This window comes from Salmo trutta, chromosome 7, assembly GCF_901001165.1.
Source record: "Salmo trutta chromosome 7, fSalTru1.1, whole genome shotgun sequence".
Classification (NCBI taxonomy): domain Eukaryota; kingdom Metazoa; phylum Chordata; class Actinopteri; order Salmoniformes; family Salmonidae; genus Salmo; species Salmo trutta.
In genome coordinates this window covers 46,584,043-46,728,221 of record NC_042963.1, presented here as the reverse complement: position 1 = coordinate 46,728,221, position 144,179 = coordinate 46,584,043, and the positions used below count along the sequence as shown (strand labels likewise).

Genomic DNA, 144,179 nt, shown 5'->3' with positions numbered 1-144,179 from the left:
TTAGTTCAACACTCATTACATGTTTACTACAGTGGGATGAAACATCTCACTGAGCTACAAGCCCTGTCTGAGTAATGCCACACGGCCACAATACCATTTCTAGTATAAACATGACAGAACTGTGTTAGAGGCACGTAGTTCAAAACACAGAGAACAGAGGCCAAGACAACAATATGTGTACACAACTATCATCCATATCTCACACAAGTAAACCCTGTAGTAGATGCTGAATACAAGTGTGTGTGTGTGTGTGTGTGTGTGTGTGCGTGTGTGTGTGCGTGTGCGTGTGCGTGTGTTTGTGTTTGTGTGTGTGTGTGTGTGTGTGTGTGTGTGTGTGTGTGTGTGTGTGTGTGTGTGTGTGTGTGTGTGTGTGTGTGTGTGTGTGTGTGTGTGTGTGTGTGTGTGTGGTCCAGACTCACCCTCAGGGCTTCTATGACCAGGTCCCGGGCCTCCAGCTCTCCCTCCATGATGCTGAGCAGGGTCAGGAGCTCCGGCTTGCTCAGATTATCCATGTTAAACTCACATTTCTACAACACACACACACAAATAAATAAATCTTACTTATTAACAGTGAGAGATGTATTAAAAACGTTTTTTGAAATATAGTTGGGACACACATTTTTCTCCAGACAATATTATACTCTGTTTTTAGAAAACACTCATAAATATGCATGTTTGTAATCAAATCCAAGGGAAATGACAAATGTTTTGGCAAAGAAGGACATGAAACTTCAGAGCACCAACTTACTGCAAACTGCATCAACAGCAACAAAACAGTAGAGTTAGAAATGTGCATGATGACTAACAACACTCCTCAGATGGGTCTCATTAAGGCTTGTTAAAATGATGCTGAATGTCTGGCTGTACATTGAGGCCATTAAGGTCCAACTACATTTAGCCACATCATTAAAAGCTGATTTGGCCATTTGGACCCACAGGGACAATGGACGGATGGATTGGGAAGGAGGAGAGCGGTAATTGTGAGTGACCAGACCACTTTCTGCTTTTGCGTCATCAATCAATTAAAAGCTTTTCCAACCTCTCTGAGAAATGGCTGGCTATACATTCCTGGGTTTACCGGTAGAGTGTTTGGCGAGGAGAGAGAACATTGCTTCTGGTTAGTCTACATTCCATGATAGAGACGACAGTATCAAACTGACTGACAGATGACAGACTGACGACTCGTTGTTCTGATTGAATAAGACTAACTTCTGGTCATCCTCCTCCCACAACTTAAGATGATATTGGGAGCTTAACTAAATTCATATAGGTGTACAATGAAAATGATGCAACCTCACAGGCTGAAAGATGCACTGAGATAAGATTGGAGGTGATAAAGTTACTTGGCAAGAATATCTGCAGAGAAACCCTCTCTTATAGCACTAGATACAGGGGTGGGCAATTCTAGTCCTGGAGGGCCTGATTGGTGTCACAGTTTTGCTCCAGCTAACACACCTGACTCCAATAATCACCTAATCATGATCTTCTGTTTAGAATGACATTTGATGAATCAGCTGTGTTTGCTAGGGATGGAGATAGAAGAACATCCAATTCCATTTTTCATTCTAATTTCTTTCAGCTGAGCTTTTGTTTTTGCACAGCTATTTGTTCAATAAAACAATAAAGGAAAATAAAATCTGGAGAGGGAGGGAGAGACGAACTCCTAGCCTCTAGTCACAAGCGTTCTATTTTATCTCTGCTAAGGCAGATGTGTTTGTACCTGTTCAATTTGGTGACGTTCAATCACCCTGCCACAGATACGTGATTGTCTATCATTATTCTGAATCCTTGCCAATGTTTGTCCATGTTCATCATCGTTCCAGCAGCCTCCTTCATGAAGATCCATTAAATCACAGACAGAATATATAACCTATGAAACCAGCCTGGTCTTTCAGCAGGCTGCTGGAGTTCAAAGTGTTCCTAAATACTAGGCGTTCAAATACTGTGTCTGGATGACAAGACATCGTAACACTCTAATGGCTTGAGATACCGGTATGTCAACTTTTGTGTAAATTATAGGCCAAAAATTGATACATGTTTTATTTAGTCTACTATAGATTTGTAAAATCATTTTAGTCATGCAAGCAAGTAAACCAAGTTACTGTAAGATTGAAGCCCTTAGAAAGTATGGCACTCTATTTCCTTCAGAACAGCCCCAACCAAGCCAGGATGGGGTTAAAAGTGAAGAATCCAGCGATTGATTCACTCTGTTTCAAGCTTTCAAATGAATTCCCAACCCCTACGCAGCATTCTCCCCATGCTGTGCTGCTGCCAGTGAGCCATTTGGAGAATTGGAAGTCTTCGAAGGCTTGCATGACACTATCCCAACCAAAGCCTGTACGCGCTGCTGTCAAGTGGGCCCCCGGTCTTCGTCAATGTACTCGGGTGGCATTTCTCCCTCCTGCATTTCTGCACAGTGAGCAGGTGAGGGAAGCTAAGGCTAATTTGTTCCATGAGCCGTGAGCTAAGTTCCAAATGGTAGCCTATTCCCTATATAGTGCACTACTTTTGACCAGAGCCCTAGTAGTTCACTACATAAGGAATAGGGGGTCATTTGGGAGGCAGACGTGGTGTGCTGTGCTGCCTGCAAAGGGCAGGAGCCTGGCTAGTATTCAGCTAACTCCTCACTGTACTGGAGCTAATCAGGACTATGTCACTTCCCATTGGGACACACTGAAGAGGACAAGACTGAAGACCAGCTTCAAGCTTTAAGGCCTCAAGTGTTTTTGTTACATTGGAAAATGTTACTGCATATGCTTAGAAACTAGGGCTGTGACGATACCAGTATCGCTGACCAGTGTGGCCCTACCACCACCGTTCATCAACCTCTGACCCCTCTCTAAACCAAGTGAATCGGTCCTCAAGGGCCCTTCACAAAAGAAACTCCCTGACCAAGGGCCAACAAAAGAGGGTGTTGCAGGCAGGACTCTATAATGCGACTAAATATTTTGCTGTGCCACCAGGAGTTGTACTTTGGGAGCACAATGAGCCTAGAAAAACTTATTCCAGATAATAATTGTTGTAATGATAAGGCTTCGCTGTACCATTGTTTCCGAGTCCCTAGAGAAAAAGGAGAGTGCATATTCGTTAGCATCATGGTTGCACCATTACTACAGAGAAAACGGCTTGCTTCTAGCCCAAACAGGTCAAAAGATCTGACCCCTATTACTGGAGAGGACGGATGGTTGGTTGATGTGCTGTCCTCGAGGCACCTGTTCAGCTGAACGCTAAGTGTAAACTAGCCTCCGGGCCGTTAAAGCAAGGGAAGGAGTGCAGTGTGCACTGAATGCGCTCAGTAGAGCTGGGCTGGCTTGGCTGACACGGTACTCTGAGCTATGCCAACTGAATCACTGAAATTAAGACCAACTTAGAAACGTCTCCGGTGTACATACCCCCTCCCCTTCTCCTTCTCTCACTCTGCTCTATCTCTGGCCGCCTTCCTTCCATCTCTCTCTTGCTTTCTTTCTGTCCCCTTCCATTACTTTCTTACTTTCTCTTGCTTTTCTTGCCTTCTGAGTCATTCCATGTCATTTCAGCAAGCCATGACACCCACCATCTCATATTGTTCTGAAATCGTTCCTGGGGTTGGAAACAGGTAAGATTGGCATTCCTGAAACATCATTTTGTTGAAATTTAAGCTAATTAATTACACCCAAATTGGCTATTTTAATTTATAGGATTCGCATCCTATTCAATAAATATATTACCCAACATCAGATTTGTACCAAACATCTTCCTACCAATGAGTAAGACATTTTTTGGTCAAAAACCACCAACGGACCCTCCACACCCCACGCCAATCCCACCCCAACAACCAGTATACAGTATCAGCTCTCTATGTTTGACAAGTATAGTATAAAGCTGTGACTTTGAGTATTGCTTCTTCATACTATGTAATATATTCCCTGTGAATCAGGTGATGTTTTTTTCGCCCTGTTCAGATACATTTTTAATTGAAGTTGCTTGCATTATTTACCATAAAGAAGTGTGGAAGTACCCGAGTTTGACCACTGGATGCCTCTGTTCCTGCTATATCGTCACACTCTATTATCCATTTTAGTGTGCTACTTTGGATAGAAAACCAATAGATTTTACTCATGATGAAAATAAACTGTGTGGTCATCCCCACAAGTCAAGTCAGTCCTCCATGAAAGCAATTCAGTTTGTCCGTCTCTTAGCAACCTAATACTTAAACCCAACTCCCCTTGAATGGTCCAACAAGTGGCAGCTCTCAGAAGGCTTTCACTTTGACTTTTCCTACAAGCCCAAAACTTTGATGGAGAAATGGGCTAGGGACTACCCTAACAAAACGATACATTGCATGGCAGTATTGTGTTTTTCAACAAAAATAAATATCATGAATAAGCTCTATATACAGTATATATTATGATATTTACCATTAAACCCAACCCAATACCATTACCATTGTAAAACACTATACAGTGTGTGATGGGACTTTTACCATTGAAGACCATAACATGGAAACCATTTTAACTGCTGTAGCCCAATGGTTTGCTTGTTCACCAGGAACAGTAACTAATTTTGATGGGAAAAAAAACATACACAAAGGGGATGTTTCTTGGACACAGATTAAAGGAAACTGTCAAATATTTTTCAACTTCATATTCATTATCTCCAGCGCAACTCCAACATCAACATAAACTCAGCAAAAAAAGAAACGTCCTCTCACTGTCAACTGCATTTATTTTCATCAAACTTAACATGTGTACATTTTTGTATGAACATAACAAGATTCAACAACTGAGACATAAACTGAACAAGTTCCACAGACATGTGACTAACAGAAATGGAATAATGTGTCCCTGAACAAAGGCGGTGTCAAAATCAAAAGTAACAGTCAGTATCTTGTGTGGCCACCAGCTGCATTAAGTACTGCAGTGCATCTCCTCCTCATGGACTGCACCAGATTTTTAGTTCTTCAGATTTTTAGAACTCACCTGCAAGTTCCCGGACATTTCTGGGGGGGAATGGCCCTAGCCCTCACCCTCCAATCCAACAGGTCCCAGACATGCTCAATGGGATTGAGATCTGGGTTCTTCGCTTGCCATGGCAGAACCCTAACCCTAACCCTCTTTAGTGTCCTAAGTTTTCATAACTGTGACCTTAATTGCCTATCATCTGTAAGCTGTTAGTGTCTTAACGACCGTTCCACAGGTGCATGTTCATTCATTGTTTATGGTTCATTGAACAAGCATGGGAAACAGTGTTAAAACCCTTTACAACGAAGATCTGCGAAGTTATTTGGATTTTTACGAATTATCTTCGAAAGACAGGGTCCTGAAAAGGGGACGTTTTTTTGTTGTTGCTGAGTTTATGTGAAAATTGCACGTTTCTATGTTAGAGGAATATAAGTGTTTCCAATGAAATCATCGGTGTACATCATGTGATTTAAACCAATTATGAGTAGGCAATGCCTACTAATTGCCTAATAATTGTCTACTAATTTTCTACTAATTGGTTGATGATATCATTGGAAACACTTACCTTCCTCTATTTCGTTTACTACAAAACATAGAAATATGCCATTTTCACATATGTTGATGTTGGGGTGGTGCTGGAGATGATGAATATGAAGTTGGAAAAAATAATTATTTTAAAAGTGTAAGAGAAGGTCAAACTGAATTGCTTTCATGGAGGACTTGAATTGTGAGAGCGATCACACAATTTACTTTCATCATGTGCCAAATGTATTGGTTTTCGACCTAAAGTTGCAAAGGAAATGTTGCACTCTTAAGTGATAATGCCCGAGAAGCCGGTGTTTGGAGGATATATTGGCATGCGTGTTGTTAGGCCCAAGACGAATTCGAGGGCTGGCAAACTGTGCCAATATATCCTCCAAACACCGGCTTCGAGTGCATTTCACTTTTATACAACGGGTTAGCAACATATTCAAATCATTATTTACAATTTTTCATTAAAAACGTTATTTGGATTAATTTATTCATACTATTTCATCCTTCCACAAGATATAGTCCCGACCCAAATCTAGGTGTCACGTCCTGACCAGTATAGGGGTTATTTTGTTATTGTAGTTTGGTCAGGACGTGGCAGGGGGTATTTGTTTTATATGGTTCGGGTTGTATGTGTATGTAGAGGGGTGTTTGGTTTATGTATTCCGTTTTTTTTGTATTGTTCTATGTTAGTATAGTTCTATGTTCTGTCTAGTCTATTGTAGTTCTATGTTTAGTTTATTGGGGTTGGACCTTCAATTGGAAGCAGCTGGTAATCGTTGCTTCTGATTGAAGGTCCTATAATTAGGAGTTTGTTTTCATGGGGGTTTTGTGGGAGGTTGTTCTTGTATTGCTGTATGTTGCCTTCAAGACTGTTTTTCGTCGTTCATCATTTTCTTGTTTTGTTGGTTATAAGTGTTCACATTAAAAGTTTAATTATGAGCACTCAACCCGCTGCACCTTGGTCCATTCCTTACGACGAACGTTACACTAGGGTTGCTAGAGACGCAACCCAGTCGTTCAGTCTTTTTGTTCTGTATCTATGGACGCGACCCAGTCGTTCAGTCTTTTTGTTCTGTATCTATGGACGCGACCCAGTCGTTCAGTCTTTTTGTTCTGTATCTATGGACGCGACCAAGTCGTTCAGTCTTTTTGTTCTGTATCAATGTACATGATCCAATGTTTGCGCTAAATGTTCTATTGCCATACTGGCTGGCAACGTTCTTATCCCTTGCTTGCTAGATAGCCAACTATGGCTAACTTACAGTCATGTCAAAAAGTGCAGCCAGAATAACAGCAAAGTAGCTGCATTTGCATTTGTTAAAGCTGTTTTCTAGTGACATTTATTTGGATACACCCATAACAATGAACTAATGAGGTGCAATTTTGCCTGGCATAGAAAATGTGCTCACTTGTCAGGACACTGTTGTTCAGAGGAGCTAGCCAACAAGACAGCTACAGTAACACAACCACTTCAAACTCAAATTAAATCTTATTAGTCACATGCGCCGATTACAACAGTGAAATGCTTACTTACGAGCCCCCAACCAACAATGATGTTTTAAAAAATACGGACAAGAATAAGAGATAAAAGTAACAAGTAATTAAAGCGCAGCAGTAAAATAACAATAGTGAGGCTATATACAGGGGGGTACCGGTACAGAGTCAATGTGCGGGGGCACCGGTTAGTTGAGGTAGTATGTACATGTAGGTAGAGAATTTGAAGTGACTATGCATAGATGACAACAACAACAGGGAGTAGCAGCGGTGTAAAGAGGGGGGTGGGGGGGTTAATGCAAATAGGCTGGGTAGCCATTTGATTAGATGTTCTGGAGTCTTATGGCTTGGGGGTAGAATCTGTTTAAAAGCCTCTTGGACCAAGACTTGGCGCTCCGGTCCCGCTTCCCGTGCGGTAGCAGAACTGAAAAGCTGGAAAGACTGCAAATTAGCTGCGTTTCGTTTTACCTTCTTTCAATAAATGTTTTTTGTATATATCCATTCAAATTATGCCAGCTGATTCATGATTTCGACTGGCTGAGAAACTGTCTGTCTCATCCTGACTCCCGACACGTTCATTACTATGGGACAGCAGGAGATTGAATTTGAATATTGAAACAATGTTGTAAATGTCAGAGAGACAAACAGCAAGGTTTATACAAATCTCCGCTGTTGAAAACTAATTGTTAGTCTAAAGGAAATGTGAGATAATGTCTAGATGCTTTTTATAGTGGAGATCAAGTTTATAAAGTGCCTGGCTGGGCTGATGAGACAGTGGATTGGCAGTCTAATGGAACAGAGTAAATGGGCATTTTGTGGAATAGACACCGTCTGGAATGCAGTTTTAACCAATCAGTATTCAGGATTAGACCCACCCGTTGTATAATATGTAATAAACACAAGGAGACCAGCAATATTGATAAAATGGTGAGGCGGTATAGCAGGAACAGCAAATCAAATCAAATGTTATTTGTCACATGCTTTGTAAACAACAGGTGTAGACTAACAGTGAAACTTGCGGGCCCTTCCCAACAATGCAGAAAAAAGAGAAATAATATAAAAATAATAACACAAGGAATAAATACACAATGAGAAACGATAACTTGGCTATATACACAGGGTACCAGTACAGAGTCGATTTGTGCAGGGGTACAATTACATTACATAGTAAGGAGAAGCAATACTCCAAACCACATCATCATACTACTTGTGAAACATACAGAACTGATACTGAATACTGCTTGTTAGGGTGGGAATGGCTACCCAGACTATTTGCATTGCCCCCCCCCCCCCGCCACGCTGCTGCTACTTTCTGCTATTATCTTTGCATAGCCACTTTAATAACTCTACCTACATGTAAATAATTACCTAAATTACCTCGACACCGGTGCCCCTGCACATTGACTCTGTACCGGTACCCCCTGTATATATCCCCGCTATTGTTATTTACTCCTGCTCTTTAATTATTTGTTATTCTTATCTCTTATTTTTGGGGGGCATTTTCTTAAAACTGCATTGTTGGTTAAGGGCTTGTAAGGTGAATTGTTGTATTCGGCGCATGTGACAAATACAATTTGATTAGATTTTGATTGGTGTGGGGTGTCCGTAGGTGGGTTTCATTTTTTTGTCTTACTCATTGGTAGGAAGAAGTTTGGTCCAAATCGGATGTTGGGTACTATATTTATTGAATATTATCTAAATCCTATAAATTAAAATGGCCAATTTGGGTGCAATAAAAAAAATTAAAAAAAAATGTGCAACTAACAACACAACCGATTTCAGAACAATCTGAGATGGTAGGTGTGGAAACTCCTCTCTTATGTGCTTTTTGAGGTGGAACGACTCTTGTTCTTCTACCACCACCCACATCTCTTCTCTTCTTCCCATTTCAACAGCTACCTGCCTGTCTCGCTCCCCCACCCCAAGGGGATCTTCCGGTCAATATTTTCAATAGCCTTTGAACCTCAAACCCAGAACAGTTATTGTATTTCCTGTGCCCTATAAGAATATGCAAATGCTTTAGAAATGCTCAATTACATATAAACATATATAGAATAGGCGTAGTTCATGGTAAAGTCAAGTGGCTAATGGGAGACTGACCAGCCCAGTGCCTATTCTGCATGAATTGACTGACTGGTCGATAGACAGCAATGGTCTGACTGAACAGAGCACATGGAACCATCCAAGCATACCACGGACAGGGAAAGGTTCCACGGACCCCTCCCGCGGGGCAAAATATTGATTAATTTGTAACCTGCCTGTCTGCAAGACGAGGGGTCAGTGTGAGAAGTCCCAGATAGATGAGTGTAAACAAGTGCAACTCAGCCTGATTAGTCAGGAGACTGCAGACAAACAAACACTCACTAAGATTCAACATTTCTAATACCGTTCTATTGGTCACAGGTCAAATCTAAAGTATTAGTAGGCCTACAGAATACTGAAAAGTTTTTTGACTGCAAATAGCCTATGCTTTATGTTCAGACATGTGCTGCTGAATATTGGATTGTAGTGGTTTGGTTTGGGGGTCCTCATAGGATAACCTTCTTTCTTTTCTAACCATAAAGACAATATTTTTCAAACGCAAATTTGCATGTAGGCTACATCAGATAACAATATATTCACATTAAAGCCACAATGACACAAAGCACAAACCAACCATTAACATATTTCGTTTCAATTTACAGCTTTGATGTATAGAGAAGAATTACAGCATTGTGCATTGAACAGCCATCTCAAAAGCAGCGCCCTATCTCGTAGCCTATTCAGAAGACGAGCCAGCTCAAACCTATAGCCTAAATTGTGTTTCAAATGTAAGTAGCCTACACATTGAAACCACAGTTGTAACCACATTGTAACAACTGTATTACAGCACCGCAAATCAGTGCTATAGCCAACTAATCTTCCCCATATCGGCCGTGCCAACAGACTGAGCTTTTTGAGGTGTGAGAAATATATTAACCCAATTCCTTTGATTTTAATTCTCATAACAGACTTGGATCATATGTATGTAGTCTATTTGGAGAAAAAAATCTGAGAACCTTTGTTTTGCTGTTCGCTACATTATCACAAGAATAACATCTTGCTGTTGCTTCAAGATGAACACTCAGGTTCATAGAGAAATGCACCGTCTTTCTGTATTCATTGTTCCTGTGCCCGGTGCCTTTATTCCAAAACGAATCATGCAAATATAGAAACATATAGACCTGGCTATAATATAAAAAGGTCTTACCGCTTCGACACTTCCAAGCACTGTTGTTACCAGTGTTTGTATCGGAGGACGCTGTTCCCCGCTCGCTCCCTCCGACGCCATCTTCCTACTGTAGCGGTCTGCTGGAGTGAGGGCAACACACAGAACATAAAACAACGCATTCGGTACCACTTTAACTACTACGCTGCTGAATGCAAATATCACATACGACTGAAGCCTCAAATTGTAAAAACACGCGAGAGAAAAATGTGTCTCCGCGGATGAAACAGTCTAGACTAGACCGGACCATGGCATTTCGGGGAGCGCAGGTTGGTTAAGGGCAGTAGGCGTGGACCTAGGCGTATTCCAGATGAGAATGCGTTCTCAGTTTGAACGGAGGTGCGTTGCGCCGTGGCTAAAAAGAGACAAAAATATTTGTGGTGGGGACAAGTGTAGCCAAGGCTGTGTCCTATTTCTGCCTAAACCCATCGTGCCAAGGCTTACAACCTAGGCTACCTATTACCCTTCCTATGACTGTGTGGAATCGGTGGATGTGTGTATAACATAACCTGATGAAGGATGGTCTTCATGTTGTGTTGTAATGAATTATATTAACATGCCGACAGTCAGAGTAACGGTTTCGGCCTATTGGGATAACGTATGCCTAAGAATGCACCATAGATACAGTAGCCTGTATCATTCACTGTTTTGTATAATTATATCAAATATTCCAAGTGCATAATGTCAGCTAAAATATCCAGGATATACACCTTTTTTTACAGGTTATATTTTCCTGCAATTATTACCTCATAGCCTAAACGTTTTTATTAAATGTAGGCCCAAAGACCTATAGGCTTGTAATCTAGATCTGCGGCCTGAGATATGCCTTTGGATCGATAGATCATGTATCATTTCTGTCACCATTTATTTCAATGCTGTCAATAATGGCTCTCCATTCTCGACAGACGATCGACCACAGACGATCGACCACAGACGATCGACCACAGACGATCGACCATGGATATGAATGGATTTTACTGGGGTTTCCAGATGTGCCATTTACAATTACAGAGTTGATCCCTGCTGCCTGGTTAAGTATTGCCTTGATACACTATTTGGGTCAAATAGCATTGTGATGATGTACAGTAGGCCTGCGATAATTACTGACGGGCGCTTGTGTTTGGACTGTTTTATAGCTGGTGCCATTGCTGCTTTAAATTACACGCACAGTGGAATATCTTGGTGACGTCACATCCACAGTGTGTCACATTTCTCTGTTCCACAGACTCTCTTAGCTTCATACTGTATGTCATAGTTTGAATGAAGTATGTATAGTACAGTACTGTGTTGTCTCAATTACCACACCTACAGGTGCAATCAAAGTGGACAGCTGCCAGTCAGTCTGTGCGCTGTTCATTTATGATGTGGCCCAAGCCCTTGGCTCGCAGACATAGCTTATTATTGTCCTGGCTCCTGTCATGCGTCAAATCCAAAACTCATGTCTAAATCAGATGCAGATCGCTGGACATTGCTGGAGATGTCATGCAGAGATAATCTTTTCCATGCATCCCTTTCTCAATCATGGTGCTGAAGGGAAACGTGTCATTAGTTGGAGATTATGGGGACTGTTTGGATGAAAGGGGCTCAGTGCCTTCAGAAAGTATTTACACCCCTTGACTTTTCCACATTTTTGTGTTAAAGGCCGAATTCAAAATGTATTACATTTAGATTTTTTTTGTCACTGGCCTACACACAATACCCCATAATGTCAAAGTGGAATGATGTTTTTTCGAAACGTTTACAAATTAATTATAAATGAAAGCTGAAATGTAGTCTAAATAAATTCAAGAGTAAAACTGTGCTTAATAAGTCACATATTAAGTTGCATGGACTCACTCCTTGTGCAATAATAGTGTTTAACCTCCTCTCTGTACCCCCACACATAAGGTCCTTCAGTCAAGCAGTGGATTTCAAACAGGAATTCAACCACAAAGACCAGGGAGGTTTTCCAATGCCTCGCAAAGGGCACCTATTGGTAGATGTGGTAAAAAAATTCAAAAGCAGACATTGAATATCCCTTTGAGCATGGTGAAGTTACTAATTACACTTTGGAGGGTGTATCAGTACACCCCAGTCATTACAAAGGTACAGGCGTCCTTCCTAACTCATTTGCCAGAGAAGAAGGAGACCGCTCAGGGATTTCACCATGAGGCCAAGGGTGACTTTAAAACAGTTACAGAGTTTAATGGCTGTGATAGAAGAAAACTGAGGATGGATCAACAACATTGTGGTTACTCAGCAATACTAACCTACAGTAAATGACAGAGAGAAAAGAACCAAGCATTTACAGAATACAAATATTCCCAAACATGCATCCTGTTTGCAACAAGGCACTAAAGTAATACTGCAAAAAATGTGGCAAAGCAATTCCATTTTTGCCCTGAATACAAAATGTTATGTTTCTGGCAAATCCAATACAACACATTACTGAGTACCACGCTCCATATTTTCAAGCACAGTGGTGGCTGCATCATATTATGGTTATGCTTGAAATCGTTAAGGAATGGGGAGTTTTTCAGGACAAAAAGAAATGAAATGGAGCTAAGCACAGGCAAAATCCTAGAAGAAGTCTTCTTTCCACCAGACACTGGGATATTAATTCCCCTTTCAGCAGGACAATAACCTAAAACACAAGGCAAAATATACACTGGAGCTGCTTACCAAGAAGACAGTGAATATTCTTGAGTGGCCGATTTACAGTTGTCGTGTCTGGACTATCATTAAATGTCAAGACTTATTTATATCAAATCAGTTCGCTAGGTTTAATTATTATGTGATTAAACTAATCATGTAAACATTAATTAACTAGGAAGTCGGGGCACCACGGAAAATGTTGAGATTTACAGAGTTATAATTTTCCGAATATAACTCTTCTGATATTTAACATCTTATCAATTAGTCATTCTCATGAATGTATTATTATTACCTCATCAGTTCTCATTACTGAACGTCGCAAACCCTTGGATATCTGCATTAACCCTAGCCTAAATCATGAATCAGCAATATACAAATTGACTTAATTATTTATTTACTAACTAACTAAATAATCACACAGAATTACATAACATACAGACAGTAGATATTTGGGTTACTACATGATATAAAGAAAAGGTCCCTAGTGGACAAAGCCAATATGACGGCTTGGTAGACAAAGGAAAGGGGTGGGGACTGAAAAATATAATCATTGAAATGTCGGTTGTCGGTATTCTCGTACTAGACTTATGTAATTTCTAGCTGCAGACTAGTAATTATACGTCTAAGATTTGCTCTTATTCTGTAGTGATCGATAGTCTCAGAGTTTAACTATTTCCAGCAGTGTAGCCAAAACTACAGCTGTATGGTCTAATGGTCTATAGAATTGTAGCCATTCCAACGTGGGGACTCGCTCGCTGACTTAATGTATATTTTGTAGGTAGTGGGTTTTATACTCTGTGGAAAAATGGGCGGTTCTATGACGCCTAATGTTATGTCTGGGCTCACGGGGGTGTGGCCACTGACTAGTTAATCTCTCATTTAGAAGGTTAACATCACATTACATCTTTTCACAAGTAGTTTCATGTTTAATCACATACGTTTCACAATATTTAGATGTAAACCTGACAGCTGGGAAATGTACACTGTAAGAGATACAGTTATGTGTGTTTCCTGTCCTTCATGAGATCACCAAATTAACTTCACTCGTCACGACTGTCCCATAAGTGTCCACGGACCATTCCCACATTCTCAAAAGTAGAAACATTGTTTAATTCTCCCATTTTGGAGATTAGGAGTTTTGAACAAAGAGAAGCTCTTTGTTCTGGTAGACTCTTTCTCTCAATACTGCATGGCAGTTTCTACCAGGTATTTATGACCATTCTAAAACCTGACGTGCGAGACAGAAGGAGAGACAAGGAGGGGGGAGCCATGATATACACCCAAAAGGCCACGTTATGACAGTCCCCCTCTGGTGGGTTCAATCTTGTGATTAGCCTTCCCTGTAGCTCAGTTGGTAGAGCATGGTGTTTGCAACACCAGGGTTGTGGGTTCGATTCCCACGGGGGGCCAGCACAGAAAAAAAAATGTATGAAATGTATGCATTCACTACTGTAAGTCACTCTGGATAAGAGTGTCTGCTAAATGACTAAAATGTAAAAAAAATGATTATCCTGCAAATTGCAAACCAACATAAAAATAATGACCACGTGATGTCCTGGTTGTGGATCATCGTTGCAGTCCCCCTCTGGTGGTTGACCTTGGTAGGCTCTCTGAAAGCGGAGCAGTCCACTACAAGGATGGGCAGTGGATGTCTGGCTGGTGATCGCCGTTGTGATCCCCCTCTAGTGGTTTACCTTGGTAGGTTTCCTGGAAGCTGCAAAGTACCACAAGAATGGCCAGGGGATGACCTGGTTGATGATCGCTGTTGCGGTCCCCCCTCTGGTGGTTTACCTTGGTAGGCTCTCTGAAAGTGGAGCAGTCCACCACAAAGATGGGCAGTGAATGTTCGGTTGGTGATGGCCGCTGCAGTCCCCCTCTGGTGGTCGACCTGGGTAGGATTTCTACAAGTGGAACAGGCTGCCACAAGGATGGGCAGCCGATGTCCGGATTTGGATTGCCGTTCCGGACCCGTCGTCTGGTTGTCCAGACTGGAACATCTGGGCAGTAACTTAGGCAGATGTTAACAACGCACACACACTCATGAAATATATAATTGCATTTCTTTCCAAATGAGCGGCGTTGTGGCACTAAGTAATGGTTGTATGGGGACTTTGTTTATGGATCTATCGCTTCCTAAATGTCAAAGGAACTGAAACGAAAAGGAATGAAAGCATAAACAAAATATATGCAAAATATAGTTATCACAACAATCATCTAATTGGACTGTATTCTACATACGTTCAAGATCTTGGCAAAATGACCCTATCATGGCATTGTCTAATGACCAAAGTTGGGGCTGAAAATTTGTTCTCATTTGTTACTGACAGTTACCCTCTGTGTGTAGCTTACTGTGTGTAAACTGTGGACACCGGCGCAGCTGTAAGCTACACAAACACAGCTATTTTTAAACCGCTGAAGGGGGCTACTGTTCCTGTTCACTCAGCCTAATTGAAAACTGACTCCGGGCCAAATCTGGCTAATCATGTTTAGGCTAATTGGCCGTCCAGTGTTCCCAGGGCTAGGCGGAGGCTTGGCTTAGGTGGGGGCAAGGAGGGGGCCAGGAGCATCACAGCATAAACTATTGATATGGGACTGGCCAGGTCTGGATAGTGGGGGTTAGGGAACAGTAGACCTGAGCTGCATCCCAAATGGCTCATTATTCACTTTAGAGTGCACTACCTTTGAAATAGGAGGCCATTTGGGAGAAGTAGACCTGCCCTACCTCCCATGGAGGACCCCATATGAATGGTAATCTAACGAAGCCTTGTTTTTTACATAACGCTCATACAATATGCTCATGCAATGTACTGCAGAAATATTAGCCTTAAGCTGAGGTGAACCACAGCACAGGGGCTTAACAATTAACTCAAGCTTTTAACAATATAGAAAGTTGTTATGGGATGCTTATAATTTTTTGAAGAACAATATTATGATGGAGATAAATGCATCATAGGAAATGTGTTGTCGTACACATTATATGCAGTAAACCAAAACAGGTCCTTAGGCCCCACAGGCTTTAAGCCTTGTGTAATTGATATCCTACCTAAAAGAGGTGATTAAAAGAAGTCCTCATGCATGCCCCTACATATTGACCCAAGATCAGTGTTGCGTTACTAAGGTAAGTATTCGAGGAGGGTAAATCTGATCCTAGATATGTTTCTAACACACAGTATACGGAGTGTCTTCCCTGGGGGATGTGAGGACACTCAGGACAGCCCACAGAGGAAGTAGCAATCAGAAAGAGAGAGAGAGATAGGGAAAGAGAGAAATAGATAGAGAGGCCTCTGTAACTGGAGATGTGTGGACTGGACTGATAGTGATAGATGAGGCCAGCTATGGGGAACTGACCTGAGGCTAGGCTACATGCCCCTCTTCCTCTCTCCCCCCAGCCCTCTTTGGGGACTTGGCTCACAGTGACTCGCTCATTGTCGGGACACACAGCAGGCACAATAGTTTCCTGTTGGCGACGAGGTGGGAAGGAGTGGGAGGAGGGGTGGGCACTGGGCAGCAGGGCAACCATCACTAGGACCAGTGTGCTCGTGCGTTGGGTCATTCGGCAGACAGACCAGACGGCCCAGATAAAATTACTCTGTCCCGGATGAATTGCATGTCCTGGCGAGAGCTTCAAATGGGGAGACACAGAGGGTCCGAGTAGTGACTAGTGACCAACAGAAAGAGAGAGAGAGAGAGAGAAGGAAGAGGGGATGTAGGGAGAAGAGGAGGGGATGGAGAACAGAACTGGGACACATCTCTTCCTGAGAAGAGCGGCCCGAGGCTGAACAAAAGTCACCACTGTCCTCCTCTCTGCCCGCACTTTTTCCTCTCTCTCTAAAGCTTTGGGCCAACATCTTCTGTTTGAGGAGCAGGAGGAGCAGGAGGAGCAGGCAAAGCAGGAGGAGCAGGTGGATTAGGTCAAACAGATGGAGCAGGAGTGTGTTTACCCATAATAGGGTATTTTGTAAATAAGAAATGGTATTTATCATAGCAATTACCCATTGCAAGATCTACATATACTTCTACAGATCAAAACACAAACTGGTTTGAAATTATATGACAAACCACAAAGGAATAGAAAACGATGACAGGTTGCTAGGGAGATAAACGTGTAATACCCTTGTTTGAACTAGGTATTGAGTTTATTTGTTATAATTAATTGGTATTATATTTTTTTTTTGTAACAGTATTTTTTATTGGAGTTTCACAATTTTCACCCATATTAAGAGATACAACAACAAAGACAAGGCAAAAAAAACAGCACTCGCTTACACATATCCGTATGTATGCACTCACGTACACACACACCCACCGTTTCCCTCTCCCCGCTTCTCTCACCCCATCCCCCTCATTGCATCCCTCAATACATACATTTTAAACAAACATAAACAGAAAAAAAAATAACAATAAAGACATAATAAATAAATAAAATAAAATGCTCAGTTTAAACCAAGAAGTTGAGTTCCTCACACAGACCGTACAGTGTAATTCTGGAATACATAGATCACAATTCTAAGAGAATCCTTGCAGCATAATAGCTGATACTTCAGGTTCTAGGTAATTTAGGTAAGGTTCCCATACTTTGTAGAACTGATCTGTCTTAGAGTGCAATGTACATGTCAGATATTCCAGCGGGACCCATTCAAATAGTATCTTATGCCAATCTTTAATAGAGGGAACCTTATCACTAATCCACTGTAAAAGTATGTTTTTCCTCGCTGCGAAGGTGAGGATGTTGTAAAGCCTCCTCTTACCCACAGAAGTTACATGCCATACTAGGGAGACCTAACAGTAGAGAAACTGGGTCCAATTCTAGATCGACCCCTAGGATCTTTTCAATCTCTTGCAGAACACCAGACCAATATCTTTGTATTTTGGGACATGACCATAAACAATGTGTTAGGGTGCCTGTATCAGTTTTACATTTGAGACACTGAGGAGAGGAGGAAGCGGGGCTAAATGCATGTCTGCGATTTGGGGATATATGCAATCTGTGTATTATTCTTAATTGAATTGCTCTAGTACGATTACATATAGATATTGTTTTTGCATATTTCCAAATGTCCTCCCACATCTCTTCGTCAATGGTAACAGACAGTTCTTTCTCCCACACTTGTTTCACTCTCTGTGTGTCGACAGCGGAAAAGGACCTTAAAGCATCATAAAACAGACTTACAGACATTTTCCTTTGTGGGGAAAAAAGCATTCTTTCAATGACAGACATATCAGGGTTACCAATTAAGGTGGTGCTCTTCAGAATATAGTGTCTTACTTGTAGGAAACGGAAAAAGTCCTGCTTTGGGAGTTGATATTTCTCGACCATCTGCTCAAATGACAATAAAATCTTATCCGCAAATAAGTCATTTAGTCTGCGTATGCCCTTATTAAGCCAAACGTTAAAGCCAGCATCCAGCAATCCTGGGACAAAATCTGGGTTGTTAAGAATTGGGGTAAGAGCAGAGGTTAGTTTGGACCTTCCCAGGAAACGTTGAACTGACCTCCATACTTTGAGTGTGTTAAGTGTAATGGGGTTGTTACAGCGATCTTTTACAGACTTGAAACTTGTGAGAAACAAAAGGTCCTGTAAAGGGTATTTTGAAAGAGAAGTCTCAATGTCTAACCAAATAGAGGAGTCATCGTTTGTGATCCAGTCTGAGATATAACATAGGTGGGCACACCACTGATAGAGCCTGATATTGGGTAGATCCAAGCCACCCATAGAATTTGGCAGCTGCAATATTGCCATCTTAAGTCTTGGCTTGCGTTTACTCCATATAAAGGAACTTAGCCATCCATTTACATCCTTTATTACCTTATTGGAGAGTAATACTGGGATCATTTGGATTGGGTAAAGTAGCCTAGGTAAAATGTTCATTTTCAAGAGGGATATTCTACCCAACCATGAAATCGGAAGCGAGTTCCAGCGCTCCAGATCCTGTCTTATTGTGTCAAACAAGGGAACAAAATTGGCTTTGTACATTTGTTGGAATTTAGGAGTTACAAATATACCCAGATACGTAAAACCTGAGGGAGACCATTTAAAAGGGAAGGGGGGAGAAGTGTTAGGTACAGAGTGAAGGTTACCAAGTGGCATAGCCTCTGATTTAGTTAGGTTAATCTTGTAGCCTGAGAATTTGCTGAATAACTCAATAGTGTTAATCAGAGATGTGATTGAAGTCTCGGGATTAGAAATAAATATCAGGACATCATCAGCATACAAGCTTATTTTATGGTGAACATCACCAATGAGCAGCCCCTGTATAGCAGGCGTTACCCTGATGGCCTCGGCCAGTGGTTCCATAACAAGTGCAAATAGGAGGGGGGACAGAGGACAGCCCTGTCTGGTACCTCTGTGTATAGAGAAGCTATTTGACCGTAGTCCATTAGTAAGGACAGCAGCCTGAGGATCATCATATAAAACTTTCACCCATTTTATAAAGTTGTCCCCCAGACCAAATTTATTTAGAGCAAAGAATAGGTATGACCACTCCACACGATCAAATGCTTTCTCAGCATCTAGGGAGAGCACAAGACCATCCATAGCACTTTGTTGGTAGACTTCAATTACATTAAGGAGCCGTCTGACATTGTTACATGACCTACGTCCCTTAATGAAGCCAGTTTGGTCTCCTTTCACAATCAGTGGCAGTGAGTCCTCTAATCTTGTGGCTAGAATTTTAGAAAGCAATTTTCTATCCACATTCAGAAGGGAAATTGGTCTGTACGAGGAACAAGACTCTGGACATTTTCCCTTTTTGAGAATAAGTGATATGTTGGCTTCTCGCAGCGTTTGGGGGAGCTGGTCATTTGAAAATGAGTGGTTAAACATATCACGCAATGGCTCAAGGATCAGGCCATGGAACTCTTTATAGAACTCACTACAAAACCCGTCCGGTCCTGGGGCCTTACCATTTTGCAGATTCTTAATTGCGGACATTATCTCTTCCTCAGTAATAGGGGCATTAAGGAGAGACTTCTGTTCTTCTGAGATAGTAGGGAGCTCAATCTTAGAAAAGAAGTTCTCCATTAACTTGGGTGCGTCATTTGGCAGTTCTGAGGCGTAAAGATTTGCATAAAATGTCTTAAATGAGTCATTTATCAATTTATTTTCATATAAATGATTGCCATCAGAATCAGTAATAGCCGCAATTGACTGTGAGTCAGCTCTCTTTTTAGCTAGGTACGCCAAGTACTTTCCTGGCTTATCGCTATGTTCATATAGCTTTTGCTTGACAAATCTCATTTTCTTTTCAGCGTCCTGTGTTAGGAGGGAGTCCAGCGTTGATCTAATGACTGCTATTTCCTTTAATAGGGCAGGAGTGGAAGTTTTAATGTTGTCCTTCTCTTTAGTTCCCAATTCACCCTCTAGTGTTTTTTGCTTTTCACGCTTTTTCCGCCTCTTAGTGGCTGCGTATGACATAATCAGACCCCTGGCGTACGCCTTACAGGTTTCCCAAAGGAGTGAGGGGTTATCTGTTGATTGAGAGTTAATAGAGAAAAATGCTTTAAACTCTGTAATAAAATATGATGTGAATGTATGGTCTTTAAGAATGGTTGTATTCAACCTCCAATGTCTTGACTGATTGAATGCCCCGTTGAGTTTTATGTCCAGGATCACCTCCGCATGATCAGATATGACTATGCTTCCTATCCTAGCGGATAAAACAGACTGCAGCGACGTCCTGGGCATAAAAAAGTAATCTATTCTAGTCTGACATCCATGAGGTGCAGAGAAAAAAGTGAACTCTCTGTTGGAGGGATGAAAAGCTCTCCAAACATCAGCATACCCCAGATCATCACAAATGGCTGTAAGTGACTTAGCTTGAGGAGAGAGCGAGGCTATACCACTGGGAAGCTTATCAATAAGGGGGTTCAACAAACAATTAAAATCCCCTCCGACCACTGCAGTGTCTGAGTTTAATTCTGAAAAGTCTAGAAATACCTTAGTGAGGAAGTCAGGGGGGTGGGCAGGGGGGAAGTAAATATTCATTATGGAAATACTCTGCCCTTGTAAAGTACCATTAATTATAACAAAGTGACCCAATTTATCTTTCACACACTTCAAGACCTTAAGTGGCAGGTTCTTTTTCACAAGAATTGCTACACCTCTACTTCTGGATGTAAATGATGAAAAATACTCTTGACCAAACCCCCCTTGTTGTAATTTCAGATGCTCCTTATCATTCAAATGGGTTTCTTGTAACAGGGCAATATCAATATTTTCTTTTTTCAAAAAGGATAGTATCTTCTTCCTTTTAATGGGGTTATGGCTCCCTCTAATGTTCCATGCACATACACGTAGTCTGTTACCTGCCATTGCGCTTTGACCATTCAATATCCAGACTGAATCTTACTGTAAAAATGGGGTGGTACCTTTTTCCATGTGTTGAACTCTCCTCTATCTCACTGAGCGTAAACAAAAGATATGAACCCTGAACTTGAACTATACAAAACCCAAAAAATAAACATGTAAAAATCCAAAAGGGGGTTTTCCCACTAGCTAACATGCAGGGGATTTCAACTTTCCAATGTAGACTCTTAAGTCCGCATTGCCACTCAATAGCCTCATCCTTTATATATGTGGAAATTAAAATCAATAGAAGAAGATTGAGGCTCTTCCACCTAAAACCAAGCCTGGGCACCAATATAGGTTCACACATATCTCAGTCTGAGCTACGGCGGCAGTTACTTTAGCAAGAAAAATAATACCGATACGAATATTACTGAACAGGAGCACATGAGAACTTACACCACTGTTTCATGATCAGATTAAAAATAAAATAAGACGTTATCCAATGCTGCGGAGGTGCAGCTTAAGGTTATTTACCCGAGAGAGTCAATAAACGCAGCAGCCTCTTCAGATGTGTAGAGTTTTTTAGGCGATCCGTTGACCATAATCTTCAATGTGGCCGGGTACAGCAGTGCGTAGTCGATCTTCATTCTCTTGAGTCGAGCATTCACCTCATCAAACGCTTTGCGCCTTCGTACAACCGCTGTGGAATAATCATTGAAGAATGAGACCTTTGGACCTTTACGTTGACTACCGTCAGAACCGATGTTTCTAGCCGCATCCATGACGCGCTGCTTGTCGGTAAAGTTGTGGAACTTTATAACCACTGGTCGTGGGCGCTGATTGGGACCGGGTATCGGTGCTTGAGAGCGATGTGCTCTGTCTAGCTTCACACGACCAGCCTTAGTGTCCATTTGTAGGTAGCCAGGGATCCATTCCTCAAAAAATTTTACTGAACGTGTCCCTTCAGAATTTTCCGGGAGTCCCACAACACGGATATTGCATCTGCGTCCTCGATTATCCAAGTCGTCAATGTGCTCCGCCATTTCGCGCACCTGCTTCTCAAGTGCTTTTATCTTAGTGTCCATGGATGTAGTTGAAGTTTCCACAGTAGCAATTCTTCCTTCCGCCTCATCAACACGTTTGACAACCCTCTGTAGTTCAGCTGAATGGCCTGCTATTGCTTCCAGGACCGTTCTTATCTTAATATCGATCACTTTAGTAATGTTATCTGTCATCCTTTGAATCACCAGGTCCATTGTGCCTGGATCCGCAATGTTGTTAGATTCGCTAACGTTAGCTAGCTCCTCCTGCACCTCTACAGGGATGACGGTTTTGGTCGACTTCTTAGTAGCTCTGTTGGGCATGTTGTCTGAGATTTTTGAGAAATAGTCGCCAAGACTCATTGTAGGGTAACTTATTTAGCCAATTCTACCACTTTTTCAAGCTAGGAGATTAATGTAAGGATATAAATTTACGAATACCGCGTGAGCTCGCTGAAACACCGTGTTCTCTCTACGGCGCCATTTTGTTCCCCCCCAATTGGTATTATATTTAAAAGATGATTGAATTTCTCCTAAACTGTAATGTTGTTAATGCATTATGCTTTTTGAAGAAATATTTATTTAATGTATAAGTGAATAGTTTGGTTTACTTTGAAGTTTAAGTTTTGACCAATAAGGTCGCTTGTTAAGCTGTGGCCAATGGGAGTTGACCTGGTTAACGGGAGGCCTGGGAAAAAAGGGAGTGAAAGAGACGTTGATAAAAGGTTTGACGTTTTACATTAGGACCGTTGGCGAAGAAAAATGATAAAAGAAGACGACGAAACTAGAACAAAACCCATACCTACTAAGACATTAAGGGAAATACCAATTTTATTTTATAAAAGAGCTGTTATAATTTTGTTAAGACTTAGTATATTTTTGGGTGTCGTCATTTTTTTTTAGCTCCAACGCGCCAACGGTTTATTTAAGCAAACTTGAAATAATTTGGACACGGGTTGTGCACGACTCATTGGGGTTTATTATTTTTATTTCCTTTGATGTTGTGTCTGAAAATGTATTTGTGTTTGAAAATGTATTAATACACATATTGAACCATATGTATGTTGCCTTGGTGGAGTCATTGATTGTTTTAATTTAATTTAATGCATGGGATAGTTTATCCTGATTCAATAACAGAAACCTATAATCATTTCATCTGAAGTTAATACCCTATTGTCATAACCCTAGATAGTTTACAATAGGAATTCTTATTGGAGATGTCCTTCTCACCTATCTCATGCTGTTGAGACACTATACATAAGTTAATATTGTGAGAGTCATATTCAAGCCTGGTGAGAGGGTTACAAACGTGAGGCATGCAGCAAGAAAATAAACAAGTCTTACTGTCAGGGAGAGATCCCAGCATATATTCTATTTGGAAGGAGGTGTGGAAAACGCTAGGTCTGCACAATGGCAAGTATGGGGTAAAAAAATATGCATGCTGTCACATTCACCAGATACGCCGATAGAACAATGAGCCAGATGTTTAATCGGATGTATAAATCTGAAGGATCCGGTTGGCATTTCCACGCACCACCAAATATGGTGATGAGAGGAAGCACAGGGGCCGGCAGTGGGAGAAGATGGAGGGAGATGGATTTTTTTCTGACATTCTGCAAATTTTCTCCTCGATTAAACATTTTATCTCAATACAGTTTTCTGTTACCAAAACTAGAATCTGTTATGAACAGACTTGAACAAGTTTTGGACACCTTACCCTTTGCAAAAGTTTTTAAAAAAATAGTTTTTTTTAGACGTGCAAGGTCGAATTGAATTATTGCACAAGAGTACTTCACAGAGTAGGCGTTGCCTAACAGAAATATGCAAATAAATGCTAGAATGCGCCAATAGGATCTCGCTTGCTTGTGCTTGGCTCTGCCCACCTCCTTGCTTGGTCTGCCCACTATGATTCATTTTCTCTCATTGGAAACGACAGGCTGTGGTCTATCTTGGGTTAGTTATAAAAACCTTTGCCGGATAGGTGCGGTGAAATGTGTTGTTTTACAGGGTCAACCATAGTAGTACGGCACCCCTGAGGAAAATTAGGGTTAAGTGCCTCACTCAAGGGCACATCAACAGATTTTCCAGTTACTGGGCCACAGCTCTAACTGCTAGGCTACCTGCCGTCCATACATGAACTTGAGAGGGTTTTCCGTCCCCTCCTTCGCCCCCCCCCAACCACCCACTCAGGCTTTCAGGTTGACTCCTAGCCTAGGGGTTGTGACCCTGATACTGGCACCAAGCGTCAGAGAGAAAGACACCCTTGTTCAAAAACGGTCCCCGATATAAGTTCAAATGGATGTAGAAACTTGATGACTTTAACACCGACATGGCATGGCAGTCAACCCTACCGGGAAGTTACATGTTACAGACAAACTCATTCAGGAGTTGGCCCACAAATACTATTGTGTAGATCAATGATCCTGAATAAAGTTATGTGTAACACTAAGCTTATCAGATTTCAACTTTGACTCTATTTAGCATTTCAGAACAAACCTTTTCAATTAGAGTCTGTCTCTTTCTCAAGTAGACGGAAGAATGGAAGAATTGTGTTTATGAAGAATGTCCGTTGGGATCCAAGTCAAAATGCAGACAGCCATCAAACTCTCATTTGTAATTACAGTAAGCCTATAACCTATACTTTCACAGCAAGTGATAACCTATATTTGGCTTAGGCAGGTAATGAAGATATACTGATCCATCTGGTCAGCTCTTCATCACAACCACACACTTACTGGTTAGTCTCTCTAGACATCCGCCTCCCACAACTTAAAAATGCTCGGGCCTAGGGTCTGGTTCTTACTGGTGGTGGTGTGTGCTTGAAGTGCAAACAACTCTGTGCTTACATTAAGTAATACAGATAGTAGGTTCTCTGCCTTACAAACATTTAAACAGTTTGAGCACTTAAAATCAGGGATGGTGATGTGTTCTGTTGAATATATGTTATATTTATTTAACCTTTATTTAACTAGGTAAGTCAGTTATGAACAAATTCTTATTTTACAATGACGGCCTACCCCGGCCAAACCCTCCCCTAACCCGGTCTACGCTGGGCCAATTGTGCGCCGCCCTATGGGACTCCTGATCAAGGCTAGTTGTGATGCAGCCCGGGATCTAACCAGGGTCTGTAGTGACACCTCTAGCACTGAGATGCAGTGCCTTAGACAGCTGTCACTCTGGAGGCTGGGAAAATAGTGTCTAAAATGTTCATGCATTGAAACATCATCTGGATTCAAATTCATTCTAATGTGGGAGATGGGGAGTCTGATGACACAGGAGTATACTCATCCATGGGGTCAATAGTGGATGGCCGGGGTAGGCCGTCCACTGCAACCCGTCGATGAGAATGGGGGCGTGCTTGGTCCGCTTTTTCCTGTAGTCCACAATCAAGACAAAGGTGATGATTGTGGACTACAGGAAAAAGAGGACCGAGCACGCCCCCATTCTCATTGATGGGGCTGCAGTGGAGCAGGTTGAGAGCTTCAAGTTCCTTGGTGTTCACATCACCAAACAAACTAACATGGTCGAAGTACACCAAGACAGTCGTAAAGAAGGCACAACAAAACATATTCCCCTTCAGGAGACTGAAAAGACTTGTCATGGGTCTTCAGATCCTCAAGAGGTTCTACAGCTGCACTATTGAGAGCATCCTGACTGGTTGCATCACTGCCTGGTATGGCAACTGCTCGCACTACAGAGGGTAGTGCGAATGGCCCAGTACATCACTGGGGCCAAGCTTCCTGCCATCCAGGACCTCTATACAAGGCGGTGTCAGAGGAAGGCCCTAAAAATTGTCAAAGACTCCAGCCACCCTAGTCATAGACTGTTCTCTCTGCTACCGCACGGCAAGCAGTACCGGAGGGCCAAGTCTAGGTCCAAGAGGCTTCTAAACAGTTTCTACCCCCAAGCCATAAGACTCCTGAACATCTAATCAAATGGCTACCCAGACTATTTGCATTGCCCCCCCTTCTCTCTTTTACACCGCAGCTACTCTCTGTTGTTATCATCTATGCATAGTCACTTTAATAACTCTACCTACATGTACATATTACCTCAACTAACCGGTACCCCCGCACATTGACTCTGTACCGGTACCCCCCTCTATATAGTCTCGCTTTTGTTATGTCCCGTTATGTCCTGTGTGGCTCAGTTGGTAGAGCATGGTGTTTGCAACGCCAGGGTTGTGGGTTTGATTCCCACGGGGGACCAGTACGGAGAAAACATTTATGAAATGTATGCATTCACTACTGTAAGTCGCTCTGGATAAGAGCGTCTGCTAAATGACTAAAATGTTATTTTACTGCTGCTCTTTAATTACTTGTTACTTTTATTTGTTATTCTTATCCGTATTTTTGGAAACTGCATTGTTGGTTAGGGGCTCGTAAGCATTTTACTGTAAGGTCTACACCTGTTGTATTCGATGCATTTGACGAATACAATTTGATTTGATTTGGAAAGACAGTTACTGCCAAAGCTCTGTGGTATTGTGTCGCCCCCTTTTGGTCAGCATTGGGTCTGACTGCAGTTGGGACCTCAGCAGCCTGGTGATAGAGCAGGGCTAATGTCCAACAGTTTGAATGGTGCGAACATCTGTATCTACCAGTCCTGGGTTCAAATACCATTTAAAATGTTTCAAATGCTTTGAGTGTTTTCTCTAGCCTCCCAACTGTCCCAGTTGGGCGGGGTTTACAGTTTCGAGACTATTTCATTGGTTCAATTGGGCCACGCATGCTCAATCAAGCCCAGGTAAAGTAGGCTATTTAATATGATTTCAAATAATATTTTAACCCAGGACTTTAATCCACACTGTAGAAAAATATATTAAAACTTTAAAATTATGAAACAAAAATACAGTATATTTTTACATGCCGATTTATTGAACTTTACTCTGTGCTTATATCAACACTGAGTCATTGACACAACCTTGTGAGAGAGGACAGAAACACAAGATGTCTGTTTAACAGTTGTACAGCCTGTTGAGACGGATGATGTCGCTCTGGCTCATCTGGGAGGCGTTGCCGATCTCCACGTTCTGGTTGGGGATGGGAACCATGGTGGGCTGGTTGTTCTTGGAGAAGGCGTACCTGCAATCACATCACACCATCATGAACACTTGGGATGAGTGGGGGTAGGCTTACTATATTATTATATTTTTGGGCATGGTTTTATGCTTATCTAGACAGGTTAGAAGTAGAGGGGGTCAGATAGACGAAAAGGGACACAGTAGGAAGGGTGGATCTAAGAAAATTAAGTTCAATTCCACATAAATAACATGTGCTAGAAACCGGGTGTCTTACTGTTAGACCACAGGCTCTGTACAGAATTAGAATTCTATGAGGCTGCTTAGACAATTATTCAACTGACTAAGCATCTACTGGTGTGAAAGTGGTAAAACAATGGTGACTAACCTGTGGTACTGCATGACGGAGTTGTAGTCATAGGCCGTTCCCTGGTTCAAGGTGGCGATCTTGTTGAAGTTGTGCTCCATGCCTGGAAGAGAGAGAATATATTAGATTCACCTTGCCCTAATAAATAAATGCAACGGTTGGTGACCGATGCAACAGTGTGTGTGTTTGCCTGCATATGTACTGTACATGTTTGTGTGTGCATGTGGACATTCATAGAATATAATAGAGTGTATGTACATGGCTATATGGGGACATGTGAAAGGGATCCTACCGGACTGGACATTCTGGAGGAGAACACGGATGTGATTGTCACGGTCGCTGCGGGTCTGCTCGTGGTTGAAGCCCAGGGCATGGAGGAGCTCATGCTGGGTGGTGCCATGGTACACACAGCCGGAACGGCTCAGAGACACAACCTGGGCATTGCCAGAACGACCAACATAGGACCAGCACCTGCCATGAATGGGTTGGACAGAGTTGTAACAGTGCAATCAGTTTTAATTGTCTCTGTCAGACCCACACAAATGTACTTACACACAAACACACACACTGTTACCAGAAGTGTGTCATGCCTTATAATGCAGTTTCATGTCTCACACTGAACTGTCCTAACCAATGATGTATATAAACCCTGGATGACTGACACTGGGTGTTGTATTGAAGGCCCCCGCAGCAATCTTGATACTCCTCCTCCATTGTAATTACTTGGGGGAAACAATAGAAATGCATTTATTAAAGGTGAATATGCAGAAATGGCTCCGCCATTTCCTGGTTGCTAAAATTCTAATAGTTTGGCTTATTTCAGTTTGTGACAGAACAAGCACTCAGAGTGTAGAGAATCATTGTACCATCTAAACTGCTGTGACATACAGTGGGGGAAAAAAGTATTTGATCCCCTGCTGATTTTGTATGTTTGCCCACTGACAAGGAAAGGATCAGTCTATAATTTTAATGGTAGGTTTATTTGAACAGTGAGAGACAGAATAACAACAAACATATCCAGAAAGACGCATGTCAGAAATGTTATAAATTGATTTGCATTTTAATGAGGGAAATAAGCATTTGACCCCCTCTCAATCAGAAAGATTTCTGGCTCCCAGGTGTCTTTTAAACAGGTAACGAGCTGAGATTAGGAGCACACTCTTAAAGGGAGTGCTCCTAACCGCAGCTTGTTACCTGTAAAAAAGACACCTGTCCACAGAAGCAATCAATCAATCAGATTCCAAACTCTCCACCATGGCCAAGACCAAAGAGCTCTCCAAGGATGTCAGGGACAAGATTGTAGACCTACACAAGGCTGGAATGGGCTACAAGACCATCGCCAAGCAGCTTGGTAAGAAGGTGACAACATTTGGTGCGATCATTCGCAAATGGAAGAAACACAAAAGAACTGTCAATATCACTCGGCCTGGGGCTCCATGCAAGATCTCACCTTGTGGAGTTGCAATGATCATGAGAACGGTGAGGAATCAGCCCAGAACTACACGGGAGGATCTTGTCAATGATCTCAAGGCAGCTGGGACCATAGTCACCAAGAAAACAATTGGTAACACACTACGCCGTGAAGGACTGAAATTCTGCAGAGCCCGCAAGATCCCCCTGCTCAAGAATACATATACATGCCCATCTGAAGTTTGCCAATGAACATCTGAATGACTCAGAGGACAACTGGTGAAAGTGTTGTGGTCAGATGAGACCAAAATGGAGCTCTTTGACATCAACTCAACTCGCCGTGTTTGGAGGAGGAGGAATGCTGCCTATGACCCCAAGAACACCATCTCCACCGTCAAACATGGAGGTGGAAACATTATGCTTTGGGGGTGTTTTTCTGCTAAGGGGACAGGACAACTTCACCGCATCAAAGGGAAGATGGACCGGGCCATGTACCGTCAAATCTTGGGTGAGAACCTCCTTCCCTCAGCCAGGGCATTGAAAATGGGTCGTGGATGGGTATTCCAGCATGACAATGACCCAAAACACACGGCCAAGGCAACAAAGGAGTGCACATTAAGGAGTGCACATTAATAAGCACATTAAGGTCCTGGAGTGGCCTAGCCAGTCTCCAGACCTTAATCCCATAGAAAATCTGTGGAGGGAGCTGAAGGTTCGAGTTGCCAAACATCAGCCTCGAAACCTTAATGACTTGGAGAAGATCTGCAAAGAGGAGTGGGACAAAATCCCTCCTGAGATGTGTGCAAACCTGGTGGCCAACTACAAGAAACGTCTGACCTCTGTGATTGCCAACAAGGGTTTTGCCACCAAGTACTAAGTCATGTTTTGCAGAGGGGTCAAATACATATTTCCCTCATTAAAATGCAAATCATTTTATAACATTTTTGACGTGCGTTTTTCTGGATTTTTTTGTTGTTATTCTGTCTCTCACTGTTCAAATAAACCTACTATTAAAATGATAGACTGATCATTTCTTTGTAAGTGGGCAAATGTACAAAATCAGCAGGGGGTCAAATACTTTTTTCCCCCACTGTATCTTTAATAACCAAAAATATTGTATTTTCAGCTGTTTAAAGCTGGTGTACAAAACTGAAAGGCGAAGCATAGAAATCGCGCACATTGAATAGGTTTACCGCTTCTTAGGTTTGCTTTCAACGAGAATGACTCAAATCTCTATGTGAATTTGGTCAGATTTCCCAAAAAGTTTTGACACATTTATTATTTTACAGACGGCTTAATGCATCATTTTTAATTATATTGTGTGAGCTAAATATACAAATATATAAAAACATTTTCCTTAAAGTAGAGAGTGCTAATGTTACTGTCCCACTGCAAAAGAATACTTAAATACATGTAATTTTGTCGAAAGAGGAGGAAGGGAAGCGCTACTAAGGTACACAATAGTAAACGTTGGTAGACAGATGGTGCTCTTTGGTAAAAGGGTTGAGTTGGTCTTCAAAAAGAAAGGAGGACCAAGGCACTCTTCTTATAATTGATTAAAATGCCTTTATTAGTATGGCATGTTCAATGGAAACAATGTTTTTTTTAAAAACGATGTGTTTCGGCTGCATGGCCTTCATCAGGGAATACAAAGAAATAATACAATGTTCTCTTTCTAACAACGTTTCCAAATTAACCCTAATTTGAAGAGGGAGTGGTTAAAATTGATTGGACACACCTAGTAAGCAATACTATACACACGTAATTTTGTCCTTGAAATATTTAACTGAAAACTGTAGAATTCTATCATTCCTATTGAGGACTGCTCTAACTGGGGAGGGCCAATATGGCCGACCAGTGGCTTCAAAGCTTCTCACTGGCCAACACATAGCATCTGCAGTCCAGGGTTCATATATATATATATATATATATATATATATATATATATATATATAAAATTGGTCCTAACTCAGCCTGGTTCTGTACGTCATAAAGATCCTCATGTAGAATCGTAGGACCTATGAATTATATGTAATTCCATAGTGCACGTACCCGTTCTGGGACTGGATGTGCAAGAAGTCTCTTTGGGTGGTGCGCTTGATGAAGTTGATGCAGGAGAAGCCTGCAAAGGACTGCAGACCACGCTCAATGACTTCCAGCTCCCTGGTGGCTGGCAGGACACAGATGGGACAAGAAAAACTACTGTTAAAAAACAACTGCTGTATCATGAAACTTGCTACACAACACATTGTGTAGCAAGTTACATGTAAGGGATTACATGTAAGGGATTACAACAACCTGTATCTGTAATCCGTTACATTGCCAGCAAAAATGTTGTAGTCTGATTACAGATATTTTTCAAAAACCAAATGGTTACTTCGAGGATTACTTTAAATTCAGAAAGGATGTTTGCGAAAAAAAATCATTGACACTTCTCTGTTTTCTCAATGACATTCAAATCAGCATTGAAAAAAGGCGCAAGTTTAAATTTATTCCACCTGAGCGAGTCTGACCACAAATCAGAGACCACTATGATGACACAAAATCTGTTCGATGGATCACGAGAAAAGAGCAGGAATTGGCTTTGTAGGCTAAAGTCCAAGCTCTGTCTTCCAATGGTGCGATTGCTGTCGGCATCCAAATATGATGCAATTTGAATAAACGTTTAGAGGTAAGGATGACAGCAGTGGTGTTGTCTACGGCGATACGGATATCCCTTATTATTCATATCTACATAGCGCATTGATTTGAATCACACTGCTGCTTTTTCATTTAGCTAAATGCGCCTTACGGATTGTGGTTGTTGTGTATGGCTGTTCACAATTCTAAATATGTATTTGAACCCAATAATGGTTGAATTCAATACGTTTACGCTGCCTATCATTCATTGTTTTTGAAACAGGTGGAAAGCCAGTGAAAAATGCGCTCTTGCAACAGCTGCATAGTGCGGATCGCAGCCTATGGAATAAAGTGGGGCTTTTATTGCTCAATCTAATTCATGTTGATAAAAAAATCCATAGGCCTAATGGACACATGCTCAAACTCGCACACTTTTGATAGACTTAAAGAGGTAATCTGTAGTTGCTACATTATTTTTTTTAACATATAAATTATATGGATGTATATATATCCATTGATTCTTGAAAAATATAACTTATAAATGCCGTATGAGCTTAGTTCAACTGTCACACTCCATGAGATCCCAAAATATAATCTTGTTTTTCTCCAATGTTTGTAAAAATTCTAAATGTGAAGAAACACTGTATAGCCTCATAACATGGTTAAAACAGTAATTTTGATATCATGGATGGTCAGTCCTTGCATCCATAGCTCTGTCTATTCATCCGAGAGGTTACATTTCTCCAGGCCCATCCCTCAGCTTTTTACCAAAACATAGGCGGGGCGGACGTTTTGTTATTGTTTCATCTGTGGATTTCCCTTTAAACAGCTGCATATTATCAAGATAGCAAAGTGCCACCCACTAAAACATAAACAATAGGCCTACAGAAAATGCAGCATATGGCATTTATTTTTCACATGTAAATAGTACTTTTCAGTAGTGCTCAAAGCATGCCATTCCATGAGCGCAGCATTTATTTTTCTACTTGAATCAATGAGCCCAATCAGTCCTCCATAAAAACAAAAGCATAAACAACAGAGTAGGGCTTGCTAATAAGTCTTTCGTTTTGGGGTTATGCTCAGATAAAAAAATATGGCTAATCTTTTATTTACATATTTCCAAGTCATATTCTTGAAGATCAAGGGGTACATCATGTATTGTAATGACTGGAATTCTGATAGACTTTGTTTTTAATGTAAAGATATAATTTAATCGTATTATTATTTGTAGTTAGAAACCTACATAACCAACCCATAAAGTAAAATGTAACATCCATATATGGCCAGCTATGTAAACTTTAACATTGATTCATCCTGCAATAGATGTTGTTCAACTGGTAACATACATTTTTGTCTTCTTCTAATGCCTCTTAAAGGGGAAAGTAATCTAAAAGTAACTGAATGTAATCAGATTACAATACTGAGTGTTTGGGTAATCCAAAAGTTACGTTACTGATTAGAATTTTGGACAGGTAATTAGTAACTGTAATGGATTACATTTACAAAGTAACCTACCCAACCCTGGCCAGTAATGATTAGTTGTTACTTATACGGCCTACTTATATAGCTTTATACAGTAGTTTGGGACTCATGTACAGATGTAGGATCTTAATATGTATTGTAAAAGGGCTTCTGAAGTTTATAATTTACACTTTAAAATGTAAGACTTGATTTGCGCTTTTTTTTTTAAATCAAACCCTACAAAAGAAATTCGATTAATTACAATCCACATTTGCTGTTGCTGCAGGATTATTTTCCTGCTCTAGCAAACTAGCTGAAATTAATATCCAACATCGTTAAATAAGATATCATCATGACATGGTACTTACAGTACTGGTTGGCGATGACGTAGGGCACATAGACTCTGCCGTCGCTGGACTTGGGCCACATGCAGCCGCGAGATGTGCAGGGGTCGGCGTTCCTCTCAGCCTCGTTGACGTAGGCGATGTCATCCACAATCAAGGGCTCGTTGCGGGTATGCACTGGAGGGACGGGGACAGGACGTCAAAGTGTGACACCTTGGATCAGTTTCCCTGATACTGATTAAGCCTAGTCTTGGACTGAAAAGCAATGCGATAATGGATTTTTTTTCTTCTAATAAATCTTTATTTAATATTTCATATCACTCATAATGTAATCTGAAAGTGTTGGTGGGTATTGTATATCACAATTTAAAAACTGTCTTACCAACATTCCTGTTGGCTTTCTCCAGCAGCTCAGAGACAGAGAGCTCCTATGGCACCATGCAGCAAAGACAGAGAGAAATAATGACTTTGACAAATCAGCAAACACCTTACTATGAATAGTTAGATTGTTTCACAAAATATGTATGCATACGTCCATACTTACATGGACGAACACACACACATGCATGGATGCAGACACACAACACATACAGTAGAACGTTTAGTAGAGTTTTACTCACCTCCTCGGCCCAGGCGGCCACTACAAGCAGGGCCAGAAGACCCAGAGAGTACTTCAATGCAGACATGTCAACAAACAACCTGCAGGGTTAGACACTGTCAATAACTCTGAATACCACCACAGAAAGTAATTGACTTACTGTTACCTTCCTGTAGTACAGGTGTAGGATCTTAATTTGATCACATTGTTGTTACAGGAAATGCAAACATGTAGTATTTTCAAGGCTTATAAGGCTTCTAAAGTGTGTAATTTCCACTTAAAAATGTTACACTTGATTTGCTCTAACATAAAATGTATCAACTCCTACATACATGTCCATTAATTATAATCACCTTTCCTTTTGCTGCAGGATTATTTCCTGCTGTGAGAAACTGGTCAAATTAAGATCCTACACATGCAGCTTGCATGACATAGCTAGAGAATGCAAAGCACATGAACAACACTCTTACCTTTCGGGAAATGAAGTGAAGTTAGTTTACTGGTCCAGACACTGCACCTTATATAGTGGAATCTACCGGAACATTATCCATTTTTGGACAGTTTGGCAATGACACTGAAAACACCCCTTTCTGCTGATAAGATGCAGGTATGTTGTCTCGATGACATATGGCTAATTCTCACACCAATCAGAAAAGGTTAGAAAAGCCTTTCCTAACTTCTCTATTCCTTGAAAATGCTATTTAATATTTTGCAAATACCCATGGCCTGAGATATGTCACTAAGATAATTATGAAACCAATAATAATCATGAAACCCCTGTGGATTACTTGTTGGCTATTACTAGCAAAGCATCCAGGACTTCTATTTCTATAAATAGCCTAAAAGAAAAGCTTTGGCTATAATTTCTCTGGTTATTCAGCAAGTTTCCTCTATCAGCATCCAGCCCAATATCATTGTGAATAGGCTTAGAAGTTCTGAAATAGGTGGCAGTACTCATTTTGGGTGCCAGGATTGTTTATATTTATGTGCAGGAGCTCCACAATACTTTTGAGCTAATATTCTATAAGGGGAACAGGAGCTCAAACAGTAGAACTTTGAGGTGCCGGTACTCAGCTCCGGTGAGCTCCTGCCCAAGTCAAGCACTGCTCCTGAACTTATTTAGGCTTGCCATAACAAAGGGATGGAATACTTATTGACTCCCAAGACATTTCAGCTTTTCATTTTTTAGTAATTTATAAAAATTTCTAAAATCATAATTCCACTTTGGTTATTGTGTGTCAGCTAGTGACAAAAAAATTGAAATGTTATGATATGATATATGATATGTTCATTTCAGGCTGTAACACAACAAAATGTGCAAAAAGTCAAGGGGTGTTAATACTTTCTGAAGGCACTGTAAGTAAGTAAGCCTTGTGCGAGCCAGAACTGCCCACAGTTTTACAGTACTGCTCAATAAAATGATTGATATGAGGTAAAATCAATTAAATGAATATACATTTAGATCCATTAACCAATGTCAGCAAAGAGTTGAGCCTAATCTTTTTCATTTGAAACTTTGACGTTATGACATTGTATAGACCTAGTATACTGTATATATATTCATATGATATGAGTCATTAGCCAAACTATGCATTTTTTTGATAAGCAGTCACAACTGTTTGCCCTTTACTGTGACAGATTTGACTGCGCAACACTATGGAAGCCAGTTAATCTGCGACTTCAAGTTGTGTCTTGAATGTTGGCTAATGCTGTATATTTCATATACATAATATTACGTAATTTTTTTACATTTATCTCAGATCAACAGATCAACAATATAATATGGCTCAAGGGTGGGTGGGAGGTGTGACCTTTTCTGTCCAATGAGGACATTTCTGTACAATATTAACTATTAGGGGAACCAATTAGACCCTTCTGACACATCCAGAAAATACTTGGATGTTGGTGTAAATGTCAGTGTGAAGCCAAAGGCTCAGAATAACACGACAATAACTTTTCTATTCTATAGAATTGGGACATTTGAGTGTCCTAAATCACTATTATTTGTGAAATGTTTTTTTTATTCATAATACTAGCTATACCTAGTATTATTTTTCTTATTTTACTGTAGCTAAATGAATAGGTCTTATATTTTATAAGAGCCAGAGAGGTTCTCTTTGGAGAAGCTAGCTAATACAGCTTTAAAATGTTGAAAGGCCAGTATAGAAGGCGGTACATTTCCTTGTCAATCCCACAACGCAATGCGAGGAAGATGGCGGCGGTTTTAGAAAGGAGTTTCATAGAAATAAGTGGGTTTGAGAGGGAAACCCTACCAACATTCCGGGAAATAACTCTAAACCTAGGTACATCTTCATGAATATTAAAAGAATGATCCGCTCTTTATTTGCTCAAATGAACGGTTTATATGACAAACTGTGTATAGAATGTGGTCGTGAGTGACTCACCATGCATGCTAACTATTGACATGTAGCTGGCGTGTGGCTAACAAGCTATATTGCTAGTTAGTATGATAACGGTATCCTCTGCAGGTGCATTTTGTTACCCCCGAGCGCCAACCTAAACCAAAGTTAGCCAACCGTACCGCGCTTTAGCTACACCTTACGCCGAAATCATGATCAAGTATCGGTATCCTGGTGCATGAGTTGTTGTTAGCAGCTTTCCATAGTCTGCGCGTTTTACAGCGTAGCATGAGTAGCGTTAGCTTCCAGTTCATGAAAGTCAATGCTAGACAATTGGTTTTATAGTGACATGCATTCTAACACATCTGATTTAACTCATTTATTGACAGCTGTCTTTTAGTTATCGGGCAAAGAGAGCGTTGTGATGGTGCAAACCTAACAAGTGGTCAACCACCTGTCAGACCTAAACAGTTTGAAACTGTCAACAAGCCAAGCCACCATGTGAAAGCTTCTATTGGAACTGACCAGAGGTCATGTGTGGTTTCTCGACAGGTCTGAATGCTCTTCCTGGCAGTGTGATATACCCAGACAGCGCAGGAGGCTTTCACTATGAGGGAAGTGGAAAACTCCTGTCCATCACAAGCAACAGATTCATACACTGGTGAGTTAAATAAAGGTATAATTATTATTTCTTTTTTTAACTAGGCAAGTCAGTTAAGAACAAATTCTTATTTTCACTGACAGCCTAGGAACAGTGGGTTAACTGCCTTGTTCAGGGGCAGAAGGACAGATTTTTACATTGTCAGCTTGGGGATTCGATCTTGCAACCTTTCGGTTACTAGTCCAACGCTCTAACCACTAGGCTACTTGCAAGTTGTGCTTTGTATGTATGTATGTATGTATGTATGTATGTATGTATGTATGTATGTATGTATGTATGTATGTATGTATGTATGTATGTATGTATGTATGTATGTATGTATGTATGTATGTATGTATGTATGTATGTATGTATGTATGTATGTATGTATGTTCTTATATACCTTTGGTCATGTAGTGTATGTGGACACCTGCACGTTGAACATCTGATTCCAGATTCATGGGCATTAATGAGGTTGATCCCCCCCCTTTGCTGCTATAACAGCCTCCACTCTTCTGGGAAGGCTTTCCACTATATGTGGAACATTGCTGTGGGGACTTGCTTCCATTCAGCCGTGAGGATAAGCGAGGTCGGGCACTGATGTTGGGCGATTAGGCCTGGCTCGCAGTCAGTGTAACCAATTCATCCCAAAGGTGTTCGATGGGGTTGAGGTCAGGGCTCTGTGCAGGCCAGGCAAGTTCTTCCACACCGATCTAGACAAACCATTTCTGTATGGACCTCACTTTGTGCACAGGGAAGGGCCTTCCCTAAACTGTTGCTACAAAGTTGGAAGCACAGAATCGTCTAGAACAGTGGTTCCCAAACTTTTTATAGTCCCATACCCCTTCAAACACTCAACCTTCAGCTGCGTAACCCCATGCACCAGGGTCAGCGCACTCTCAAATGTTGTTTTTTATAATAACACACAGAAATACGAGCCTTAGGTCATTAATATGGTCAAATCCGGAAACTATAATTTTGAAAAGAAAACGTTTATTCCTTCAGTGAAATACGGAACCGTTACGTATTTTATCTAACGGGTGGCATCCATAAGTCTAAATATTGCTGTTACATTGCACAACCTTCAATGTTATGTCATAATTACGTAAAATTCTGGCAAATTAGATCGCAACGAGCCAGGCGGCCCAAACTGTTGCATATACCCTGACTCTGCGTGCAATGAACGCAAGAGAAGTGACACAATTTCCCTAGTTTAATATTGCCTGCTAACCTGAATTTCATTTAACTAAATATGCAGATGTAAAAAAAAATATACTTCTGTGTATTGATTTTAAGAAAGGCATTGATGTTTATGGTTAGGTACATTCGTGCAATGATTTGGTGCTTTTTTCGCAAAGGAACTTTTGTTAAATCATCCCCCGTTTGGCGAAGTTGGCTGTCTTTGTTAGGAAGAAATAGTCTTCACACAGTTTGCAACGAGCCAGGTGGCCCAAACTGCTGCATATACCCTGACTCTGTTGCACAGAACGCAAGAGAAGTGACACAATTTCCCTAGTTAAAAAAAATTCATGTTAGCAGGCAATATTAACAAAATATGCAGGTTTAAAAATATATACTTGTGTATTGATTTTAAGGAATGCGTTGATGTTTATGGTTAGGTACACATTGGTGCAACGACAGTGCTTTTTTCGCGAATGCGCATGTTAAATCACCCATTTGGCGAAGTAGGCTATGATTCCATGATAAATTAACAGGCACCGCATTGATTATATGCAACGCAAGACAAGCTAGATAAACTAGTAATATCATCAACCATGTGTAGTTAACTTTTTAGTGACAGGGGGCAGTATTCGGAAATTCTGATGAATGACGTGCCCAAATTAAACTGCCTGCTACTCGGGCCCAGAAGGTAGGATATGCATATTATTAGTAGATTTGGATAGAAAACACTCTGAAGTTTCTAAAACTGTTTGAGTGATGTCTGTGTATAACAGAACTCATATGGCAGGCAAAAACCTGAGAAAAAATCCAACCAGGAAGTGGTTTGTAGTTTTTTCAACTGATTGCCTTTCCAAACTACAGTGTCTGTGGGGTCATTTTGCACTTCCTAAGGCTTTCACTAGATGTCAACAGTCTTTAGAACCTTGTTTCATGCTTCTATTGTTACTGGGCAGAGAATAAGAGCTGTCTCAAGCCTGGGAAAAGTGAGTTGTTTACTGCGCACTCACACAGGCGCGCCGCTCCTTCTTTTTCCACTGTAATGAATACGCTATTGTCCGGTTGGAATATTATCGAAGATTTATGTTAAAAAGCCCCTAAGGATTGATTGTAAACATCGTTTGACATGTTTCTACAAACGGTAATGGAACTATTTGACTTTTCGTCTCGGGTTTTGCGCTCGCGCATTATGCCTTTGGATTAGTGATCTGAACGCACTAACAAAACGGAGGTATTTGGACATAAATATGGAGTTTATCGAACAAAACAAATATTTCTTGTGGGAGTCCTGGGAGTGCATTCCGACGATCAGCAAAGGTAAGTGAAGATTTATAATACTATTTCTGAGTTTAGTTGACTCCAGAACTTGGCGGGTAACTATATAGCTTGCTTTGATGGCTGAGCTCTGTACTCAGAATATTGAACAATGTGCTTTCGCCGTAAAGCTATTTTGAAATCTGACAGGGCGGTTGCATTAAGGAGAAGTGTATCTATAATTCTTTCAATAACTGTTGTAAATTTTATCAACGTTTATGATGAGTATTTTTGTAAATTGATGTGCTCATTCACCGGATGTTTTGGAGGAAATACATTTTCTGAACATCACGCGCCAATGTAAAATGGGGTTTATGGATATAAATATGAACTTTATCGAACAAAACATACATGTATTGTGTAACATTGAGTCCTGGGAGTGTCATCTGATGAAGATCATCAAAGGTTAGTGATTTAATTTTAGCTGTATTTCTGGTTTTTGTATTATTATTTTTTTTCTTCTTGTTTAGCCCTTTCACGCGTGAGTTCCAAATATCTCTAACGGTCGCCCCAGCGTGAGTTTTTTTATGCACGTGATGTTCGAACGTTCTCTCCATTCCACGATGTGATTGTTACATAAACAACAACACTGAATGCTCAGAGTGGGAGTGAGAGGTTACCGTGATTGACTGCCTAAACGCGCAATTTGTATCAATAAATCACTATCAGAAAATGTTTTGTGTGGTATTATTGATATATTTACTATTTTATTTACGTTTTTCAATTACCCGTGATAAATCATGCGTTCCGATTTTTGCATAAATTGTAAAGGGCGCATAGTATTACATTTTACATTTTAGTCATTTAGCAGACGCTCTTATCCAGAGCGACTTACAGTAGTGAATGCATACATTTCATAATTTTTTTTTTTTCTGTGCTGGCCCCCCCGTGGGAATCGAACCCACAACCCTGGTGTTGCAAACACCATGCTCTACCAACTGAGCTGTGTGTATGTGTGTAAAATAATGTTTTGAAGGTTGTACTGATTATGATGAGCTAAGCTAATTCCAGCTATGTGTATGGAGCCATGTTTGTTGACATACAATGCATTCTGGGTTTCACTTGATCGTCTGTCGGACCAAAGATGCTATAACAAAATGAGGTGAGTAAGGGTTCACTCATTTTTTGAGAACTTCAGGAAGTGAATGTGGGATGTGAATGATGGTAGACCACACCCCTTCATCAACTCATCTTGTCTTCTCTTATTATCTTCGGTGTCTGTGAGGTAAAAAAGCATGGCTGCGCACTGAAACTAATCGTCGGATTACTTTCGATTTCTAGAAAGTGTTTTACTCAATTATTTTGATCAACGGTGAGCTCAACCGTGATGTGATTAATTTTACATTGAATTAGCTAATAGCAATTACTTAGTGTAGTTTATGTCAGCCGAGAGTTAGAAAATATGACCGCTTGTGTTGCGTCAATCTTTCCTCAGCGCTAGGACAAATGTAGCCTACATTTTTCCGGTTAGGATGATTGTGTTATGCTATAGATACTTCTGTGAATATCTGAACATTGCATCCAAAAATAAACTGCTCACATTCTGGACATAACTTTGTAAGGACTGTGTTTGTGTAAATAGTTTCTGCAAAAAGTGTGGCCAGCTCAAATGTTGATTGTTGCGTCATTCGAAACTGGCCGTTCTAAATGAGCGTTCTAAATTAGTGTTCTAATCACACGGTGTGTGATCGTACGCTTCAGGGACCACTGTAGAACGATCACACCCCGTGTGATGGTACGCGTGAAAGGGTTAAGCGCTGTCCTAACATAATCTAATGTTATGCTTTGCCGTAAAGCCTTTTTGAAATCGGAGAATGTGGTTGGATTAAGGAGAAGATTATCTTTAAAATGGGATATAATAGTTGTATGTTTGAGAATAGAATTGAGATTTTTGTTGTTTTGAATTTGGCGCCCTGCTATTTCACTGGCTGTTGGCAGTGTGTCCCGCGGGTGGGACGCTAGCGTTCCATATGTCCCAGAGAGGTTAACTAGTGATTATGTTAAGATTGATTGTTTTTTATAAGATGCGTTTAATGCTAGCTAGCACCTTACCTTGGCTCCTTGCTGCACTCACATAACAGGTAGTCAGCCTGCCACGCAGTCTCCTTGTGGAGTGCAATGTAATCGTCCATGATCGGTGTCCAAAAATGCCGATTACCGATTGTTATGAAACCTTGATATCGGCCCTAATTCATCGGCCATTCCGATTAATCGGTCAACGTCTAATGGAGAGAGCTGTGTTGTCCTTGTTAATGCAGACAGAGTAGCGCTCCAACTTCTTAATCGTAGCCTCAATTTTATCCCGCACATTGAATATAGTTGCGGAGAGTCCCTGTAATCCTAGATTCTGATCATTTAGGTGAGAAAGAAATCATTACCCAGATAGGCCAGTCGTGTGAGAAACTCATCATGCAAGTGGTCAGACAAGGGAAATTATGGTCAGTATTTGTATAATTTTTTTTATTTAACCTTTAACTAGGCAAGTCAGTTTAGAACAAATTCTTATTTACAATGACGGCCTAGCAAAAGGCAAAAGACCTGCTTCGGGGACGGGGCTGGGATAAAAAATTATATATATACATACATACAACGTCTAGCTGCTCGAGAGCACCCTTACCTGCTGATCTATAAATTATGTCTCCGTAATCTAGCATGGTAGGATGGTCATCTGAATCAGGGTTAGTTTGGCAGCTGTGGTAAAAGAGGAGCGATTACAATAGAGGAAACCAAGTCTAGATTTAACTTTGGCCTGCAGCTTTGATATGTGCTGAGAGAAGGACTGTATACTGTCTAGCCATACTCCCAAGTACTTGTATGAGGTGACTACCTCAAGCTCTAAACCCTCAGTGGTAGTAATCACACCTGTGGGGAGAGGGGCATTCTTCTTGCCAAACCACATGACCTTTGTTTTGAAGGTGTTTAGAGCAAGGTTAAGGGCAGAGAAAGCTTATTGGACACTAAGAAAGCTTTGTTGTAGAGCGTTTAACACAAAATCCAGAGAGGGGCCAGCTGAGTGTAAGACTATCGTCTGCATATAAATGGATGAGAGCGCTTCCTACTGCCTTAGCTATGTTGTTGATGTAAATTGAGAAGAGCGTGGGGCCTAGGGTTGATCCTTGGGGTATTCCGTTGGTGACAGGCAGTGGCTGAGACAGCAGATTTTCTGACTTTATACCCTGCACTCTTTGAGAGAGGTAGTTAGCAAACCAGGTCAAAGACCCCTCAGACACCAATACTCCTTAGCCGGCCCACAAGAATGGAATGGTCTACCGTATCAAAAGCTTTGGCCAAGTCAATAAAAATAGCAGCACGGCATTGCTTAGAATCCAGGGCAATGGTGACATCATTAAGGACCTTTAAGGTTGCAGTGACACATACATAACCTGAGCGGAAACCAGATTGCATACCATAAAGAATACTATAGACATCAAGAAAGCCAGTCCGTTGATCATTAACAAGTTTTTCCAACACTTTTGATAAACAGGGCAAAATAGAAATAGGCCTATAACAGTTAGAATCAGCTTGATCTCCCCCTAAAAATAAAGGACGAACCATGGCTGCCTTCCACGCAATGGGAACCTCCCCAGAAAGGAGAGAGAGAGGCTGGGCGATGATAGGGGCAGAAACTTTAAAGAAGGGTCTAAACCATCTGACCCAGAGGTTCTTTTGGGGTCAGGTTTCAGGAGCTCCTCTAGCACCTCGAACTCAGTGACTGCCTGCAGGGAGAAACTTTGTAGCGGGGCAGGGGGAAAGAGGGAGAAGCATCGGGGATAGTCACATTAGAAGGGGTGGGAAATGAGGAAATGTTGGACGGGCAAGCAGGCATGTCTGAGTCAAATAGGAATCCTGACTTAATGAAGTGGTGATTAGAGCTCCGCCATGTGCTTCTTGTCAGTAACAACCACATCAACTTTAAGGGACATGGGCAGCTGTGAGGAGGAGGGTTTATTCTCCAGGTCTTTAACAGTTTCCAGAACTTCTTGGGGTTACACCCACAGAGAGAGAGAAATGCTCCTTAAAGTAACTAACTTTGGCCTTCTGGATAGCCTGAGTGCACTTCTCATTTGCCTGAACAAGAGCCAGTCAGCCTGAGTGTGTGTGCCGAGCCTTTCGCCAAATGCATTTCTTGAGGTATAGTAACTGCAAGATCACGGTCGAACCAGGGGCTGAACCTGTTTTTAATTCTCATTTTCTTTGTGGGGGCGTGTTTGTTAACAATACCACTGAAAATATCAAAAAAAGAAGGTCCAAGCGTCTTCGACAGAGAGGATCAAGCTGATTCTATACCATTTTAGAGGCCCGTTCATGAAGGAAGGCTTGCTCATTAAAGTTTTAGCAAGTGTCTGACAAATCAGGACAGGTCATTTCACTGTGCAGCCATTACGAACACAGGCAGTAAAACAGTGATCACTAAGGTCATTACAGAAAACACCAGACTGATACCTATCTGGATTATTTGTGCTGATAACATCAAAAAGAATAGCCTTTTCTGGGTGTTTGGAGACATACTTTGTGGGATTGGTAATAATCTGAGAAAGATTTAGGGACTCCCATTGCTTTAGCACTTGGTCAGGTGGTTTAAGCATGTCCCAGTTTAGGTCACCTAGCAGGACAAATTCAGACTTAGTGTAAGGGGCCAAGAGAGAGCTTAGGGCAGGTAGGGTACAGGCCGGTGCTGACGGAGGACGATAGCACCCAGCAATAGTCAACAAAGAGCTATTTGAAAGTGTAATACTTGAAACCAGCAAATCAAATTGTTTGGGGACAGACTTGGTGGAGACAACCGAGCACTGAAGGTGATCCTTGGTAAAGATTGGCACTCAAGATCTGTCTTGCCGAAAAAGGTTATAACCAGAAAGGTTAATATCAGTATTCAAAACACTTACTTAACCACGTCTCAGTAATGACCAACACATCTGGATTGGAGCTGTGAACCAACACTTTCAATTGATCCATTTTAGGTAATAAGTTTCTAGTGTTAACCTCTCTAGGGAAGGTGGGACGAAATCGTCCCACCTACGTAACAGCCAGTGGAATCCTGTGGCGCGTTATTGAAATACCTTAGAAATGCTATTACTTCAATTTCTCAAACAGATGACTATTTTACACCATTTAAAGACAAGACTCTCGTTAATCTAGCCACACTGTCCGATTTCAAAAAGGCTTTACAACGAAAGCAAAACATTTAGATTATGTCAGCAGAGTACCCAGCCAGAAATAATCAGACACCCATTTTTCAAGCTAGCATATAATGTTACATAAACCCAAACCACAGCTAAATGCAGCACTAACCTTTGATGATCTTCATCAGATGACACGCCTAGGACATTATGTTATACAATACATGCATGTTTTGTTCAATCAAGTTCATATTTATATCAAAAACCAGCTTTTTACATTAGCATGTGACGTTCAGAACTAGCATACCCCCCGCAAACTTCCGGTGAATTTACTAAATTACTCACGATAAACGTTCACAAAAAACATAACAATTATTTTAAGAATTATAGATACAGAACTCCTCTATGCACTAGCTATGCCCGATTTTAAAATAGCTTTTCGGTGAAAGCACATTTTGCAATATTCTAAGTAGATAGCCCGGCATCACAGGGCTAGCTATTTAGACACCCACCAAGTTTAGCCCTCACCAAAGTCAGATTTACTATAAGAAAAATGTTATTACCTTTGCTGTTCTTCGTCAGAATGCACTCCCAGGACTTCTACTTCAATAACAAATGTTGGTTTGGTTCAAAATAATCCATAGTTATGTTCAAATATCCTCTGTTTTGTTCGTGCGTTCAAGACACTATCCGAAGTGTAAAGAAGGGTGACGCGCCCGACGCGTTTCGTGACAAAAAAATTCGAAAAAATATAACATTACCGTACTTCGAAGCATGTCAAACGCTGTTTAAAATAAATTTTTATGCCATTTTTCTCGTAAAAAAGCGATAATATTCCGACCGGGAATCTGTGTTTTAGTACAAAGAGAGAGAAAATAAAAACATGGGGTCGCCTCGTGCACGCGCCTCAGTCTCATTGTCCTCTGATAGACCACTTACCAAAGGCGCTAATGTTTTTCAGCCAGGGGCTGCCTCGACATCATTCAGCTTTTTCCCGGGTTCTGAGAGCCTATGGGAGCCGTAGGAAGTGTCACGTTACAGCAAAGATCCTACGTTTTCAATAAAAAGAGTCAAGAAGCCCAAGGAATGGTCAGAGAGGGCACTTCCTGTACAGAATCTTCTCAGGTTTTTGCCTGCCATATGAGTTCTGTTATACTCACAGACACCATTCAAACAGTTTTAGAAACTTTAGGGTGTTTTCTATCCAAAGCCAATAATTCTATGCATATTCTAGTTTCTGGGCAGTAGTAATAACCAGATTAAATCGGGTACGTTTTTTATCCGGCCTTGTAAATACTGCCCCCTAGCCCTAACAGGTTAACGTGCAGAAAACCCAGGCTTTTACGGGAACAGAAATCAGTGAAGCAGATATCAGAGCACAAGTCAGAATTGGGGCTAGCAACAGTAGATGGGCAGGGTGTGCATGCACATTTCCAGATATCATCAACAGTAATACAATCAAGGGCATAGAACAGGGAGAGCGCTGCAGTGCTGATTTTATAACATCTGAATGTGCATCAGATGGCAACAAGATCATATTGTACAGCAACTTCATCAGGTAACATGAATACAAAGCCGGCGAGAGGTGTTTAGAAGAGGATGGGAGGCCAAAAGTCTGTGTAACCAATAGAGTCAGAGTCCCGAGTGGGAACAAACATACTGTCCCACGGTTGGGTAAAGAAAGTTCGTAGTTAACAAAGCATGCAGGAGTCACGAGGCAAATAGCAAAATGTACAATAAAAAAATGAAATGTATAACGACTTGGCTAGGCATTGTAAGTTCAGAGTCACTCGCCCCAACAGTGCATGTGTGCTGGAGGCGAGCGAAAGCTCGAGAGAGGGGGAGGGGCCTTCAAGTCCTCGGGATCTGGGTGGGGTAGCCTGCCATTTGTTGGGCTCAAAGGCTTTGACACCTCTCGCTTCACACGTCAGTGCTAATTGAAGATGTAACTCTAAGTCCTAGCAAAGCTTGGTAGCCTGAGCATTCTGTCCTTTATTAAGTAAAATCTATCATTGTAATTGGCTTTTGAAAGTAAAAGAATTGCTTCAGACTAAGCATTACTCACTCAGCTCCAGGTTGGATGGTGTTTTCAGGTCTCTGCTTGTTTGCCAGAGTATTTGATGTTTTGTTTGGGAATAATAATCCTTGAGTGTAGGAAGCATTCCAAGTAAATTCTATCCAAAAATCAGGTTGTAGGTTTGGAGTTTCGATTTGGAGTGAATGTTATGTTTAGGGTAGCATCCTGAATATGTCCCTCCCAAAAATCTATATATTTTTAAAAACATGCTGAACAATTTGCTCATGACCTCTGTCTGTCTAAAGTAAACTTTAAGCTCGTCTCTCAATAAAAAAAAAAAAAAGTGTCAATACTTTGCCCCTTGATAACCAGCGCACTTCTGTATGTTGTGAAAGCGTTACATGGTCGCTGCCCATATCTTTGCATAGTGCAGAAAATACACGAGAGTTCAGGGTCCTTGCTTTAACAAAGTTAACCATTTTCACTGTAGTGTCTAAAACGTATTTCAAGCTGTCAGGCATTCCCTTGGCAGCAAGAGCCTCTCGGTGGATGCTGCAGTGTATCCAAGTGGTGTCGGGATCAACTGCTTGCACGCGCGTTACCACTCCACTATGTCTCCCTGTCATGGCTTTTGCGCCATCAGTACAGACACCAACACATCTTGACCACCAAAGTCCATTTGCTGTCACAAAGCTGTCCTGTCCAATATCCTCTCCTGTGCTGGTTTGCAGAAGAGGATGTCTTCCTTAATTGACCCCCCATAAACGTAACAGACATATACCAGGAGCTGTGCCAGGCCCACCTTGTCTGTTGACTCATCCAGCTGTAACGCATAGAATTCACTGGCTTGTATGCAAAGCAGTAATTGTTTCAAAATATCTCCTGCCATGTCACTGATGTGTTGTGAAAGTGTTGTTTGATGAAGCCATTGTCTGTATAGTTTTTTGGGCCTTATCCCCCAGCGTTGTCCCAGCCATATCTGCGGCAGCAGGAAGAATGAAGTCCTCCACAATAGTATGGAGCTTGCCTGTCCTAGCCAGTTGGTAGCTCACCATATAAGACTCTTCCAGCCCCTTCTCATTAAAGGTATCTGTTGATTTTAATCATGTCTTACTACTTGAAAGTTGTCTTAATTCTCGCTCAAACTCCCGTGGCTTATTTTTCAAATTGGCATGTTTTGTTTCTAAATGTCTGCGCAAGAGAGAAGGTTTCATCGAGTTGTGAAATAGTACTTTTGCACTTATAACACACTGTGGCTGAGGAAAGGCACTACTCCCGAAATATGTGAACCCCAAATCAATGTAATTCTCATCATATTTGCGCCTCTTCGATGGTCCAACGTCCCTGTCTGTTGTTCGGTGCTTTCCCGGGTAAGGGGGCAGTAGCTCTTCGGCTGCATCAGATTCACAACTGTCAATGTCCATGCTAGCTGCGCTAACAACAAATGTAGAATTACTGATGTTAGCGTTGGATGTGCTTGTGGAAGCAGAATAACTTGTGTCGTCAACATGTGCAGGTGTAGTACTGCTGGTAGTAACAGTACTACCAGTAGAGCTGGCATGTCTATGGACGCGGGCCTTACTAAATGCACTGTTTGAAAATGTGGGGGAAAAAAAAAATATATATATATATATATATATATATATATATATATATATATATATATTTTTTTTAAATTAATCACATTTTTATGAGCCGTATCCCTGGGGTTAAATGTGAAAGACACATTTCAGTTGAATACATTGTTGGACAACTGACTAGGTATCCCCCTTTCCCAATGGCGGCGAGCTTTACGCCACTCCAGCTGATGCTTGGCATTGCGCATGGTGATCTTAGGCTTGTGTGTGGCTGCTCGGCCATGGAAACCCATTTCATAAAGCTCCCAACGAACAGTTCTTGTGCTGACGTTGCTTCCAGAGGCAGTTTAGAACTTGGTGGTGAGTGTTGCAACTGTGGACAGACGATTTTTACGTGCTTCAGCACTCGGCGGTCCTGTTCTGTGAGCTTCTGTGGCCTACCACTTCGTGGCTGAGCCGTTGTTGTTGCTCCTAGACGTTTCTACTTCACAATAACAGCACTTACAGTTGACCGAGGCAGCTCTAGTAGGGCAGAAATTTGACAAACTGACTTGCTGGAAAGTCAGCACCGTCCTATGACGGTGCCACGTTGAAAGTCACTGAGCTCTTCACTAAGGCCATTCTGCTGCCACTGTTTGTCTATAGATATTGCATAGCTGTGTGCTCGATTTTATACACCTGTCAGCAACGGGTGTGGCTGAAATAGCCAAATCCACTAATTTGAAGGGGTGTCCACATACTTTTGTATATATAGCATACTTCTGATGTACTCTCTTTGTTTCTGTTCTGTCTTTTTGTGTTTTTATCAACGCTGGTATGTTAAGTATTCCTAGCCAGTCTCTGTTCTATGACATTAGTCTTCCAGACTGTGTCGTAGACCTGGACTAGTCATGAGGGACCACTGCTTTGAAGTAAACTGCTTAGCGATTTCGACGCCTGTCTCGAGGCTCCGGTATCAAACATAACATCACTATGTACTGTTAGGTTCTAATTCTGAGTACGGACATTATGAAAGCTTAACCAAGTTTATTCTTCCCAGAGGATCAATACAGCTGCATTAGACAAAACATGTTTCCATCACCACAAGTGTACATACTCCAATATAGGCCCTCCTCCTCCTCTCCAATCCTTACATCAATTATGGTTTGACAGGAAGAGGGTAATAGGGTATTAAACCATCATTTCTCCCTTAAGGGGATTTGACCTGACCTCAACCCCTCATTTGCTTAATCCACAGATGTCCACCCGTATCCCCTATAGCAATCATATGACTTCCTCCCGTCCACCCAGCACATCCCAAAGCCATCTGGCTCCTACAGATAACCATTAACTTCTGATGTCAAAACCAGTCTCTAGGATAGCCATGTTCCAAGTTTAACCAAGAATCTAACAGTACCACTGTATGTGACACGGGTTCTATCACACAGCATCCAGACTGAGAATCCATACAACGCAGCTGGCACTGACCCAGGCTAGCTTTCATATGTCAATGCAGAATTGTTTTGACATGCATCACCCACACACCTCTGAGGGCTTTATTGGGATTGACGTGCTGTCTCAGCTACGTCTTCTCTCCAGGTCCACCTCCGGGGACACAGTGCAGCTGGTGGAGCAGTCTCTGGACACCAACCTACTGAACAATGCTGTTAAACTCAAGATCACACACTGCCCTCTGCTGCCCGGAGGCGTACACGTCCAGGAGACCCTCAACAATGTCACCATCCTCATCGTCACCAACCAGACTGTGCACCGGTTGGTGCTGCCACACCCCACACGCATGTACCGCAGCGTAAGTCCCTCATTAGGATGCTTTTAAACCAAAATGCATGAATCGTATGTCCGACGCAGTGGAGTGGGGAGAAATTATTTGTGTGAAACATTGTTTTTAATTGGTTGACGTAATCAATGTTCTTACTTTTCTGACAGACAGAGCAACACAACCTTTTCCCAGCACACTGTGCTGTATACAAAGATACTTTTTTCTCCCTTACCTCTCTCCTACAGGAGCTGGTGACAGAGCTCCAGATGCAGTCCATATTTACAGACGTGGGGAAAATGAGTCTGCAGGACCCGGCCCACAGCGCAGTCATCCCCAGCCCTGTGGGCCAGACAGTAGGCCCCACCGCCTCAGCAGCCTGGCTCAGCCACCAGGGAGAGGCCCATTACGCCCTTGCATCACCTGCAGGGGGTATCCTGGTCGTCACACTGCCCCCACACGACACAAAGGCCAGCGTGACCATTCTGGAGCTGAAGACAAGCTCTGTGATGCAGAGACTGGCTGGCTGGATGCCAACTGCCATCAGGTTAGAAGACATGTTTTTTACTTCATTAATAGATTGAGTCTGGGTCCGTGTAATCACCCCGTTGTGTAAACCAACCCTGGTTCTTTTGTTCGTGGGTGTGTGTGTCCTGTCCAGAGGTGAGCAGAGCCCTGGGGACCTGGCCCTGAGTCTGGCTGTGAGGGAACTGGAGGACGACACCTTCATCTTGGCTCTGTGTCAGGACCATAAACTACGCATGTGGTCCTATAGGGTCAGTCCTATAGAGAGATTGTTCTATTGAATTCTGTTGTCAGAAGCATGGCATTTTGGGGTCCCGAGTGGCGCAGCGGTCTAAGACACTTAATCTCAGTGCTAGAGGCGTCACTAAAGACCCTGGTTCGATTCCAAGCTGTATTACAACCGGCCGTGATTGGGAGTCCCATAGGGTTGTCCGGGTTAAGCTTTGGTCGGTGTAGGCCGTCATTGTAAATAAGAATTTGTCTTAATTGACTTGCCTAGTTAAATGAAGGTTAAATAAAATAAAGATCCTGTTAAAGCTGAGATCTGTGAAACAGTGCCACTGGTCTCCCCAAGAAACGTAGAACAAAATAAATGGTAGTACATACATACTCTGCCGTTCTATCCCATGTGCAATGATTTCCGAGGGAATAAGTGTTCTTTTTTTGTTAATAAAGTGACGTCTCTGTTGTAATATCGCAAATGGACATAGCAGTTTCACCCCAACGGATTGCAACTTTGTCCTTTAGAGGAAGGATGTTGAACTTCTTCATTTGGATCTAAAAGTAGGCCTAATTGATTAAATGATGAGGAATATTAACCTGGATATCAACAAAATAAATAATTTAAAAAAAATCTAACCGAAACCGTTTTTTGCTAACATGGGAAGTCCCTCCTTCCCTCACCCTACAGGACCAGGCATGTCTGATGGAGGCTGACATGTTGGAGTACATGCCAGCGTGCCGGGGGGTGACGCGTTCCTCAGGACAGGGCCATCGGCTGCGGCTAACCTTCTCCTCCACGGGGCTGTGTCTGGCCATCTACCTGGCCGTACCTTCCAGGGGACAGTTCACTGTGCTGCAGCTGGTGGCCACAGACAACAACCGCTACAGCCTGGACCACATCTCCTCACTGTTTGCCACACAGGTAACTGAAGGAGAGGTCTGGAGGGTGTGTGTGAGAGAGTGGGTAGGGGTTGTCTTTGCGGAAGAATGTGTCGGTTTGTAATGTGTCTGGAATTTTGATATTGTGTGTTAGTTAGCGGAAAGTCTCATCTCAGTAATATAATGTTTTGTCAGCCTGACTCCTTTCCTGTGTGATTAGGAGACACTGGTGGACTTTGCTCTCACTTCTACGGACATCTGGGGCCTGTGGCTGGACGATACCAACCAAACCGTGGTGAAATACATCAACTTTGAACAGTGAGCATGACATGTTTCGATTATCCTTTGGATAGTACATTTACATTTAAGTCATTTAGCAGACGCTCTTATCCATAATGGACTTGTATGCCTATATATCAAGAGATGATCTCTGTAACATTGTGAATTTAGTTTTCTGGGGGGAAATGAATATAATTTGGAGTGTTGTCCATTTCCTACTCTGCTTACCTCCATTGTGACGTTACAGTTCCACGGTAGGTCAGTGGAACCAGGTCTTTGTGCAGCCTGCCCCTGAGGAAGAGGTCCACATCGGAGCAGACCAGGACCCCAGGGTAAGACGACACCACATCATTCATCACTGATATCAAATGGGATTTGAATTGATTAATCTGATTTCATTTATTAAATTAACGGAATAATCAGAACCTGATTTGATGACATCGCCCTCTATCCAAACATCATTGCAATTTATCAGTATCCTCCTATTCCATATTGTCACTATTGCGCCTACCCACATCAGGAAAAAAACTACATTTTTTATTCAAGCTAATTTGTCATATCTATTGTGTTATGACAGGAGACCTATCTGGACATGCTCTTCTCCCCCCTGAGATTCACTGCCTCTGCTCTAGTCAAAGCCCTACAGATTTACAGGAGAGGCACAGAGCGAATCACTGATCTCCCCTGGGAGACCCTCAAGAAAGAGGTGACGGTGGCTGTGGAGAAGGAGGTAAGCTAGACCAGGCTCCCTGCTTTCTGCGTATTCTCTCCATCTGACTCACACACACACACCGTCTCCTTTTTTCTCAGCTTGTTTCTGCTACGTTTCCTACATGTATGACTCTCTCCCCCTCTAGCTGCAGAGCAGTGTGACAGAGTTTGAGTTCAGCCAGGAGGAATACAGGCAGCTACAGGTGGAGTTCTGGTCCAAGTTCTATGCCTGCTGTCTACAGTACCAGGAGGCTCTGGCCACACCGCTGGGCCTGCTGCTCAACCCACATACACACATGGTCTGTGTGCTGAAGAAGGTACAGATTGGAAGAGAGACTACATTCTTGCATATGTTTAGTTGATTTGGGATCATGTGACCCAAAAGGGGACAAAGGAAACCTGGTCATTTAAAACATACTTTTTTCATGTTTCATATTCAAATAATTTTGCTGGATTGCAGTCAATAAGTGACTGTGTTTGATCCAGGGCTTTGTGTCATTCCTGGTGCCCTGCTTTCCTGTGGAGCACCTGTACCTGTCTTTTGATGAGTACCTGTTCTCAGAGGAAGAGACACACGTGGCTGAAGGTAAAGACCTCTCTCATTCATCTGTGTCTACTGAGAATGTATAGTAGCCATTTTAGATCCAGAGAGCTCTTTACCTACTGGGTTTTTGTCAAGTGTAGCCATTCTGGCTTTAAGTGGTTCAATGTGAATTTGTTTCTCCTTGTTGAAAAGGTAGACATTGTTTGCCATTTTGGCTCTGCAGGACTCCCTAACTCATCCCAGTTTCACCTCGTACCATGTTTCCCTATGTCCAGACCCGGAGGTTGGTCGTGACGTGCTGCAGCTGGTGCAGTGTCTGAGGCTGGTGAGTGACGCGGTGCCGGGGGACATGGCCTATGAGATGGAGAAAGCCCTAGAACATCTCCAGTCACCTGAGAGGGCTGCGGAGATGGTGCTGGAGAACTTACTGGCCAACGACAAGTCAGTACGCACACACCTCAACAGTTTTTGAAAATTACTATGTACTGTCTATGGAGGCCAGTTGAAAGTCAATTAATGATTTGGGAAAAAATTGTCATAGGAAAAAGAATTTCAACCAACAAATGTTCTTGACCTCCTATGGGTCATTCACATGCAGGCATTGCCGTGCTATGTGGAGTTTCGTGACTGACTGTTATGCATATTTCATTCCCACCGTAGTGAGAATGTGATCGAGGACATCCATAACAAACTACAGGATGTCCGTAACCCTTTGGCAGCCATGGCCGTGCTGATCAGAGAGATGGACCTGGAGACTGACTCGGAGCCAGGAGAGGGGTCTCTCACCATAGGCAAGACCTATATAATATTATAACATGCTATACCTACCACACTATACCATGGCTAATATACAGTACCAGTCAAAAGTTGACACACCTACTCATTCCATGTTTTTTTTTTTTTTTTTTTTAATGTTCTACATTGTAGAATAACAGTGAAAACATCAAAACTATGAAATAACACGTGGAATCATGTACTAACCAAAAAAGTGTTAAACAAATCAAAATATTATATATTTGAGATTCTTCAAATTAGACACCCTTTGCTTTGATGACAGCTTTGCACACTCTTGGCATTCTCTCAACCAGCTTCATGAGGTAGTCACCTAGAATGCATGTCAATTAACAGGTGTGCCTTAAGTTAATTTGTGGAATTTCTTTCCTTAATGCATTTGAGCCAATCAGTTGTGAAATTAGCCCTATTTAGTAAAAGACCAAGTCCATATTATGGCAAGAACAACTCAAATAAGCAAAGAGAAATGACAGTCCATCATTACTTTAAAACATGAAGGTCAGTCAATCTGGAACATTTCAAGAACTTTCTTCAAGTACATTTGCAAAAACCATCAAGCGCTATGATGAAGCTGGCTCTCATGAGGACCGCCACAGGAAAGGAAGACCCAGAGTTACCTCTGCTGCAGAAGATAAGTTCATTTGAGTTATAAGCTTAAGAAATTGCAGCCCAAATAAATATTCAGAGTTCAAGTAACAGACACATCTCAACATCAACTGTTCAGAGGAGACTGCATAAATCAGGCCTTCATGGTTGAATTGCTGCAAAGAAACCACTACTAAAGGACACCAATAAGAAGAGACTTGCTTGGGCCAAGAAACACGAGCAATGGACATTAGACAGGTGGAAATCTGTCCTTTGGTCTTGAGTCCAGATTGGAGATTTTTGGTTCCAACCGCCATGTCTTTGTGAGACGCAGTGTAGGTGAATGGATGATCTCGGCATGTGTTTTTCCCACCGTAAAGCATGGAGGAGGAGGTGTTATGGTGTGGGGATGCTTTGCTGGTGACACTGTCAGTGATTGTATTTAGAATTCAAGGCACACTTAACCGGCATAGCTACCACAGAATTCTGTAGCGATACGCCATCCCATCTGGTTTGGGCTTATCATTTGTTTTCAACAGGACAATGACCCAACACACCTCCAGGCTGTGTAAGGGCAATTTGACCAAGAAGGAGAGTGATGGAGTGCTGCATTAGATGACCTGGCCTCCACAATCACCCCCAGCTTCAACCCAATTGAGATGGCTTGGGATGAGTTGGACCGCAGAGTGATGAAAAAGCAGCCGACAAGTGCTCAGCATATGTGGGAATTCCTAAGACTGTTGGAAAAGCATTACAGGTGAAGCTGGTTGAGAGAATGCCAAGAGTGTGCAAAGCTGTCAAGGCAAAGGGTGTCTTCTTTGAAGAATCTAAAATTATATTTTGATTTGTTTAAAACCTGTTTAGGATAGGGGGCAGTATTTTCACGGCCGGATGGAAAAAAAAAAAAAGTACCCGATTTTAAAACGGGTTACTACTCTTGCCCAGAAACGAGAATATGCATATTATTAGTAGATTTGAATAGAAAACACTCTGAAGTTTCTAAAACTGTTTGAATGTTGTCTGTGAGTATAACAGAACTCATATGGCAGGCAAAAACCTGAGAAAATTCCAAGCAGGAAGTGGCCTGTCTGAGAATTTGTAGTTCTTCTTTTGATTCTCTATCGAAACTACAGTATCTGTGGGGTTACGTTGCACTTTCTAAGGCTTCCATTGGCTCTCTAAAGCCTTCAGAAAGCGGATTGAGCCGTCTCCTGTCTCTGGGCAGAGTATAGTAGCTCAGTTTCTCAGTGGTCTGCCTGGTGACAAAGAGATTGGATATGCGCAAGCACGTTGTTTTTTCTTTTACTCTTTGAATGAATACACTATTGTCCGGTTGGAATATTATCGCTATTTTATGAGAGAAATGCCATAAAAATTGATTTTAAACAGCGTTTGACATGCTTCTAAGTACGGTAATGGAACATTTTGAATTTTTTTGTCTCAATGCGCTCGCGCGTTACTCTTTGGATAGTGACCTGAACGCACAAACAAAACGGAGGTATTTGGACATAACTATGGATTATTTGGAACAAAAACAACATTTCTTGTGGAAGTAGCAGTCCTGGGAGTGCATTCTGACGAAGATCAGCAAAGGTAATACAATATTTCTAATACTAATTCTGAGTTTAGTGTGCCCCGAACTTGGCGGGTGTCAAAATAGCTAGCCGTGATGGCTGAGCTATGTACTCAGAATATTGCAAAATGTGCTTTCGCCGAAAAGCTATTTTAAAATCTGACATAGCGATTGCATAAAGGAGTTCTGTATCTATAATTCTTAAAATAATTATGTATTTTGTCAACGTTTATGATGAGTAATTTTGTAAATTCACCAGAAGTTTTTGGTGGGAATGCATGTTCTGAACATCACACGCCAATGTAAAAAGCTGTTTTTGGATATAAATATGAACTTCATTGAACAAAACATATATGTATTGTATAACATAATGTCCTAGGAGTGTCATCTGATGATCATCAAAGGTTAGTGCTGCATTTAGCACTAACCTAGCGGAACGTCTGTCCTCATCATTAACACTATTTGCTTACTTCATGATTCCATGTTATTTCATAGTTTTGATGTCTTCACTATTATTCTACAATGTAGAAAATGGTAAAAATAAATAAAAACCCTTAAATGAGTAGGTGTCCAAACTGGTACTGTATATCAACACAGATTAGCCCTAGATAATGCTCTATGGTGTCATTTATTGACTGGTAAGTTTAGTTTTTATTATTATTTGAGTAGGAACTTAAACTGAATGTTTGAGCTCAGTTTGTGTGAAAATGGACCGGTTTAAACTGATGTGTGTGCCCCAGCAGGCCAGTCCCTGTCGTGGCGGATCAGTCTGTCCCAGCTGTATGGTAGCAGTGTGGCGGTGGCTGTGGTGTGTCAGGCTGTCTGCCAGATGGCCATGACCAGAGCCCTGTTCTGTAGGGACCTGCTCATACTGCAGCAGCTCTACCTACGTCTAGGAGACAATGTAAGTAGTAGTACACACACACTGAGACAGAAATACAAACGCATCACACTAGGGCTGACCCCAACAAAAACAAATCTTGGTTGATTGAGAGGAGACTGTTCTTTCGACCAATCGGAATTGTAAAACTTATTTTTGTAGACACAGCCAATGTGTTTTAATCAAATCAACTATATGCACTGAGCTTGTCTAATTCTAACCGCACTGTTTGAAATAATTAAGACACATTAATGACCAGAGAGAGACTGACAGCAATTGCAGACTTGCTATGCTGTGTTAAAAGAATTAGTGAGTGACCGTGTGACTAGCACCCATTTGTCTCTCTCCTCCATGCTGCAGCGAACACTACAAAACTTTGTTTATCACGCTGTCCATGTTGCTGAAGCTGCAACATAATTACAGCCATTTCTGACTGAATTTTTGTTACTGAAATCCCTCATTTGTTTAGGAAAAGCATTTCCTATTCCCTCAACCTTTGCTCTCTTTACTTGACACGTATGCATTGCATGCACGGGACCAATGGGGCCTGACCTATAGCATATCATAATGGGACCAATAAATTGGTTATAACAAACTCTGAACACGTGACAGCAAAATGAATACAAAGGACGTGACAGACCAACTCAAAACGAGGGAACCTTTACTGGTTGTTCAGGAGGTAAAGGGAAAGTCGGATGTGTGGAATAAATGACTAGTTGTGGAAAATACTGGATAAAGAAAAAGAAGGTAAGGAGCAAGCACTGCATGCATATTATGTGTGCCAAACAGGTGCTGTTAGATTACAATATAATTTTTCTGACCATTTGGAACAATGTAAACAACACAAAATAAATGATAAGCATACCAGAGTGTAAAGTTTTTGTAAAGCCTTTATTACAGTTAAGACTAAAAACAGTCTCATTCATTCGTGAATGCAATTTCCGAAATGGAACGGTTTATTTATCGTTTACGCTAATTATTCATGTTGCTTTATTTTATTTTAAAACAAATTCTTGATTGCATTTAATCTCTTGAATGACTCATGCTGTGTGATGACATGAATGATTGATACAGTAGCCTATATAAGCATTGAAATTAGGGATGCATGATATATCGGTGAACATATCGGAATTGATGTGCAAAGCCGATGTCAAAGCTGACGTGCATACCTATATAACATAGGTACATGACGTAATGACCCCACGTAAAATGTTGCGCTACACGTGCAACACAGCATTCCTAACTTGGCCCACAATGTCTGCTGTGTGGATCGAGCAGTCAACAAGTTGAGCAGTCATTTGAAAGAGTAAGAAAATTTCAGCGAGACAACTCAAAAGGCGAAATCCATTAACGCCAAGATAATGGAATACATTGCCCTTGACAATCAACCGTTCTCTGTCGTGGGTGATGTTGGCTTTCGCCATCTGGTCGAGCACCGGTACACACTACCAAGTGTGCTATTTTTCAGACGTTGCTCAGTAATAGCGTCACTGCTATTAGCTTCACGACAAAACGGAACGCCGTTTTGGGTCTTTGCATGCCAAAAAAAAGATACAGTAGCACTGTCAAAGCTGTACAAAAAAGTCTGCAAACACCGGCCATGAACAATGTGTTTTCAATACCGCGTTGGTAATAAAGCATAATTTGTTTGACCAACTTCTGGGGTAGCTAGCTTTAGCTTGGTACCTTGCTAGCACCAATACAACCAGCCTGAAAACAATGACCAGTAGAAACTGCAGTGATTTTCATTATTCTTTCAATGATTTAGGAATCCTTGTGAGTAAGTATTGTTGTTCGCTTATTGAAATTGAACTTCAGTTCATGAAAATAAATAGCTAGCCAGCTACTTAACCCTGTTGTCCAAAGCTAACGTTATAAGCAGCCAGCTAGCTTAGTCTGGCTAGTGAGGCTCGACCGGACCGGGTTATGTGTTGTGAAGCTAGCCACAATAAGGATTAGGCACAATAGTGGACTTTGCGGTTAGCCTTCAAAATAAAAGTGTCATTGACAGTGATGCAAATTAATACAAATAGTAGAATTATGCCATACGTTTATTTTGAAAGCTTACCGCAAAGTCCACTATTGTGGCTAATCCTTATTGTGGCTAGCTTCACATAGATGGGTCCGACCACCATTAATCAAATAAGAACTCTTATTAATTAGGGCTATTTTAGATGAGACTAGCTAACAATAGCTACTGAAACAGATTGTCGTTTTGGGGAAGTACATTGTTTGCATTCATGAGCTAGCTATTTTTTTTTTCATGACCAGGTGCGCAAGGTGCGCAAGACAACTTTAACAGCATCATAGCATACGTATCGATGAATCGTTGTGACATATGAAATACAAGTGATTGTGTAATAACTACGTTTAAAAAAAATTATGAACACGTTAAATTGTGCCGTGCAGCCATATTCAGGTCCTGATTGGTCAACAAGCTTAATTGACACGTTAAATAGTATATTTTCACACACAAACACGCAAACGACATTCCATCGCAAAGATCCAAACAGCGTTCCATAGAAATTCTGGTTGAGAATGAAACAAATGAACAACGAAACAGCACAGGAAGTAAGTGAAAGAAATAGGTTTTGATTGTTTTACTGGTAATGGGGACATACATAAATGCCAACAAAATAACTGTGTGTGGGTAACCTTTATTTAACTAGGCAAGACAGTTAAGAACAAATTCTTATTTACAATGACGGCCAAACCCGGACGACGCTGTGCCAATTGTGCGCCGCCCTATGGGACTCCCAATCACGGCCGGATGTGATAGACTGGATTTGAACCAGGGACTGTAGTGACGCCTCTTACACTGAGATGCAGTGCCTTAGACCGCTGCGTTCGTGTAAACTATTTAACTGTACTAGAATACTTAAAAGGCCGCTAAAATATTAAGTATCGTTTTTGTTTTGGCAAGGAAAATATCGGATATCGGTATTTGCCCAAAATGTCATATCGGTGCGTCACTAATTGAAATATATGCTTAAGTTATAGTATTAAGACTAAACAGGTTGCGCTCTTTGGCCTACAGCTCGATGGTTGTCATACAAGGCTGCTATACTAAGCCTATTGATGATAATGACATTACTTATTATAATGATGACAATAATATCAAGAAAAAGGAGGGTTATTAGAAATATTTTTTCAGACAATTTGGAAGTGTAAGCAACACTAAATAAATTGTAAGTAATACCAGAGGCTGTTCTAATGGAAAAAAGTGTAAAGCCTTTATTACAGCATGGCAAAGATTTAAAAACAGCCACATTTGGGAAATTGTTTGACCGACATATAGTGGCTGAGGCTTGGTGCTCACGGAATCAGTAGGCTATTAAACAAACACACAAAACAGAAGCAGGATCTGTCTTATTTCTGTTTATATGTATGATTTATAAAGCTAGGCGCATTTAAGTTAAGCTATTCATTATAGACCTAATTAAGTTGGCGTTTCCTCTCACTTTTCTTCGAAAATTAAGGTAAGTGCTTTTTTCTCTTGTGCTAACTCCAACTGCTGTCTCCGTCGCATGGTTCTCAACACCAATATGCTGGTTAACTTTGCTATTATGCACATAGCAACATGGTCTAGGAAAAGGCACCAATTCAACAGCACATTGATGTTTCAGAACTGTGGACAGCGACCACTATCCAACGCGGGAGAAAGTGTATTTGTTCTAAAATATTTGTATTAGTGTTGCACCATTGTTCTTAGGTAATATAACCATATACAATTTCAATAGCGCATGTCTTAGTGATGGACTGCCATCCTCACGGCCTCCACAATGGATTAGTCCACAGACAGGCGCACAATCAGACAGTTGTCTTGTACACCATGAAATACGTTTTTTGTTACTGCTCGACTGAAGAAAACTTGGTCGACCAACAAACAATTGACCTGTCGACTAAATATGGTCCGCCCTACATCACACACACGTCAGTCTGCTCTTTTGACTTAACTGTGTGTGTGTGTTCTCCAGGTGTTCCCGGGTGGAGGGCCTCAGCTACAACAGGACCTGATCCCCCGCTCCTCTCAGCTTCTCTCCTCCTACTATCTCCTCAAACACATCACCCAGAGCCTGACCACCACCGTGCCTCTTGACATCATGTACGTACGCACACAAACACACACAACAGACACACATTCCAACGCAAAGCAACACAACACACAGTATTGAATTGAGTGAATTCTGCCTGGTTGACGTTGTGTTCTCCCTCCAGAGATGCCAACCTGCAGCACCTGTCAGTCCTGGAGCTGTCTGATTCTCCAGCTATGGCCAGCAACAGATCAGGTCAGGTCCTATGTGTAGCCTCTGTTGACTTCAAGCCTCTAAGCGATTACTTTTTTCCCTGCTTTTCTGACATTGCCCTCTATTCATACATCATTGCAATATGCCTAGCTAACCCAAACCAATATCATACTTTTGTCTGAGTTTTCCTGATTGTCTATATTGTCCTGATCACATCCCTGTATCCAACTCCGTTTTCTTTCCCCCCTCAGTCCGGAGCCCCCAGACGGTGGTGGAGCTGTTCTACCAGAGCGTAGCGCGGAAGGCCATCATTACCCAAATCTACTCGAAGCAGCACAGCCCCTCCCCGGGCACAGCCCTGCTCCACTGGCCCCACATGGTCTCCAGCGTGGTCACCCTGCTGGCTCAGCAACTGTATCCTACTACACCTACACACACATTGGCTAAGCAAAAGTTGATGTTTCCCTAGGAAAGGTTATCTACACAGCTGGCATATTTTTAAGCTGGGCGAGCCCTAAAATTGATATTTAGGCAATGTTATTTCTGTCCTCATACACGGCTAGGCTAGTCGAGGCTAGAGTTAATATGCTTTACGCAAGGTTATTACATACCACATGGCTAGCACATGCTATGCTATTAAAGCGAGGCAAAGCTACATTTGATGTGCTTTAGGCAACGATTTGACTATTAGTCTTAGAGGGTTGCAATGAGGTGTACTGTAAATAATGTCAAGGTTGGTTGGCCCTTAACACTATCTCGAAAGCTGGCCCAACAACCTTGGCTTCCAGTTCCCTGAGTGTCTGATGGGCAACTGCCAGTACGCACAACTACAGGTGAGACGCTTCCCACGGACTCAACAACCCTCTCACACACTATTTGTGTTGCATCATGTTTTTTTTTTACCTTGACTGCATAACCAATGTCCTAATTGGGACAATAAATATGTATTTATTGATTGAAGCAGATTTAATTAAAAAGCCAACTGATGCATTTTTAAATAGAATATTTTCTTAAGCTCTCCTTTTCTCTCTCTTCAGGAGTATGTGCGTCTCATTGAGCCGTGGTGTCAGGTTAACGTGGGCTCCTGCCGCTTCATGCTGGGCCAATGTTACCTGGCCAATGGAGAGGGACAGAAGGTGTGTGTTTTAAAGTGGAACTGACAGCGTTTTAACTTATTTTCACATATGGAACAAACAGACAATCATATCAGTCAATATCAAATTCCCAATTTATGCTACAAACCTTTAAGATAAAAACAACAAAAAAAAGGTTCTATTTGCCTCAACATTCCATAGGTGGGCCTAGACCCATCCACTTGGGAGCCAGGCCAAGCCAATCAGGAGTTTTTCTCCACGAAAGGGCTTTATTACAGACAGAAATACTGTTTTATCTACTGTCCGGGTGGCTGGTCTCAAACGATCCCGCAGGTAAAGAATCCAGATGTGGAGGTCCTGGGCTGGCTTGGTTACACGTGGTCTGCGGTTGTGAGGCCGGTTCAATGTACTGCCAAATTCTCTAAAACTACATTGGATGCAGCTTATGGTAGAGAAATGAATATTAAATTCTCTGGCAAAATGTCTGGTGGACAACTTGAGAAATCTGTGGTATTGTTGTGACAAAACTGCACATATTAGTGGCCTTTTATTGCCCCCAGCACAAGGTGCACCTGTGTAATGATCATGCTGTTTAATCAGCTTCTTGATATGTCACACCTGTCAGGTGGATGGATTTTCTTGGCAAAGGAGAAATGCTCACTAACAGGGATGTAAACACATTTGTGCACAAAATTTGAGATAAATGTTTTTTGTACGTATGGAACATTTCTGGGATCTTTTATTTCAGCTCATGAAACATGGGACCAACACTACATGTTGTGTTATTTTTGTTCAGTGTATATAATTCACCAGTACATTTCTTGGTAGTCAAAAATGATTGCTATCAGGTAAATCACAGCTGGCCTGGTACAATGTTTGCTGCCTTCATTCAGGGATGCACTGTTTCAATGGCTCATCATTTTGTACAAAAACAGATGAATGTAACAAAGGCTGGGAATGACAATACAATCAAATTAGCAAGGGCGATGATCACAAGTCGGTCATAATGTGGCTAATAGGCTATCGTAGCTATATGTAACAGGCTCCGTGTTTTTAGCTTAACGTTAGCTAGCTGCTAGGAAGATGTCATGTCATTGGAGGAGTGGGTCGAATTACTTTTTCCCCTCGTATCGTTTTCCGGTGGCTATACACAGCTAGAGATGCAGGTGTCATTTGGTTAGCTAGCAAGAACTTGAACGACTTATCCAGTTAGCATATCTCTTGCGTTTGCAAATTCACTCTGGCTATCTACTCCAATTTCAGAGCACTCTCATCTGAGTATGCCAGAGCTCAGAATAACTGATGAATTTACGAACATCAACACCTGCTGAATGTGGCCAGTGTCAGTAAACATAGGCAAAGTAAGTTAGTCACGAACGCTCTGGATAACATGTAAACAGCCTAACCAGCTCTGCTAGGGTGAGTAAAATGGTCAAAGTAAGGCATTCTCTCATTTGTGTCTGGAGGTACAGTGAGGGGAAAAAAGTATTTGATCCCCTGCTGATTTTGTACGTTTGCCCACTGGCAAAGAAATGATCAGTCTATAATTTTAATGGTAGGTTTATTTGAACAGTGAGAGGCAGAATAACAACAACAAAAAATCCTGAAAAACGCATGTCAAATATGTTATAAATTGATTTGCATTTTAATGGGGCATTGGGATATTTTTTAGACCAGAGGAAAGAGTGCCTCCTACTGGCCCTCCAACACCACTTCCAGCAGCATCTGGTCTCCCATCCAGGGACTGACCAGGACCAAACCTGCTTAGCTTCAGAATCAAGCCAGCAGGGTGGTATGCTGCTGACGGTGGTTTGACAGAGCAGCACCAGTAGATGTTTTTTGACCCCCATTTGTGGCATGTTGTGTCCAGGCACTGCAGTGTTTCCAGGAGGCGGCGGTGGAGGTGGAGAGGGAGGAGTTTCTTCTGAGATTGACAGGAGCCGAGGAGAAAGCTGCGGCTGCACCGAGACTACAGTACTACAACAAGGTTACTATGGGAACCCGTTCTTTAAATAATATATTATTATTAGATTATTTATTAAATGTAGTCGGGTGCTCGTGCCCTACGAACCCTTTCAAACACAGTCTGGATGCACCTGTGTGGAATGAGATTTTTTTTTTTTTTTTTTTGTACAGTGTTTTTACTTATTCTCAAGTGTGTGTTAGGTGCTGCGGTTGCTGGAGGACGTTGGTCTGCCAGAGCTGGTCATCCATCTAGCCACTCTGGCCATCACGGAGGCCGTCAATGACCCCAGGAGTCAGGCTGCCCTGTGGACCCGCATCTTCAAGCATCACCTGGACCTAGGACACAACAGCCAAGCCTACGAAGCCCTCACACAGAACCCTGACTCCAGCAGCCAGTTAGACTGTTTGCGTCAGCTTGTTGTGGTTCTGTGTGAGCGTTCTCAACTTCAGGACCTGGTCCAGTTCTCCTACGTCAACCTGCACGATGAGGTAGACACACATACAGTCGTGGCCAAAAGTTTTGAGAATGACATTAATTTTCAGTCTGCTGCCTCAGTTAGTATGATGGCAATTTGCATATACTCCAGAATGTTATGAAGAGTGATCAGATGAATTGCAATTAATTACAAAGTCCCTCTTTACCATGCAAATTAACTGAATCCCCAAAAAACATTTCCACTGCATTTCAGCCCTGCCACAAAAGGACCAGCTGACATGTCAGTGATTCTCTCGTTAACACAGGTGTGAGTATTGATGAGGACAAGGCTGGAGATCACTCTGTCATGCTGATTGAGTTCGAATATGACTGGAAGCTTCAAAAGGAGGGTGGTGCTTGGAATCATTGTTCTTCCTCTGTCAACCATGATTACCTGCACGGAAACACGTGCCGTCATCATTGCTTTGCACAAAAAGGGCTTCACAGGCAAGAATATTGCTGCCAGTAAGATTGCATCTAAATCAACCATTTATCGGATCATCAAGAACTTCAAGGAGAGCGGTTCTATTGTTGTGAAGAAGGCTTCAGGGCGCCCAAGAAAGTCCAGCAAGCGCCAGGACCATCTCCTAAAGTTGATTCAGCTGCGGGATCGGGGCACCACCAGTATAGAGCTTGCTCAGGAATGGCAGCAGGCAGGTGTGAGTGCATCTGCACACACAGTGAGGCAAAGACTTTTGGAGGATGGCCTGGTGTCAAGGGCAGCAAAGAAGCCACTTCTCTCCAGGAAAAACATCAGGGACAGACTGATATTCTGCAAAAGGTACAGGGATTAGACTGGGGTAAAGTCATTTTCTCTGATGAATCCCCTTTCCGATTGTTTGGAGTATCTGGAAAAAAATATTGTCCGGAGAAGACAAGGTGAGCGCTACCATCAGTCCTGGGTCATGCCAACAGTAAAGCATCCTGAGACCATTCATGTGTGGGGTTGCTTCTCAGCCAAGGGAGTGGGCTCACTCACAATTTTGCCGAAGAACACAGCCATGAAGAATGGTACCAACACATCCTCCGAGAGCAACTTCTCCCAACCATCCAGGAACAGTTTGGTGACGAACAATGCCTTTTCCAGCATGATGGAGTACCTTGACATAAGGCAAAAGTGATAACTAAGTGGCTCGGGGAACAAAACATCGATATTTTGGGTCCATGGCCAGGAAACTCCCCAGACCTTAATCCCATTGACAACTTGTGGTCAATCCTCAAGAGGCGGGTGGACAAACAAACAACCCACAAATTCTGACAAACTCCAAGCATTGATTATGCAAGAAATGGCTGCCATCAGTCAGGATGTGGCCCAGAAGTTAATTGACAGCATGCCAGTGCGGATTGCAGAGGTCTTGAAAAAGAAGGGTCAACACTGCAAATATTGACTCTTTGCATCAACTTCATGTAATTGTCAATAAAAGCCTTTGACAATGAAATGCTTGTAATTATACTTCAGTTTTCCATAGTAACATCTGACAAAAATATCTAAAGACACTGAAGCAGCAAACTTTGTGACACAAATATTAATTTCCATTCTCAAAACTTTTGGCCACGACTGTACATTCTCTTTACATTTGGTTAGAGCACATTATGGACTATATAATTGTATCAGATCAAGTGTTTGACCTTGTTTCTTTGCTGGCTGCAGGTGGTTAGCATCATAGAGTCCAGAGCCAGAGCAGTGGACCTGATGTCCCACAACTACTATGAGCTGCTCTACACCTTCCACATCAACAGACACAACTACAGGAAAGGTGAGAGGAGCCTGGGACTCTGTCAGATATTAGCACTTTGTTTAGAAATGTGGCTGGCGGTATTTCTTTTTACTCACTCTCCATTTTGTGTGTGTTTTTATTTTGATGTGTTTGGCCATATCTGTGTCCTCCAGCGGGTACGGTGATGTTTGAGTACGGCATGCGTCTGGGCCGGGAGGTGAGGACACAGCTGGGTCTACAGAAACAGGTCAACTGTTGCCTGGCCTCCCTCAACTGTCTACGGCTCATCAGATCTGACTACGCCTGGATTGTCCAACCCACCTCTGGAGCGGTGTATGAGAGGCCCGCTGCATCACCAAAGAGGAACTACGATGGAGAGTTTACTACTGGTCCAGGTGAGATACTATAGGCATAGGTAACGATTTGTGATTATTATAATTACCGCTATAAATGTTCCTTTTTGGTCATTACCATCTTTACACCACTATGTTTGGGACATGGTGGAAAATGTGTATGATGACATGCTCTTTAAATTCTACAGTATTGTAATTGTTTGTCCGTTAAGTTCATGTTTTAAGTATCCCTATATTTCTGTTATTACGGGGCTATTACTCTGTTATTAGTGAGCCTGTGCCGGTGTCTCGTAGTTGATGATCCTGGCCTGAGTGCAATGGCAACCGTGTATTGTGCTAATACGGTTGCGTAAACTGGAACCTTGTTGTTGTCATTTTGAGTTAACATCCGTGTCCCTGCAGTGAGTGGTCAGATAGACATCCTAGAGCTGAAGGACCTTCAGAAGGAGTACGACCTTGCCCGTAGCCGCCTCACCCTGGCTCAGCATCACCCACCCTCCGCTGCCATTGCAGGTACAAACAACACTGATAACATATTCTCAAAAGTGAATGGAAAGTGACTTGTCAGTAAGCCATCACCAATGATGTTTTGCCTTGATACCTCTTAATGTGATAATTTAGAGGGGGGAACATTATTCCTGTAAGGAAACAAATTCACGAAACCCCTAATCGAACATCAGAAATGTAACAGTTCTGTGTGTGGTGTTGCAGGCAGCGCCTCTGCAGTGGAGATGATGTCCCTACTGGTCCAATCAGGACTGTTCGACTGTGCCCTCTCTCTCTGCCAGACCTTCAAACTCTCCCTCACTTCAGTCTTCGAGGGACTTGCCTTCAAGTAAGTAACAGGCTCAGTTAGGACAGAGTCAACTGCATGGAGTGACTTGAATTTATACGCATATCTCTCGTTGACAATGCATGATTTACGTGAATTTCCTAGTTATGCATGCAGTTAGTATTCAGCCTGTAGTGATCACACCAAAGTAATCAGTCTTGCCTTGTCTGAACTAACATGTAGATACAGGGGTTTCCTTCCTGTGGGTTGATAGTGGTGTGGTGATGCTTGCAGTTTGTATTTCCAGGTGTATAAAGTTACAGTACGGTGGAGAGGAGAATCAGAATGAAGCCTGGAACTGGCTGGCTGCCAATCAGCTGTGTACCATCACAACCAAAGAGTCAAGGTTGGTTAAATGTATGTACTCTTCATGGTACAAATTGGCTAGTGAATACCACATTGTCCACCTTGTGGTGCAGTTGGGAATATTAAAAAGGTCAACTTGAACAATAAAAATAGAAGTGAAATCATGTAAAACATTCAAATGTGACTTTCCGCCAGCGCGACAGATGAGGCGTGGCGCCTTCTGGCCTCTTACCTGGAGAAGCATCCTACTCAGAATGCTCAGCACCATCGCTGTGTCATCAACAAGCTGCTGTCACACGGTGTGCCACTGCCCGACTGGCTGGTCAACGCCTACAAGGTGAGAGAGTGCAGTATTTGTGCATGTATTTATATTGCGCTAAATGCAAGGCATATTTTCTGAGAAGGACCCCTAGATATGAATTAAATGGAAGAGTCCATAAATGTACCTTTTTGTAGTTGTATTTGCTCCCCATGTATAATAAAACAAGCTTGTTTTTTTTTAGGGGGTAGACGCTGCAGCGTTGTTACGGCTCTACCTGAACTACGACCTGCTGGAGGCAGCAGCTGGGCTGGTGTTGGAGTATGTAGATGCCCTCCTGGGGAAGGGACACCAGTACTTTGGCATCGAGGTACACTATACACTGAGTGTACAAAATATTAGGAACACCTGCTCTTTACATGACAGACTGACCAGGTGAATCCAGGTGAAAGCTATGATCCCTTATTAATGTCACTTGTTAAATCCACTTCAATCATTGTAGATGAAGGGGAGGAGACAGGTTAAAGAAGGATTGTTAAGCCTTGAGACATGGAATATTTGTGTCCCATTTAGCGGTTGACTGGGCAGGACAAAAAAACGGTATGGTAGGTGTCAGGTGCACCTGTTTGTGTCAATAACTAAAACGCTGCTGGGTTTTTAACACTCAACAGTTTCCTGTGTATCAAGAATGGTCCACCACCCAAAGGACATCCAGCCAACTTGACACAACTGTGGGAAGCATTGGAGTCAACATGGACCAGCATCCCTGTGGAACGCTTTCAACACCTTATAAAGTCCATGCCCCAACGAAGTGAGGCTGTTCTGAGGGGAAAAGGGGATGCGACTCAATATTAGGAAGGTGTTCCGAATGTTTTGTACACTCGGTGTACGTCACTTCCCATGTTTGATGCATGGTTGTTTTACCCATCTTAGTTGAACACACTTGATTCTTATCTCTAGAGAAGTGTCTAAAATGTCAATATAATGGATTGAAAAGTCAAATGTTTGTCCTTTTTTTAATTGTTTCTCTCTGGTAATGGTGTGTTGTACAGAGGCCCCTCTCAGCCACAGCGCCGTTGGTGTGGCTCCCATACACATCCATCGACCAGCTCCTCCAGTCGCTCAACGAGACCCAGACCAACGCCAGAGTAAGTTGATTCGAAATACTATTTTTGAAATCGGTTTGACAACCTGTGCTGACATCAAACCTGACATGACTGTCCTCAGTTTAAAAGTTAACATGCACCACCACGCTCCTCATTACTTGTCCTCTCCATCTCAGATGTACAAGAAACTGCAGGACAAGCTGAATGACTACCACAAACTGGTGGACCAGACGACGAGGAGAAGGCTCCAGGCCCAGTAGAAGCACCGTCTGTCAGTCAAAACACAGCACTGCTTGCATCCAGATTCTACTCTGCTACCAAAGTGTGCACTTACACACTCAGTCATGGATTTCAAAGCATTGGATTGGTGTAAGAATTGGCTGGGGGATGTTTCCGCCATTGCTAATTCCATGACGGGGAAGATGGAGGTGCACACTTTAGGAGGTGGGTGAAGAATCGGGTACAGCATCGGGTACAGCCTGGCCCCACTGCCCCTCCAGGTGCTGTCTCACAATGGCCATGACTCTCTGGAACACAAAACAGACTCAATGGAAGAAGGGAAATACATGTATTTTTGTACTAAGGGTAAATTAAACTGACTTATTCGTATGCACTTTGCCAGATTGTTTTGTGGCAGACATTTTGTGTTGTCTAATTTCTGGCAAACGTTGAGAGTGAGGGCTCAAGAATATGGAAAAGAGGAATGGGGAAAAAGTGTCCGTCTTACCTGCTTGTTGCATTTACATCTACTGTATACACTCACTGGCCAGTTTACTAGGTACACCCATCTAGTACTGAGTCAGACCACTCTTTGCCCCCAGAACAGCCTGAATTCTTTGGGCATGGATTCTACAAGGTTTCAAATGTTTGTTGCTCAGTTGGTATCAAGGGACCTAACGTGTGCCAGGAAAACATTCCCCACACCAGTACACCACTGCCAGCAGGATGAATTAATACTGTTTACGCCAAATCTTGACTGCCGTCAGCATGATGCAACGGGAACCAGGGTTTTTTTTAGTGCCCAGTTGATAGGAGTGGGCGTCTGCTGCAATAGCCCATCCGTGACTAGGATCGACGAGTTGTGCGTTCCGAGATGCGACGTTATGTCTGTTTGTGGCCCTCCTGTTAGCTTGCACGATTCTTGCCCTTCTCTTTTAACATGTCTCATCAACAACCTGTTTTTCACCCACAGGCAGGACTGCTGCTGACTGGATGTTTTGTTTTGTTGCACCATTCTTGGTAAACCCTAGACCCTGTCGTGCGTGAAAAGCCCAGGAGGTTGGCAGATACTGGATCCGGCACCAATGGTCATACAACGCTAAAAGTCACTTAGGTCACTTGTTTTGCCCATTCTAACGTTAAATGGAACAGTAACTGAATGCGTTGATGCCTCTGTGCCTGCTTAATATAGCAAGCCACGTGACTGGCTTTAGGAGCCATCCATTTTTGTGAACGGGTGGTGTACCTAATGAACTGGCCTTGAGTGTAGATTGTGAGTTCCAACTAACAATTTTAATGTGTATTTTTTTATGGAGGTACATTGTGATAATTATTGAAACATGTTGTTTTGTACTTTACTGCCTGTGAACTTTTACAATGCAAGTAAAGTTTTCCTTAGTATTAAGAAGTTGTCCTGAAGGCAATTTTATTAGTACTTGAACAAACTAAAAAGGTAGACTTGGCAAAATTACATCATACACAACGAGGCAACTTCCTGCTTAAAATCAACAAGAACTCTGCACTCAAATACACAGGGAAGTATATTCAAGACTGACACTTGGCTTTCACCAAATGTAAGCAACTCTCAAGGAAAGGTAAAAATTGGGAAGACGAGCCAATAGTGTCAGCTTTTTTTGGCAGAGTTAAAGGGGAACTGCACCCGCGCATTTGGCCTCGTTTTTTGGCTTGCTCAAGAAATGCGGGCGGCCACCAAATTTATTCGCCATGCTTCGTAAACGACAAGTGAAATGCTTACTTGCGGACCCTTCCTAACAATGCAGAGCAAAAAATAAAGAACTAAAGCAAGGTAATAGATAATGAGTAATGATAACTTTGCTATATACAAAGGGTAACAGTACTGAGTGTATGAGCCTTCCTCTGACACCGCCTGGTATAGAGGTCCTGGATGGCAGAGTTAGGCCCCAGTGATGTACTGGGCCGTACGCACTACCCTCTGTAATGCCTTGCGTTCAGATGCCAAGCAGTTGCCATACCAAGAGGTGATGCAGACAGTCAAGATGCTCTCAGTGGTGCAGCTGTAGAACTTAAGGATCTAAGAGCCCATGCCAGATCTTTTCAGTCTCTGATGGGGAAGAGGCGTTGTGCCCTCTATGACTGTGTTGGTGTATTTGGACCATGATAGATCCTCAGTGATGTGGATACAGAGGAACTTGAAGCTCTCGACCCGCTCCACTACAGCCCCATCAATGTGATTGGGGGCGTGCTCGGCCCTCCGTTTCCTGTAGTCCACGATCAGCTCTTTTGTCTTACTGACTTTTTGAGGGAGAGGTTGTTGTCCTGGCACCACACTGCCAGCTCTCTGACCTCCCTATAGGCGGTCTCGTCGTCGGTGATCAGACCTACCAGTGTCGTGTCGTCGGCCAACTTGTTTTTGGAGTCGTGTGCGGCCACGCAGTTGTGGGTGAACAGGGAGTACAGGAGGAGACTAAGCACGCACCCCTGAGGGGCCCCCGTGTTGAGGGTCAGCGTGGCAGATGTGTTGTTGCCTCACCATCTGTGGGTGTCCTGTCAAGGATCCAGTTGCAGAGGGTGTTCAGTCCCGGGGTCCTTAGCGTAGTGATGAGCTTGGAGGGCACTATGGTGTTGAATGCTGAGCTGCAGTCAATGAACAGCATTCTCACAGGTGTTCCTTTTGTCCAAGTGGCAAAGGGCAGTGTGGAGTGCAATAGAGATTGCGCAATCTGTGTATCTGTTGGGTCGGTATGCGAGTGCTGAGTAGTTGGACAAAACGAGTATCGTAACTGATATAGGACATTTTCCTGATATGATTGTTAGTAATTATCCGCTATCGTAAAGATATTTTCGGGGGGCCTCCCGAGTGGCGTAGCGGTCTGCTACAGACCCGGGTTCATTCCCGGGCTGTGCCACAATTGGCCGTGGCCAGGAGTCCCATATGACGGCACACAATTGGCCCAGCGTCTGGGTTAGGGGAGGGCTTGACCAGGGGGGGCTTTACTTGGCCTCGCCCTAGCGACTGCTTGTGGCGGGCCGGGTGCCTCCCAGGCTGACCCCGGTTGTCCGTTGAATGGTGTTTCCTCCGACACATTGTTGCAGCTGGCTTCCGGGTTAAGCTGGCGGGTGTTAAGGAGCGCGGTTAGGCGGGTCCTGTTTTGGAGGACGCATGACTCCACCTTCACCTCTCCATAGCCCGTTGGAGTTGCAGCGACGAGACTATCAAAATTGGGGTGGAAAATATTTTTGGGTGCCAGCTCACCTCTTTCAATAAAGTGTGAGGTGCTACGTGGTCTAAGTAACTCAACTGGGTAGTTTGCTTGTCTGTAAAGAGAAGGGTGGGCTGTAAGTTGATCTTGCTGCTCTGATTGGATAGAGCAAAGGCGTATTTCTCGGTCTAGTCGCTTCATAATTTCACCCCATCACTTCTCGCATATTTCTGTCTGATCCTTTAGATTGCTGCTACCTCCTGTTAGCCTAGCAAGCTATCAATGTGCATACAAGTTGGGTGAGGGTTGGGAAAAATATTAACTACCGATGTGCATTATGACAGTGACAGCAAAGTTAAGGACACACACTGCTCCTAATCTGCAGCTTTTTTGGTCTATAAATGTGCAGGGAGGCATTTTGACCTCGACTTAGGCATATTAAAACATTTGGTATCATCCAATCCGACTATCGGATAACATCACGAGTATGGCCAGGTTGGCACACCCAGGTCCAGGGTGTCTGGGATGATGGTGTTTATCGTTCACTGTTGCTTGCTTAGAAGTGAGCATAGAAGGCATTTAGCTCGTCTGGTACGCTCGTGTTGCTGGGCAGCTCATTGAGTGCCTCACTGGTACTTCTTGAGTTTTTGCTTGTAAACAGGAATTAGAAGGATGGAATTATGGTCAGATTTGCCAAATGGAGGGCGAGGAAGAGCTTTGTATGCGTCTCTGTGTGTGGAGTAAAGGTGAAGAGTTTTTTTTTCCCGCCTGTAGTTGCACAGGTGACATGCTGGTAGAAATGAGGTGTGACTGATTTCAGTATATCTGCATTAAAATCACCGGCCACTAGTAGTGCCGCCCCTGGATGAGCATTTTCTTATGGCCCCTATACAGCTCGTTGAGTGTGGTCTTAGTGCCAGCATCGGTTTGTGGTGGTAAATAGACAGTTACGAAAAATACAGTGAAAACTGTTGGTAAATAGTGTGGTTATAGCTTATGAGGTATTCCAGCTGAGGCGAGCAACACCTAGACTTCCTTAATGGAAGCGCACATTTTCAATAGTGCGCACCAGCTGTTAAGACACCACCCTCCTTGAGCTTACCCCACGCTGCCGTTGTTCTGCCAATGTATAGAAAAAGCAGCTAGAATATTATCCATGTCCTTGTTCAATCAATTTTCCGAGAAATATAGGATATTTGTTCTTCAGGTCCCGTTGCTAGGAGTCTGGAACAGAGCTCGTACAGTTTGATCTCCAATAGAACAGAGGGTAGAGGCGGTTTATTTACTCGCCACTATTTTCATTAGGTTGCCCCAAATCACCATCTCTTACTTGTGTCGGGGATGAGGGCCTGGTCCGGGGTGAGCAGTATGTCCTACAGACTCGTTGATGTAGAAATCTTCATCCAAATCTAGGTTAGTGATCACTGTTCTGATATCCATAAGCTCTTTTTGGTCATAGGAAACGATGGCAGAAACATTATGTACAAGAAAAGTTGAAGACAAAATAGCAGAATTGGTCAGGAGCCCGTAAAACGCCCGCTGAAGATTTGAGTCATTTAGCAGACGCTCTAATCCAGAACGATTTACAGAAGTGAGGGCCTACTTTTTTCATACTGGTCCCCTGTGGGGATCAAACCCACAACTCTGACGTTGCAAGCACCATGCTCTACCATCTGAGCCACACAGGACTATACATTCCAGCACCAAGATAGAAGCCAAACATGAGTTGGCTTGGGGGTGTGTCTTTTGCCACCACCAAGACACACCCATCTGTCAGAACCTTTCCCAAAGTGGTTTCTCCCCTCTCAATCACAACAAACCAACCTCTTGCAGGCTGAGTTCAATAACTACAGGCAGATGTATGGTGAGATGCCAGAGGAAGCTTTGAATAGGTCCGTAGCCTACAGAGTAATATCAGAATTTATGTAGATAATCTATACTAAGCGTTTTGATAACTTTCAAATGTAGAATAAACAACTCTTTCCATAGAAGCAGTGTTCTGCTAATATACCAATGTGCATCTTTCATCGTCATTCCCAGCCAATACAGATACTGTGACTATCGGCATTTTGTCTGGTGGTAATGGGGCTACCTTGGCCAACGTCTGTGTGGTGTCCTGATCCGGTTGCAGAATACACAGGGTTTCTACCTCCCCATATTGACTGATACCATTCAATTCAATATTTTTAAAAAGTCAGTAAAATGGTAATGCAGAGTGCCAGGTCTCTTTCCATTCAGAGAAATCAGAATCCAGACTGGACTTCATCTTGCAAGTCTCCATGTACTGGCGCCATACATGTTTCTGTGAACACATACCGTCACTATTCAATTCCCAATGGCAAGTTGGATAGCTAATATGACACAAACCGGTACTATGGGCTCCCGAGTGGCGCCGCAATCTAAGGCACTGCACCTCAGTGCTAGAGGTGTCACTACAGACCCTGGTTCGATTCCAGGCTGTATCATAACCGGCCATGATTGGAAGTCCCATAGGGCATTGCACAATTGGCCCAGCGTCGTTAGTGTTTGGCCGGGGTAGGCCATCATTGTAAATAAGAGTTTGTTCTCAACTGACTTGCCTAGTTAAGGTTAAATGAATAAAAAATGTTGAGGTTTGAACAAGTCAAGACTGCACTTCACAATTACTACTAGTATCTGCTTGGCTGGGTAATTAACCTACTCTTATCAAGTCGGGTATTTTTTTTAATGCAACTTTTCACGTAACACATTTACCTGTTGTTGACGAAGCCGTCTGTCAGAGGCCTTATGATGGTGTCCTTTTCATTGGAGTCGAGGGATACAAAGGAGGTGTCACAAGGGTACTTGTGAGGTATTCTGAGGTCGTAACTGACAACCTTTGAAAATAGCAAGTGAACAGTGAAGGAAATAGTTTTTGGCGGTCACTAAACCATTGTATGATACCTATCTTTTCTCCTGGTAGGTCCCGGCGTCTGTTCATAACCAGGGGATCAGTCTGGCACTCAACTGTGCACTTTGTCTTAAATAAAAACTGGGTCAACAATTGTCATTTAGGTTTAAGGTTGAATTGATTTGCATCAAAGAAAACACAAACAATAGATATTAAAAAATAAACCATGTGCAGGTGTTAGTCCAAGAGCTGATATAAAAACCTCACCACAAAAAGATACAAAAATAAAAGGTTAGTTAAAACACACTAATCAAATGTACAAATGACCTGATAAACAATCACAAAATGTAAAATATATGTTTTGTTTAAATGCGTGTGTGAGTTGGGCTATATGGAGGAGATTACTGAGTAGTTTGGCTCATCAGGCTGACCCAGTCTTCGCTTGAAGTTATTGAGGGATGATGAGGTTTTGGCAATGTGAAGATAAGAATTCCAGAGTATGGTGCGGCAGTGGGGAGGGTGAATGTTATCGCAGTGTCGTGTGTTATATAGGGAATGGAAATGTCCCTTAATGTAATCCACCAACCCTCAATTATAAACATAGCTCTAGAAATAACGGAATCTCATTTGGAAGCTAGACTGATTGGCTCCAGGCCGGTGACGCCGTTACACTACGCAACCAACTGTGACATGTTTGAGTTTGTTGCTGCTAGTTAGTAACGTTACTGTTGTAGTCATACATGAGTTAGCTAGTACCACCAGCTGCAGACAATATTTATTTGTGCCCTAGACATGGATTGCACCTCGGAGGATAATGTAATAGTGGCTTGGAAATACGATAACACTGCTAAATAATTAGTATGAAACAACTTTGCCATATTATGTCAAATTTACTTTAGAGTTACTGTTGTTAGCAATGCTAATGTTAACTAGCTAAAATATGGTGGTCCCCTGAATTTTAGTAAACTGGGTAAAGTTATAATGCATCTAGTCAATCTGGCAACATCACAATCACGACAAAAGTGTGTCCTACTAGTGATTTGCCTTCTTTTGAAACGTCAGTGTCTCCAAGCGAAATCGGAGTGGCATTGAGGCAGATTAACGTTAATCAACTAGCTAGCGATAATGACCATATACATAACCATAGTCTAGCTACATGTATACAGTACTCACCGCCACTGGGGACCAGCGAACTACAACCACATGTTCCGCATCATAGCTTCCTTCGCAGGGCAGCGGTTTGTTCACCGACACCCGGGCGCTGAGCGGTCCGGCGGTGTCCCAAACTCTGTTTTAGAGACTGACTTTGTCAAAAATGATCCCAGTTACAATTTTGACACTATAATACGTGTTTCTTACTCGTTTAGATGCCACATAGGTCGTTTACAAATAAATGAGTTGGTTTTTAGAGGCAGTGCCTCTTAGGCTTGCTGAAGTGTTACAGATGTATGTAAAGGTCATTTCCGATTGAGCTGACATATGCCGCGTTAGCCTTAAATACAGAAACATTGCTTTGAACTTTCAATCACACTAACGTCGAACTTCCGCGATACAGATCGAATAGAGCCCTAAACAACGTCATATTGCCGAGTCTACCTTTCGTCAAAAACATTTTTAAAAAGGCACCCTGTTGTGCCTAGCTCCTTCACTATTGGTGACATCTTGAACAATCAGTTGGCTAGTGAGTTGACTGGCTCATCATTTATTTTGTGATGGGACAGCTCCACTATGAATACCCACAAGAAGAACCTTGTCGCTAGAAGAATATCATAAATTGAAGGGCTGACAGCCAAATTAGGACGGCATAATCTGATTTGTTCAAATATAATTAAAAAGAGATATATCGAACCACATCCAGTCATTTACACATCGAGTCGTACCCAATACCAAGTCTCAACACTGCATCAAAACTTTGGTTGCGTTCCCCGCTCAGACGCTGCATGCATCAACCAATGATGGCGTGCCACGTCATCTATCGTGCCGTCGTGCACCAGATTGTTAGAACATATGTGGTTTGCCAATATGTAAAATACCTATCCAGGCGATATAAGATCTGGCATGCGTCAGCAATGCCTAGACAGAGGGACATGCCATATCTAGTTTAGTACTAGCTTCAGTGCTAGGTCATCTAGGACTAGAGTTGGGGGGGTATTGATTGGTTGAATACATAAAAACAGAACAGACATTTATTGTGCCAGAATCTAGTGTACATTGTCAGAAACATGTAGTGTACCATGTAATCCTCAGATACTGAAATTACAGCAGCAATGCATGTAGTGAATCATATCATTCAAAAAGGCTAAATGGAATGCTTTGTTCAGTAATACTGATTTGTACCAGGGGTTGGGTGAGGAGGAATGCAGTCCAGTCTTATTAACATAATAAACAACCCAAATGCACTGTACAATGAGTGAAGGAGAAGAGGTATTATATTACCATAGGAATAAATTGGTATATCGCAAGTAAGTACCTACTTTGGTAACCAACCACACACACACACACAACAGAAAGTCTGTTTCAATCTAATTTAAGACCGATTTCTGGAGTCTCTTTGAATACATTTCCAATGTCTCCATGGCCTGTGTTTCTCTGTCTTTGTGTTTATTAAGAAAGTCCCCTGTGTAGACTGCCTTCACATTTTTTCATATTTCTTTTGAAAGGGGTTCATAGTAGAAACAGGTGCCAGAAGGATCCGTTCAGTCAGACAGTGCTTTTGGTGGGCAGCTCCGTGCTATTGTGCCGCGTTTTCCTCGACGTTCCGTCGTCGCGCGGCCGAGCCTTCTGCAGGCTTGACATGGCGGCGGTGCGCTCGATGTCAATGAAGGCATAGAGCTCGGTGCGGCGCGTGGGGGTGGTAGGCGGCAGTGGCGAGGTGGGGGTGCGGGGCGTGTGGGGGTTGCTGGTGTCCGAGGAGGCACCCTTGGCAGCTGCAGATGAAGAGGTGGTGGTAGATTCCATCTCCACCTCGATGTAGTTGAGCGTCTTGGGAGGCTCCTGACACAGCAGCCCCAAAGGCCGCCGGAAGTCAAAGTTGAAGATGGTGGGTCCGTCGGTGCGGCGGCGTACCATGTCGGGGGCACAGCGGGCGCTGAGAGGAGCCGTCACATTCTCTGTGTTGACGTAGTTGTGGGAGGGTTCCATGGCCGAAAGAGGGGGGTAGGCTGACAGGGGGTGGGAGTAGGAGTGGTGGAGGAGGCTGTGGTGGTGGTTGTAGCCATTGAGGGATGGCGTCTTCAGCCCCCCCTGGCCGCCTCCATTGTTCTCCACCTCCTCGTTGCTGGGCTTGCGGGTCTCCCAGACGGGCGGCAGGGCCGGGAGGTTCTCATAGTCCAAGAGGGCCGTGCGTCGCTGGGCTGAGTTGTTAACATTCTGCAGGGTGTCGGGGGGCGTGCGGTGGAGGCGGGGGGCTGTTATTGGGGCAGTAACCTCGACAGAGGTGCCGTTGGAGTGTGTGTGGGGCGGCTGAGGCTGGCCCTCCAGTAGGGCTGGGGCCTCTGTGGCACAGTGTGTGTCCGTGTGGCTGTTAGTCTCCCCCTTTCCAAGATCCGGGGACTCTGGGTCCTCCCCTGCCTCCTCTCCATCTCCACCCCCAGTAGACTGCTTCCCCTTGGCCATCTTCTTCTGCACAGGGGTGGGTCCCAGCACGAAGCGCACCCCCAGGGGCTCCAGTAGTACCTGGGGCTCTTCCTGGAGCTGGGGCATGGGGGGCAGAGGCTCTGGTCTGGCTACCCGTGGAGGGGGGGGTGTAGGGGGACACTGGGACTGGCCTGAGTCGGGGCTGTCCAGAGGGGCTGGAACAGTCAGAGGGCTAGGCTGGTCATCCAGCAGACCTGTGGTGTTCACATAGGTGTGGATCTGTAGACGGATCAGGAGACGGAGTTAATATAACATCGTCATCACACCAACTCGGCAGCTTTTACATAAACTCATTATTACCCATCAATGTCACAAGTGGCACAGTGGATGTTTTCTTTAGTCTAGGACAGGGTTCTCAATTTAAATGAATATTATTTTGGCCAAGGGATCCATGGAATAAGTTTAGAGGCATACACACAATCCATGTCTTAATTGTCTCAAGTCTTACAAATCCTTATTTAACCTTTCTCCTCCCCTTCGTCTACACTGATTGAAGTGGATTTAACAAGTGACATCAATAAAGGATCATAGTTTTCACCTGGATTCCCCTGTTCAGTCTCCGGCAGTGCATGGCTGGACGAACCAAGGCTCGGGCCATGGGAAGGAACAGGTTTGAGAACCCCAGGTCTAGGATACCTCAAAATGTGCTCTGCCAAACAACTCAAACATTTCTATTGAGAGGTCTTGTTTCATCTACACTGTGTGGAAAACATTAGGAACATCCGACCAGGGGAATCCAGGTGAAAACTATGATCCCTTATTGATGTCACTTGTTAAATCCACTTCAATCAGTGTAGACGAAGGGGAGGAGAAAGGTTAAAGAAGGATTTGTAAGACTTGAGACAATTGAGACATGGATTGTATGTATGCCATTCAGAAGGGAATGGGCAAGACAAAAGATTTAAGTGCCTTGGAACGGGGTATGGTAGTAGGTGCCAAGCGCACCGGATTGAGTGTCAAGAACTTCAACACAGCTGGGTTTTTCACGCTCAACAGTTTCCCGTGTGTATCAAGAATGGTCCACCACCCAAAGGACATCCAACCAACTTGACACAACTTTGGGAAGCATTGGCGTCAACATGGGCCAGCATCCCTGTGGAACGCTTGACACCATGTAGAGTCCATGCCCCGACGAAGTGAGACTGTTGTGAGGGCAAAAGGGGGTGCAACTCAATATTAGGAAGATGTTCCTAATGTTTTGTACACTCAGTATATAAAGCTATAGGGGCTGGAGTATTTGAGTGTGCTGGCCTTATTCTATTTCCTCAGATGTTAATGTGTTTGAGTTTTCTACCATGACATTTTTTGTGCGGGTTGTCTAAGCGTTTTCAGGTCACTTAAGTCCAAACGGTGTAAGAAAAATAATAAATTAATGACTAAACCCAGTTATAAAGTATGCAGAAAGATAATTAACCTATATATTTTTATAATATCTTTGAGAATAAAAAGGGGCTCCAGAGTGGTGCAAGGCACTGAATCTCAGTGCTAGAGGCGTCACTAGAGACCCTGGATCGATTCCAGACTGTATCACACCCGGCTGAGATTGGCCCAACGTCGTTAGGGTTCAGTTTTTTTATTTCACCTTTATTTAACCAGGTAGGCCAGTTGAGAACAAGTTCTTATTTACAACTGCGACCTGGCCAAGATAAAGAAAAGCAGTGCGACAAAAACAACAGAGTTACACATGGAATAAACAGACGTACAGTCAATAACACAATAGAAAAATCTATATAGTGTGTGCAAATGTAGTAAGATTAGGGAGATAAGGCAATAAATAGGCCATAGTGGCGAAATAATTACAATTTAGCATTAACACTGGAATGATAGATGTGCAAGTAGAGATACTGGGGTGCAAAATAAGGTAGTTGGGTGGGTTAGTTACAGATGGGCTGTGTACAGGTGCAGTGATCGGTAAGCTGCTCTGACAGCTGATTCTTAAAGTTAGTGAGGGAGATATGAGTCTCCAGCTTCAGTGATTTTTGCAATTCGTTCCAGTCATTGGCAGCAGAGAACTGGAAGGACTGGCGGCCAAAGAAAGAGTTGGGGGTGACCAGTGAAATAAACCTGCTAGAGCGCGTGCTAGGGTGGGTGTTTCTATGGTGACCAGTGAGCTGAGAAGGCGGGGCTTTACCTAGCAAAGACTTATAGATGACCTGGAGCCAGTGGGTTTGGCGACGAATATGAAGTGAGGGCCAACCAACGAGAGCATACAGGTCGCAGTGGTGGGTGTTATATGGGGCTTTGGTGACAAAACGGATGGCACTGTGATAAACTACATCCAATTCGCTGAGCAGAGTGTTGGAGGCTATTTTGTAAATGACATCGCCTAAGTCAAGGATCGGTAGGATTTTTACGAGGGTAGCAGCAGCAGCAAGAGCGACATCATTGATATATACAGAGAAAAGAGTCGGCCGAGAATTTAACCCTGCGGCACCCCCATAGAGACTGCCAGAGGTCCGGACAACAGGCCCTCCGATTTGACACACTGAACTCTGAGAAGTAGTTAGTGAACCAGGCGAGGCAGTCATTAAAAAACCCAAGGTTATGGTGTCTGCCGATAAGAATGCGCTGATTAATAGAGTCGAACGCTTTGGCCAGGTCGATGAAGACGGCTACACAGCACTGTCTTTTATCGATGGCAGTTATGATATCGTTTAGGACCTTGAGCGTGGCTGAGGTGCACCCATGACCAGCTCGGAAACCAGATTGCATAGAGGAGAAGGTATGGTGGGATTCGAAATGGTCGGTGTTAACTTGGCTTTCGAATACTTTAGAAAGGATGAATATACAGTTTAAGTCGGAAGTTTACATACACCTTAGCCAAATACATTTAAACTCAGTTTCACAATTCCTGACAATTAATCCTAGTAAAAATTCCCTGTCTTAGGTCAGTTAGGATCACCACTTATTTTAAGAATGTGAAATGTCAGAATAATAGTAGAGTGAATTATTTATTTCAGCTTTTATTTCTTTCTTTCTATTATTTATTTTATTTCTTTCATCACATTCCCAGTGGGTCAGAAGTTTACATACCAAAAACTAATTGAGTGTAGCATTGCCTTTACAATTGTTTAACTTGGGTCAAATGTTTCAGGTAGCCTTCCACAAACTTTCCACAATAATTTGGGTGAATTTTGGCCCATTCTTCCTGACAGAGCTGGTGTAACAGTCAGGTTTGTAGGCCTCCTTGCTAGCACACACTTTTTCAGTTCTGCCCACAAATTTTCTATAGGATTGAGGTCAGGGCTTTGTGATGGCCACTCCAATACCTTGACTTTGTTGTCCATAAGCAATTTTGAAACAACTTTGGAAGTATGCTTGGGGTCATTGTCCATTTGGAAGATCCATTTGCGACCAAGCTTTAACTTCCTGACTGATGTCTTGAGATATTGCTTCAATATATCCACCTAATTTTCCTGCCTCATGATGCCATCTATTTAGTGAAGTGCACCAGTCCATCCTGCAGCAAAGCACCCTCACAACATGATGCTGCCACCCCCATGCTTCACGGTTGGGATGGTAATCTTTGGCTTGCAAGCCTCCCCCTTTCTCCTCCAAACATAACGATGGTCATTATGGCCAAACAATTATATTTTTGTTTCATCAGACCAGAGGACATTTCTCCAAAAAGTCCGATCTTTGTCCCCACATGCAGTTGCAAACCGTAATCTGGCTTTTTAATATCGGTTTTGGAGCAGTGGCTTCTTCCTTGCTGAGCGGCCTTTCAGATTATGTCGATATAGGACTTGTATACTGTGGATATAGATACTTTTGTACCTGTTTCCTCCAGCATCTTCACAAGGGCTTTGCTGTTGTTCTGGGATTGATTTGCACTTTTCACACCAAAGTATGTTCGTCTCTAGGAGACAGAACGCGTCTCCTTCCTGAGCGGTACGACGGCTGCGTGGTCCCATGGTGTTTATACTTGCGCACTATTGTTTGTACAGAAGAACGTGGTACCTTCAGGCGTTTGGAAATTGCTCTCAAGGATGAACCAGATTTGTGGAGGTCTACAAATCTTTTTCTGAGGTCGTGGCTGATTTATTTTGATTTTCCCATGATGTCAAGCAAAGAGGCACTGAGTTTGAAGGTAGGCCTTGAAATACATCAACAGGTACTCCTCCAATTGACTTAAATGATGTCAATTAGCCTATCAGAAGCTTCTAAAGCCACGGCATCATTTTCTGTAATTTTCCAAGCTGTTTAAAGGCACAGTCAACTTAGTGATGTAAACTTCTGACCCACTGGAATTATAAGTGAAATAATCACTCTGTAAACAATTGTTGGAAAAATGACTTGTGTCATGCACAAAGTAGATGTCCTAACCGATTTGCCAAAACGATATTTTTTTAACAAAAGATTTGTGGAGTGGTTGAAAAACAAGTTTTAATGACTCCAACCTAAGTGTATGTAAACTTCCGACTTCAACTGTAGGTCTATAACAGTTTGGGTCTAGAGTGTCTCCCCTTTGAAGAGGGGGATGACCGCGGCAGCTTTCCAATCTCTTGGGATCTCATACGATATGAAAGTGAGGTTGAACAGGCTAGTAATTGCGGCTGCAACAATTGCGCCGGATAATTTTAGAAAGAGAGGGTTCAGATTGTCTAGCCCAGATGATTTGTAGGGGTCCACATTTTGCAGCTCTTTCAGAACATCAGCTATCTGGATTTGGGTGAAGGAGAAGCGGGTGGGGGCTTGTGCAAGTTGCTGCGGGGGGTGCAGAGCTGTTGGCCGGGGTAGGGGTAGCCAGGTGGAAAGCATGGCCAGCCCTAGAAAAATGCTTATTGCAATTCTCGATTATCGTGGATTTATCAGTGGTGACATTGCTTCCTAGCCTCAGTGCAGTGGGCAGCTGGGAGGAGGTGCTCTTATTCTCCATGGACTTTACAGTGTCCCAGAACTTTTTGGAGTTTGTGCTACAAGATGCAAATTTCTGTTTGAAAAAGCTATCCTTTGCTTTCCTAACTGACTGTGTATATTGGTTCCTAATGTCCCTGAAAAGTTGCATATCACGAGGGCTATTCGATGCGAATGCAGACCGCCACAGGATGTTTTTGTGCTGGTCAAGGGCAGTCTGGAGTGAACCAAGGGCTATCTGTTCTTAGTTCTACATTTTTTGAATGGGGCATGCTTATTGAAGATGGTGATCAAAGCACTTTTATAATAACCAGGCATCCTCTACTGACGGGATGAGGTCAATATCCTTCCAGGATACCCAGGCCAGGTTGATTAGAAAGGCCTGCTCGCTGAAGTGTTTTAGGGAGCGTTTGACAGTAATGAGGGGTGGTCGTTTGACCGCAAACCCATTACAGACGCAGGCAATGAGGCTGAGATCCTGGTTGAAGACAGCAGAGGTGTATTTAGAGGGCAGGTTGATCAGGATGATATCTATGAGGGTGCCTGTGTTTACGGATTTGGGGTTGTACCTAGTAGGTTCATTGATAATTTGTGTGAGATTGAGGGCATCTAGCTTAGATTGTAGGACGGCCGGGGTGTTAAGCATATCACAGTTTAGGTCACCTAACAGTACAAACTCTGAAGATAAATGGGGGGCAATCAATTCGCATATGGAGTCCAGGGCACAACTGGGGGCTGAGGGGGCTCTATAGCAAGCAGCAACAGTGAGACACTTATTTCTGGAAAGGTGGATTTTTAGAAGTAGAAGCTCGAACTGTTTGGGCACAGACCTGGATAGCATGACAGAACTCTGCAGGCTATCTCTGCAGTAGATTGCGACCCCGCCCCCTTTGGCAGTTCTATCTTGGCAAAAAATGTTATAGTTAGGGATGGAAATTTCAGGATATTTGGTGGCCTTCCTAAGTATTCAGACACGGCTAGGACATCAGGGTTGGCGGAGTGTGCTAAAGCAGTGAGTAAAGCAAACTTAGGGAGGAGGCTTTGATGTTAACATGCATGACACCAAGGCTTTTACGGTTGCAGAAGTCAACAAATGATAGCGCCTGGGGAATAGGTGTGGTACTGGGGTCTACAGGGCCTGGGTTAACATCTACATCACAAGAGGAACAGAGGAGGAGTAGGATAAGTATACGGCTAAAGGCTATAAGAACTGGTCGTCTAATACATTGGGAACAGAGAATAAAAGGAGCAGATTTCTGGGCGTGGTAAAATAGATTCAGGGCATAATGTACAGACAAGGGTATGGTAGGATGTGAGTACAGTGGAGGTAAACCTAGGCGTTGAGTGACGATGAGAAAGGTTTCATCTCTGGTGGGACCAGTTAAGCCTGGTGAGGTCTCCGCATGTGTGGGTGGTGGGACAAAAGAGCCATCTAAGGCAAGGTGAGCGGGACTGAGGGTTCTACAGTGAAATAAAACAATAAGGACTAGCCGAGATAGCAGTAGACAAGGCATATTGACATTAGAGAGGCATATTGACATTAGAGAGAGGCTTAAAGCAGTCACAGGTGTTGATCAGGAGAACTAAGACAACAACGGGTAAATGGCGATGAATGGGCAGAGCGGGTCAGTTAGGTACATACAGGACCTGAGTTCGAGGCTGGGGCCGACAGATAAACAAAATGGGGTACCATGAAGATGGGTCTTTGGCGACATCGCAAAGGAAAAGCCAGTTGAGACCACATCGGGCGACCACATCAGCAGACAAGTCGTGATGGATCGGCGGGGCTCCGCGTCGACAACAAAGGTCCAGGACAATTGGCAAAAGATGGATTGTTGCCCAAGAATTAGCTGGTATATGGGCCTAGCACGTGGCTAGCTCAAGGCTAACTGGTGCTTGCTTCGGGACAGAGGCGTTAGCTAACAGTAGCCACTCGGTAGCAGCTAGCTAGCTGCGATGATCCGGTGTAATGATGCAGAGCGGCAGGAATCCGGTGACGTGGTAGGGAGAAGCAGTCCGATATGCTATGGGTTGATATCGCACTGTGCAGACTGGCATGTATTGTCCGAGCTAAAGCTGGTGGTGTCCGAGCTAAAAGGTGAAGACCGCTAGCCGTGGCTAACAAAGACTAGTAGCTAGTTAGCTGACGGCGGTTTCAGTTATAAGGAATAAAAATAGCAGATCTGTATCACATTGGGTTGCAGGAAAGTATATTTTGTTCATAGATAGAAAGTGAGATTAAAATGTATACGAAGAAAAAAAAAAGCAATTTACACGGGGTAAGACAAAGACAATAACAACACACGACCGACTGCTACGCCATCTTGGAATGTAGAATTGTAAATAAGAATTTCTTCTTTACTGACTTGCCTAGTTTAATAAAAGGTATAAAAAATTCAAAATAAAAAGTTTGAAAATTCCCAAAACAGTGAATTTAGCAGTATAGATTTAGTTAAGTTTGAGCAAAAGAACACAGCATTAGCCATGGCAAAATGCATATAATTGCAGGAAATGAGCTTACAAATGCAATAATGTATCTACACCGCCAAGATGGGGGCCTCTAAAATGTTCTTTAAAATTCAGCCGCGCCTGCCAAGCCCCCGACCTCCACCTAAGCCCCTTTTTATCCAGAAAAAAAACTGTAGTTTGGTGTTGAGTTGCTCTCTCACCGCATCATCAGCCACTAGCAGGGGGTGTGAGGACTCCTCTCCCACCGAGGGCAGGCGGGTGCTGGCCACAGACGGATGGCGTGTGGAGGGGTGCGAGGGGGTGTCGCCCACCGAAGGGGTCCGGGTGACACCATTGGGCACGGTGGGGACAGAGTAGCCCAGAGCTAGATAGACATAGAGAAGGGAAGAACTGGGGTGGTCAGTGGGGACAATGTCCCAGAGTCTATTGGGAATAGGCCATTTCTTTCTCGATAAGCTAAACTATAGAATAGGTAGCCTAAACTTTTCAACTATAGTAGATTGACATATGCTAGTGATTGGCTGAGGAAAAGTAAACGTGGAAAGTTATTCTAACATGTTCAAAGAGCACATCAAGATTCTGTAAGAAGGACCGCACATTGTTGCATCCTCGACTTGCATGTTCTGATAATATGAATTACCATATTCTAAATTCTAAATGTGATTTCTGTCATTCTGAGCACTGCCTGGGGGGGCAGAATACCCTAATCAGGTTACGCACCCAATGCAGGTCCAGTAACACGGAAATCATATATATTTCCGTGTTGTGTATATATATGGCATTGGGCATTTCATGTCATTGCAAGTATGGGAAGAAGTATTCATAATTGGGCCAGTGCAAGTTCTAGTTGTAGGATGAATAAGGTCTTACCAGTCTGGTGGTTGGCCTCCAGCACGGCCTCCTCCACCACACTGATGCTGTGGCTGTGCATTACCTCCTGCAGCATATTGAAGATCTCCTCTGCCCGCGCACACTTGAAGGCAAAGATCCCTAAAGACACACAAACAAACGCAAAGACAAGAAACAAATAAAAAAAACAGTCAAAACAGTCAAATTGCAGTCAAAACAGTCAAATTGCAGTCAAAAAAACTACTCAGGAATCACTTATGGGCGCACGACCGCAATACAGACAATTGAGACGCACAACCATTATCAGCACTGCTTAGACCTTCATGTTTACAAAAGGTTTGTACATTTATCGGGTCTTTGAACCTATGCCCTTGTATACCTTGTGATCACTGGACTGGGTAGGGGAAGGCAACAGAGTGGTAGAGATAAAGGACAAAGAAAAGATAGCAAAATATCAAGAAGGAACACATTAGGAACTACCATAAGTACAGCATAACATTAGAGACAAACTAACTAACACTGCATAATGCACAAAGAGAAAACACAGAACACACAGCTATGCTCTACTTGTGCAACAAACAAAATAAAAAGTCCCTCTCAAACACAGCACAACACCACACAGAGTCAGACACAGGCATCAATACTGTAACCACAGAAATAGAATCACTAAAATGGACATCCAATCTATACTTAGTCAATGATGTCATAATGATTCTATTTCTGACTAATATTTCTGGTAATCACAGTATTATGTCATTCATCATCACAGCATGAGGTGGGAACACAACGAGCCTGACTTACCGGAACCCATAGTAACCACCCCCCCTGTCCCAACCCCCATCTCTCTCTCGCCACCAGACCTCATCCTTTTGAAAGCATGTATGGAGTCCAAAAATAACCACACAGACATTTTTGTCATTGGCATTGCAGCATAATCAATGACTGGTCCAAGTCAATATATCAATAACAAAGCTGATGTTGTTGGGGTCTAATGACCTAGTTGCAGATGTGATTCAATGCATTCTGATGTTTACCATGGTTCATGTTAGATCCACAACACTGTGTATAACATTTTCAACATTATTACACCGTTGTATGTATACTCCTGCCCAGGCAGCTGAGGCACCACATACGTTAGTTAACTTAGCTTTGGAGTGACATACGCTGAGAATGGTCCTTGAAAATGACAAAATCAACTAATAAAATAAGCTAAAACAATAATTGTGTGGAATGGAAATCTCCATTAGTTGACCTGGTCCCGTCTTGCAGCGGTGGCCGCTCTCGAAGGAGAAGAGGTTGGAGTCGTAGCCATAGCGACGCAGGCACATGTAAGGCCACCTAACATCGTCACGGCGATGGGTGTGGAGGACCAGCTCTGCCTCCGTCAGCTCCATCACGCCTGAGCCCAGCTCGTTCCCATCGTCATCCACGTTTATCACCTGGCAACAGAACAGTAACTTTAGACAACAGTCACTCTGTGTCAGTCAACACAAACATGTCTACACTGCAATGCACTGAAGATGGTATTCATTGTGAAACCAATATTTCCCAATAATTCAGGAGGGAAGTCTACAGATTGTAGACATGTTGCGAAATCTGTCATTCCTAGAATTTGGGTTGACTCAGCTCGGCAATGGCCCACCATAGAAGTAGGATTGTTGTAACAGATCAAGAGACCAACCTTAAATTTAGTTTGATGATTATCTGGGATTGACTCCTTCTCTGGACAGCTCAAGCAGCTTCCCATGGCTTCTTCAGAGCACCATCTGATGTCTGGGGGATAAGGAATGTGAAACCATAAGAGCCAATACAGTGTCAGTGAGTGAATGAACATCATGGAGTTGTAGTTAGCTACATTTGATTGATGTGAAAGAGACAAAGTGACCTTTACAAACTCTTTATTAACTGAGGGTTTATTTCTTACCTAGATCCAGCCACCAGTATCCCTGGTTCTTTCCTCCGAGGCTGAGGAGGAGCAGTCATGATGCTTTATCTGCTATGCCAACATAAAATGTGGGCCTGCCCTGCACACATTTAGTTTACTGTCAGCCAAGTTAGGTAGCTAGCTGGACGAATACATTTGACATCTGATGATCTAGCAAGCTAGTTTGTGATACAATTGGAGTTAGCTAGCTAGTTAGCCTTTGTGTCTTCCAAGTTAAAAAAATGTAACGTTCGCTAGTTAGGAAAGCTAATTAGCTAGCTACGGTGGCTAACTCCATTATAGTAGCATGGGCCAAAGCTTTTTTTAAATGAGATCAGATTACAATGTTTTGACTTAGTTACCTTACTGATATGAAACGGTATGACTAATAAAATAGTTAATTTAGCGTTAGTATCTTCATCTATTGGTTAGACGTGGTGTGGACAAACTAGCGTAGCACACTCGTGAAGTCTGTGGTTAAGTCCTAACTTTACTAGCCAAGATAACTAACGTTAGCTAGCTAATTAGTAATTGGTCAAAAACAAATCTAAATCAAATGCATCTCTTTGCTAATACATTAACGGATACCTACGAGTCCCTGGCAAATGGATGGGGTAGTTCTTCCAAACGATCGCAACCAAGCTAGCTAGCTCTGCTATCGCATATTAAGCTAGCGTTAGCCTGTTGTGTTAGCTCAACTCCACCATCCTTCCTCTGGGTTGCTAAAGCGCAAAAAAAACAATCACAACGTCTTCCGAAGGTGGCAACCATTCTTGTTTTCGAACGCAAAGTGATGTAATTCCATGTAAAATCCTTTATGTCTCGATATAGAGTGGAACAATAAAATAAGCTATTTTACCTTAGTCGCACCGTCTTTTAGCTAACGTTATGTATGTAGCTGCTAGCTGGCCAGCTACATCACAGCAACTTGGCTAAACTTCCGAGAGTTTGAGGCAATCATTTTCGATGTGGTGAACTGCGCATGCGCGGGGTTTGTGACTCTTGTGGCCTCTGACCAGCATAAATCAATATTGACAATGAATCGTAGATAAATGAATAATATGAATAAAAAATGATATCAATTATATTTTTTCAGTTATGTAAGTATTTTATTGAAACACTTGAAGAATATATTAATTCCCTCATTTTGATATTTTTTATTTATTTATTTATTTCACCTTTATTTAACCAGGTAGGCAAGTTGAGAACAAGTTCTCATTTACAATTGCGATTACAGGCCTACATTGATTGCAACATGGGAAAACTACATACAGTAACTACTATCATTTGTGTAACGATTCACAGAATCCAATCACTCACTCATGTGATTACAGTCATGTGGACAATGTAGGGTTGTGGATTTGCAGATGTGTGATTTGTAGTTCCATGACATGATGATAAAATACATCATTCTTATTTTACATAGGCTACACACAAATGTGGATTACACAACATACACGGTGTGCTTTCATAACGCATATGATAATCCTTTTTTATATTCAAGCGATATATCACACTTATACAATATCTACAAATACATGTATAATGTGTTCATCTACATACGTATATCATATATTTATGTATGTCCTCAGTGCTTATGAAAATAAGTGTAACTTCAAACAGAAATCATTTTTGTCTAACATTTTAGAAAAGTGACTTGTGAAAGTTACAGTAGCCTATACACTTACTGAATATGTGAATACTGTTATAGGAATTTGATTTATGTATTATCAGATTTTTTACAGTTTTTGGTGTATAATGTTTTTTGGTCTGTGCCACATAATAATGTGCAAATGATAGCTTAACAAAAAAAAAGAAAAAATTGTGTACAAATGCCAATAATGCAAATGTAAAGCATATACACAAACACACAGATATAAGACATGTATATACAATTCAGTTAAACTTCATATTATCTGATATAATTAAATAGCTATACATTTTACTATATTTCATAATATCTGGAAAGAACAATCAACAAAAATAGTAGAAAAATAAAATTGCCACGTATCCCTGCAGTGCTATACTTGTGAAAGTACAAACTGTTTTCTTTTTTCTCCTTCAGTAGTCCTTACAATCTTTAATGCCTGGCATATACCATATCTGTAGGCAAAAAAAACAAACAAAAAATATAATTTGTGATGACATCCAACTATCAAACCTCCTAGATATGTGCTACCGTAGCTGCATTGTGTGTTTGAAAGGGTTGCTTAAGTAACCTGGTCTTATACACTGTATGTGTTGTAGCCATCTCTACTATCGTTGCCATGTCATACACATTTGCTACACTAGGATAGTGGGTTTGATTCCTGGGACCACCCATACAAAAAATGTATGCAAGCATAACTGTAAGTCGCTTTGGATTAAAGTATTTGCTAAATGGCGTATATTATATTACTAACACAGACAGGAGTTGGCTAAGCACAAACAGACTGGACCATGCACCAGGCTAGAAGAATAGATCATCTGTGATGTCTTCCAATGATGAACTACAATACAGAGAGTTCTAAGGAATGTGAGGGCTTACCTCGTTGGGGGTCAGGGTTCACATTCTCATAGATGGGGTAGAGGGGGTTCTCCTGCTCACTGCGAAGCTTCCTGGCTCGGAGGACGTCCCTCACACACTGGTGCAGGTAAGCATACTGGCACTGGAAAGAAAATTAACACATCCAGAAATATAACTGTTATTACAGGATATGTTATTACATAACATGGGTTCTGGGGTTCACACACACACACACACACACACACACACACACACACACACACACACACACACACACACACACACACACACACACACACACACACACACACACACACACACACACACAGCCAGTGGACCCCCACAGACAGTCTCACCTCAGTCTGAACCATGTGTGAGCGGTGGAGGCGCAAGTCGAAGACAGCTCCGTAGATGTCCACTGTGTCCTTGGTGTCCAGCTGCTGCAGCACTCTGTCCAGGGATATGAAGGTGCCTGTGCGGCCCACGCCAGCACTGTCATAGGGAGGAGAGGGAGAGGGAGAGAGAGAGAGAAAGAAAGAAAGAGAGAGGGTCGGAGGCCAGATAAATTTAGTCACACTACCCAAACGGAGAGGGTAAATATAATTTCACTACATAATTTCAGTCAATTTCTTTTGAACTAAAAGGGAACTGACCTCAACCCTGGTCATTACTGCATGCTGTAACTATAACTGTTTTTTCAGGGAAGACAACACACTATATCTCAGTATGTCCTAGAGTGTTGTTTGTTGAATGGGGGACCTAGGGAGTTGGGGACCCACCTGCAGTGAGCCACGGTAGCCCCAGACCCGGAGGTCCTGTTGATGTAGTCCCTGACAGTCCTGACAAACTGGATGAGTGACTGGGTGGTCTCTGGGACGCCGTGGTCAGGCCACACCGTGTAGTGGAACTGACGCACCACCCTGGAGTAGTTCAACTGGTCCTCCTGCATGGGAGACAGGACACAGCTGGAAAGAAAGACTTACTAGGGGCTGACTACACTCTTAGAAAAAACCTAAAAGGGATCTTCAGCTGTCCCCATAGGATAACCCTTTGAAGAACCATTTTTGGCTCCAGGTAGAACCCTTTTGATTTCCACAGAGGGTTCTACATGGAACCCAAAAGAGTTCTACCTGGAACCAAATAGTGTTCTTCCTGGAACCAAAAAGGGCTCTCCTATGTGGATAGCCAAAGATCCCTTTTGGAACCCTTTTTTCTAAGAGTGTACACACAACTAGCTACTTATTCAACACCATAGTGCCCTCAAAGCTCATCAATAAGCTAAGGACCCTGGGACTAAACACCTCCCTCTGCAACGGGATCCTGGACTTCCTGACGGGCCGCCCCCAGGTGGTAAGGGTAGGTAACAACACATCCGCCACGCTGATCCTTAACACAGGGGCCCCTCAGGGGTGCGTGCTCAGCCCCTCCTGTATTCCCTGTTCATTCATGACTGCACGGCCAACACCATCATTAAATTTGCAGATGACACAACAGAGGTTGGCCTGATCACCGACAACAATGAGACCGCCTATAGGGAGGAGGTCAGAGACCTGGCCGTGTGGTGCCAGGACAACAACCTCTCCCTCAACATGATCAAGACAAAGGAGATGATTGTGGACTACAGGAAAAAGAGGACCGAGCACGCCCCCATTCTCATCGACGGGGCTGCAGTGGAGCAGGTTGAGAGCTTCAAGTTCCTTTGTGTCCACATCACCAACAAACTGACATGGTCCATGCACACCAAGACAGTCGTGAAGCGGACACAACAAAACCTATTCCCCCTCAGGAGACTGAAAAGATTTGGCATGGGTCCTCAGATCCTCAAAAGGTTCAGCAGCTGAACCATCGAGAGCATCCTGACTGGTTGCATCACTGCCTGGTATGGCAACCGCAAGGCACTACAGAGGGTAGTGCGAACGGCCCAGTACATCACTGGGGCCAAGCTTCCTGCCATCCAGGACCTCTATACCAGGCGGTGTCAGAGGAAGGCCCTAAAAATTGTCAAAGACTCCAGCCACCCTAGTCATAGACTGTTCTCTCTGCTACCGCACGGCAAGCGATCCCGGAGCGCCAAGTCTAGGTCCAAGAGGCTTCTAAACAGCTTCTACTCCCAAGCCATAAGACTCCTGAACATCTAGTCAAATGGCTATCCAGACTATTTGCATTGCACCCTCTCCCCTCTCCACACCACTGCCACCCTCTGTTGTCATCTATGCATAGTCACTTTAATAACTCTACCTATATGAACAAATTACCTCAACTAACCGGTGCCCCCGCACATTGACTCTGTACCGGCACACCCCTGTATATATTGTTATTTTTTTTACTGCTGCTCTTTAATTACCTGTTAATTTTATCTCTTATTCTTATCCGTATTTTTTTTGAAACTGCACTGTTGGTTAGGGGTTCGTAAGTAAGCATTTCACTGTATTCTGCACATGTGACTAATAAAATTTGATTGGATTTTTGATTTGATTTACTATACTGTAGTCTGTCACATATGATATATCAAGACAGCATTAGCATTAGCATTAAGACAATTATGGTCATATTTCAATATGTTAAAATCCAATCACTACTATGTTTGAAACTGTATATAAGGCCAACACACAATATATAACTTTCTAGATAACAACCTTATTTTGAAACCGTATTTTTAAAATCAGTGAGTGTCATCCACACTCACGCTACAGATCTTGAATTCCCGGATAGTCCATTCTGGCAGCACAGATTCAGACAACATCTGAACTATGAGGTCTCCGTAATACAGAGGGTCCTGGTCGAAAGGCCAGTAGTGATCACACTTTACCTGGAAACACATGGATAGTAATATTGTAATTACACTAGTAACAATGTTGTAATAACATGTTGTTCAATAGAACATGATAGCAGCTACTCCCAAATGGACAACACTGGTCCAGACAAAGCAAAATGGCTGCTCCTTTAACACACCCTGCCTTTCTCCACACACTGGGTCACCATGACAACGTTATGGACGTTCTGCTCCCACACCATCTTCCAGAAGTCATCTTTGGTTCCAGGAAGTGGGCCCTGAGTGGCGATGTACTCCCTACGGAAGTTGTTCCCCTGAAAGAAGAAGAGATTTAATTTACATTTTGTTTTTCATCTGACCTTTATTACACTAGGTAAATTTGGAGAGAAGATGAAAAAGCTGCTTAGGACTGTAGGCCTGTTGTAGCCTTATGCTCGACAGGGAGCAAAGTAAGTAGTTCATCCCAGGTATACTAACTGAGGAATAAGGCTGAGAATTAATCAATCAATCCTGCCATGACTAACTGAGTTCATGCAGTACTGTCTTTGTTCACATTATACCCCACCACCTCCAGCGCCCCACCCCGACCCCCACCACCTCCAGCGCTCCACCTCCGACCCACACCACCTGCAGCGCTCCACCCCGACCCCCACCACCTCCAGCGCCCCACCCCGACCCCCACCACCTCCAGCGCTCCACCTCCGACCCACACCACCTGCAGCGCTCCACCCCGACCCCCACCACCTCCAGCGCTCCACCCCCGACCCCCACCACCTCCAGCGCTCCACCTCCAACCCCCACCACCTCCAGCGCCCCACCCCGACCCCCACCACCTCCAGCGCCCAACCCCCGACCCCTACCACATCCAGCACCCCACCCCCGACCCCCACCACCTCCAGCGCCCCACCCCGACCCCAACCAACGCCCCACCCCGACCCCCACCACCTCCAGCGCTCCACCCCCGACCCCAACCACCTCCAGCTCCCCACTGCCGACCCCTACCACCTCCAGCACCCCACCCCGACCCCCACCACCTCCAACGCCCCACCCCCGACCCCCACCACCTCCAACGCCCCACCCCGACCCCCACCACCTCCAACGCCCAACCCCCGACCCCCACCACCTCCAACGCCCCACCCCGACCCCCACCACCTTCAGCGCCCCACCCCCGACACCACGCAATAGAGGGGATTTGACCAGAGTGGCAGTTGGTTCGGATTTGTCCGTGTGTTTAGATAACTCACAGGAATGTAGCTGGCGTTGATGTAGTCAGAGCACGGATCATCATCCACATAGGACAGCTTCACACGGGTCGAATCGTCTACACAACACAGGCCGTGCACAAAGACATTGAGTTGGCATTTTAGTATGACACAGTGGATGCTGCGGGGAGGACGGCTCATAATAATGGCTGGAATGGAGTAAATGGAATGGTATCAAACACATGAGCCGTCCTCCCTCCAACAGCCTCCACTGTTATGACACATACATGACCATGTACATAACACATTTTAAAATAAGGTAAAAAGCATTACTACTGTACATGAGCCTTGCAGACAAAAACTCCTTGCAGACAAGAAATAAATCTCTCAATCCCCTTGTCTTTTGTCTATGTATTTGAACCCTATGAAATACCATGGTTTGTCTGACTCACAGGGCAGGATGTTGTTGTATCGGTTTTTCCCTCTGTTCTCTGGCAGCAGGGCTGTGTCCAGGGGCTGGTTCCTTCCTACGTCTTTCAGGTCCTTACACAGGAAGTGGTACGTTAGGGTTACCATAGATACCTACTGTACGTAAATACTGTATGCATTCCATAACATTTCACAATCAATCTACCATTTCACAACTTTAAATTAAAGGAGGGTTATCAGAAAATAAAAATAAATATACACATTTCTATATTGTTTTTTTTTATTAAAGTAAAGGTAATAGGAATATTCCGACTTTATCTAAACGTACTGTAATGCTAATATGTGTGATCGAGATTGCCCAACTGACAGTGAATGTGATCCAGTCTTACCTCATACTCCTCAGACAGTAGGTAATTGGAGTCAGCCTGGAGTTTAATGTAGTGGGACTCAAAGTGCATGATCTTGATGGGGCTGCAGGATCAACAGATAAACGTTTTGAGCAAAACAGAGTAGAGCAAAAGACAAACCAAAAAGGACTTACAGTAATTGGGTGAAACTAATAACAAAAGCATTTAAACATACCTTGAAATACGACGATTACTGGGGAAAAAAGGGAGATACATGTAAATGGCTGAAACTCATTAATGGTAATTTCTTTGTCAGTTTTTATCACAAAGAAAACACCTATTTTATTATATATATATATATATATATATATAAGATATAAAAGCTCATTAGAACTGATCACATATGGCCTCTCCTCTTACCCCCTGACGCCCATGTGCACTCCTGAGGTGGGCCTCTCTCTCCTCATGCTCATTCGGACCACTGGCCCCTCCTGTACACTCCTGTCATCACAGTTTGGATGTCAGCATACAGGTGTAGTATGTAGAGTGCAAGCTAGAATGTAGTGTACATGACTAGATGGAACTATATTCCACATCAGGTAACTGAAGCAAGCAGTAGAATCAGATTGAATAAACAGATAAAACAGATAAAAATACACCTTACGGAACAGCGGGGACTGTGAAGAGACACACACACATACACACACACAGGCACAGACACACATGATAAGACACGCACTCTACACACACGTAAACATGGATTTTGTATAGTAGATATGTGGTAGTAGAGTAGCGGCCTGAGGGAACACACTTAATGTGATGTGAAAAGTGTTATGAAATGTAATAAGTTCAATTGTATATAGCTGCCTTAATGTTGCTGGACCCCAGGAAGATAGCTGCTGCCTTGGCAGGAACTTATGGGGATCCATAATAAATACAAAATACAAATACAGGCCAAGCCAGGGACATGCTAGCATGCAGCGTATAGGTCAAAGTATACGAGGCAGGGAGGGCCAGGAACTAACACTTTGCGAGCCTTCTGTCTGCAGATGAGCAGTGCAGTGACTCCCACCACCATGGCAATGAGGAACATACTGGCACTGATGCCCTCGATCACACCGCTCAGGGGCTCTGTGAGAGGAAGAAGTAACCAATCAATGGTGTTTCTCATAGAGGACCCATCACTCACCAGCATTTCTCACTAACTACCAATCAAACATCAGCATCACACACCATAAACCAATCAGAGTGGTCTGTGAAAAATGTCCCACCTGCTTCTGTTACCAGGGGAAGGGACAGGTAAGTGTCTGTGTAGAGGGGTGGGTTGTATCTGCTCTGCTCCTCGTCAAAGAGCTGGGTGAACGCACGCACACTGAGCCTAGAGAGAAGAGAGAGACAACCATGACATCTCATTATCGTCCCACTGCATGACAATACCAGAGTTGAATTACAGGTCCCACTTTATTTAGATAGTCCCATATAGATGATCTACAGATGGTCTTACTATCAACAAACTATCTGTTGATAATCAACTGCTTGCTAAGATTAGGGTTAGGTTTAGAATGAGGGTTAGGGCTACGGTTAGGGTTAGTTATTGGATAGTTAGTTGAAATGTTATTGAGTTATTGAACATCTACTGAAAATCTGCATACCAACTACTTGGAACTATCTAAATAAAGTGTTACTGAATTACACTCTAAGGCCCCCATTCGATCAACTACAGATAAAGGAACATTTCACTATGGGCAATATTATTTTTTATTTAACCTTTATTTAACTAGGCAAGTCAGTTAACAACAAATTCTAATTTACAATGACAGCCAACCCCGGCCAAACCTGGACGACGCTGGGCCAATTGTGCTCTGCCCTATGGGTCTCCCAATCACAGCCGGTTGTGATACAGCCTGGAATCGAACCAGGGTCTGTAGTGACGCCTCTAGCACTGAGATGCAGTGCCTTAGACCGCTGCGGCACTCGGGAGAAGCGGTCTAACATCTAGCGGTCTAGCAGCGGTATGACATCATCATACACAACAGGGCGAAATCCTGCTGGCAGAAATCAGCAACAAAAAAACTACAGATTTGCCCAGACTGTGGGAGAATACTTGATTGATTTGGGCGGAACCCTGTACTCTACCTGTATGCAGTTTTGGGTTTGAGTGGGCCATCACAGAATGGGTTGTGGTCTCTGTGTGTGTCTGGGTTCTGCTCCCTGTCCTGGGCCTGTAGGTGGTCACAGCCACCCCCGAGGGTGTCCATGCCCGTACCCAGGCTGATCTCAAAGCTCTGAGTCCCGCTGCCTCCTGGCCCCTCTGTGCAGCGGCTAGGGAAGTAGCTGGTCTGGTAGGCCTTGATGGAACTGTTGGATTTGTAGTCCAGATAAGAGGGTAGAGGGTGGTGCTGCTCTGGTTGAAGGTTTTCATCGTCTGGAGGGAGAAAACACACATATGAGGAGGTTTAGTAACAGACTCAGATCTATTGCTGTGGAAAGTCCTGTTGAGGGAGAATAAACATCATCCACCCATCCATCCACTGACATACTGACTTGTAAAATGACTTGTACAATGTTTGTTCTAACTTCAGTCCCCTTACCTTCAGACTCGGTCACCACCACTGTGAAGAACTTGACGGCTCCGTTGACATCACTGAACCAGCTGCAGTTAAACTTGAACAAGATGGTGTTTTTGGTGACAAGAGCAGCCCTGTCGTTAACCCGAGTGGTCAGGGAAGGAAGGGGTGGACCTAAAAGGACAAGTATCATGATTACAATCAGTCATGATGACTGTAGAATGACCACAGGGACAGACATACACACTGTAACAGCTAATGGCAATGACGTTGACCATATCATGTCTCTCCCTGTGCTCATCATCACACGGTCACCCTGACCACATGGCAATCACAAGTCCGCTGGTACTCACGGTCGATCATGGTGACCACACTGTCCTCGGCGGCCTCGCTGGTCATGCTGTCGGAGATGGCCTTGACGGAGACGGTGTAGCGCTTGTGTGGCTCCAGCTGGGTGATGTGGTAGAGGGTGCTGTCGCGGCCTGTCCGTTGGGAGTACACCAGGGCGTGGGAGTCCTGGAGGCACTCAATAGTGTATGAGTCAAAGTCGGCCTCCGGAGGGGCCCAGGAGCAGGAGATGGAGGTGGAGTTCTGGGGGCGGCAGTGCAGGTACTGGACACGCTCTGGCTCTATGGACGGGATAAACGGTAGAGGACGCCAGAGGTAAGAACAGAGATCGAAATGCCACGGTCACACTAGATTCTCTCTAGTGCAGAGGTCAGAGCTGTACCATGCACAGGATTTTGTTCCAGCCAAGCAACAACTTTAGCTACCTCGCCTCAGTCTTGCACTACTTGAACAATGTACAGTATAGCCTACTTGTTCGAATGCTCTTGTAGATGGGTGGGCTGTAGGCAGAGCTCCCACCTCCACCAACACCACCACCAGCCCCACTGACGGTACGCAGGATGAAGTTGTACAGGCGTCCTGGGTATAGCCCCTTCAGGATGCGGCTCCCGGAGGTCCGGGTGTGGTAGGGGTTGAATACAGACAGGTGGTCCCTGGGGGCCCACTGCAGGTCAAAGTCGTCATAGTCGCTGCCTGCAGGACCACTCCAGGTCAGCTCCAGGGAGGTGTTGGTGACTCCACCGAATGATACAGAGGTAGGGGGTCTGGGGGCTGAGGAGGAGAAGATGGACACACAAAGGAAGGCAGATCAGCAACTTCAAGCAAATACTGTCGAACCCAGGCTCTATTTTAACTTAAAAACGATCCTCAAAACTGATTTTAGAATAGTGTATGTCGTAATTGTGTTGGAAACCATGTGTTTGATGTATTTGATACCATTCCACTAATTCCACAAGCCCGTTCTCCCCAATTAAGGTGCATGTGAAATGTCCATTGAATAAACATGACTTGTCCCAATGTCTTACCGGTACGTCCATGAGCGGTAGCCCTGTTGGTGAGATCTCCGCTGCGTGTGAGGATGACAGCGTGGTAGAGACGCCCGGGGATCAGCGTGGGGAAGACGTGCTCCATGGCGTCTGGCCCTAACGTCTCCTCTGCCTGCTGGGAGCCATCTGGGTTGTAGAGGGACAGCAGGTAGCCACTTAGCTCCCCCACCGCCCGCTTCCATGACACCCACAACATCTCCGACTGGTTACGACTCTGTGCCTGGAGGGAGGTCACTGCAGCCGGGACTGAGGAGGCGGAGCGGACAGTTGGACAGTGTCAAATCATGATGTAAAGTCAGTGAGACATACAGTTAGTTCTCCAGTTAGTTCTTTGTTACCACGTCATTTCTGTGAGAGAAACACATTATGTGTTATGTTTAGAGGACATTCAGTAGTGATCCAAATCAATTTCTCAAGTACCCCCCCAACCCTTCTCATACCCCTGTCCACAGCATCTCAGTAACCCCCAACATCTCTCATACCCCTGCCCACAGCATCTCAGTAACCCCCAACATCTCTCATACCCCTGTCCACAGCATCTCAGTAACCCCCAACATCTCTCATACCCCTGCCCACAGCATCTCAGTACCCCCCAACCCTTCTCATACCCCTGCCCACAGCATCAGTACCCCCCAACCCTTCTCATACCCCTGCCCACAGCATCTCAGTAACCCCCAACATCTCAGTACCCCCAAACCCTTCTCATACCCCTCTCCACAGCATCTCAGTACCCCAGGAGCAGTACAGCTCACTCACCAGTCCTGGCCCAGATAGCTGAGTCGTTGGTCTGCTCCCCGCTGCGTGTTAACACCACCATTCTGTAGGGGGCACCAGGCCTCAGGCCCTGGAAGGAGACCTGCAGTGTGCTGGGCTGGCCGCTGCGCCGGTCGTACAGTGTGTCATCTCCGTTGTACAGGTAGAGGTCGTAACCTTCGAACTCTCCCTGCGGGGGAGACCAGTGGAAGGACAGGCTGCTGCTGCTGTTGGCCTGGATGGAGAGGTCGCTGACCGCCGCTGGACCTGGGAACACAACACTACTTAGGTCCACATATATATTCCTTCCATATTGCCTCTATACATCTTCATAGTGACTCTGATTCTCTATTCCTTGTTTTACTAAGACTTCCTGTATTATTTGTGTAATCTTACAATAAATACTACATAACCGATAGCTCTTCAGGAGGAGGGTTGGACAACCTGCACTACACATATTAATACCACTTGACAAACTTGTGTGGGACATAGTGAAGATGTCTTACGTGTACGTGCTTCAGCGGTGACGCCCTCGCTGTGGACCCCTCCGCTGGTGGTGTGAACCAGGACGCGGTACCTCTTCCCTGGGGTGAGGCCGTCGAAGCGATGCTGGAGTGGCATGGAGCCGGAGGATGCCTGGGAGCTGTTGGTTACGAAAATGAATACTGTGTCATTTGTGCATTATATTTGTTACACCTTTTTATGCACCGTTTTGTTACTGCAATTGAACCAATGGGAATAGTCCAAAAATGGCAAACACTGCCCCTCTTGCCCTAGAGGTAGGAAGCTTAATCAAAACCTCAAAGTATTGACCATTAGAATATGGGTGTGTTGGTGACCACAGGTGTGTTGGTGAACCCAGGTGTGTTGGTGAACCCAGGTGTGTTGGTGAACCCAGGTGTGTTGGGGAACCCAGGTGTGTTGGTGAACCCAGGTGTGTTGGGGAACCCAGGTGTGTTGGTGAACCCAGGTGTGTTGGGGAACCCAGGTGTGTTGGTGAACCCAGGTGTGTTGGTGAACCCAGGTGTGTTGGGGAACCCAGGTGTGTTGGTGAACCCAGGTGTGTTGGTGAACCCAGGTGTGTTGGTGAACCCAGGTGTTGGTTACCTGTTGGTGACCAGGTGTCCCCTGTCGTCCAGGAGCTGCAGGCTGTATCCATCTGCCACGCCCCGGGCCTCCTGCCAGCTCACCTGTATACTGCAGGTGGTGTGTCTGTTGTCGGCCTGCAGCCCCGTCACTGCAGAAGGGACTGAGGAGAGAGGGGACACAGAATTAGATAGAGCACACTATCATACAGTATTGTATCTCCATGGAGGGGACAATGTCACACGTCATTACACCAGCCAATCACTACCTGTTAATTACCCATCAAAAATTGATTAGGGTAAGAAAACAAAACAAATCAGTTCCGTCAAATATACTAATTTCAAACTGCAGATATATAATAAATTAGATTAAATTAAAATAAATTAAATAAAAGATAGCCAGACACAGTGAGACTGAGCCCTATTCCTTCCTTCCCAGTCCCAAAACACCCAAATATAGAGTATGAAATGGCAATGCACTGCTTATGAATGCAGTATGTATGGGTTATGAATGTGTTATGAAGTCCTTATCTAGCCTCCTCACCGGTGCGTCCGCTGGCCGTGTTGTTATTCAACAGTATGCCACTGATAGATGTAACGGTCACACTGTACAGCTGCCCAGGCTGCAAGGAGCTGAACCCCAGCTCATTCTGGTGTTTGGGTACGGGCCGCGTCTCCAGCCTGCGTGCCTCTGGTCCACCCAGCAATAGGGACACGGAGTAGCTGTCCACGTCACCCTGCCCCGGGGTCCAGCTGATTTTCAGACTGCTGCTCTGGCCGTTGTTACTCACGTGGATATTCTTGACTTTGCTGGGAACTGTAGGCAGGAGAAGAAACGAAAAGAGGGAGAAATAGCAGGAGAGGGAATTAATGCTGTTGTTAGTTTATGTTTTGTTTGTGTTAGATTCTGTGACATTTTGTTCTATTTTGCTACCCCAATTCAATGGAGAAGTTCCAAAAGTGCAAACAAATGCTGCCCATCGGGCACCCCAGGCAGACTTGAATCAAACAGAAGTACTTGAAAGAAAACAAATGTAACCTAGTATTTGAACCCAGCAAGTCTGTTGGTTTGGTTTACCTGTCCTGCCCTCTATGAACTGGGCCCTCTGGTTGGGGCCGCTAAAGGTAGAAACATGGATCTTATAGAGGCGTCCCGGGGTGAGGGAGGAGAGGACACACACCCCCACGCTGCTGCCCAGGGTGATGGGCGGGAACACCTTCATAATAATAATACATAATACATTGATTATACATTGATTATTAATACATTTTGCAAAATTCTATTAGTACATTTTGCTTTTAAAAACACCCAAAGTCACAAATAGAAATAAAGCAACAATGAAATATAAAAAAAATCACACAAGAAAATATGAAGAATATAAAAGTACTGTAAACATGAAGACAGGCTAACCAGGTACTGGACTGGACCAGGAAGACTAACCTTCATGTCGTTGAAGAGGAGCTGCACCTCGTAGTGGTCAACGTCCCCCGGAGCAGCCAACCAGGTGACACGCAGGTCCTCCGTTCCCCGCCCAGCCAGGGCTAGTGACCTCACCGCCGCAGGGACTGTCACAGACATATTCCAGATAAGAATAGAAAAACGTTTATATTCTCAGAGAGGCTCTTAATTTTGCATACAAAGGAACAGAACGTAGGGAGACACAGGTTAAAAAGAAGCATGCACAAAGAACCTGTTTCACCACAACTAGTTATTACCTGAATGTAGCTAGCCAAATTATTATTACAGACAAATACCACTCTTGTATCCACATATTAGCATTGAAAACAACAGGAGAGATATAACAGAGTACTATTCGTATCACTCACAGGTCCTTCCATCCGTAGACACGCTGGTCTCATACTTCCCGCTCCAGGTGCTAACGATGACAGTGTACAGCCTCCCGGGCACCAGGCCGTTGAACACACACTCGTTCTGGCTCTTCATAACCGTCTTGTTCTGGTGGAAGATGTTGTTGTGTTTGATGACCACCTGGTAGTAGTCAAAGTCCCCAGCCGCATGGCGCCAGTACACCTTCAGGTAGTCATCCCTGGCCGAGTGGATCGCTGTCGGGTTCTGGACACTAGAGGGCTCTGGGGAGAGGAATTCAATTGAATTGAACTTTGAGACATTGACCAGTGTATTATCATGTCTAACTAGAGACTTCATGACTAAAACCACGGAATGGAAAACTTAAGCGGGAGAGCCCCATTTCAGACAGACAGACATGGTAGACCTACGGGTGCGTTCCTGTACGATGGTGTGATTCTCATAGGCACCACTCCTGGAGGTGATGGAGATGTTATAGAGCCGTCCAGACACCAGGGACTTGAACACACACTCTGGGCTGGATTTGGACACGGCCAGGGTGTGGACCGTCTTCTCCTGGTCCCCCAGACTGACCAGATAACTGTCCACGTCACCTTTGGCCGGACGCCATGACACGCTGAGGAAGTCCATACGACCGTTGTTGCTGACCGTCACCTCGCCTACAGCAGCAGGGACTGGAAGACGGAGAGAGAGAGCGAGAGAGAGAGAGGGGAACTGAGTCAGTCATTCACTGTTCATATTTGCAGCTGGGAAGCCTGAATAAAACATGTATGTGAATCAAATGAAAGTAAAACTTGTGTAAAAGCTTATTTTTCTTGTATATACTGGAACATTTTTAACAATTGTTCATGTTTTCTCTTCAGTAACACTAACAGAAATGGAGTGTCATGAATGGAATGGAAGGTGACTCTGCACTGGTAGGCTATTCAGATTATTGTGAGGTGTAGGCAATGTTCTCTCAAAGTTTTTGGGGCACTGAGACAATTTTTGGTCTTGTGAGCGGAAACTTGAACAATACAATACCAATGGAGCAAATCCCATTACATTTTAACATGGAAATAGCTTTTGATTTATATGATATAGCCTATAGTGTGGTGTTCAATGCAGGCCTACATTGCATGAGACTTTAAAAAAAAAGTTTTTACATTATGAATGGCTTGACATTAATTCATTATTTTTTTTACTTGGTCTTTAACACCATGGGCCAATATAGGCGACTGTAAATTGCATTGTATTGTGTGATGCAAGAAACCATTTTACAAAATATAATGAATAATTATTACCATACAGAGAATTAGATAATGTAGGACTACCCCTCTGCCTATTCGCATATTCAAGCCTGTCTCAAAATACAACACTGCCCCTTGAATTAAGACAGCTTGAAATGTAGCCTACACGTTTTGTGCTCTTGTAGGAAGCAGTAACTCTCCACTGCTGACCTATACTTACCTTTCTATTAGTAGCGGTACATTTCCCAAGGATCTCAAAACAGCCCGGGTGGTTCCACTCCACAAGAAGAGCAGTAAAACAAATGTAGGAAACTACAGGCCTGTGTCAATCCTCTGCACCTTATCCAAGGTTGTTGAGAGATTTGTTTTTAATCAACTTGAGGGATACCTTCTTGAGCACAAACTTCATTATGAACTACAATCTGGCTTTAGAACAGCTCATTCCACTGATACTTGCCTTATCCACCTTTATGACCACATTAAGCAGGAAAGTGAGAAGGGGAACTATACAGGTATGTATCCTTCCCTGATAACAGTATGGCTGAATCATCAGCATAAAGCAGGAGTTTGCCCTTTACTATATCTGGCATATCATTAACGTATATAAGAAATAAGAGAGGCCCTAAAATGTATCCCTGCGGTACTCCACAGGATATTTCTTTGGCCTCTGACAGAACATCACCAACATGACCTACTTGTGTTCTGTTGGTCAGATAAGACCTAAACCAATTCACTGCTACATAATTTAGACCCATGCATTAAAGTTTCGTCAGGAGAATATCATGGTCCACAGTGTCAAAAGCTTAGACAAAGCACAAAGCTTTTGACACTGTGGACCATGATATTCTCCTGACGAAACTTTAATGCATGGGTCTAAATTATGTAGCAGTGAATTGGTTTAGGTCTTATCTGACCAACAGAACACAAGTAGGTCATGTTGGTGATGTTCTGTCAGAGGCCAAAGAAATATCCTGTGGAGTACCGCAGGGATACATTTTAGGGCCTCTCTTATTTCTTATATACGTTAATGATATGCCAGATATAGTAAAGGGCAAACTCCTGCTTTATGCTGATGATTCAGCCATACCGTTATCAGGGAAGGATACAGTTTACATAGAGGAGACCCTGAGTAAGGAATTGCATTTTGTTAGAGATTGGTTGTCTGACAACAAATTGTCACTACATTTAGGAAAAAGTGAATCGATTTTTTTGAAACAAAACATAGATTGCTTAGGGCTGACAAGATAATGGTAAAATGTGCAGGCAAGGAGGAATGAATCTAAAACAAGTGTATCTTATATTGGTGTGTCCCTAGATCAATCCCTTTCTGGAGACCGGATTGCTGCTAAAATTATTTTGGCAAACAAATAGATTTTTTACATCGTAACATTAGATATTTTAACATTAAAGTTAAGAAACTGCTTGTCTCAACCTTGTGTCACGTCCTGACCAGTAAAAGGGGTTGTTTGTTATTGTAGTGTGGTCAGGGCGTGGCAGGGGGTGTTTGTTTAGTGTGTTTCGGGGTTTTTGGTTGATGTTCTATGTTTTCTATTTCTATGTGGGTTTTCTAGTTTTTTATGTCTATGTTAGTTTTGTCAATGACCTCCAATCAGAGGCAGCTGTTTGCAGGGCATGCAAAATAATGTTATCAGGTATATGATGAATGTCCCCCCTAGGACCCACATAGGGGTACAGGAGTTCCGGGAGGTGGGCTTGTTGCCTTTGGAGTCCAGAGTTGACCAACTTAAATTGAATCATATGTATGACATCTTAAATGATCATGCCCCAGGTTACATGAAAAACCACATAAATATGGTCTATAACCAACACAGTCACAATACCAGAGCTAGTGTTATGTCTTGTAAAATCCCAAGAGTAAACAGTACTGCGAGGAGCACGTTTTTCCATACAGGCATGTGTCTATGGAATAGCCTCCCCTTGGAGATCAGGCAAATAAAACGTAAAAATAGCTTTAAAAAGCAGATAAAGTTTTTCATTTGGACCAGGTTGTCTAAGTAAGAGAAACCACTCCACTGCTCCTTGTGCCCCCTACCGCTGGTCAGATGTATTATTTGAAGGATCGGTATGATGTGCAATTAATAGATTATTTTAATGTGAAATGGACCACTTTGGAAACAAGCGTTTTAATTAATACTTTCAAGTGATATCCTCTGGGTCCACATTGTACATTTTGTTGTATATGTCTGCTGCCCAAAATAAATAAAATAAAATTCAATTCAATAATTGGGCTAATAACTCACTAACTAGCAAAGAATATCAACAAATGTGAACTGATCTGAAAAGCGCATTCACTCACGGGTGATTGAAAGGCCACTTGTGGCCTACCCCCGCCAATAAAATTGTACTCCATTGCACTCTGGCTCTGACTACAATAAAATCACAGACTAAATTTTGCAAAGTTAGATTTGTTTTCATTTGTTGCATTGAAAAAGGGCTGATATAATGTTGATTTGATCACAGAAAAAACGTTGATCTATATAGTGCAAAGTAACGGGGCAAACTCAGTGAAGTTCAATCTCTTGCATCTCTGCACGGCCTGGCATTTCTTCTGCCTGGCAGTTTTGGAGGAGGAGCACGGCCACGCACATGCGCAGTTTAGAGGGAACATTGGGTGTAGACCTGCCACGCCCTGACCATAGAAAGCCCTTGGTTCTCTATGGTGTTTAGGTCAGAGCGTGACTAGTGGGGTGTTCTAGTTTTCCTATTTCTATGTTGGTGTGCTTGGTATGGTTCCCAATTAGAGGCAGCTGATTATCGTTGTCTCTAATTGGGGATCATATTTAAGTTCTCCATTGTTCCCACCTAGGTTGTGGGATATTGTTTGTGTTGGTGCTTGTGTCACCACGTGGTCATGTTGTGTTGCTTGTTTATTGTTTTGGTTAAAGAAGTTTCACTTTAAATAAATATGTGGAACTCAACAAATGCTGTGCCTTGGTCTGTCTTTTACAACAACTGTGACAGCCTAGGCCCATGTCAGGACAGCACCAGCACTAAGCCCAACACCCTTGTGTCTACATGTCAGCTCTGCACCCAATCAGAGGGTGTCTCAGACAGGCAGCTCAGGTGTCCTCCAATCTGGCCAGAGACTTCACGGACGCTCTCCGTCCTTCCTCCACTGGTTGATCCTCCCATGCCTATAACGCATTGGTTTCCTGATCTCTCTTCCTCCAAATGCCCCCTGCTGTTGCCACCTGCTATTCATAGGAGGCTCCACACAGACAGATCCTCAGACCCAGCCTTGAGACAGGAAAAGGACATTGATGAGATGATGAAAACAATAGAAGATGAGAGGGAAAAGGATAGGGTGGAGTTACTTGAGGAGGTGGAAAATGAGATGGAGAGGAAATGGAAGATGTTGCAGAGTCTCCAGCACATACAATCCAGAAAACAGAGCAGGAGAAGGTAAATATGATGAAGTCAATAGATGAGGAGAGGGAGAAGGATAGGATGGAGATACTTTTTTATTTCACCTTTATTTAACCAGGTAGGCCAGTTGAGAACAAGTTCTCATTTACAACTGCGACATGGCCAAGATAAAGCAAAGCAGTGCGACACAAACAACAACACAGAGTTACACATGGAATAAACAAACGTACAGTCAATAACACAATAGAAAAAATCTACATACAGTGTGCAAATGAGGTAAGATTAGGGAGGTAAGGCAATAAATAAGCGGTAGTGGAGAAGTAATTACAATTTAGCAATTAAACACTGGAGTGATAGATGTGCAGAAGATTAATGTGCAAGTAGAGATACTAGGGTGCAAAGGAGCAACAACAAAAAAATAACAATATGGGATGAGGCAGTTGGGTGGGTTATTTACAGATGGGCTATGTACAGGTGCATTGATCGGTAAGCTGCTCTGACAGCTGATGCTTAAAGTTAGTGAGGGAGATATGACTCTCCAGCTTCAGTGATTTTTGCAATTGTTCCAGTCATTGGCAGCAGAGAACTGGGAGGAAAGGCGGCCAAAGGACGAATTGGCTTTGGGGGTGACCAGTGAAATATACCTGCTGGAGCGCGTGCTACAAGTGGGTGCTGCTATGGTGACCAGTGAGCTGAGATATGGCGGGGCTTTACCTAGCAAAGACTTATAGATGACCTGGAGCCAGTGGGTCTGGTGACGGATATGAAGCGAGAGCCAGCCAACGAGAGCATACAGGTCGCAGTGGTGGGTAGTATATGGGGTTTTTGTGACAAAATGGATGGCACTGTGATAGACTGCATCCAATTTGCTGATTAGAGTGTTGGAGGATATTTTGTAAATGACATCGCCGAAGTCAAGGATCGGTAGGATATTCAGTTTTACGAGGGTATGTTTGGCAGCATGAGTGAAGGATGCTTGGTTGCAAAATAGGAAGCCGATTCTAGATTTAATTTTGGATTTGAGATGCTTAATTTGAGTCTGGAAGGACTCACATCACTTTACAGTCTAACCAGACACCTAGATATTTGCAATTGTCCACATATTCTAAGTCAGAATTGTCCAGAGTAGAGATGCTGGATGGGCGGGCAGGTATGGGCAGCGATCGGTTGAAGAGCATGCATTAAGTTGTACTTGCATTTAAGAGCAGTTGGAGACCACGGAAGGAGAGTTGTATGGCATTGAAGCTCGTCTGGAGGTTAGTTATCACAGTGTCCAAAGAAGGGCCAGAAGTATACAGAATGGTGTTGTCTGCGTAGCGATGGATCAGAGAATCACCAGCAGCAAGAGCGACATCATTGACGTATACAGAGAAAAGAGTCGGCCCGAGAATTGAACCCTGTGGCACCCCTATAGAGACTGCCAGAGGTCCAGACAACAGGCCCTCCGATTTGACACACTGAACGCTGTCTGAGAAGTAGTTGGTAAACCAGGCCAGGCAGTCATTTGAGAAACCAACGCTGTTGAGTCTGCCAATAAGAATGTGGTGATTGACAGAGTCGATGAATACGGCTGCACAGTATTGTCTTTTATCGATGGCGGTTATGATATCGTTTAGGACCTTGAGCGTGGCTGTATGATAAGGGTATGGCTAAAGGCTATAAGAACTGGTCGCCTAGTGCGTTCGGAACAGAGAGTAAAAGGAGCAGGTTTCTGAGCGCTGAAGAATAGATTCAAGGCATAATGTACAGACAATGGTATGGTAGGATGTGAACACAGTGGAGGTGAACCTAGGCATTGAGTGACGATGAGAGAGGTTTTGTCTCTAGAGACATCATTTAGACCAGGTGAGGTCACTGCATGTGTGGAAGGTGAAACAAAAGGCCTAACTAAGGCATATTGAACAGGGCTGGAGGCTCTACAGTGAAATAAGACAATAAACACTAACCAAAACAGCAATGGACAAGACATATTGACATTAGGGAGAGGCATTTGTAGCCGAGTAATCATAGGGACCAGTGGGTAGCTGGGTGAGCTGGAGACACGGCGATTCGGACAGCTAGCGGGCTAGCAGAAGGGCCTTAGGGTGACGTCACGATGGAAGAAGTCTGTTGTAGCCCCCTCGGATGGTTACATCAGCAGACCAGTCGTGTTGGATCGGCAGGGCTCCGTGTAGGCAGTAAAAGGGTCCAGGCCTATTGTTAAAATAGGTATTGTAGCCCAAGAAATTGGCTGATGGTCCTCTTCAGCTAAAAGTCCGATATGCTCTAGACAGCTAGCGGGCCGCAGCTAGCAGGCTAGCGCGCTAGCGGATGGGCCTTCAGGGGATGTCGCGACGGAGGAGCCTGTTGAAACCCCTCGGGCGGATTACATCGGTAGACCAGTCGTGATGGAATTGGCGGGGTTCTGTGTCTGCAGTAAAAGGGATCCAGGCCAATTGGCAAAATATGTATTGTAGCCCAAGGAGTGGCGGATGGACCTCTTCAGCTAGCCGGGAGATGGGCCTAGCACAAGGCTAGTTCCAGGCTCACTGGTGCTTGCTTCGGGACAGAGATCTTAGCCAGGGGGTAGCCACTCGGATAGCAGCTAGCTAGCTGCGATGATCCAGGTGAAAAGGTTAAGAGCTTGCTGTAGGAAACCGGAGATGTGGAGAACAAGTAGTCCGTTATCCGCTGGGTTGAATTGCGCTGTGCAGACTGACAGGAGTTGACCGGGCTAAGGTTAGCTGATGACCGCTAGCAGTGGCTAACTGACTACTTGCTAGTAGCTAGTTAGCTAGCTAGCTTCTGTTGGGGGTTCCGGGTTCTAAAGTATAGAAAATAGCAGATCCATACCACATTGGGTGAGGCGGGTTGCAGGAAAGTATTTTAAAACTGAGGTTAAAAATATAAAAAATATATATGAAATATATACAAAGGGGAAAAATATATACAAGACAAAGACATCTGAACTGCTACGCCATTTTGTAAACATCATCACAACCTCATACTTGAATTGGATTTAAGATTGGTGGAGACATTTGACAAAGAGATAAAGAAAGGAAAATAGAGGATGAAGATCCTGGAGAAGTTGGGGAAGGAAAAGAAAAGGTGGAAAAACTTAGGTTGGTGGAAGAAAAAAACTAAGAGAAAGAGATGATTAAGAACCTGGAGAAGGAGAGGAAATAAACAGAAAAGGAGGAGAAATGTAAATTGGAAGAAGAGAAAAAAAGAGAAAAAGGAGATATTGAAGATCCTTGCGAATGAGATTAAGGAACAACAACTGGAAGAGAAATTTAGGTTTGAAGCAGAAAAGGAGAGAATAAAGAACCTGGAGAAGGAGGAGAAATAAAAAGAAAAGGAGTAGAAACTTCAACCGGAGGAAGAGAAAAAGAAAGAATAGGAGAGGATAAAGAACCTGGAGAAGGAGAAGAGAAAGGGAAGAAAAGGTTGTCTGAAGCTGAGAAAAGATTATCTGATGCTGAGAAAAAGGTTCAAAAGCAGGAATAGAAAATAGCGGACTTGTGCTTGTGAGGCATCTGATTCTCAAACTAGACACTCTAATGTACTTGTGCTCTTGCTCAGTTGTGCACCGGGCCTCTTTCTATTCTGGTTAGCGCCAGTTTGCGCTGTTCTGTGAAGGGAGTAGTACACAGCGTTGTACGAGATCTTCAAATACTTGGCAATTTCTCGTATGGAATAGCATTAATTTCTCAGAACAAGAATAGACTGACGAGTTTCAGAATAAAGTTCTTTGTTTCTGGCCATTTTGAGCTTGTAATCAAACCCACAAATGCTGATGTTCCAGAAACTCAACCAATCTAAAGAAAGCCAGTTATTGTCACGACAGCTGTTGGCTGTCGTCAAAGCATTGAAGACGTGGAGACTTTGGCTTGAGGGGGCTAAACACCCTTTAATAATCTGGACTGACCACCGCAACCTGGAGTACATCCGGGCAGCGAGGAGACTGAATCCTCGTCAGGCAAGGTGGGCCATGTTTTTCACCCGTTTTGTTTTCACCCTTTCTTACAGACCAGGTTCCCAGAATGTGACGGCAGACGCACTGTCCCGGCTGTATGACACAGAGGAGCAGCCCATGGATCCTACCTCCATACTCCTGGCCTCCTGCCTGGTGGTGACGGTAGTATGGGAGCTGGATGCGGACATTGAGCAGGCGTTACGTGCAGAGCCCGCTCCCTTCCAGTGTCCCGCTGGGCATCTGTACGTTCCGTCTGCTGTCTGTGACCGGCTGATCTATTGGGCTCACACGTCCCCCTCCTCTGGTCATCCAGGGATCGGTCGGACAGTGCGCTGTTTGAGTGGGAAGTACCGGTGGTCCACTTTGGCTAAGGACGTGAGGGTTTATGTTTCCTCCTGCTCGGTGTGCGCCCAGTGTAAGGCTCCTAGGCACCTGCCCAGAGGTAAGCTACACCCCTTACCCGTTACACAACGGCCTTGGTCGCACCTGTCGATTGATTTTCTTACCGATCTCCCCCCTCACAGGGTAACACCACGATCCTGGTCGTTGTGGACCATTTCATGTCAAGTCCTGCCGTCTCCTCCCTCTGCCCGGTCTCCCTACGGCCCTACAGACTGCGTAGGCTTTGTTTACGCACGTCTTCCGGCACTACGGGGTGCCTGAGGATATAGTATCTGATCGAGGTCCCCAGTTCACTTCGAGGGTCTGGAGGGCGTTCATGGAACGTCTGGGGGTCTCGATCAGCCTCGGTTTCACCCCGAGAGTAATGGGCAGGTGGAGAGAGTGAACCAGGATGTGGGTAGGTTTCTGCGGTCTTATTGCCAGGACCGGCCGGGGGAGTGGGCGGTGTTCGTGCCCTGGGCCGAGATGGCTCAGAGCTCGCTCCGCCACTCCTCCACTAACCCTTCCCCCTTCCAGTGCGTACTGAGGTACCAGCCGGTTCTGGCACCTTGGCATCAGAGTCAGACCGAGGCTCCTGCGGTAGACGACTAATTCAGGCGCACGGAGGAGACATAGGACGCCGCCCATGTTCACCTCCAGCGGGCCGTGCTGCACCAGAAAACCAGCGCAGACCGTCACCGCAGTGAGGCCCCGGTGTTCGCACCGAGTCTGGCTCTCGACCCAAAACCTGCCCCTCCGCCTGCCCTGCCGGAAGCTGGGTCCGCGATTTGTGGGGCCATTTAAAGTCCTGAGGAGACTGAACGAGGTTAGTTACAGGTTACAGCTTCCCCCCGATTACCGTATTAACCCCTCGTTCCATGTGTCTCTCCTCAGGCCGGTGGTGGCTGGCCCGCTCCAGGAGTCTGAGGTGCGGGAGGTTCCTCCGCCCCCTCTGGACATCGAGGGGGCCCCGGCGTACTCCATTCGCTCCATACTGGATTTGAGGCGTCGGGCGAGGGGCCTTCAGTACCTCATGGAGTGGGAGGGGTACGGACCGGAGGAGAGGTGCAGGGTCCCGGTGGAGGACGTGTTGGACCCTTCAATGCTGCGGGAGTTCCACCGTCTCCGGCCGGATCGCCCTGCGCCTCGCCCTCCGGTTCGTCCCCGAGGCCAGTGTCGGCGCGCTGCTGGAGCTGCGCGTCATGGGGGGGTACTGTCATGACTTCCGCCGAGGTCGGTCCCTCTCCTTGTTCGGGCGGCGGTCGACGTCACTGGTCTTCTAGCCATCGCCGATCCACCTTTCATTTTCCATTTGTTTTGTCTTGTTTTCCCACACACCTGGTTTGCATTCCCTCATTACTCGTCTTGCATATAACCCTCTGTTTCCCCCCCATGTCTGTGTGTGGAATTGTTATGTGTAAATGTATGTGTACTCCAGGCTGGTTTGCGCCGGGTTATTGTAATTCGTGTGTGGTTAGTTTTCTGAGTGCCGTGTTTTGTTCGCCTCAATAAAGGGCTATGTTTGCTACCCATTTCTGCTCTCCGGCGCCTGACTTCCCTGCAGCCAGTTACGCCCTCCTTTACAGTTATATTGCTTATTTAATCAGGATAACAGTTTTCAGTTGTGCTGCCATAATTGCAAAAGTGTTTTCTAATGATCAATTAGCCTTCAACTTAGATTAGCTAACATAACGTGCCATTGGAACACAGGAGTGATGGTTGCTGATAATAGGCCTCTGTACGCCTATGTAGATATTCCATAACAAATCTGACGTTTCCAGCTACAATAGTCATTTACAACATTAACAATGTCTACACTGTATTTCTGATCAATTTGATGTTATTTTAATGGACAAAAGACGTGCTTTTCTTTCAAAAAGAAGGACATTTCTAAGTGAGCCCAAACTTTTGAACGGTAGTGTATATATAAAGGATTAGATGCATCAGCAAAACCCACCATTGTGCCCAGTGAGGAAGTATCTTTAAGAAATGTATATTCTTTGTTCATTTAAATAAAAACGTTCTCAGATTAAGGTAGCTGGAATTCAACAATACAAAAAAAGACCCCCATCCTTTTCCGTTCATGATGGGAAGTCTTTGAAAGGAAGACCTTGACATGTTTGTTGAGTAGTCGGTGTAAGGTTCTGTATTTATTTTCGTAGGCAGCCTTGTGTTATTTTCGTTGTGTTCTTGAACATAGCCCTGTTTCTTTGTGTTCTTGAACGTAGCCCTGTCTTTCATTTTTGTTCATTGATTTCACCTGTGTTAGTTACTCACAAGGTCTCATCAGCTCCTTATTTAGTTGAGTTCATTCTGTTTGTGCCTTTTTGAGGTATTGGTCATTTTGACTCTACTAAGCCTTATCCTAGCTCGTTTGTGAGAACCAGTCCAGTCTTAGTTTTGATTCACCTGCCTGTTTGCCTAACTGTGTTTGACCATTGCCTGCCTGTGACCACGATTCCTACCTTCTGCGACAGCTTAATAAACACCTGTCCCGCTCTGCGCGTGAATCTACACCTTTTTCTTTCCTCAGTATTCATGAGACGGTGGTTCCTAGAAATTCCTGTCGCATCAGATAAAAGCTAAGAGTTCTGAATAATATCCTGTCAATCCTAAATATAATAAAATACATTATTTTGCATACTGGTGTTTGTCACACAAAAACAGTTAAAACTGTCAATGCCCTTTAACTGAATTCATGTGTGATAGCTAAACATTATTTTAAAATGTATCTATTTTAACATTATATATTTAAAGTAGGCTACATATGTCAGTAATCATAAAGTTGTCTACCTGTGCGTCCCTCTGCCACGCTCTGCCTGGAGGCTTGTCCTGCTCTGATGGTGGTTACTACCACCCTGTAGAGGGCTCCAGGCTTCAGGGCCAGGAAGCTGTAGGCCATGATGTGGGCTGGGGCACTCTCGTTCTTGATCACGCTGCTGTCATGGATGAGCAGCACATGGTATGAGTCCAGCTCTCCGGCTGCCCGCTCCCACTGCGTCTGGAGGCTGTCCGTGCTGCCACTGTTGGTCACACGCAGACTGGTCACTTGCGCTGGGGCTGGGAGTAGAGAGAGAGAGAGAGAGAGAGAGAGAGAGAGAGAGAGAGAGAGAGGCCATCAGAGACGTGAGACATTACAGAGAAATTGAGATAATAAAGAGTCATTGACACAGCATCAGTTCTGTTAATGGGGGAAAGCTCATGATTATATGACTACAACAACTCTGTTACAGTATATGACTACAAAACCTGTATGGAGCAATGTTGTAGTGCAAAAATATTCAACTCTTACCCTACTAGGTCTGTTATACCTGATAATTAATTGCATTCACCTGGTCCCAGGTCTAAATCAGTCCCTGATTGGAGGGTAACAATTTGGGCTCCCGAGTGGCACAGCGGTCTAAGGCACTGCATCTCAGTGCTAGAGGCATCACTAGGGGAAAGGGGGATACCTAGTCAGTGGTCCAACTGAATGTATTCAACTGAAATGTGTCTTCCACATTTAACCCAATCCCTCTGAATCAGAGAGGTGCAGGGGGCTGCCTTAATGGTCATCCACGTCTTCGGTGCCTGGGGAACAGTGGGTTAACTGCCTTGCTCAGGGGCAGAACGACAGATTTTACCTTGTCAGCATGGGGATTCGATCCAGCAACCTAACCTTCCGTTTACTGGCCCAACGCTCTAACCACTAGGCTACCTGCCGCCCATACAGACCCTGGTTCGATTCCAGGCTCTACCACAACTGGCCGTGATTGGGAGTCCCATAGGGCGGCGCACAATTGGCCCAGCGTCGTCCGGGCTAGGGTTTGGCCGGGTTAGGCAGTCATTGTAAACAAGATTTTGTTCTTAACTGGCTTGCCTAGTAAAATAAATAAAATAAAAATAAGAAAGAAAGAAAAAACGCTGTGGAATTGACTTCGAGGTCCAGAGTTGAGTTTGAGAGTTCTAGTGTCTAGTCTAGAACATAACCATACTGGGGGAAAAAAAACATTATTCATATCCCTTTGGAACCGTGACTCACTGGTTCGTCCAATCACTGAAGTCGAGCTGTTTAGGCCCCCACTGTTGGTCGTGACAGCGATGGCGTACTGGCGTCCGGGTGTGAGGACGTTGAAGGTGCACTCCCTGGCATCACGGGACAGTGTCCTCTGGGACACGACGGTGTTCCCCTGTCTCAGGACCACAGTGTACCCGTCCCACTCCCCTATGGGGAGAGACCACTGCACGCTCAGAGACGTCTCATCACTGTGACAGACGACCAGCTGCTGGACAGGCCGAGGTGCTGAGAGAGAGGGAGAGAATTAGTAAAGTATTTTAAGAGCCATCCTACATGGTTTCGATATAATTTGACCCATAAAAACATTCCACATATACACCAAGCTTAGCATCAAAATATTTGTAATGTAACTTACCAAGCATTCCTTGGCAGTGAGCAATGTTGCCAAACGGGCCAGCCTCCACCATGATCTGAGCTGTGTAAATCCTGCCAGGCACCAGCCCCAGGGAAGCCCCAGAGAAAGAGTACTGTCTCACTGGCCTGCTTAGTGTCACATTGACCAGAGCCACTGTGGCATTCATTAGCAGGATGCGGTAGTTCTCCCATTCCCCTCTAGGTGGTGACCATGTCATCTTCAGAGTGCTGCCGTCACTGAGGCCCACCATGGTCAATTGAGACACCTTGTCTGGCACTGGGGAAGGGAGAGAGGAGGCAGTGCAAAGGGAGAAGGGAGAGAGGAGGCAGTGTAAAGGGAGAAGGGAGAGAGGAGGCAGTGTAAAGGAAGGAGGGAGAGAGGAGGCAGTGTAAAGGGAGGGGGGAGAGAGGAGGCAGTGTAAAGGGAGAAGGGAGAGAGGAGGCAGTGTAAAGGGAGAAGGGAGAGAGGAGGCAGTGTAAAGGAAGGAGGGAGAGAGGAGGCAGTGTAAAGGGAGGGGGGAGAGAGGAGGCAGTGTAAAGGGAGGAGGGAGAGAGGAGGCAGTGTAAAGGGAGAAGGGAGAGAGGAAGCAGTGTAAAAGGAGGAGGGAGAGAGGAGGCAGTGCAAAAGGAGGGGGGAGAGAGGAGGCAGTGTAAAGGGAGGAGGGAGAGAGGAGGCAGTGTAAAGGGGGGAGGGAGAGAGGAGGCAGTGTAAAGGGAGAAGGGAGAGAGGAAGCAGTGTAAAAGGAGGAGGGAGAGAGGAGGCAGTGCAAAAGGAGGGGGGAGAGAGGAGGCAGTGTAAAGGGAGGGGGGAGAGAGGAGGCAGTGTAAAGGGAGGAGGGAGAGAGGAGGCAGTGTAAAGGGAGGAGGGAGAGAGGAGGCAGTGTAAAGGGAGGAGGGAGAGAGGAGGCAGTGTAAAGGGAGGAGGGAGAGAGGAAGCAGTGCAAAGGGAGGAGGGAGAGAGGAATCAGTGTAAAGGGGGGAGGGAGAGAGGAGGCAGTGTAAAGGGAGAAGGGAGAGAGGAGGAAGTGTAAGGGAGGAGGGAGAGAGGAGGCCGTGTAAAGGGAGGAGGAAGCAGTGCAAAGGGAGGAGGGAGAGAGGAATCAGTGCAAAGGGAGGAGGGAGAGAGGAGGAAGTGTAAGGGAGGAGGGAGAGAGGAGGCCGTGTAAAGGGAGAAGGGAGAGAGGAGGAAGTGTAAGGGAGGAGGGAGAGAGGAGGCCGTGTAAAGGGAGGAGGAAGCAGTGCAAAGGGAGGAGGGAGAGAGGAATCAGTGCAAAGGGAGGAGGGAGAGAGGAAGCAGTGCAAAGGGAGGAGGAAGAGAGGAATCAGTGCAAAGGGAGGAGGGAGAGAGGAGGAAGTGTAAGGGGAGGAGGGAGAGAGGAGGCAGTGTAAAGGGAGGAGGCAGTGTAAAGGGAGGAGGGAGAGAGGAGGCAGTGTAAAGGGAGGAGGGAGAGAGGAGGCAGTGTAAAGGGAGGAGGGAGAGAGGAGGCAGTGTAAAGGGAGAAGGGAGAGAGGAGGCAGTGTAAAGGGAGGAGGGAGAGAGGAGGCAGTGTAAAGGGAGAGAGGAGGCAGTGCAAAGGGAGGAGGGAGAGAGGAGGCAGTGTAAAGGGAGGAGGGAGAGAGGAGGCAGTGTAAAGGGAGAAGGGAGAGAGGAGGCAGTGTAAAGGGAGGAGGGAGAGAGGAGGCAGTGTAAAGGGAGGAGGGCGAGAGGAGGCAGTGTAAAGGGAGAAGGGAGAGAGGAGGCAGTGTAAAGGGAGGAGGGAGAGAGGAGGCAGTGTAAAGGGAGAAGGGAGAGAGGAGGCAGTGTAAAGGGAGGAGGGAGAGAGGAGGCAGTGTAAAGGGAGGAGTGCGAGAGGAGGCAGTGTAAAGGGAGAAGGGAGAGAGGAGGCAGTGTAAAGGGAGGAGGGAGAGAGGAGGCAGTGTAAAGGGAGAAGGGGAGAGAGGAGGCAGTGTAAAGGGAGGAGGGAGAGAGGAGGCAGTGTAAAGGGAGAAGGGAGAGAGGAGGCAGTGTAAAGGGAGGAGGGAGAGAGGAGGCAGTGTAAAGGGAGGAGGGAGAGAGGAGGCAGTGTAAAGGGAGGAGGGAGAGAGGAGGCAGTGTAAAGGGAGAAGGGAGAGAGGAGGCAGTATAAAGGGAGGAGGGAGAGAGGAGGCAGTGTAAAGGGAGGAGGGCGAGAGGAGGCAGTGTAAAGGGAGGAGGGAGAGAGGAGGCAGTGTAAAGGGAGGAGGGAGAGAGGAGGCAATGTAAAGGGAGGAGGGGATGAGAGGAGGCAGTGCAAAGGTCGAGGAGGGAGAGAGGAGGCAGTGTAAAGGGAGAAGGGAGAGAGGAGGCAGTGTAAAGGGAGAAGGGAGAGAGGAGGCAGTATAAAGGGAGGAGGGAGAGAGGAGGCAGTGTAAAGGGAGGGGGAGAGAGGGAAGCAGTGTAAAGGGAGAAGGGAGAGAGGAGGCAGTGTAAAGGGAGGGGGGAGAGAGGAAGCAGTGTAAAGGGAGAAGGGAGAGAGGAGGCAGTGTAAAGGGAGAAGGGAGAGAGGAGGCAGTGTAAAGGGAGGAGGGAGAGAGGAGGCAGTGTAAAGGGAGAAGGGAGAGAGGAGGCAGTGTAAAGGGAGGAGGGAGAGAGGAGGCAGTGTAAAGGGAGGAGGGCGAGAGGAGGCAGTGTAAGGGAGAGGGAGAGAGGAGGCAGTTGTAAAGGGAGGAGGGGAGAGAGGAGGCAGTTGTAAGGGAGAAGGGAGAGAGGAGGCAGTGTAAAGGGAGGAGGGAGAGAGGAGGCAGTGTAAAGGGAGGAGTGCGAGAGGAGGCAGTGTAAAGGGAGAAGGGAGAGAGGAGGCAGTGTAAAGGGAGGAGGGAGAGAGGAGGCAGTGTAAAGGGAGAAGGGGAGAGAGGAGGGCAGTGTAAAGGGAGGAGGGGAGAGAGGAGGCAGTGTAAAGGGAGAAGGGAGAGAGGAGGCAGTGTAAAGGGAGGAGGGAGAGAGGAGGCAGTGTAAAGGGAGAAGGGAGAGAGGAGGCAGTATAAAGGGAGGAGGGAGAGAGGAGGCAGTGTAAAGGGAGGAGGGCGAGAGGAGGCAGTGTAAAGGGAGGAGGGAGAGAGGAGGCAGTGTAAAGGGAGGAGGGAGAGAGGAGGCAATGTAAAGGGAGGAGGGAGAGAGGAGGCAGTGCAAAGGGAGGAGGGAGAGAGGAGGCAGTGTAAAGGGAGAAGGGAGAGAGGAGGCAGTGTAAAGGGAGAAGGGAGAGAGGAGGCAGTATAAAGGGAGGAGGGAGAGAGGAGGCAGTGTAAAGGGAGGGGGGAGAGAGGAGGCAGTGTAAAGGGAGGAGTGCGAGAGGAGGCAGTGTAAAGGGAGAAGGGAGAGAGGAGGCAGTGTAAAGGGAGGAGGGAGAGAGGAGGCAGTGTAAAGGGAGAAGGGAGAGAGGAGGCAGTGTAAAGGGAGGAGGGAGAGAGGAGGCAGTGTAAAGGGAGAAGGGAGAGAGGAGGCAGTGTAAAGGGAGGAGGGAGAGAGGAGGCAGTGTAAAGGGAGAAGGGAGAGAGGAGGCAGTGTAAAGGGAGAAGGGAGAGAGGAGGCAGTGTAAAGGGAGGGGGGAGAGAGGAAGCAGTGTAAAGGGAGAAGGGAGAGAGGAGGCAGTGTAAGGGAGAAGGGAGAGAGGAGGCAGTGTAAAGGGAGGAGGGAGAGAGGAAGCAGTGTAAAGGGAGAAGGGAGAGAGGAGGCAGTGTAAAGGGAGGAGGGAGAGAGAGGTTAATGGAGGTGTTCAATCAGCCAGATCTTCATTGAAGATGCATAGGTGAAGTTACGGATTATGGTGCACATTAGTATTTCCTGGCTTTTGACCAGCCCTAAATTTTCACTTAAAACAGTTTTGATATGGAACTAGATAGGCATAAACTTAATCTGAGGTATGACATTGACCCTCCAGAATAACTTACCAGTTCTGCCCATGGTCACAGCCTCAGTCATCTGCTCTCCAACCTTTGACCTTATAGACAACTGATAGGATCGTCCAGGGGTCAGGCCGCTGAAGACCACCTCTGTGGCATTGGGTGGCAGCGTCCTGTCCTGATCGGCTGAATCCAGGGTTGCAAGGGAGACCAGGTATGCATCCACGCTGCCCATAGCTGTGACCCAGGAGGCCCTCAATGAGTCCAGACTGCCGTTGTTCTCCAAGAGGAGGTCTGACACCGCCGCGGGGACTAGGGGAAGAAAAACAACACGTGACAGAGTCTGGTCTAGTGGGAGCACTGCTGACTGCGGGCGACACATCCCTCTTAGCCATTTCCATTTGAGGGGGAGTTTCAGAAACCTGAAAAGAGGGACTTTTTTATTCTGTTTTTTTTAAGTTGATTGAGAGGGATGTATTAGAGGGAGGTGACAGCAGGTGTTTTTAGACACTGACACCTTTCGAGGACAATTGTTCCTGTCCAACTCGAAGGACCATAAAAAATAAATATTCTAGCATTGTGTTCAGTGGCTGTGCAGTGTATTACTGGCTAGCTGTATTTGTATGGTGGGTTGGTTGGGAGGGGAAGGAAGGAAGGCCTTGATTGGCAAGCCAGCTGCAGACAGAGGAAGGGAAGGGTGGGATAGAGAAGCCTAAAATATCTTGGAAACAACGACAGACAGAGAGCATGGCCATGGTGGTGGTAGTGACTGTATAAAGAGAAGGGTGCAGTGTTGGAAAGTTAAACAAAGCCCTGCAAACTAAGCCAGATTCATGTGTGAGAAACATTCCACCCTGAACCTGTATTAAACTCAGTGACATTGAAGCCCTAGGAACTCTACTCCTCCTTGCTGGATAACAAAAGCTAAGCAGGAGTAGACTTGGTTAGTGGTTGGATGGGTGAACACTTCAACCAAAAAAAGTATCAGTCTTACTATTCCAACAGGTGAATTTCAGAGTCCCTACCATAATATCTGTGAGGACTGTCACAACTTGTTACCTTACCCCCCAAACAGAACTAGCATGACATTTCCTCTGTGACTGCTACCTTACCTCCCAAACATAACTAGCATGACACAGTTCCTCTGTGACTGTTACCTTACCTCCCAAACATAACTAGCATGACACAGTTCCTCTGTGACTGTTACCTTACCTCCCAAACATAACTAGCATGACACAGTTCCTCTGTGACTGCTACCTTACCTCCCAAACATAACTAGCATGACACAGTTCCTCTGTGACTGTTACCTTACCTCCCAAACATAACTAGCATGACACAGTTCCTCTGTGACTGTTACCTTACCTCCCAAACATAACTAGCATGACACATTTCCTCTGTGACTGCTACCTTACCTCCCAAACATAACTAGCATGACACAGTTCCTCTGTGACTGTTACCTTACCTCCCAAACATAACTAGCATGACACAGTTCCTCTGTGACTGTTACCTTACCTCCCAAACATAACTAGCATGACACAGTTCCTCTGTGACTGTTACCTTACCTCCCAAACATAACTAGCATGACACAGTTCCTCTGTGACTGTTACCTTACCTCCCAAACATAACTAGCATGACACAGTTCCTCTGTGACTGCTACCTTACCTCCCAAACATAACTAGCATGACACAGTTCCTCTGTGACTGTTACCTTACCTCCCAAACATAACTAGCATGACACAGTTCCTCTGTGACTGTTACCTTACCTCCCAAACATAACTAGCATGACACATTTCCTCTGTGACTGCTACCTTACCTCCCAAACATAACTAGCATGACACAGTTCCTCTGTGACTGTTACCTTACCTCCCAAACATAACTAGCATGACACAGTTCCTCTGTGACTGTTACCTTACCTCCCAAACATAACTAGCATGACACAGTTCCTCTGTGACTGTTACCTTACCTCCCAAACATAACTAGCATGACACAGTTCCTCTGTGACTGTTACCTTACCTGTGACTGCTTGTTTGTAGACAGCGTTCTGAAGGCCTCCAGCCTCAGTCACCACAGTGACAGTGTACAGTGTCCCAGGCAAAAGGTCATTAAGGATGTGGGAGGTGACACTACTCTTCAGGGTGACGTTCCTGACCAGGCTGCCCTGCTGCTCCCTCAGCAGCACTCTGAAATGCTCTCTCCTGCCTGGACCGGGCTGCCAAGAAACACTCAGGCTGTTGGAGGAGGCCAAGAGCTGGAGGCTGCTGATGGCTGAAGGAGCTGGGGGAAAAATACAAAGTGGTCAATGCCAGTGAGCAGCTTGTTGATGTCTAACAAAGTAACAAAGTAGATCAGGGATTTCTATGTTATCCAAGTCCAACAAACATGGAGCCACTGAAGTGAGTATAGGAATAGGGGTATGGTAGAATGACAGTAGAATATCATACACAATTTGTTTATTATAAATATCAGGTGGACAGCACATTGGGTGTAGAAGACCTGAAAATGACATGCAAATAGAGGACCAGTGAAACCACATAACAACAGCAAGATGGTCCCTCACCTGTGGTTGCAGTGGCCAGCACTGGTGGGGCAGTTTTATTCCCAGCTATTGCCACCAGGCTGAGGCCATAGAGGGTGCCAGGGGTGAGGGCGGTAAAGCCTGACTGAGGGACGGCAGTGCCCATGATGCGAGTATTGCGGGTCGCTCCTGTTTTAGTGTCCTGTAGTGTGAGCTCATACCAGTCGACCAGCCCGCGAGAGCGAGGCCAGGATACATGCAGGCCTGGAGAGCCACCATGACCCTGACTAGGACTCTTATACTGAGCTGCCTGGACCTGGTCTGGTAGGACGTCCAACCTGGATGGACTAACCGGATCTGGGGGAAGGAGAGAGAGAGAGAGAGAGAGAGAGAGAGAGCGAGAGAGAGAGAGGAGAGAGAGAAAGTGAAAGAAAGAGAGAGAGAGAAAGGGGGAGAGAGAATAGAGGAAGGAGAGAAAGACAGAGAAAAAGACAGAGAGAATGTGTTAGTATTTTTGCTATAAATAATATGATAGACAACAAAGACATCCTTTAAACAAGTGGCCAAGGGGCCAGCATCTTGCCAATATTATATAAACCTCAATTAAACATCTTGATATTATACAACTAGGAGAAAAGTTAATGAAGAATATCTGTATCCTGTCTTTGTGCTTCACTGAAAGCCCGTGATGGCTGCCTGCGATGGAGCAGAGCGATAAGATTGTTTTGGTTCTTTAAAGAATGTGGCGATTCGCTGGGAGACCTGCGTGCATCTTGAGCGAGAGAGCGAGCTTTGACAGGAAACGACAAAAACAAAGACCAAATGGAGAGAGAGGAGCAGAACAGGGTAAGTGGTGCCCCCCACAGCTCAGCAAATAACTTTGACCCTTTCTTCATAATGCTTCCCCTCTGAGGGCCCTTCAGAGCAACCCCAGGAATCACATTGGCTAATCAGCAAAACCCCAAGGACATTATCCGTCCAATCCTAGAGCCACACTGGGGCTCTTTACAAGACCACTACTGTATTACACAGTAACTACATTGTATCTGTAAATATAAAAAAAATACTGGATAAAGTCCAAGTGATTTGGCAACCACTGAACTGTTAATCTTGAGGATTTCATCCTTCGTAGGCTACTGTCAAAAATTGAAATTTCAAGGTTCACATACAAAGACCCAAGAAAAAAAATCTCGGCCACACTTTGAATGCAAAGTTCTGGAGTGCACTGTAGTCTAATCTATTTGTCCCATGAAAACAAAACATGGAGGCCTCCTGTATCCGTTAGTACAAAGAAACAATGCTTGGCGGGAAGTGGCTCTGGGGAGAAGGAGATCTGTCTGGAAACAAACACTTAAGATTAGATGCTCTGCATTGTTACTGACCTCTACTGTTACAACCTTAGGTGATTGGAGCAGCAGTGTGTTCCAGAACTTCCCTGGTTCTAATCTAGAGCTGTGAGACCAATGACCAGAGGGGTTCTCTGGCTCCAAGTTCTTGGCAGGACATTCTAAGGTTGTGGCCTTGACAATGTTCAAAGGATTTTACAAAGGATAAAGTGTACTGGACTTCAGCGGTGTCGGCACAAGAGTTCTCTATGTTCTTCATTTTCAAAGCGATGCACAGAATCTATTCAGTGCAACATGGTTCAATACTGGGCAGAACAAAGGCTCGACCACTGTAAGCATAAATCAAATAATACAAAAGGATATGATATCATGAATGAACATATACAATTTCAAGCCATTTCCCAATACATCAAATATTACCGTAAAATTATATGAAAGCTACATTCTAAATGTTGCTACATACAATTTATGTATCAACTTTTGTGCAATAAAACACCAACAGAAAGACAACCAAAAGGAGCTGTTGGAATAAATGAGATGTTTACAATACATTAGAACCTAAGATGTCCTAATATGATATCATATGTGTTAGATGTATTTAATGATGGCGAGTTTACGCTATCAGAGGAGTCATGCCACTACTAACTGTTTGAAGTGGTTCTGACTGCCAAATTCGATATCTTTGAATTAATCAGGTGTAAAACTTCATCTTTAACGAAATATAATCATTCGAATATCATGATCAACAATAGAAATAGACTAAAATCAACAGAAAACATATATAGTGCATGATACTGGGGAGGGGGGGTTCTGATATTGTAGGACGTTTAAGATGAATTAAAGTAAATTTAACAGTCTAAAATACATTTAGAATAGAATAACATTAAATAGGTTAAAATATAACAGAAACGAATTTTGGTTTATAACACTTAGCTTACCTGTTCTCACTGATACGTTTCTCCTCTCTCCATCAGTCTTCGATATCACTTCAAAGTGGTGTAAGGTCCCAGGTTGTAAATCCCTTATATCGCAGATATACACATTACTATACTCCCCATATTGATCACAATCCGTTATATCAGAACGACTATTCTCATAAAACACGGTGAAATTACAATCTTCTCCTGTTGTTAATAATTTGAGTGCAATAGAATCCGTCCTGGCGCTGGTCTCTGTCAGGTTGACTGAACATTTGACAGCGTTAGTGGTCTCGGCCTGAAACGAACAAAAAAGTGGCAACATGTAACCAAAAGATTGGCTAAGCAACAGTAGCCAACAAGAGGAAAATAATCAAGGTTAAATTGACTTTATCCATGACTCACCTCGACACAACACCACCATAAACAAACGATCAAAATAATAGTTGCACATCTGAACATTGCGGTCGTTGATTTAAATCCGTTAGGGCAATAAATAATATTCCAAAAAATTAAATATATACCAACATTGGTTGTCATAATCGGTCCATAAAATAACAATGTATATTTATTTTCTGAATTTCACAATGGCATGTTGGAGGCGGCTACAGGGGTGGCACGTGCCTAACCAAGCATGGCATCTCGTTGTGATTTTGTGGTTGCCCAAAATCTGTGCAATGTAGACCACGCACAGTCTCTTCCCACGCTACCATCTCGTAACTTTCAATCTCTAGTCCACATTATTTTCCTACACCCTTCCTCAATGCTCAGGCTGCACCATCACCGGCGTCAGGTAGACAGACTGCTCAGGAAATTGATTCCATATCAGCATCTACTTCCGCCCTCTATATACACTTTTTCTAATACCTACAGTAGCCTAAGTTCCTATCAAATAGTCTGTCTACTTGCTCACTGCCTTAACTTTCACTTGAGTCTGGACAGCAGCACCTTGAGCAGCCTCCTCTCCCTGTGATACCCCACCCTGCTTTCCTTCCTGCCTGCCTGCCTGCCTCTCTGCCTTCTCTGTCTGAACAACTTTAGGTCCACTTAAACAAACACCCATAGTATACAGTAGGTCAAAGGGGCATGGCATGGGTGTAATTCATAGCCTACTATTGTGATTGCAGAATTTTCTCTTTTGAAAGACTATTTGAATATGACTAATATATTCTATATTACTATTTGCCATTACTATAGCACTTCTTTCAGAAGGTCTGTTCCAAGCTTCACTGCCTTTAACGTCCCTTGTAAAAATATGCATGCAAATATGATTTTGAGCATTCTTTATGGAATCGATTGAAATGTTAATTTCAAGTGACTGTCGTCATCACGCACCTGTGGGATGGAGATCAACTCCATGGTTGTAGTCGGTACTGTAGTAGTTGTTGTTGGAGCTGTAGTTGGTGTGGGTGTGGTTGTGCTAGTTGTGGATGTGGTTGTGGTACTTCTGGGTGGAGCTGTAGTAGTTGTGGATGTGGCTGTGGTAGTTGTAGGTGGGTTTGTTTTAGTTATGGGCGGTGTGGTATAGGTTGTGGGCGGGGCTGCTGTAGATGTGATTGGAGTGGTATTGGGTGGAGTTGAAGAGGCAGTAGGTGGGGCTGTAGAGGTTGTGGGCGGGGCTATTTTCATTGTGGGTTTTGCTATAGTCTTTACTGTTGAAAAGGTTGTGGGTGAAATTGAGGATGTTGTGAGCTGAGTTGAAAATGTTGTGGGTGGGGCTGTGGCAGCATTGGGTGGGGCTACTTTCCTTGTGAATTTGGCTGTAGTCTTTGTTGTTCTGACAACAGTAGGAGTTGTAGGGGCAGCGGTTGTTGTAGTCAGCACAGTTGTGGTTTTGGTTGTAGATGGAACCACAAACTTTCTGGGGGGTACTTTCCTAGTTGTGGGAAATGCTGTGGTACTGGTAGGTGTGATGGTAGCATCATATTTAGTGGTTGAAATAGAGGACGATATAGATAAAGCAGCAGAAGTTGTGACTTTAGCATCAGAGGTAACGACCACTACCGCAGAAGTAGCTGCTGAGTCTGTTTTAGAACTTGTGTTAGGCACTGAGGAAATTGTAGAGGAAACCACAGTCGTAGTGGTAGCTGCAGTTGACACCATCTCATCTACATTAGGTGTGGTGGAACTGGAAGTTGGTTGGTTTACTGATGGAGTCTTGGCTTCGTTCCTCGAGTCGAGGAGGGCATTTTCGGTGGCAGCACTCACCGTTTGGTCCATGGCAGAGTCAGTTGTGGACAAAGCAGGACTGGATGAGAGAACATCATGGCTGTGGTTGAGAACTGCCCCTGATGTTGTGACGGCCGTTGAGATGGAACTTGGAATGAGACCCATCGTGGCCGTCCTTCTTGTCCGAGGCTTGATGATGTCATTAGTGTGAGTCGCCACCACAGACTTATATGTCGCCACCCTATTGGTCGATGTGACCGGGACTCTTAATGTAGAGATCTGCCGGGTGGTCCTACTATGGGTCCTCATAGTGTTTGACGAGGAGTGTGTGTTTATTATTGTTATAGGGGCTGTTCTGATGGCGTGGGTGTTTGCCAAAGGTTGGTGTGTGGATGAACACATTGTGGGGGTTGGGGTTGAGATGGTGGTGGAACCTAGAAGAAAGAGGGGTTATTGTGACTAGACTTATACACATGGTTGTAATATGATTGGATAACATTGAAATAAATTGAAGATAATGTACGTGTTCCATAAGTAATAACTCTAACCCAGCCCAATTGTTCTTAAATGGGAAATGAAAGAATTTGACCCTAAGTCCCAGATACCGCTGTGCTTTGATGTGGGTGTTTCCTCCTAAAAGAAACACACTGCATGCTCACAATGCCTTATCAATATGTTAAGAACATGGTAATAGATAGTTTATTGTCATGTTATTCATCTTTTTAACAAAAAAGTTAAATTAGGTGAAATAAATAGCTGGGTATTGGTTTTATTGGTCCCACTTTATTTGGATAGTCCATCTGTAGATGCTGTACAGACGAACTATCTGTTGATAAGCAACTGACTATGTTTATAAGCAACTGCTTGCTAAGGTTATGGTTAGGGTAAGGGTTAAGGTTAGAGTTAGGGCTAGCGTTAGGGTAAGGGTTAAGGTTAGAGTTAGGGCTAGCGTTAGGGTAAGGGTTAAGGTTAGAGTTAGGGCTAGCGTTAGGGTAAGGGTTAAGGTTAGAGTTAGGGCTAGCGTTAGGGTAAGGGTTAAGGTTAGAGTTAGGGCTAGCGTTAGGGTAAGGGTTAAGGTTAGAGTTAGGGCAAGCATTAGGGTAAGGGTTAAGGTTAGAGTTAGGGCTAGAGTTAGGGTAAGGGTTAAGGTTAGAGTTAGGGCTAGCGTTAGGGTAAGGGTTAAAGTTTAAGTTACGGCTAGCGTTAGGGTAAGGGTTAAAGTTTAAGTTACGGCTAGTGTTAGGGTAAGGGTTAAGTTTCGGTTTAGGATAAGGGTTAGGCTAAGGGTTAAGTTTCGGGTCAGGATAAGGGTTAGGGTAAGGGATAAGTTTCGGGTCAGGATAAGGGTAAGGATTACATTTCGGGTCAGGATAAAGGTTAGGGTAAGGGTTAAGTTTCGGGTCAGGATAAGGGTTAGGGTAAGGGTTAAGTTTCGGGTCAGGATAAGGGTTAGGGTAAGGATTACGTTTCGGGTCAGGATAAGGGTTAGGGTAAGGATTAAGTTTCGGGTTAGGATAAGGGTTAGAGTAAGGGTTAAGTTTCGGGTCAGGATAAGGGTTAGGGTAAGGATTAAGTTTCGGGTCAGGATAAAGGTTAGGGTAAGGATTAAGTTTCGGGTTAGGATAAGGGTTAGGGTAAGGATTAAGTTTCGGGTTAGGATAAAGGTTAGGGTAAGGATTAAGTTTCGGGTCAGGATAAGGGTTAGGGTAAGGGTTAAGTTTCGGGTCAGGATAAGGGTAAGGATTACATTTCGGGTCAGGATAAAGGTTAGGGTAAGGGTTAAGTTTCGGGTCAGGATAAGGGTTAGGGTAAGGGTTAAGTTTCGGGTCAGGATAAGGGTTAGGGTAAGGATTACGTTTCGGGTCAGGATAAGGGTTAGGGTAAGGATTAAGTTTCGGGTTAGGATAAGGGTTAGGGTAAGGGTTAAGTTTCGGGTCAGGATAAGGGTTAGGGTAAGGGTTAAGTTTCGGGTCAGGATAAAGGTTAGGGTAAGGATTAAGTTTCGGGTTAGGATAAGGGTTAGGGTAAGGATTAAGTTTCGGGTTAGGATAAAGGTTAGGGTAAGGATTAAGTTTCGGGTCAGGATAAGGGTTAGGGTAAGGGTTAAGTTTCGGGTCAGGATAAGGGTAAGGATTACATTTCGGGTCAGGATAAAGGTTAGGGTAAGGGTTAAGTTTCGGGTCAGGATAAGGGTTAGGGTAAGGGTTAAGTTTCGGGTCAGGATAAGGGTTAGGGTAAGGATTAAGTTTCGGGTTAGGATAAGGGTTAGGGTAAGGGTTAAGTTTCGGGTCAGGATAAGGGTTAGGGTAAGGATTAAGTTTCGGGTCACGGTAAGGGTTAGGGTAAGGATTACGTTTCGGGTCAGGATAAGGGTTAGGGTAAGGGTTAAGTTTCGGGTCAGGATAAGGGTTAGGGTAAGGATTAAGTTTCGGGTTAGGATAAGGGTTAGGGTAAGGGTTAAGTTTCGGGTCAGGATAAGGGTTAGGGTAAGGATTAAGTTTCGGGTCAGGATAAGGGTTAGGGTAAGGGTTAAGTTTCGGGTTAGGATAAGGGTAAGGATTAAGTTTCGGGTTAGGATAAGGGTTAGGGTAAGGGTTAAGTTTCGGGTTAGGATAAGGGTTAGGGTAAGGGTTAAGTTTCGGGTCAGGATAAGGGTTAGGGTTAGTAGATAGCTGAAATGTTACTGATTGTCTGTAGATCACCTACAGATGGACTATCAAACAAATTAAGTGTTACCATTTTATTATATGTGATAACAGGTGGCCTGAATAAACTTTTAGTGTAAATTAACATTAAACAATACCAGTTAGGCTTACATTGTAGCAGGTGTAGTTTTTATTTTTCAAGTGTGAAATTGATAGCCTCTTCTATGTCCCCTGTATGGCCATTAAGTTCACAGGAAGAACACTGCTGACGTTCTTCCTGACTGAGTGAGTGGGCTGATAAAACACTTGACAACAATGTGCAGGAAAGTCAGTATCAAGAGTGTCATCCTCTGCTTTCCTCAAGCATTCACACCATACCAGTGTCAGACAAGTCCAAAGTCGACACGGTGCAAGTCATTTAGATACAAATCTTATCTGTGTGATAATTCAGATTTTTTTAAATGACAATCCGCTGCATTACTGTAAACTAGGTAAATGATGTCATAACGAGTTTGTTGGGTCCATGTAGAGATACTGTGACTACTAATTCTGTAGTTGGGCCTTATCATTTTACAAGACGTTCTCTTATCAAACTTCAGAGGAGGAAAGACAAAATATCCATAAAGTTCAAGGCTACTATATAGGCATGCCTACTTATAATTGATGTATGGTAGTTGAATGCACAGAAATATATTATTATCTGAATTGCAAACGAACAGAAGACATGCAGCCCAATTCCTCAGTACTCACCTTTACGCGGGCATAAATGGGTAATCACCTGTCTCCCTCCAGAGTAGATTTCCTCATACTTAGTCCAGTTGGAATAACCCTGGTCCCCTCGGATCACAACCCGTATACCTTGTTTCTTCAGGTACATGGGCTTCTCCGCTAAACCGAAAGTTCCTCGTTTGTCGTAGCATTTCCAAGCAGGTGCGCTGTCACAGTCTCTGATCGTGGCCAGGCGCGCGTGTCGAGGTATTGCACTACTCGGGTTGGCCCAGAGACACTTGGCTGATTGTATGTGATGCAACTTCATATCTTTCGTCCATTCCCATTGTTGATAGAGACTGGTGACATTGCATTTGCCGAGGATCACAGTCGTTTTGTGGGTTGACAGGCATAGTTTCTTTGGTGTGTGAGCAATAAGGAAACCGTCTAAATGGGAGATACAAAGAGATGGTCAATAGCGGGGGACTAACAATCATCGAAAGGCTGAAGAACTAGTGCCAAATTATTCATATTTTGAAAGCAATTTAGTAATGTAATGTTTTAAATGCACAAGGCCCAACATTTCTCAAATACCTACGGGCTACAAAAAGCTACAGGCTTACAGAAATAGTTTCTAAACATTTCCCATGATTATGTTAAATCAGTTCTCAAAAGGCAACATGTTTTATTCGATTACAACTAGTACTTTTCTTTGGTTGTAGCTGAATAAAATTGGTAAAATTTACGTTATTGTTATTAACGAATAATCCCTCATCTCAAACCTGAGTGAATGTATTAGGTTTAAGCCGTCCGTTAAATACGATCATGGTCAATATGAGGTAAAATAAAAATGTTCTTTGACAAAGAATAAACTCTTTATTGTTACAGTGAGATAACCTACTCTTGTCATAATATTTGGAATAACCACAATCAAAAAAAATCGTTGACTGACTGACCCTTCCCTGTATAGACAAGGATGAACTAAAGTTTCCGTTGTTGACTATCTTCACGCACAAGAAATGTGGTTATTACACTACTCTAATAATCAGCAAGTTAATTAACCGACCTCTTCACACTTTAAAAGACAGACTACTTACTTGTCGAATAGCATCGAAAAAGTATAAAGATAACGAAAAACAAAGTATCCATTTTAGTCTACAAGTTGTAACGGTTTAACGCGTCTGCTGGATTCAGATGAGTTGAGTCGTCGAAGGGAAGTTGCCTTCTGGGAAGGACAAAGTCAGTGACCAGCGCTTCCTTCTATTCAATTGTTTTTGTGGTTTCATATTAAAGTACCCTTCAGCACTGGACATCGACAGGGAAATGCTCTTCTATCGGAAATACCAAAGAACATCGCAGATGTTTAAGTGTTCAGATAGCAGGCAAACAGATGCAATGTGGGGACAGGTTTATATACCCTGGATAGATGGTATACGATGCAATGGCGGGACAGGTTTATATACCCTGGATAGATGGTATACGATGCAATGTGGGGACAGGTTTATATACCCTGGATAGATGGTATACGATGCAATGTGGGGACAGGTTTATATACCCTGGATAGATGGTATACGATGCAATGGCGGGACAGGTTTATATACCCTGGATAGATGGTATACGATGCAATGTGGGGACAGGTTTATATACCCTGGATAGATGGTATACGATGCAATGGGGGGACAGGTTTATATACCCTGGATAGATGGTATACGATGCAATGTGGGGACAGGTTTATATACCCTGGATAGATGGTATACGATGCAATGTGGGGACAGGTTTATATACCCTGGATAGATGGTATACGATGCAATGTGGGGACAGGTTTATATACCCTGGATAGATGGTATACGATGCAATGTGGGGACAGGTTTATATACCCTGGATAGATGGTATACGATGCAATGTGGGGACAGGTTTATATACCCTGGATAGATGGTATACGATGCAATGGGGGGACAGGTTTATATACCCTGGATAGATGGTATACGATGCAATGTGGGGACAGGTTTATATACCCTGGATAGATGGTATACGATGCAATGTGGGGACAGGTTTATATACCCTGGATAGATGGTATACGATGCAATGGCGGGACAGGTTTATATACCCTGGATAGATGGTATACGATGCAATGTGGGGACAGGTTTATATACCCTGGATAGATGGTATACGATGCAATGGCGGGACAGGTTTATATACCCTGGATAGATGGTATACGATGCAATGTGGGGGACAGGTTTATATACCCTGGATAGATGGTATACGATGCAATGTGGGGACAGGTTTATATACCCTGGATAGATGGTATACGATGCAATGTGGGGACAGGTTTATATACCCTGGATAGATGGTATACGATGCAATGTGGGGACAGGTTTATATACCCTGGATAGATGGTATACGATGCAATGTGGGGACAGGTTTATATACCCTGGATAGATGGTATACGATGCAATGTGGGGACAGGTTTATATACCCTGGATAGATGGTATACGATGCAATGTGGGGACAGGTTTATATACCCTGGATAGATGGTATACGATGCAATGGCGGGACAGGTTTATATACCCTGGATAGATGGTATACGATGCAATGTGGGGACAGGTTTATATACCCTGGATAGATGGTATACGATGCAATGTGGGGACAGGTTTATATACCCTGGATAGATGGTATACGATGCAATGTGGGGACAGGTTTATATACCCTGGATAGATGGTATACGATGCAATGTGGGGACAGGTTTATATACCCTGGATAGATGGTATACGATGCAATGTGGGGACAGGTTTATATACCCTGGATAGATGGTATACGATGCAATGTGGGGACAGGTTTATATACCCTGGATAGATGGTATACGATGCAATGTGGGGACAGGTTTATATACCCTGGATAGATGGTATACGATGCAATGGGCGTGACAGGTTTATATACCCTGGATAGATGGTATACGATGCAATGTGGGGACAGGTTTATATACCCTGGATAGATGGTATACGATGCAATGTGGGGACAGGTTTATATACCCTGGATAGATGGTATACGATGCAATGTGGGGACAGGTTATATACCCTGGATGGTATACGATGCAATGTGGGGACAGGTTTATATACCCTGGATAGATGGTATACGATGCAATGTGGGGACAGGTTTATATACCCTGGATAGATGGTATACGATGCAATGTGGGGACAGGTTTATATACCCTGGATAGATGGTATACGATGCAATGTGGGGACAGGTTTATATACCCTGGATAGATGGTATACGATGCAATGTGGGGACAGGTTTATATACCCTGGATAGATGGTATACGATGCAATGGCGGGACAGGTTTATATACCCTGGATAGATGGTATACGATGCAATGTGGGGACAGGTTTATATACCCTGGATAGATGGTATACGATGCAATGTGGGGACAGGTTTATATACCCTGGATAGATGGTATACGATGCAATGTGGGGACAGGTTTATATACCCTGGATAGATGGTATACGATGCAATGGCGGGACAGGTTTATATACCCTGGATAGATGGTATACGATGCAATGTGGGGACAGGTTTATATACCCTGGATAGATGGTATACGATGCAATGTGGGGACAGGTTTATATACCCTGGATAGATGGTATACGATGCAATGTGGGGACAGGTTTATATACCCTGGATAGATGGTATACGATGCAATGTGGGGACAGGTTTATATACCCTGGATAGATGGTATACGATGCAATGGGGGGACAGGTTTATATACCCTGGATAGATGGTATACGATGCAATGTGGGGACAGGTTTATATACCCTGGATAGATGGTATACGATGCAATGTGGGGACAGGTTTATATACCCTGGATAGATGGTATACGATGCAATGTGGGGACAGGTTTATATACCCTGGATAGATGGTATACGATGCAATGTGGGGACAGGTTTATATACCCTGGATAGATGGTATACGATGCAATGTGGGGACAGGTTTATATACCCTGGATAGGGTTTGAGGCATTGTGGGGACAGGTTTATATACCCTGGATAGATGGTATACGATGCAATGTGGGGACAGGTTTATATACCCTGGATAGATGGTATACGATGCAATGTGGGGACAGGTTTATATACCCTGGATAGATGGTATACGATGCAATGTGGGGACAGGTTTATATACCCTGGATAGATGGTATACGATGCAATGTGGGGACAGGTTTATATACCCTGGATAGATGGTATACGATGCAATGTGGGGACAGGTTTATATACCCTGGATAGATGGTATACGATGCAATGTGGGGACAGGTTTATATACCCTGGATAGATGGTATACGATGCAATGTGGGGACAGGTTTATATACCCTGGATAGATGGTATACGATGCAATGTGGGGACAGGTTTATATACCCTGGATAGATGGTATACGATGCAATGTGGGGACAGGTTTATATACCCTGGATAGATGGTATACGATGCAATGGGCGTGATGCCTAGCTACCCAAGTTTGGAATACTGACAACATAAGAAAAAATGACAGGAACATTTTATGATATTTTTCAGTGTTGACATTTTATTATTTAGTGTAAAGCCAACAGCACATCACCAAACCCAGTTATTATCATATTCCAAATTCCCTTTCATATAGGTCAATTATTTGTTAATGTCACAATATCCAAAATGCTAAACTTAGACCTAATTCAAAACAAATCTGGAAGACAATTAGAGTTATTGTATTTTTAATGCATTGCAATATTGTTGCTGTAACAGATGTGTTCGAAGTCATCTTACCTGGTAAAGTAATTAACAGAGTAAATCATTACATAATACAGCTATTTACAACTGTAAATGTACCAGTTATTTTTCTGGTATGAGTGACAATGTCAAATGATTACTATCACTAGTTCAACCCAATGTGCCCACAGTGTTCCTCTGGCCTCCTCCAGCTGACAGACAGTGATGAACCTCATAGCTTCACAGACTTAAATCATGCCAGTCCTACACACAAACACAAACTAATACATATTACTATTGGCCTATGAGCATGAAAATACAAGGCAGTTGAAACATTGGTAAGGTATCTCTATGGGTGACAACACAAAACTGAGGAAACCAAACTGCATATGCTTCCATATTTTGTTTACATTGATTATGAAAGGGTAATAGAGAAAGGGATGGACTGGGAAGTGGTAGAGAAAGGGATGGACTGGGAAGTGGTAGAGAAAGGGATGGACTGGGAAGTGGTAGAGAAAGGGATGGACTGGGAAGTGGTAGAGAAAGGGATGGACTGGGAAGTGGTAGAGAAAGGGATGGACTGGGAAGTGGTAGAGAAAGGGATGGACTGGGAAGTGGTAGAGAAAGGGATGGACTGGGAAGTGGTAGAGAAAGGGATGGACTGGGAAGTGGTAGAGAAAGAGATGGACTGGGAAGTGGTAGAGAAAGGGATGGACTGGGAAGTGGTAGAGAAAGAGATGGACTGGGAAGTGGTAGAGAAAGGGATGGACTGGGAAGTGGTAGAGAAAGAGATGGACTGGGAAGTGGTAGAGAAAGGGATGGACTGGGAAGTGGTAGAGAAAGAGCGAAAGAATGAAAACTCAGAATAAAGGCTACAACACTTGGAGAGCCCCAGAGAATCTTCTGGGCCAGCAGAGTTTTGGGGCCTTCGCTCAGGCTCTGCTCTTTTTTCCCGGTCGTATCTCCAGTAGGAGTGGGTCCTTTGTGGGACAGAGCCCTTAATCAACCCCCTCTTTCTGACCCCCCCCCCCATCTCTTTCCCCTGGGGAACACTCTCCCCCCTCCCTAACATCCTGTGCTAGTCAGGGGAGAGATCTCTCTCTCTCTCTCTAAGCAGGACATCTCCTCCACCCTTCCTCTACATCCTCCTGTCAGCCTCCATCAACCATACCTTCAACCTTCAAATGTCACCGACACATGAAGCACTAACCTGTCCTGGACCTTCACTCATTGGCACGTTGTTAGAAAGCTCACATTTGTTGAGTTTTTTTAATCTAATTTTGAATCCATGTATTGTTGCTTATGAAGGGGTCCAAGACAGAAAAAGTTAATAAGCAGTGATTCTTACAGAAACTACTGCTGTTACATATCTGAACTAAACCACAACAACCCACAGACACCCAGCACTGCAGTGCCGAATTCTGCTTCACAACTTTTTAAAAGAACCTAAGAAACTCAATCAGACCCGCTTTAGCCGCCATCTGCATAGCGGTTGTTTTGGCGGTGTCGGAGGTGGAACTGCGTTTAGAGATGTCAAATCCACAAGCAGCTCCGTGCATTAAGGCCAGTTAAGGCTATCGTGGACACTGCCATTGGACGCAACAAAACCACACCCGACTATAATCCAACAAATCCAATGCAATCCCATGAAGTTCAAACACTCGAATTAGACTGACAGGCTACAATCCCCTCATCCAAATGAACATCAAAACATGCATTAGCCTCACATCAACGGTTTGACATTTGAGAGTCATTATTTCTACCATGGATAGAGCCAACACAGTCTAGTACCGTTTTGAACTAACGCAGGAGGGATAATAAGGAAAGGAGTGGTTTGTGACAGACAACAGCAGCCACTCCCCGATTCGTCAGCTCATACCACAGTTACACCTCCATTACCACCAAAACATCAGCTATACGGATCCGGCCAACGCTGGTTAGCGCTAGTTAACTGCTCAATCTGATTGAATCCAGGCCTAAAGGCTGTCACTCCTCTAAAACAACATCCACAAACCAACCAGTTTACAAAGACAGCTTCTATTGTTTCAGCGAACTAGTCGGACATCATTTCAAACCGAAAATCCTTACCCTTACCATCTCACTCACACTCACTGTAACACAAGGTCACAAATCTGGACCTACATGGCATCTGTCTGTCTGTGATTTGACCAGTTATTTGTGTGTCCTCTCCTCCCTTTTCCGGTATGTTCTGGTCGGGTCCCTAAAGTCCCACTATGGTTTCCTGCTCATCTCTGTGTCTCATCTCTGTGTCTCATCTCTGTGTCTCATCTCTGTGTCTCATCTCTGTGTCTCATCTCCGTGTCTCATCTCTGTGTCTCATCTCCCTGTCTCATCCCATCTCATCTCCCTGTCTCATCCCTGTCCCCCCCCAACACACAAAAAAACACCATTCTGCACTAACTGTAATTTTTATTCAGACATTTGGAACAACTCAAATAAATAATCAAAACATTTAAAACTATGTAAATAGAAATATATATACAAAAATAATACTCATAAGTATCAAAAAGAAGTAACAAAGACAAATAGAAACAAATTGTAGTATATAAATACAAATAAAGAGAATGTAATTATTACACTAGGTGATAATTATTACACTAGGTGATAGTGTAAAAATTAAATTCTCTTTATTTGTATTTATAAACTACAATTTGTTTCTATTTGTCTTTGTTACTTCTTTTTGATACTTATGAGTATTATTTTTGTATATATATTTCTATTCTATTTATTTTTAACAAAAAAACACAAAACTAAATTGCACAAATCCTATATCACACAATACCCAAATAGAATAACACTTATAAAGAAGAGAACCTGATTATTACACTATTGCACTTCAAACAAGAAACACACAAACTAAATTGCACAACTAATTGCATTAGTACTGTACAAAGTTAGAGGTGCGCTATTTGTTAGATTCCCCTGCCCCCCCCCCCCACCTCGGGCTTCCAGTGGGGAGACGTGAGGTCAACCTACCCCTGCCCCTTCCCCATCTCGTACTTCTGAGTGGGAGACCTTCCCAGGCAGTAGCCTGCCTAGCTCACAAACTACAATCAGGGCGCCCACTCCGACTAGATTAATTGACCCACAGTCCCACACGATGACATGATATCATTGACGTGACGTGCAAATGAGCGATAGAAAATCGATCGCACAAATGTCACCATTCAGAATATTTTTTACATAATAAAAAAAAAAAATTATGCAGGCGCCCCATGCCGGCTCGGCAAGATGCCACCCTGGGCGGCTGCGCATGTCGCCTATGCCTAAATCCGCCACTGCTTGTGTCTCATCCCTGTGTCTCATCTGTGTCCAGACTGACACAAAATCACCCCTCTGGCAGGTATGCAGCTCAGTTTAGTCGATCACAACATGCTGTTAATGACAGTGAGCTAGGCTGTAGTATTAGTTTCAATAGAGGGATGAGAGTACAGTAACAGAGAGAATGTTGTATGATAGCAAACCTTGACTCACGATGGTGATGCGTTTGTAAGGTACTCTTATCCGCCTATCCCTTATGCTGCAAAGGGAGAAGCACCTGTAAAAAATTAAATCATATGGTTATTTTTACAACTAAAGTCCTTTGTAAAACATATTTTCAAATGATTTCCAAAAGTAAGATAAAGCAACATACCTACTTCTTGAAGTGTGTCTTGACACAGTGGCTAGTGTGGGATATTGGCTGGTCTGGTCTCTCCAGGTCTCATGCTACTTGTCTCCTCCCTGTCGACCCATTGTGTTCTGCCTGGGAGAGCAGAGAGCTAAGAGGTCAAAGAGACTGTGGTGGGTCCCGGTCCCACGGGGCCAGATAAACGGAGGGAGAGGGTGGGGCCAGTGCAGTCCCTATGCTGAGCCAGTGCGGTCCCTGGGTGCCCCCCTCCTCCCTCCCTCCCTCCCTCCCGCTCTCTCTCTCTCTCTCTCTCTCTCTCTCGCTCTCTTTCTTTTCCCCTCTTCCTCTCTCTCTTTTGTACCCAGCCTTGCCAGTCTGTTCCTGCCACTCTAGTGCCAAGGTCTAGAGATAGGGCTGGATAATAGCATGCTGTTCCAGAGCCCAGAAGGCTGCAAGATATAAGCACAATGAGTTAGATTAAAATGACATGCTTTTATCCCGCTCAGTGTTGAAGCATGAGTAGAATTTCTATTCATCTTACTTCTCTAGCTAGGGCCCTTCACTACACACTCTCTGCACAAAATGGATGGATGGGAAGATTTAGTACCATTTCGTGTAGAGTGAGCTTGTATACTTAACCTCATTAGAAATGACCCTGCTGCTGATTGATCGGAAGTTCCACCCTCTACAGGAAGACATGCTGTGTAACCCTGGTCTGTCTACATTGACCCCAGAGCTCTGGACTCTGGACTCACAGACTCACAGACCCCCAGAACACTAACTCTAAACAGACAGACAGACAGACAGACAGACAGACAGACAGACAGACAGACAGACAGACAGACAGACAGACAGACAGACAGACAGACAGACAGACAGACAGACAGACAGAGAACCCAGACTACACTGTTCAAGTTGTGTCTACAGTTTCCCAACTTGGTCCTCAACCCCCAGGTGTTGCACATGTTAGATACCAGCACCAGGCCAGTGAGAGAAGCAGCTTGATGCTCAGTGGACTAGTTGATACCAGCACCAGGCCAGTGAGAGAAGCAGCTTGATGCTCAGTGGACTAGTTGATACCAGCACCAGGCCAGTGAGAGAAGCAGCTTGATGCTCAGTGGACTAGTTGATACCAGCACCAGGCCAGTGAGAGAAGCAGCTTGATGCTCAGTGGACTAGTTGATACCAGCACCAGGCCAGTGAGAGAAGCAGCTTGATGCTCAGTGGACTAGTTGATACCAGCACCAGGCCAGTGAGAGAAGCAGCTTGATGCTCAGTGGACTAGTTGATACCAGCACCAGAACAGTGAGAGAAGCAGCTTGATGCTCAGTGGACTAGTTGATACCAGCACCAGGCCAGTGAGAGAAGCAGCTTGATGCTCAGTGGACTAGTTGATACCAGCACCAGAACAGTGAGAGAAGCAGCTTGATGCTCAGTGGACTAGTTGAATCAGGTATTACCAGGTGTGCTAGAATTATTTGTTCTATTCACCCGTTGAAACCTGGTGATTATGTCCAAAAACTGGAAGTCCCTAAGGACTGGGATGGGAAACACTGGAAACACCATCCACATACAATGCTATGGTGGTCCAATAACAAAACGGTCTGCAGCTGTCTGATTACATAAGTGATCAGGCTATCGGGGCCCTGTGATTGGGCAGACCGTCCCTTCTCACTCCATATTATTTCAACTAGTCCTCCTGAACTGGTGGGGAAGAAAATGAATCATATCCCATGTTAACCTTGACTCCAACTCCCTCGCAAACTCACCCGTGCATGCTCACTCACACACACACACGCACGCACGCACGCAGGCACGCACGCACACTCACACGCACGCACGCACGCACGCACACACACACACACACACTCCCGTTTGCTTTAATGTGAGTCATAAAGTGCTTCCTCCTTGTCACTCAGTCCGGCCCAGGCAGGGTTTGGCTGCTAGCAGGAAATCTCCTTTCCTCTGCAATTAGCCATTTCCTGGATTAATCAGAGCCTGGTGACCTTGTGCACACACCCTGACTTATGACCCCTGAGGGGGGCTGGAGAGAGATGGATGAACCAAACTGTATGTCTCTGTGATGATGGGGCAGAGATCCCACATAGTACAGCTATACAGCCAGCTTGCTATGTCAGATACAAATGTGCCTTAGTTATAATGATATTGTGTACATTGACTCATTCCAGGGTTTTTCTTTATTTTCACTATTTTCTACATTGTAGAATAATAGTGAAGACATCAAAACTATGAAATAACACATATGGATTCATGTAGTAACCAAAAAAGCGTTAAACAAATCAAAATATATTTTATATTTGAGATTCTTCAAATAGCCACCCTTTGCCTTGATGACAGCTTTGCACACTCTTGGCATTCTTTCAACCAGCTTCACCTAGAATGCTTTCCCAACAGTCTTGAAGGAGTTCCCACATATGCTGAGCACTTGTTGGCTGCTTTTCCTTCACTCTGCGGTCCGACTCATCCCAAACCATCTTAATTTGGTAGGCCAGTTGATCTGATGCAGCACTCCATCACTCTCTTTCTTGGTCAAATAGCCCTTACACAGCCTGGAGGTTTGTTGGGTCATTGTCCTGTTGAAAAGCAAATGATAGTCCCGCTAAGCCCAAACCAGATGGAATGGCATATCCCTGCATAATGCTGTGGTAGCCATGCTGATTAAGTGTGCCTTGAATTCTAAATAAATCACAGACAGTGTCACCAGCAAAGCACCCCCACACCATAACACCTCCTCCTTCATGCTTTACGGTGGGAAAAACACATGCAGAGATCATCCATTCACCCACACTGCATCTCACAAAGACACGGCGGTTGGAACCAAAAATCTTGAATTTGGATTCCAGACCAAAGGACAGATTTCCACCGGTCTAATGTCCATTGCTCGTGTTTCTTGGCCCAAGCAAGTCCCTTCTTCTTATTGGTGTCCTTTAGTAGTGGTTTCTTTGCAGCAATTCAACCATGAAGGCCTGATTCACGCAGCCTCCTGTGAACAGTTGATGTTGAGATGTGTCTGTTACTTGAACTCTGAAGCATTTATTTGGGCTGCAATTTCTGAGGCTTGTAACTCTAATGAACTTATCCTCTGCAGCAGAGGTAACTCTGGGTCTTCCTTTCCTGTGGCGTTCCTAATGAGAACCAGCTTGATGGTTTTTGCGACTGCACTTGAAGAGACTTTCAAAGTTTCTCTTTGCTTATTTGAGCTGTTCTTGCCATAATATGAACTTGGTCTTTTACCAAGTAGGGCTATCTTCTGTATAACCCCCCTACCTTGTCACAACACAACTGATTGGCCAAATGCATTAAGAAGGAAATAAATTCCACAAATTAACGTTTAAGGAGGCACACCTGTTAATTTAAATGCATTCCAGGTGATTACATCATGAAGCTGGTTGAGAGAATGCCAAGAGTGTGCAAAGCTGTCATCAAGGCAAAGGGTGGCTATTTGAAGAATCTCATATATAAAATATAGTTTGATTTGTTTAACACTTTTTTGGTTAGTACATGATTCCATATGTGTTATTTCATAGTTTTGATGTCTTCACTATTATTCTACAATGTAGAACTTTTGACCGGTAGTGTATATTGCATTATAAGTGACCTGAGAATACATCTTCATTACTTGTCAATAAAACATTCCAGGTATTCTCTGTTGGTAGAAGAAGGGAGGGGAGAGGAGGAGGGAGGAGGTGGGGAGAGGGGACTGGGAAAGGAGGAGGTGACCCCTCTCCTCTGGCCAACCAGACTGATGACTGAAACAGAGCACACAGATCACACCTTATATCCTGGTCAGGAAACAACCTGACACGCACTCCTGTCCCAGCCTTTCCCCTTTTATAATCAGGCAGAACTGCCCTAGCATGTCTATGGGTCCTGATAACATCCCTGTGAGTCTGCAGGTCATCCCTTGGTCCATATACACAGGCCAAATTTGCTTCCTCTTATTGACCATTCATGTGAAAGGTTGAGGTCTTACATTTTTTTTTTTTATTGAATATTAAAACATACAATCTACTTCTTGCAGTAAAGCCGCTCAACATTTACATTACATTCAGTCATCTAACAGACTCCCATCCAGAGCGACCCATGGAAGC

General features: G+C 43.9%; 4 protein-coding genes and 2 long non-coding RNA genes across 13 annotated transcripts in view; 1 reads left to right on the top strand and 5 right to left on the bottom strand.

The window, feature by feature from the left end:
• The window catches only part of LOC115197544 (uncharacterized), an 11,172-nt gene extending 594 nt beyond the window's left edge, over positions 1–10,578 (bottom strand). Inside the window, exons 1-2 of the long non-coding RNA XR_003879026.1 lie at positions 10,198–10,578; positions 420–527 (exon numbers count right to left, since the gene is read on the bottom strand). This is a non-coding gene — a long non-coding RNA (uncharacterized LOC115197544). The remainder of the gene's footprint in view (positions 1–419; positions 528–10,197) is intronic.
• A 16,454-nt stretch (positions 10,579–27,032) lies between these two features.
• Positions 27,033–34,542, bottom strand: LOC115197539 (high choriolytic enzyme 2). The gene is made up of 8 exons (XM_029759174.1): positions 34,466–34,542; positions 34,018–34,096; positions 33,780–33,825; positions 33,422–33,574; positions 31,026–31,143; positions 27,856–28,034; positions 27,585–27,666; positions 27,033–27,260 (listed from the first exon to the last, which is right to left on the bottom strand). The coding sequence occupies exons 2-8, from the start codon at positions 34,081–34,083 to the stop codon at positions 27,134–27,136; spliced, it is 771 nt and encodes a 256-aa protein (XP_029615034.1). The 5' UTR covers positions 34,084–34,096; positions 34,466–34,542; the 3' UTR covers positions 27,033–27,133.
• Positions 34,543–36,133: 1,591 nt separating this feature from the next.
• On the top strand, positions 36,134–70,927 carry LOC115197537 (nuclear pore complex protein Nup160). Of its 2 annotated transcripts, XM_029759172.1 has the most exons (30): positions 36,152–36,298; positions 36,908–37,016; positions 49,781–49,991; positions 50,207–50,505; positions 50,620–50,734; positions 51,394–51,627; positions 51,805–51,902; positions 52,111–52,195; positions 52,441–52,593; positions 52,721–52,891; positions 53,061–53,160; positions 53,394–53,559; positions 53,779–53,909; positions 56,812–56,972; positions 60,926–61,053; positions 61,167–61,237; positions 61,447–61,609; positions 61,959–62,028; positions 62,233–62,331; positions 64,160–64,276; positions 64,456–64,743; positions 66,381–66,486; positions 66,621–66,842; positions 67,203–67,313; positions 67,512–67,635; positions 67,880–67,978; positions 68,134–68,275; positions 68,442–68,567; positions 69,250–69,345; positions 69,480–70,927. In XM_029759172.1, the coding sequence occupies exons 1-30, from the start codon at positions 36,208–36,210 to the stop codon at positions 69,561–69,563; spliced, it is 4,170 nt and encodes a 1,389-aa protein (XP_029615032.1). In that variant the 5' UTR covers positions 36,152–36,207; the 3' UTR covers positions 69,564–70,927. The 2 variants fall into 2 exon arrangements, with proteins under 2 accessions (XP_029615033.1, XP_029615032.1); XM_029759173.1 differs by lacking the exons at positions 69,250–69,345; positions 69,480–70,927 and having other exon boundaries at positions 36,134–36,298; positions 67,880–67,989.
• A 6,458-nt stretch (positions 70,928–77,385) lies between these two features.
• On the bottom strand, positions 77,386–90,279 carry LOC115197535 (fibroblast growth factor receptor substrate 2). Of its 4 annotated transcripts, none has more exons than XM_029759168.1 (7): positions 89,897–90,279; positions 89,309–89,349; positions 89,066–89,157; positions 88,637–88,823; positions 87,406–87,525; positions 86,736–86,899; positions 77,386–79,428 (listed from the first exon to the last, which is right to left on the bottom strand). In XM_029759168.1, the coding sequence occupies exons 3-7, from the start codon at positions 89,129–89,131 to the stop codon at positions 78,274–78,276; spliced, it is 1,692 nt and encodes a 563-aa protein (XP_029615028.1). In that variant the 5' UTR covers positions 89,132–89,157; positions 89,309–89,349; positions 89,897–90,279; the 3' UTR covers positions 77,386–78,273. The 4 variants fall into 4 exon arrangements, with proteins under 4 accessions (XP_029615028.1, XP_029615029.1, XP_029615031.1 ...); XM_029759169.1 differs by having other exon boundaries at positions 90,168–90,270; XM_029759171.1 differs by lacking the exons at positions 89,066–89,157; positions 89,309–89,349; positions 89,897–90,279 and having other exon boundaries at positions 87,764–88,762.
• Positions 90,280–90,393: 114 nt separating this feature from the next.
• Positions 90,394–132,968, bottom strand: LOC115197532 (receptor-type tyrosine-protein phosphatase beta). Of its 3 annotated transcripts, XM_029759160.1 has the most exons (36): positions 132,810–132,961; positions 131,755–132,159; positions 127,526–128,793; positions 126,212–126,488; positions 123,970–124,284; positions 123,426–123,686; positions 121,462–121,725; positions 117,557–117,832; positions 117,166–117,426; positions 115,938–116,204; positions 104,603–104,866; positions 104,192–104,455; positions 103,806–103,930; positions 103,443–103,581; positions 102,909–103,181; positions 102,387–102,528; positions 101,786–101,922; positions 101,283–101,546; positions 100,506–100,772; positions 99,952–100,251; positions 99,486–99,761; positions 99,157–99,306; positions 98,702–98,990; positions 97,837–97,943; positions 97,591–97,696; positions 96,986–97,066; positions 96,801–96,818; positions 96,608–96,689; positions 96,242–96,332; positions 95,832–95,908; positions 94,767–94,901; positions 94,501–94,623; positions 92,594–92,757; positions 92,171–92,306; positions 91,836–91,956; positions 90,394–91,411 (listed from the first exon to the last, which is right to left on the bottom strand). In XM_029759160.1, the coding sequence occupies exons 1-36, from the start codon at positions 132,859–132,861 to the stop codon at positions 91,389–91,391; spliced, it is 7,800 nt and encodes a 2,599-aa protein (XP_029615020.1). In that variant the 5' UTR covers positions 132,862–132,961; the 3' UTR covers positions 90,394–91,388. The 3 variants fall into 3 exon arrangements, with proteins under 3 accessions (XP_029615020.1, XP_029615022.1, XP_029615021.1); XM_029759162.1 differs by lacking the exons at positions 127,526–128,793; positions 131,755–132,159; positions 132,810–132,961 and adding an exon at positions 126,596–127,251; XM_029759161.1 differs by lacking the exons at positions 90,394–91,411; positions 91,836–91,956; positions 92,171–92,306; ... (8 more) ...; positions 97,591–97,696; positions 97,837–97,943 and adding an exon at positions 98,447–98,610 and having other exon boundaries at positions 132,810–132,968.
• Positions 132,969–135,729: 2,761 nt separating this feature from the next.
• Positions 135,730–140,217, bottom strand: LOC115197536 (uncharacterized). Of its 2 annotated transcripts, none has more exons than XR_003879025.1 (3): positions 140,092–140,217; positions 139,922–139,995; positions 135,730–136,700 (listed from the first exon to the last, which is right to left on the bottom strand). It is a non-coding gene; the product is annotated as an uncharacterized LOC115197536 (long non-coding RNA). The 2 variants fall into 2 exon arrangements; XR_003879024.1 differs by having other exon boundaries at positions 139,932–139,995.
• Positions 140,218–144,179: the final 3,962 nt, after the last annotated feature.

Coding starts and splice junctions, on each gene's coding strand:
- LOC115197539 (XM_029759174.1), bottom strand. CDS start 34,083: ATGTCTGCATTGAAGTACTCTCTGGGTCTTCTGGCCCTGCTTGTAGTG. Junction 33,575..33,779: donor GAAAGCCAACAGGAATGTTG/GTAAGACAGTTT, acceptor CCGTCCCTCCAG/TGCATACCCGCAACGAGCCC. Junction 27,261..27,584: donor TCCGTCATGCAGTACCACAG/GTTAGTCACCAT, acceptor ATGTGATTGCAG/GTACGCCTTCTCCAAGAACA.
- LOC115197537 (XM_029759172.1), top strand. CDS start 36,208: ATGGCGGCGGTTTTAGAAAGGAGTTTCATAGAAATAAGTGGGTTTGAG. Junction 53,910..56,811: donor AGAGGGGTCTCTCACCATAG/GCAAGACCTATA, acceptor GTGCCCCAGCAG/GCCAGTCCCTGTCGTGGCGG. Junction 68,276..68,441: donor GGCTGGTCAACGCCTACAAG/GTGAGAGAGTGC, acceptor GTTTTTTTTTAG/GGGGTAGACGCTGCAGCGTT.
- LOC115197535 (XM_029759168.1), bottom strand. CDS start 89,131: ATGGGAAGCTGCTTGAGCTGTCCAGAGAAGGAGTCAATCCCAGATAAT. Junction 87,526..88,636: donor CCGCTGCAAGACGGGACCAG/GTCAACTAATGG, acceptor GTGTGTCTTTAG/GGATCTTTGCCTTCAAGTGT. Junction 79,429..86,735: donor TGCTAGTGGCTGATGATGCG/GTGAGAGAGCAA, acceptor ATCCGTCTACAG/ATCCACACCTATGTGAACAC.
- LOC115197532 (XM_029759160.1), bottom strand. CDS start 132,861: ATGGATACTTTGTTTTTCGTTATCTTTATACTTTTTCGATGCTATTCG. Junction 132,160..132,809: donor TTTTCGATGCTATTCGACAA/GTAAGTAGTCTG, acceptor TCTCCCATTTAG/ACGGTTTCCTTATTGCTCAC. Junction 97,697..97,836: donor TCCCCTGGTAACAGAAGCAG/GTGGGACATTTT, acceptor TTCCTCTCACAG/AGCCCCTGAGCGGTGTGATC.